The 144,179-nt window shown below is 38.3% G+C and overlaps 5 protein-coding genes across 10 annotated transcripts in view; 2 read left to right on the forward strand and 3 right to left on the reverse strand.

Annotated features, from left to right (window-relative positions):
• LOC121299258 (photoreceptor-specific nuclear receptor-like) overlaps positions 1-5,347 on the reverse strand; it is a 6,316-nt gene extending 969 nt beyond the window's left edge. Inside the window, exons 1-7 of the mRNA XM_041226926.1 lie at positions 5,095-5,347; positions 4,056-4,206; positions 3,495-3,598; positions 2,865-3,116; positions 1,928-2,109; positions 697-937; positions 443-548 (exon numbers count right to left, since the gene is read on the reverse strand). Coding sequence (XP_041082860.1) covers positions 443-548; positions 697-937; positions 1,928-2,109; positions 2,865-3,116; positions 3,495-3,598; positions 4,056-4,206; positions 5,095-5,182 — 1,124 coding nt within the window. The 5' untranslated portion in view covers positions 5,183-5,347. The remainder of the gene's footprint in view (positions 1-442; positions 549-696; positions 938-1,927; positions 2,110-2,864; positions 3,117-3,494; positions 3,599-4,055; positions 4,207-5,094) is intronic.
• A 23,355-nt stretch (positions 5,348-28,702) lies between these two features.
• Positions 28,703-39,782, reverse strand: LOC121299181 (beta-hexosaminidase subunit alpha-like). Of its 2 annotated transcripts, XM_041226790.1 has the most exons (14): positions 39,325-39,779; positions 38,428-38,556; positions 37,887-37,952; positions 36,339-36,385; positions 35,761-35,871; positions 35,336-35,437; positions 35,014-35,146; positions 33,958-34,138; positions 33,064-33,150; positions 32,731-32,803; positions 31,270-31,450; positions 30,162-30,252; positions 29,964-30,071; positions 28,703-28,967 (listed from the first exon to the last, which is right to left on the reverse strand). In XM_041226790.1, the coding sequence occupies exons 1-14, from the start codon at positions 39,638-39,640 to the stop codon at positions 28,904-28,906; spliced, it is 1,689 nt and encodes a 562-aa protein (XP_041082724.1). In that variant the 5' UTR covers positions 39,641-39,779; the 3' UTR covers positions 28,703-28,903. The 2 variants fall into 2 exon arrangements, with proteins under 2 accessions (XP_041082724.1, XP_041082725.1); XM_041226791.1 differs by lacking the exons at positions 28,703-28,967; positions 29,964-30,071; positions 30,162-30,252 and adding an exon at positions 32,263-32,437 and having other exon boundaries at positions 31,413-31,864; positions 39,325-39,782.
• Positions 39,783-40,448: 666 nt separating this feature from the next.
• LOC121298965 (E3 ubiquitin-protein ligase arih1) lies at positions 40,449-64,679 on the forward strand. Of its 2 annotated transcripts, none has more exons than XM_041226358.1 (14): positions 40,449-40,892; positions 48,196-48,263; positions 49,009-49,153; positions 52,730-52,822; positions 52,907-52,962; positions 54,898-54,964; positions 55,287-55,393; positions 55,868-55,910; positions 56,963-57,034; positions 57,596-57,726; positions 59,048-59,141; positions 60,622-60,882; positions 61,156-61,268; positions 62,019-64,679. In XM_041226358.1, the coding sequence occupies exons 1-14, from the start codon at positions 40,611-40,613 to the stop codon at positions 62,101-62,103; spliced, it is 1,617 nt and encodes a 538-aa protein (XP_041082292.1). In that variant the 5' UTR covers positions 40,449-40,610; the 3' UTR covers positions 62,104-64,679. The 2 variants fall into 2 exon arrangements, with proteins under 2 accessions (XP_041082292.1, XP_041082293.1); XM_041226359.1 differs by having other exon boundaries at positions 59,048-59,105.
• A 3,767-nt stretch (positions 64,680-68,446) lies between these two features.
• LOC121299347 (Bardet-Biedl syndrome 4 protein-like) lies at positions 68,447-93,854 on the forward strand. Its single transcript, XM_041227056.1, has 16 exons — positions 68,447-68,527; positions 70,471-70,522; positions 76,818-76,897; positions 80,315-80,378; positions 80,903-81,014; positions 81,111-81,183; positions 81,675-81,728; positions 82,131-82,258; positions 84,229-84,283; positions 85,368-85,436; positions 86,212-86,364; positions 87,255-87,426; positions 88,165-88,234; positions 89,506-89,650; positions 90,053-90,263; positions 90,752-93,854. The coding sequence occupies exons 1-16, from the start codon at positions 68,504-68,506 to the stop codon at positions 90,898-90,900; spliced, it is 1,611 nt and encodes a 536-aa protein (XP_041082990.1). The 5' UTR covers positions 68,447-68,503; the 3' UTR covers positions 90,901-93,854.
• A 59-nt stretch (positions 93,855-93,913) lies between these two features.
• LOC121299361 (ADP-dependent glucokinase-like) lies at positions 93,914-104,199 on the reverse strand. 4 transcript variants are annotated; one of them, XM_041227078.1, is made up of 8 exons: positions 103,934-104,199; positions 103,083-103,356; positions 101,441-101,666; positions 99,350-99,412; positions 98,863-98,983; positions 97,634-97,830; positions 95,911-96,009; positions 93,914-95,426 (listed from the first exon to the last, which is right to left on the reverse strand). In XM_041227078.1, the coding sequence occupies exons 2-8, from the start codon at positions 103,313-103,315 to the stop codon at positions 94,872-94,874; spliced, it is 1,494 nt and encodes a 497-aa protein (XP_041083012.1). In that variant the 5' UTR covers positions 103,316-103,356; positions 103,934-104,199; the 3' UTR covers positions 93,914-94,871. The 4 variants fall into 4 exon arrangements, with proteins under 4 accessions (XP_041083012.1, XP_041083015.1, XP_041083013.1 ...); XM_041227081.1 differs by having other exon boundaries at positions 93,914-95,423; positions 103,934-104,198; XM_041227079.1 differs by having other exon boundaries at positions 103,873-103,941.
• Between the last annotated feature and the right edge of the window lie 39,980 nt (positions 104,200-144,179).

The following is a 144,179-nucleotide window of genomic DNA, read 5'->3' on the forward strand; positions in this document are numbered from 1 at the left end:
TGTGATGCTTCATTCCGCAAAGTGTGTAATGATGGGAGTTCTACGCACCCATCTTTTCTTGCAGGATACAATAAGGGAAACACGGGAAGTAACATGTGGGCGCTGTTGCTTAGTCATTCATTCAAGGGACATTAAAATATTGGTCTTTTTGAAGGGTTTATAAATATTCACTTGGGTTCAACAGTGCTTAGAAAAATTAAATACACTTCTAACCATCACTTAAATAGTTAAAAAGTAATTGAACGGCGAGCTTGATTTAATCAAACCAGGGCTTTTATGGAAAATATTCCTTAAAACATGTTTTGTGAATAGGGCTAGATTATGTGCCACGGGGGCACCACAAGCAAATCACATGGTCAGGATAGCTCCATCATCTGCTGACACAGTGTGTCTTCTAAGTTCCTCTACCCTGTTGCTTCGACACACTTAAGATACAACCTACCTGACAGGCTGGCTGGGGTAGTGAGTGCGACTGTGCTGGCCCATCATCACCTGCGACTGATCCTGCAGGTTTTCCACCTGCTCGGGGTCTTTCAAACCATGCGTCTCTGGGGGGGTGGGGGGGGAGAAGAGGACACTACGATAAAACGCAGTGAAAGAATGTAAAACCATAGACAACCTTCAACAAACTCAATAAGGTTTTAGTTCTTCGTACTTCTGTTTATATCTGGGTTGGTTGTGGGGGAGGTGACGTACCAGGTTTGAAGAGGACGATTGCCTTCAGGCAAGCAAACTCAGTGGCGTCGACAGTCAGGGCCCTGAAGCGAGTGAAGACCTCCTGCAGGATACGCAGGTCTGGGCCGGAGAAGCTGGTCTTGCCCTGCAGGGTGGGGGAGAGCTCAGGAACAGAGAGCAGCGGGCAGCTGTCCAGGGGCAGGGACCACTGGATGGCACACAAGAGGAACAGCTCGCTCCACGCCTCCTCCAGCAGAATCACCTGGGAGCAGGGAGGAGAGAACCAGGGCATTAACACCAGCTAGCTCCACCAGCTCTGTCTAAAACTGTTACTTGAGATTACTAATTAATCAACTAGATCCCCATTTTTGATGTCGAAGAAACCAATCCTCTAGCTGCACAGATGCTAAGAGAAGGTACTATTACTGCTGTGAGACCAGCCACATACGTTTTAGGGGTGTCAAAAAATACACAGAGGTGGTATTACTGTCCTTTGTCTTTTGTTAAGTTGGTCGGTCCTTAAGAAATACAGAAGACATTAGAGTACTTGCTTACTTTTTTGTACAGTTTCTAATGTGTTTTCAGACAACCTTGTGTGTATTTCTCTAATATTTGGTATTATTTTTGCATTGGTCTACATAACCACTTAAAATAGACACTCTAGGTAGGTAAGTGATTTTTCTTTCTTTTTCTGCTCAACAAATTAAATTTTTGCTAGTATAAAAATGATGTTTCCTGTTTAAAAACTGAACTGTGAGAAATTGTCTGAACAGTTTTTTTTTTTTTTTTTTGTTTTGTTTTTATTAAAAAATAAATAATAAGAAATACCCTAGATTGCATAGTGCAAATATTTAGGTAGGGATGAAAATGATTGGTTTAGCCTTAAATATGTACACTTGCTAACAACACAATTCCAAACCTCTGATACTACACTTGGTTAAAGAAATCTATGAGCTGAACATGCCATGCTTTCAGACAGTGTTCCCACCCGCTCTACAGCTTCTTTCCTGTCAACCACTGCATCCCTAAATGACTGGCATGCTTTCAAGAGAAGACACTGCTGAGGTGAAGTAAGTGTAACATATTTCCTGATAAGACATGGAGACAGAACTTTCTCATCCGAATGTAGTAGCAGCTATCATGTTTAAAAATTAAAATCCATACTTGCTAGAACATGTGTTTCTTGCAAAACATCACATCTGAGACCTATGCAATGAATAAAAAGGGAGCGACAAGGCTGGCTGTGTCTCACCTGGTCTCTGAAGGGGAGGTTGGAGAAGACCGGCAGGTGTTTCGCCCATTTGACTGCCATGAAGAGCAGCCTGGCGGACGTCTCGTACACGTTCCCAAGGCTGCTGGGGGGGTACAGGGACATCTGGTACTCTGACTGGGTCCTCTCTGGCTCATTGCTCGTCACATCAATGTTCTCGTCCACTAGAGGAGAAGCCACAGGAAAGAGATCAAATCCCTCTAGAGCTGCAAGCACTCAATCATGCACTCCAAGGCAGGGAGTCAAGCTCTTCAGCTCATACCTGGTTTAAGATGCATCTTTTGCTAAATGACAGTCAACATTCTCTGTTTCCCTTCATAAACCTAACTTGGGTAAAATACCTAATTCAAGCAAGGAATATTCAGCTGCACACGGGTAGGTAACCCTAGTCCATATTCCATTGTTGGCTAGCTGGAACACAATGAAGGATTCGAATGGCGAGAGGAGACTTGCGACGCAAAAGTATTGCAAGATATTTGTTTTATTCCAATATTAAAGTTTTAAAAAAACACTTAGTAGCCTTCCCCCAAATGTCTAAATAAAAGTTATATTTGTAGTTTAGTGTACAAGCCATGGCACACTTACTGTAGTAACGAATATCTGACAGTATATCATAAAACATGCAATTTTTTCCTGAATCAAAAGGCTTTTAAAAGGGATGGGTGACAGCAAATACTAGGTATAATAGATTCTAGAAAACAAACAGTCCTCCAAATTCTCTAGACTTTTCCTCCGTTATAATTTATAGGCAACAACACCACAAAGCTGGAATCATTAAACAGTTTCCTCTCTGTCACCTGTAACCACTGCTGGGTCCCACAACCTAGTATATGGACATATTTAATAAAGTGCAGACTTAAATGAATTAATTCAATCTACATACAAGATAACCGCTGGTACTAAGAATGTCGGCGCTCACCATCTTCGGGCTCAAGCTTGGCGCAGGTCTCGGCAGTCATGAGGCTGGCCATGAAACGATGGTTGTTCTGCGGGCTTACAGAGCGCTGCGAGGCGGTCGATATGGAAGACGTGATGAGCGGCCGCGTCATGACTGGACAGAACAAGGAGGTGGGCTCCCGTGTGGTGGCCAGGTGGTCCTTCTCCGTGTCCACGTCGATCGTGTCCAGACGCACCTGAGCCGTGCTGCGCGGCTGCCTCTCGTTCTGAACGGCTGCAGGGTGGAGAGGCGCGCAGCAGGTAAGTTTTATATACAACAAGGATTATGCAGAAGGGGGTCTCCTTAACATTGAGAAAGCAGGTGTAAATGAGTAACACCCGTTACAGAAAAGGTGTCGATTTTAAATAGAAGCAAATAGCTGGGGAAAAGGCCATGTTTTCTTGGTTGAAACTAGGATAGAAAACGTACACTGCAAAAAACTGTTCTTAAAATGAAAATACACACACACGTTGACAATGACAACTGAAATAGAGAATTTAAAAGACGTTATTATTGCAGGAATCTGTTTTGCATTGACTGCGTATACAACAATGTCATATACACGCTTTTTATTGTAGTTACACGTTCTTCTTTGCGCTTACTGTCACTCACCGTCTTTGTTCATACCGGCTTGCAAGCACTTTTTCAGGCGGCACGCTTGGCACTGGTTGCGGTGTGCTTTGTCCACCAGGCACATCCCCGTCCCTGCCTGGCACCTTAAGCAAGAAAACAAGAGAGCCATTAAAATGTAAAACGTATGCTGTAGGGATTCGTGGTATGAGTAGAGGATAACATTAGGGCTGCTGCAAACTTTACATGCTTGGAAAGTTAAAATCTTTACCTACCACAAAAAAAAAAAAAAAAAAAAAAAAAAAAAATTAAATACATACTATTTTGCTGTCAATTCTGATGTGTTTGTTGGTAATTGTATTTAGGTAACAACAGCCATTGTCCATTAACGGGAAATCTAAAATGTAATCCAAACATACTGTTAAAACAATGGTCTTCATACTAGTAGCAACAAATATTGTATGGCAACTGAAAAAAAACGACGTGGTTACAAATACAATAAACTTTTATACGTGTGTATGTTGGGCAGGATATTCGTTTACAGCTAGACTATCTGCATAGAAGACTGTGTATTGAACTGGTATATTGTTTTTTCCTGCTCACCTGTAAATCAGTTTCCTCCTAACGCTGCGCTTGAAAAATCCACTGCAGCCATTGCAAGCGTAGATCCCGTAGTGCTTGCCACTGCTTGTGTCTCCGCACACTTTACACAACAGGGCTGGGCTCAGGGATTTATCGGGAGCGGGGCTTTTATCTGGGAGAGAGAAAGGTGAGGTCTTACCGTCATATTCACGTGTATAGAAGAATAGATTGACAGAAATAGATCTTGCACATGGCTGATGATTATCTCTCAGTACTGCAACTGAGTTTTCACCTTTGCTTAGCTTTGTGGGATAATTGCAAACCGTTGGTAAATGTGGTTTGCATGTACTGTAAGATTTAGAATAGAAAATGTCAGTAATTTATCATTAACATGTTACTTATTTTATACAAAAAGTCAGTAGTTTAAAACAAGTAATGCTTATAATTGGTTCTATATGCAACATATACTTTACAAACTGAAAACAATATTGTATTAAGAATTACACTGCTGTACTGCCTCGATTTTATGCGATTTTAAACAGCATGTAAATGTAGAACCTTCTAGTTCCTTGCTGTTTGTAATTTTAGACACTTATTGAACGTTTTCCATGACATTTCAATTCTTGCATTAAAATATACTGTATAGTATTCTCTCTAACGTCAGCACTCGCATGACTGTTTTATTCTTATTATTACTGTGACCAATGTCTTTCCAATATACAATACCATAACGATTAAATAAGCTTAAAACTATTTCTCAATGGCCTACATTAAACAGAAACCTAAACCTTCCAAGCCAAAAGCATACCAATCCTCTAATACATTCAATGTTCCTCTAATATTCTTCTACATGTAGTATTTTACTGCACACCTACAGTAGAGCACATCAGAGTACTACACAACCCTAAGAGAAACGCAAGAATCATACCAGGTGTGTCTAATAAACTAATGAGACTCACTATAGTGACTGAGCACACCTTCAATTGCTTCCATCAGTTGTGACTAGTATGTAGCTGTCTCTAGTCTAGGAGTATCCCTGGGTCGAATCCTCAATGTTTACCTGCATGGCTGTCATCCATCCCGACAGAGACAGCAGATTCAGTTGGTGAGGCCGGCAGCGTTGAGATCTTTGAAAGGTGCTCTTCCATTATTGAATCAATAAAGAAATCCCTGTATTGTTCACAAGCAAGAGCTTCAGACACTCTAAGGGTTTGAGAACCCCCTTGAAAGTATAATTTAATTTTGAATTATTAAAAAAAAATCAGAATTGGTTCCCCCAAGAAAAAAATAAAACTTAAGGGAGGGATAACTTTTGATGTCTTTGTTTCCTCCCAGCAGGCAACTTTGTCTTCTGAATTTTGTTTCCAACTCCTTAAAATTGTGCCTTTTCACCTTTCTTGAAATTTTTCAACGGTTCTTTATGAAAACCCAGCAACAAGTTTGTTTAATAGATTTTCAAATCCTGAAAGAGACCTGGCAGTAGGGATGATGCTGGAGGTCAATGAGGCTTTTAATTCAAAGATTGGCTCAGTCAGCTCCATTCCCCCTCTCTCGCTCTTTCTCTCAAGTTACTCAAGAAAGAACAGGAGTCCTCCTTTGTGAAGGGTGCTGGCTACCTTTGTCCTTGGTTTCGTGAAGCTGGTCCACTTTGCTCCCACTTGGCTGGCCTTGCATGTGTCTGTGTGTGTGTGTGTCTCTCAGCCCAGAGCTCCTAAAGGCAGGCAGGATTAGTTTCTAGCGCTGTGTAAGCACATGCTTATTTGTCATCCCTTAATCTTTACTGCCTATGTAAAGGTGGATCAATCAGTCACACTATGAAGAATTAAAAAGGTGATCAATCCCCCACTGAGGAGAGGAGGGGGCAGCATCCACAAAACAAAACCTTGGGGACATTGTAACTGTAAACCTGTAGCTCTGAGCAGTTCCCTCCCTCCCCTGCCTCTTCTCTCTGTGTCTCTGAATACAACATTTCAGTCAGCAGTCCCTTGCTGAATGTCTGCATTTTGTAGGATGATTATACGGAACACAGATTATTGTGTTTGCCAGCCTTTAATTTGTATTGCCCCCTTTCTCTGTCATCTTTCTGAATTCCAGCTCAGTTTCCTCCTATAAATTTGATCTCCTTTGATTGCTCCCAGGTAATAAAGGCTTTCCCTGTTTACCAGGGTGCCCAGCTGCCTATTAACTTCAACTGACTTTCTTTTTTTTTAAGGTAGATTTCAGTGAGGAATGAGGAGGGGGTAAGCAGCAATATAATAGAATTTTAAACTGTAGTGTTTTTTGTGTTTGGCTGGGATTAATGAGACATTTGGTTCACTTTTCTGTACCGTACTTGGGAGAATAGATCTATGTATTATTGAGCAGCCAAGGAGTGAATAGAGGCTGTTGTGAGATAATTACAGGTCTTCATGAACAAAGGGCTTCATTTCAATAGCAGCCTATAAAAATCACAATCTAAACTCAAGGAGTCCAGAGCAGTTTTCTTTACATCGGGAGAGTGAGGGAGAAACATTCCATTAGGCTGGCTGTGTTGTTTGTCCATGTGGCAAAGTGGTTAACAGTGTGCAGGTGCAGGTGATCAATAATCAGACAAACAACTATGCAGTGAAGGTTTAATTGTATAATTCAACACCTGATGGCTAACAGCATTAAACAATAACAATGTTAATGTAGCAATACAGCGGCATGATTTCTTATTAATAGTTTGCAGGTTTGCCCCAAAATAATAACAGTCATATTTCAGTTCACCCACACATAACACAAACAGCAGTCCACAGTGCGTGCTCTAGTGCTCGTGGTGAATGCAGTTCTTCAGTGACAACAAAAGTGCAACAGCTCCGGATCGTGTTAGCCATCCAAATAATTACAAACAGTATTATTAACGACAAACAAAACACTCACGTTTCACAGCACAGGTTCTCCTTCTGGTCATTTAACGTAATCATTCACAAAGGAACAGATCACACCACTATGTCCCTTTTTATAACGTGGCCCATGACCCCTTGGTCAACGAGCACATCCGCTCTTCCAATCCTCTATTGCCACGCCGTTTCCCGTCCAGGTCACTGAGTTCGTATACCGTAGCTTTGCCCCCTTTCTAGATGGCAGGCATCCACCTAACCCTGGGAATAAACTGTCATGCCATTTAGTCAAGGGTATTCTGTTCCCTTTATGCAGCTGCCTCGCAGGTCAGGAGGGAGATCTAGCACCAAGAATCATTTGATCTCTGTCACACTCCATTAAGACTTGTACTGTATACTGGGGTTGACATTACTCTCTTTAGTGTGCAGGGTCACCTGATCCTGATGAGCCTACAGTTAATGAATTGTTCTAGAGGCACACATGACCGTTCCTCTGTGATTACAGCCTATAATTCCTTCTAGGAAGTTGTGAAGTGATACATATAGCGTTAATGGAATGGTGTATAGAATGTACTATCAAGCCATGTTGCTGTTTAGTCATTGGAATCATTTGAGAATGCATTAAAACCTCTGGGATCAATCAGCTACCAGGAACTAGATGAGTATCATTGGGCCTAATAGCCTCCATTCGTTTGTGTATGAAATCCAAAGCAATCTGCATAGCAATTGAATCTTTCATGTGAGAGACAGCTCAAATACATATTGTATATATTTTTAATATCTGTTAACCTCATTCTGTATAGTATTTTATATTGGCTGTCTTTTATTCTCACTGAAAAACAACAAAGTTGGGCTACTCAAGCTGCATTTCCACTGCCTTGAAATCCTGTTGTAGAATCCATTGTGGATGAGCAGTGTCCTGGTTCAATGATTGCCCTTCCCACCTTTTGGAATTGCGGTTCAATCAGGTCTCGGCAATGGAATTGGCCTGTGAAGCAGTCTTAATGCAGTCTGAACCAGCACACGAGAACTGGAGTAGAAGGTAGTTTAGACGGCATTGAGATAGGTTTATGTCTAAGCATCTGAGGTCATTACCACATTCACAAAAAGATATTTGCGAATTCGAAAGTTAACAGGTTGCTTTTTATTCAGAATTGATTTGAAAATGTTGTGAATCTCTTTTCTTTGAAATGTAATATTTCTGGAACATAAACAGCAAAACACTGTTGGTAAAACCAGCAGTGACCTGCATACTCGTTTCAGATACTGTAAGTATGCCATAATTACCAAAAAGCTGGACCAACCTGTCACAAAGAACTTCAACTCTCAAAATCACAGCCTTGCTGATATGAAGATTGTTCCAATGTACAATCCTAACCTGTTAGATAAAAGGGAAAACTTCTGGATTCACAGACTTACGATCTTATTTCCCTATAAGACAATGGATCGTTTTAGGATTGGAACTCCACCTCAGAAGTGTCCATGTCATAGTTTTCTTATAACATTCCTCTGTAAGTCACTGTGTTACTTTCATTTAAACAACAACATCAATCTACCTGGCTGTTTTTACCATGCTAGCTGAAGAAGGTGTAAGCTGAAACATTGTAGCTAACTATTAAAACGGTGAGTTTCAGTTTATCAATTACATATTTTTCTTTAAGTATTTTTTAGTGCTAGATGAGCATCCTGTTGGATCTTCATTCTCCTTGCATACAGACCTGTTTGCTGTTTTTGAATTCTCCATACTATATGTTAATAGTGCATGTTGGCACAGCTTCATAAGGTAGGACACCTTTTTTTGCACAAGGGGCCCAGGGGGCAGCAGGTCATTTGAATTTGATAATGTGCTGACCATAAGAGGAAGCATTTCATTTATAGGTTACATCTCACTCCCACCACCTTGTACAGCAAACACTCCTGCATGTCTACAATAGGTTAATCTCATGCAGCCTCACGACTGCAGCCAACTGTTGTGTTGTGAGCCTTCTCCTGTCTGTGTGAAGTTGTCGATCTTTGCTGGGGAAGTCACAGGCAGCTTCATAGTGGCAGCCACTCATGCGAGTTAAAGAGGCAAAATCAGCACTGTCACCTCCCTGCACTACAGCAGCACCTATTGGCACCCAGTGAGCTCAAATGAACACCTGCAGGACTGGCCCATGTCTTCCAGGGGCCGGTAGCTTGACAACATCCGCTGCAGGACGATTTGGTGTACGGCAATCGGCGGACACCACTGACCTTCAGTCCTCCAGAGCTGTTGTAGGGAGTCCATTATCTCCCAGTAATGGACCTGAAGTAAATTAACAACATTTTAATTAGGGAGAAAAATGGGGGTAAAATAGTTGAGCACTTCAAATTATTTCATGTAATGTAATAATATATTTTATTCTTAATTATATTTTCTTGTACCATCAACTGTTGAAAGCATTATTCACTTTAATTATAATTGGTCCAAATATAGTATGGGAGAATTTGTACTTTCATCAATGTCGTGCTTTTCTAATCAAAGAATAAACACAATACTGCATGAAAAGTTCATGCAATTGTTCTCTAGTATTTTCATATATATTAATTTAAAATGTAGCATGTGGGTGCTCAAGCTACGGTGCTTTTAAATTTAAAATGCTAATCTAATAAATCAGTGCAAATGCTATAATCCACTTAAACCATTTTTTTAAATGACATATTCCACCTTGTTAAGAAATCCCTAGAGGAGTTAAGAAAAACAATTAGCTGGAAGATTGAAAGAGCAGTCCAGACCCAATCCCTGTGCCTCTCTTCTGCCATATGGTGTCTGTTCTCCCCTTCTCTGTCTCCCTAATTAGTGACCTTTCATCGATTTATAAGTAATTAGTATACTGAAGTCAGTGATTTTTTTTTTCTTTGATTGTGGATTTAGCTGCTTATGGACTTACACTGGCTCAGGGTCACAGAAAAACCAGACAGCAACACATACCTTGCTTAGCCAGGGCCTCACCACAGTGGGACGTCTCACTTTATGGGTGATATCACGTGTTAAGGTTTGCCACTGGCTGTTGCTGGAAGAAAGACATTAGCTGTGGGTACTATACCTGTGTGATCTAATTCAATTATAATAAGGGGCATTTCACCTCTGAAGGCCTGGGCCACAGATAAAATCAGTTTAAGTGGTCTCAGTTTGGCCTGACACAAAACTTGCTGCCTTGCCCGTGGTGTCTAAAATGTCATGGGCTCCATTTGTAAGAAAGAACAAGCCAATCCAATTGTTTAACTCTTACAATACTACAGTTTACACCATAGAAAATATAATTAAATAATGCCTACTGAAGAATATTTAATATAAATGGGCACACTGTAAGTGTTGTTGGTGCCGGAGACGTTGTGTCATTTCATAGGGGTTAGGGGAGTTGAAACACAATGAAGCAGCGCTGTAGTTTCAAAAAGTGCTGAAACAGTCCCCTCACTGTTTTCATTAAAACTGCTGTAATAAAATAAGCAAATTATCTTGGCAGAAGATTAGTAAGGACGATTAGCGTGAATTTATCCCAGGGTTAGCAGATTGCTCTTTATATGGGATATGCTGTATTAGCCCAGCAACCAAGACTTGTTGGCAGTCCGTGTACGTTTCTATGAAGCAGCCTGTGAAGCATGAATCTCAATGGCTTGATTTCACTTAGTGCTCTTGCAATACAGGAATCCCAATTAAAAACAAGGATGGCTGCTTGACTTTGGCAGTGGAAGCAATGGGGCGGTTGATGGAAACAGCCTGGGTGCTGTTGTCATGGAGAGTGGAGCTGAACTCAGAGGTTGTGATGGATCCATTTCCAGCATGGTCCACTGCAGTTTTCTTTATTTTAGTTACAGCATTTAAACTTTAAAGTGCTTATTGTGCCTTTTTTTAAATAAAAAATAAAAAACAATGATCTAGTTTGATTCACTGAAAAATTCTCTTGTGTATCAGATTAATGTGACTGGGAACAAGTTTGTTCCCTGCTGGACATTATGTATTGCCCACTACATAAAGTCCATGAAATGGTCTGACACTTGGCGCTCTGTCCAGCCATAAACACCTCCTACATTTGCACTTAGGAAAAACAAATATTACTAGATTTTTATTGGTAGCACTGTATACACAGATTGAATCCTGTTTTCCTTTAAAAAAAAACAAAAAACTTTACTATTTAAGAGACAGGTCCAGGCTGTTAAAGAAGCCAACAACTGTATAGAACAATTTAATAAATGGCAGACTTTATTGAAACAGTCTTTTAAAACTTTGTGAATAGGGACCACAGCGTGATTTAGAAGTTTACATATTAACTGAAATGTTCTTACAGAACATATGTCCATTACAGTGTTGTATTATACAGACTGCATCTCCTTTGCGACATTATGAAATGCATTATTTAACCAGCAATATGCAAGAAGAGTGCATCTGTTACTTATTCGCATTATTGATTTATTTTGCAAAAAAGTTTTGTTATATTTTTATTACAAGCTGGAATATCCCACATTCAATTCTACACTAAAATATGACCCCTGGAAGATTGTCTACTGCAGAAATTTATCCTGCTGTGCTGTGCGTTCTCTGGAGGTCAGGACGAGAGGAGCTTGCAGAGCTGTGAAGGGACGCTCTCCTGACACCTACTGGAGAAGGTCTCTAGCCAGAGACATTTCCACTGTGTTGTAATGAAAAGGCATGGCTTCTTTAATGTTTGGAGTTCAATATGTACCAACGTGTTGATTTGTAAGAACAAAGGCTGTAAAAACAAAGACATGGCTCATTCTGTCTCTGCAGTAAATCAGAAAGCTGTGCACTAAGCATGTTTTTTATATGTAGTTTTGTGGAGAATTAAACAGCTGATGATAAGAAGATGTAAAGTAAAAGCCACTATGTCCAGTAATTAGTTGATGCAATGTTCCAAGCTGCTTTTGAGAATTACAAGGCAGTACGCTTCTCATGGAAAATAATTTTAAAAAAAAAAACATTTCATTAGTGCAGATGACATGCAGCTAATGATCTTCTCCCAAAAGCATTTCAAGCTTGATGTTCGAGCCTGGAGGCATCTTACAGAATAGCTTCTTACAGCAGCCCACTCAAATCTGTGCAACACAAAGCATCTGCTGTACATATCCTACCCCTCAAATACTCTGTCTGTGATTTCATGCACTTAAAAAAAAGGCTTTAGAAAGAAAAGAACTATGATGTAAGAGGATAATCTGGATAGTCTTGCAAAAACAATTCTATACTATAAAGCAGGATGACAATGCAGTCACCCATTGAAAACAGAACTTGTATGTGTATATGCAGTACCAGTCAAAAGTTTGAGTACACTTGCTGGAAACTAAGTTTTTTTCATAATTGACAATGTTTTACGTCATATACGTTTCTGTAAATACTTGAAAATGAAAACACATGTTACAATATTCAAAACAAAACAAGGAGTATCAAAGCAATGTTCAAGAAAATTGAAAATTGTCTCTAAATCTTGGATTCCTCAAAATAGCCATCCTTTGCCTTAATAACAGACTCACAAACATGAGGCATTCGGTTAACAAGTTTCAGCAGGAAATCACCCGACATGTCTTCCCAGCTCTTCTGCAGCAATTCCCAGAGATGTAGGGCACTTGTGGGTAGCTTTGCTTTGACTCTTCTGTCTAGTTCGTCCCATACAAGTTCTATGGGATTGAGGTCTGGAGACTGGGCAGGCCAGGTCATTAGATTGAGTTGTCCTTCACTTTCCTTCTTCTCCAGATAGTTCTTGCACAACTTTGAGGTGTGTTTCGGGTCATTATCTTGCTGAAGAATGAAGGAGTGCCCAACTAGCCGTAATCCTGATGGAATGGCATGCCTCTGAAGTATGCTATGACAGCCATGCTGGTTGAGCTTGTCATGGACTTGGTAAAGATCACAAACTCTGTCACCAGCAAAGCAACCCCAGATCATGACTCTGCCTCCTCCATGCTTGACAGTGGGAACCACACATGCAGAACACAAGTGCTCACCCTCTCTGCGTCTTACAAATACTCGACGGTTAGACCCAAATATTTTAAATTTTGACTCATCGGTCCATAAGACCGACTTCCACTCCTCAAATGTCCAGTTTCTGTGTTTTTTGGCCCAGGCAAGTCTCTTCCTTTTATTCTGCACTCTTAACAATGGTCTCTTTGCAGCAATTCTTCCAGTTAGGCCAGCTTCACGCAATCTCCTCTGAACAGTTGATATTGAAACATCTGTACTTCTACTAGCATTTAGCTGAGTTTGTATTTCAGGGCCAGTTAATCGCCGGTTTCGTGACTTGTGACTCAAATGAACTTGTTCTCCGATTCTGAGGTCACCCTTGGCCTGCCTGACCTTGTTCGGTCCTCATGGGTGCCAGTTTCTTCAAATCATTTTCTGCTCCCTTACATTCAGGAATGACAAACTTATGCCTGTGCTACCTATATTTATAGTAATCATGGACCCTCACCTGTTAACAATAATTGGTGACAAAAGGTTAATTAGGTAACATGCTAGTCAACTTAGAGAACATCTAACAAAGAAACTTTTATACTTAGGCAAGTGTTCTAACACTGTGTTATACACATTTCAGTCTTTTAAATGACTTGGGCTTCAGATTGAAATCCCCTTGCTTTGGGTGACCATTTCATTGAAATTGACAAGATTTACATTTTCATTTAAAAATTAAATTTTTGAATGCAATTCACTTATGATTATCAGCTTATATAAGTACACGTATCATATAATTAAATATTAAGTGTTTATAGAGAAGTTTATACAGTTAAAAGCATAGATAACACTGTGTAACAATTTTTTTTTTTTTTTTTTCCTAGGTAGTAAGTGTTATTTCCTAATTGCTTGTGCCTCAAAAGTATAGAAAATGGCTATTATTCCCCACAAACTTTTCTTTTGTCACCAGGACAGTGATATTTCAAAATATCACTATTTCCAATGGGAAAACGGGCAAATGTGTGTCTTTTCATTCACATAAAGTCATAAAAAAAGTCATAGAAACAACATATGAATCCAAATTAACATGTATTTATACTAAAGTAATACAAAAATGACTACAAAAGATTTAGAAGTGAGTAGTTTTTCGAGATTTACAATTATACTGTAAATTTACAGTATAATCATAAATCTCGAAAAACTACTCACTTCTAAATCTTTTGTAGTCATTTTTGTATTACTTTAGTATAAATACATGTTAATTTGGATTCATATGTTGTTTTTTTCTGAATTTATGTGAACGAAAAGACACAAAAGCGCCCGTTTTCCCATTGGAAATAGTGATATTTTGAAATATCACTGTCCTGGTCACAAAAGCAAAGTTTGTGGGGAATAATAGCCATTTTCTATACTTTTGAGGCATAAGCAATTAGGAAATAACACTTACTACCCAGGAACAAAAATTGTGTTACATAGTGTTATCATGAAAAACCTGGTTTCAAGCAGGTGTACTCAAACTTTTAACTGGTACTGTATGTATTTATACAAAAAAGATAAACACAACATGGATGACCTAAAATGTGTAGTTTTAGAAGAAACTAAATTACCTTGAAGCACAGGAGAATCTGAACTTGGCTGAAATTAAAATAAGTTGATTACAGTTATATAAGAGTAACGACAACATCTTCCTGTAACCTACCCTGATTGTGTTCAGCTGTTAACTGAAGGGGTTTAAATATAGCACATCTCAGAAATGAGACGCTCAGAGAATTGAAAAATAAATACAACTGTAGCTATTTTTAAATAAACTTTGCCGTGCTTAAAAGTTGCCTGACAGCCTGTAACTGCATGTAACCAAGTTACAATGATCTGCTTTTAAATATTTTAATTTGGCTTCCCATACCTCCAAGTGTAGAATACAGTATATATTTCAATAATAAAAAAATATATAATAATGGCTAGTTTTTATACTAGCTAAACTGTCTTTTGGTTTTCATTTTTTAGTGCATGTCCTGGAAACCTTTTGCACATATTGACTTGTCCTAGGACCTGGGAAATGGTCACCATACGATGGTCAAATGTGTCAACAGGGGACCTCCCGAGAATAATTGAAGGAGAACCACGAAAGCTGTCTTGGTAAGTGCTGAAAAACTTTCTTGAATGGAAAAGGACTGGAGAAAAAAAACAAATCATGGTGTCAAACTCATTTCACCTAAAATTATCAGTATATATTTTGAAAGTTGTTGCATAGACAAAGAACACATTACACCATAATTTACAACACAATAACCATAAACTCCAGTCTTTCTTCGGTAGTTCTGTTTTCCTTTGAGAGAGCCGTTACTTCACATTATTGGTTTTAGTCGCAGGGAGTCAGCTTTCGGGTCTGGGTGACAGTTGGACTGAAAGCAGGCTCCACTCTGCACGAGCCACATTTTCTGATGTGTTTAAATGATAAACCCAACAATAGTATTATTGAGTCTGAATGATAGTATTATCACCTTGCAACGATAGTATTACTACTTTACATTCAGAGGTTTTACAATAGTGTTTTCGTATGACGCACAGTAGGTCTATCCATATAGTACTTCTGATTACATGGACAGGATGTTGTTTTATAATACATGACAGGGATCTGGAGAGGTGAGTTAATCTTAAATGAGCTGCTGATTTGTGGAGTGCTGACAGTGTATCTCATACATCTGCCGCGTTCTCTACCTTGCCCCTGTTACATAATACATCTACTGTATAAACCCATTCCATCGGAAAGGGACTGCCGTGTTTGGGATTTGAAGTGTGAGAATGGCTCTCTATCTGTACAACACATGAAGACTTTGGGTCCCAGGGCTACTCCTTTGAGGACACAAACCAGTGATGCTCAACCAGTTTCACCTTCCATACCGAATGACCTCTAATGGCAATGCTATGGTTCGGGACTCACTTACACCCAGGAATAATTAAGGGATAATGTCACTGCTGTACCATGTCCAAATACATCAACTGATCTGTTTCTCATTGTGCAGTTGAATTATTATGAATAATAATAATAATAATAATAATAATAATAATAATAATAATAATAATAATAATTCAACTGCACAATGAGATCTTTTTTTGTACACAATTTGAAAACCCCTCAGGTGGCTGATCTTTGGATTTTGAATACATTTTCCTGATGTAACCACATGAAAAACCAGCAAATATTGTGTAGCGACTGTTAGAGCAACTATTTGAGTGTCAAATCCAAATGTATGTGATTTGTTCTTACTCTACTCATGGGGAATTTCGTATTTTTTGTATTCCCCTATAACTACATTTTTCAAGGAAAGCTTAACTAAGCAATTTTACAGGTGGCAGTGAAAAGAGTTTTGAAGCTACCTAACTGGACACAGTATTCTAAGAGGGGTAACTAAAGCGTTATATATTGTAATGTTAGCATAACTTCCCTAGACTTAAATTTATAACAACTGTATGCATGTGCCTGTTAATAATGGTCTCATTAACATAAAGCATTACCTTGATTGCTAACAGCATGCTTTAATGATACACAATGGTTCACATGTGTGAACACTCTCCTTGCTGACAGATCTACCCTTCAGAGAACACCCAGAGGACATTGTCACAATTTCATGACACAGTTCCTCCATATATCAACCTAATCAACTTTACATATAAGCTCCTTGAATGTGAACAGTTGACTAAATGGGACGGCTTAACTTTTTAAGAATTAAATAATTCTGGTGACTCTTGACTGACTGCCATATTGGATTTCTTAGATGACTTTGAAAACTACATTTAATTTCCCAAAAAGTAAATGACCAGAAGAAAGGGAGTATAACAATTCAGCCAGCTAGGTAACAAATCACCACAGTGATCAATGTTGCTGCTTGCTTTCATAAACTCTACTGGAGGCTAAATGGGCCGCACCAACAGAGAGAACCAATAGGAAGTCTGAACACAGACGACGATGAGCTCCTAAGCTGTCTAGCTGCACACTCAGATAGTGAGATGAGCTTCAGAACTGCTCCGGGGCTTTCTGAAACATCTTGTCTGTTGCATAAACAAAAGTCAGTTTGTGGGATTTTAAATTGATAGTGGGGTAAGCCTAAATAAGATGAAAACGGATTACACACGTTGCTGTTGAAACTGCATTAGGTCAGTTTGGGCAATTTAGTTATTGTGCAGTGTGGGCAAACACAGATTAAATAAATGAAATAAACTTCAGTGCAAGTATTTTGATCAATGTTCAGTTTGCAGAGACTTCTTTTCACAATATGGATGAATTTTGCTAGTTTAATATGCTTGTCTTGTTTTTGAGTTTTTACACTGTTGAGCACTGGATTGAGCTTTATTCCTTCATATGATGGGAAAGCCTATTTTAGAAATATGTTCAATTGTTCTTTAAATAAACTAAGTCAAATACGATAGCATTCAAGTCTAAGTCCAGATTTGGTCAGAGGCAAGTCAAAAGTCTGAGGTGCTGTTCAATAATACAAAAAAACATATTATAGGACAGATGAAATTCCCTGCCATTCACTTTCATTGGGATTTCAAATCCTGCTGTTCTGTGATAAAATAACACAGTGCAGTATAGAGTTTGGGTCCATAACGTCGGCAGCCTATCGACTGGACAAAAGACTAATTTGGTTGAAGTGAGCAGAAGAAAAACAAAGCTTACCCTTTTTTTATTATTAAAACCAGGAATAGCAGCTCTTACCCTATACAGTAATGGCTATAGCTACAGGGTGCATGCATACAGTGTACCTGGAGACAACAGTCTACCTCAACTCAGATTATATCTCCTACACTCAGTAGTTTTTGCTTAACTTATGTGTTGTACATTACTGGAGGGTAACTTTAGTTGAAATAACCTGAAAACTGTGCATGAGTTATTTATTGCTTATTAATTGCAAAGTCTGAGCCAGTATCCCGAACTGGTCTATAATGCTATTGTGCAAGACTGGTTCCCACTAGCTTACAGTACTTGACTGTCAGGGCTGTCTCAGATAACATGCAGGCAACATGAATGCCTGCACCATCATGTGCCAAAGGACTGTTAACCCAGCACAATTTAATTTGGATCCAACTCTTCATACAAAACTGCACCTATTTTAAGCAGTGACTGCCTTGGAATCCAATTATGCTTTATAAGGAAGGTGGGTGATTCAAGCTAACTAATTACATACCCTCCCCCCTCCTTATATGTAGTGTGTGTGGTTATTACGAATTAAAAATTACGAGATATAATCTATCTTCACCACTGTTGCTGGGGATTAGAAAGATTAGCAAAGAAAATGTAGAGTCAACGATCTGACTTCCTGTGTCATCTAACCTTTAACTAATCCAGCTGTGCCACTGAGATCTCCTAGAAGAGCAGTGTATGTACAGTACATGTATGTTGCTGCATGTATGTTTCAATTAGGCAAGCTCCCGTGTTCGATTTCGACGACACAAATGTTTAACCTCTTGAGACATTTACAACTGATTCATGCAGTAATTTGAACCATATTCAATAATCAATTTCTGAGGAAAGGCATAAACAACTTGTGACTTTGTCCATTAGTGTATCTCTTCCCTCACGGGTTATTTTTGCGATACCCACGTAGAGCCATTGTGTATCCTCTCTTTTTAAAGAATGTTCCAAGGGCTTTCCAACAAAAATATAATTGTTTGACATAAGATGTCGCGTAAACCCACACTGGTCCACTTGAACAGGAATGACCCAGAAACCATAACAAACAAGTGGATTATGTTGTGCCTCTCTATCTTGCATACTGTATCTTGTAATCAGGCCTAGGATATTGTGTAATCCAGCCCCCCCCCCCCACCCCATCCGGCAACAGAGACTCAACGGTCCCAGTGCTGCTGCCACTGCTGACTTGGCAGATTTTCAGGGCTGGAAGGTTTAACGTTGATCTAGCATACAGCTCTCCAGTCAGTTCAGAGACAGACGAGAGGTGGATTAGCAAGTCAATGCCATCTGGTGCCAAGGGCCATAATTATCAAAATGAGAAAATCAGTTCTCTAAGTATTAATCACAGGCTTCTAAGCTCATTTAATGAAGTAAATTAAAAAGGAGAGAGAATTAAATTACAGGTGATCTTACCCCAAGAGAGAGCGGCAAGGGGTGGTAGGGCATCATAAATGGGGTAATTAACAATCATGGTGATCTGTTTGGTCTCTTAACAGTGAGGGGAACCTAAATTGTTTAATTCCCGCTATTAGATTTTGAGGTGTGCAGGTTGCAGAACAGTAGCCTCTGCAAGTACCTGCGGAAAGTTAGAGGTTTTACAAAGTTAAAGAATGCAGTTCATTCATTGATGAGTCAGTTCTGATGTGGACCTTGACTACAACAACCAGGATGTTTACTTGGTTGTTCCTTAAGAAAATGCTCAGGGTTTTCAGTTTGTTTTCATTCTTTAGCACAAACTATTGAGTGTAAGATAACCTGGCGGTGTATGGAAAGGTGTCTATGGAGGCACTCTGTCCGTACGTCACACTAACGCGTATGTCACACTGATTGCAGCTAAGTCATTGGAGAAGAGCTTATTCAGTTGCTATAAAACTGGAATGGAAATGCTTTGAAATCTGGGAATATATGAAAGCAGCTGTCCATCTGTCTGTGTCAAAATTACACATTTACATTAGATTAAAGGTGTGGTGATCTATTTTAACATGTCACTGATTGCTGTAATTTTAAATTTACAGTCATATCAGTGGATGAATATCACTGACATGTTTGTATATTGTCTGGGCGGGGGGGTTCCCTCATTTTCCCATAGATAGCAGGAAGCAGGTAAACTTTTTAATAACCACAGAACAGTTAGGCAATTCTTTTTTTTTCCAGCAAAACATAAAGTTTGCAGAAGAAGAGAGCCGTCAGATACAGATCGCTGTGCCATCACCTGATTCCTAGTCTGACTGGATTTCAGCCAGTGGCCAACAGCAAATAGGGTCAGCAAGTACAGCGGGACCAGCCACATGGCAAGCATCGCAGGTTACTAGGGGAATGTTGCTAATTCCTGAAAGTCACGGAAGCTGTTTACAGACTACAGCAACGAAAACAAACTTACTTTTACTGACATTAAAACCAGAGGAGCAGCATTCCTTAATGGTGTGATAAACAAAGCAAACTAATCGTTTTGTAACCTCTCATAAGAGAACAACAGCATTCTCCCATGTACTTTCATGTTTTGTACTTATTATTTTCACTGTTCACTACCAGTATTTCCTACCACAACAGGTAATCCAGCATCACTTTGTCAATAATGTGCTGTATTTCTGAGATACTGTAAAATGTAATAAGAAAAATGAAAAACATATTATCCCGTGTTTCATGGTGTGCAGAGTCCAGTCTTGTTCAATCTTGTTTCCTAGGCTTTCTTTTGGCATTTAGATTAGGTGTGCTACATTAGGAGTGCATCTCTTCTGAAGGATTGATTCCCAATTGAAGGACCTGTCTGGAGGCCAGGTCTTTGTTATACTTTATATCAAACAGAGTCAGTTGACATGTTGCACGCCGTTTGGAATAAGTCAGAATGAGAAAGCATCAGGTAAATTGGCTGTGGTGTAGTTTTTTTTTATATATATACGAACAGTTAATTAGTTCACTGTAAAACAGCTTGAGAAGCTTCATAGATCAGTTTGAAATGGACATGATTTAGGTTACCTGACTAGTCAGTGTCCCAGGCTGCAGCTATAACTGGGGAAAAGAGGGACCGCTGTGCAATGGCCAATTTTATGTAAATACAAAGTTGGGGAGTGGGCTTTAAAATCAAAGTCTTAAAATGAAATGTTTACTATTTATTAACCTGAGCAATATTATCAGTTCCCCTCCCTTTCATAGCGATAACAGTATTTCGATGCTGTTTTTTTGGCATGCACTTCCTGTGCTGTAGGACACAATGTCTGATTGCTAAGTCATTGGAGGAACATTAGTGATTATACGTTGTCATGGCTGAGAAAGCACTGTTAAGGAGTGCAGGCTTATGCCCCAGTCACACTCACCCACATGCTTAGACTTGAAAGACTTTTTGGGTTAACCATCACACTACAATAAATGGCAAAGAGTTTGGAGGTTTCAACCATCAGGGGTCATGACAAAAATACTTCCTACTGTCATCTGGCGAAGGCCACCTTTACAGGCAGCCTCCAGGCTATTTTTCAAAGCTGTTAATGTAAATGTATTGTTTACTCCTTGAAGATGTTTCATTGCTGCACTTCCAGAGTGTCCCAGTATTCCACTCAAAATGTCATGTAAAGGAAAGCAGAAATGTTGGAAACACAATGCTTAGCAGAAGAGCCAAAGTGTGAGGCTTGGGGTTTTCAAAACAGAAGTCCCTTCTGTAACTACATTGTCTTTCCAATGAGTTGCATGTCTGTATCCATGCTAGCTTCATGTGACCTGTTGAAGTGGAATGCTGGGATACATCGGAGGTTTAGTAATTAGTAAGATTCCTGGATTTTTTAAAATTATCTCTGATTACATTAAGGCCAATGATACGGTATGGCTTTGGTTCTTAGAACACCCTCTGTAGTGGGTATAGTATTGTGCAGTCCAAAATATTAGGATCATGCTGCATGTAGCCACATTATGATGCTCCAGAATTTGTTCATATTACGTTTTTCATAAATACTGTTATGTGCAGCGCTTTGGAATTAGACTGTGAATGGCTTGTTTATGAAGCTGCTACCTGAGACCAGACCTCAGGCTTTGATTTCCATTTGTTCTCCGGTGTTCTATGATTACAGGAGCTTATTGCAGCTTCAGGGAGGAAAGTCACACAGTTCGGCATCTACATCACAGTGAAAGGACAAAGCACACCACTGTCGTCATCACAACCTCATGATGCGATCATTTCATTTAAGTGCCTTATATTTTAAAGGACATCAGGATGGATTTACTGTTCACCAAGCTTTTGCTTATATGTGAACTTTTCACCTATTTTTTTTCTAAAAGTAAAACTTTTTTTTAGCTAATTTTATAAGTATTTGTAATTTAGCTGACAAAATTAATTAAATTGAATTGATATAGTGTCCCACATATGAAATGTTACAAAGCTGTGTACTATCCCTATATATGTGACGATACTATACTATTAAAACTATATATGAAAACAAACTTGGATCAAAAGTGTATGTATTTGCATGAGAACAGAAACTTTTCAGAATCTTAAAATACAAAGGCACTGGGGTTTTTCTGATGATCAGGAACAATTCCTTCAGTTTTTACACATTACATAATTTTCATAATATACTATAAGAAAATACCTAATTATAACAATAAAATCCCTGTGTTTAGGTGGGCATAAGTTTAGATAATACATGTGTTTTGATGCTACACCATCACACGTCGAACACCTGAACTTTCTGGTATCTTCTGGTTCTGTAATTGTACAATTCATAAAAATAAATTACATTTACACCAGCTTATACTGCTTTATGAATATACTTGCCCTTGTCTGTCCAAAATATTACCCCAAACATTAACATACAAAACAAAAAAAACTAAATAAAGCTGTACTCCCTCCATATCAAATATTGCTGTAGTGTATAGACATAAAAAAAGGTCAGTATAAATTAAAAAGCATACCGCCCTTAAAATATATTGAAATAATTGTTTGTTATAGGTTTTCATAAAGGTCACAATTACCTTGTGTTTTTGTTTTTAGTATATTGACCAGTCTGTACGGACAGCGTATCAGTGCTTCTGACTTGCAGACAATGTGCCTCCTGCAAACTCAATGCTGCTGTTGCTTGCAGTTCCAACTCATGGAAACAGTCTGCGTCACAGCAGCATGCTCTAATCTGTACGGCTGCAACCTGATCCAGGTTAAATAGGGCTCTGTCGACCCAGCAATTATCTTATCTCCTATTGTACCTTTCTGTAATTCTCCCCCCATGATTGATGAGGTCTCTGCTTGATTAGCCTTATACAAAAACCTGGAGGGATCGACTTTCTGTCTACAGCCAGACCGGGCTCGCAGAAACACAGGGAGCTTAGCCCAGCACACAGGGGCAATTGAGGGGGTCACCTTCCTAAGAGGCATTAAATCAACCATTAATAAAAATAATGCCTATCCTGAGACTTGCATGAGCTGCTGTATACAGTACGTTGCTTACAACTTCCCTAACTTCAAACATGCGCACATAAACTCCAAGGCTGTTTGCATAACAGTATTTTAGTGATTTAGATCAATTGATATGAAGTACTGCTTTTTAAATGGGCTTTTTTGTTTTCAGTACAAATCTGATTGATTCACTGTCACCTATGTTATCTTGAGACTGCTGATGTTTTTTGGGCAGTGTACCCTTTTTAAATAGCGTTTATAAACATTCTCTTCAGTGAAATAGTGTTTTGAAGAATACACTCTCTCATGTAGTTAAGGGTTTTATGAAGGGTAGATGTTAAGTAATTAATCAAAATGATTGTTAAAAAAAAACAGTTCTTAACAAAACAGTTCTTAAAACTGTCCCATAACTTCAAGCTTGACTTTGTTTATTATATGTTTTTATCCACTCAGAATTTTAAAAGCTTTTTTTCATTAGTAGATTTGCAATATTAACAAAATATTTCTTTCACAAAAAAATGTGTACTGGTGAAGAAAGGTGGTGTATTATATAAACATAACCCATATTTTATAAATAGTCATTTTAAATAGCATGTATGTGAAGATTTGTGGCACAGTGGGTTAATGCTTTAGCAGCATAGACGCACGCTCTTTACCGAAAGAAGGGGAAATGTAAAACTGTACTACATTATTTCAATTAAAGTTAGGTTGGGCTGATTTAAATCTGAAGCTCAGTATTCAAATTCTCTCAGCCCGGTCTGTCTTTCTGCACCTATGTCGCTTTAGCCATAAGTTTTAATTCAGCTCATGACAAGTGAAAGAAGATTTCAGCTCCCATACAATTAAGTGCATATGGCACTTTCAAAAAGAGAGGGCAAGTATGGGTTGGTTTGCAGGGTGAACTGCTCCTTCCCACTAAAACCCAGGCCAGTGCACACTCTACAATTGGTTACTTTGTAAAATGGTGTGGTATGCATCAGCGTATTAATAAGTTTCAACAGAACAATGTAAATAATAATAACAACAATAAATGAGTTTGATTGTACTGTTTGAGGTCAGAGCACTGCCCCTAGTTGTGTGTACAGTATCAGTAATATATTGATAGACAGCTAATGAGTTCCCTCCTGTCTGGGCATAGTTCCCCCCCCATCAAGACAGATGATTAATTATTGATGGTCGTATAACAAAGCGGTAGGGAGTTCAATGGCACTGCTCTGGCTTCTGGTTACAGCTGTGAAGACAGAGAGCAAACCGCTTTGACTGTCAACTCTCTTCATTTCTGACCTCACGTGCGGGTCGCTCTCAGAATCACATTAAACTTTCAGGGGGTCCAAAGGTCTTAGTCATGGGTGTTAACAAGCGCCATTGTCTCCAGTAGGCACTCTTCAAAGGGTGCTGTAACTCAGCTTGATAACTGATCCACTGCATTTCCCTGATGCAGTAACTGTCTACCAGCCACTGCTCTTAATCAGGTATGGGAGACAAGCATGCAGTTTCACTCAGGGCTCAAGAACAAACAGGATGAGGCTGTCTTACCCAGTAATTGGAGGTGATCAAGACTCAGGCCCTGTCCACACTACAGAACCGATCTCGAGAACCGTACTCAGAAATGTTTAATCCAGCTCAGAACGGCCACACTGAAGTACCGTTTTATGTTTAGTCTGGCTTAATGCACCCACACACTATTAATATAGTCCAGTTACAGCTCCCAGCAGCGCAATGGACTGTGGGACTTGATATCACATTATCCCACCATGCACCGTGTTTTATGTTTACAACCCATCAAATCAGAATGAACGACATGGCATTGCTTCTTAAAAATACAAGGTTCATTTTATCACAATGTGTGCGTTTCGTTTAACTCTGAAGTTCTCCTTGACTAATTTCATCGCTTCAGAAATCAATGTGCCTTGATTTCAGCATCTGATCACATTGTTCCATGATCCTCCATCCTCATTCAGCCTCAGAAGTTGTATACGGTACAGCAGTATTTAGAGTCGTTCTCAACTCCTTCAGGCACCTGTTCCGAGTACTGTATTTGCAATGCCCGTGCGACAAAACATATCAGAAAGCATTTTGGGATAGTGGAGGATACACAATAAATGTAGTTTGGTATTACAGCATCCACACTTCTGACAAACCGCACTAGCTGATGCAATCTAATTAGAACCACACTCGAGACTACCCCCTCAGTGGTCTCGAGTAGGGCATTAAACGCTGTGTAGTGTAGACGCTAACCGTATTTAGCACTTTTAAGCTGGTTTATAGGCAACTAATACGGTTTAAAGGCATAGTGTGGACAGGGCTAAGTGAGTCTCGGCTGGGTATAATATAATACAGGACCTTTCATTTCAATATTCAAGTCCAGTCTTGGTTTTCTTTGTGAATGAGTCTTTCCTATCATCTATGTTAGAGGTGCATACTAAACCCAGTTTCTTAAAGGTGTGACAACTTTTAAAATGCATTTTCCTACTCTTAATTAGCTAGCATTGTCACTGCCTGCTTACTATTGCACAAGTCTCTGTGTCTAGTTGTAAAACTCTGAAGGATGTTTGCTGTTAGCCTGGTTACGCATAAGGGTATGCTTATGTGTGGAAAGTTGGAAATCAAAACAAAAACTTTATTGAAGAAATAAAAATCTTCCAGTTACATCACTTACTCTGGATTATCATGGGATCAGTCAGACATATATAAAATACATAGCGATGTCGAAAATGAAAATCCTTTGTCTTTATACTATAATCAGAATAACAAATAGTACCATATTATTATGAATATAGGATTTATAATAACCCTCTGGGACCAGCCAATCAGTACAATAATATTATTCCATGGCACATGCCCTATAACAGTCAACAGGACTTTAGAATCTTGAAACTCTTTAGAACTTAGAATTCTTTAATTTGCAACCTAATTTTTATTTTTATTTTTTATATAGCACCTTTCATAGTGGACCACCATCAAAAAGACATGAGACTAGGGTGTGTGAACTGTGCATCAGCTGCAGAGTCACTTACAACATCGCCTCACCCAAAAGACAGAGCACAAGGAGATTAAGTGACTTGCTAAGGGTCAAACAGTAAGTTAGTGGCTGAGCTAGGCTTTGAACCAGGGACTTCCTGGTTATAAACCTGTTTCTTTAACTGTTGGACCATACAGCCTCCTAATCTGTAACCTAAATCTCCAGGGATCCTGCCCTACATTTAATTTTAAAATAAACAAACCCGTATCCTCTGCAGCTGTCATTACAGGTAGACCTCGACATTGTCCTTGTCTTTTAGTAAGTGGCCTCAGCTTCAGCTCAAGGTGGGGATGACAGAGCTGAAAGGTCACATTGTCATATGATTTGAATGAAATGAGAAGGCAGTGTTTAAGATAATGCACACATGTTCAAAGCAGCTCAAAGCTAGGGGAAGAACAAAATGATAATAACTCAGCGACAGAATGTTTGCAAACAACATAAAACCGTTTAAAAGAATTTAAAACGACATTTGAAGCTACTTACTCTTGATAAATCTGAGCGGAAGTACAACAGGACACATGGAAGTTGTGTACAGTACAGAATTAATGTCCAGGATGCCATGAGCATGCAACCATAGTTCATGTGAATCAGTCATGGGAGAGACAGTCCATTTACACAAACAAGTATGTGTTACATATTGCAGGTGTTTTCAGGCTGGTTTCAAGCCCAGTACGTTTTTTATATTAAGCTGTCGTCATTAGACTGCTTGCTGCAATTCTAAAGATTGGGAAAAGCCATGGTGGTTAAATTAGGCACGACCATCTATCTGATCACCCAAGACGAGCAAAACTGCAGAATTCAGCAGCAATAGATGTAGTAAAATCGCTACAGAGATTAGGCATTAATTGAGAAATTCATGTCAAATAATTGCCTGTTGAAGAACACATTTTATGCACAGATCTCATCTGTGGGTCCATTGTAGCTTCAAGATTAGTTCATAGTAAGAAGTTTTACAGCAGGATGGAGCTCTATTGCTAATATGCCATTGTTATTTGAAGTAATTCCAGATCTATTCATTTTTTGCTTTTAATACTCGAATAATTGCAAAAATAATAATTAAAAAAATACAGACAGAAATAAACTTTGAAAAAGCAACTTGCTGTAATTGTTTTCATTTGAGATTGAATAATTTCCTCCTTTTTACAGCACTTCAAATCTTTAAAGTCATAAATGTCGAGCACAGCTGTTTTGGCAGAGGACAGTTTTTTTTTTTCTTTTACATTCTGCTGAAAATCCATTTTTAGGGCTTGTCAAAAAACAATAAAGACTTTGGGTAATACCAGCCTGGAAACAAATGAAAAGCAAAACCGTCTGTGAGACAAGCGCAATGAAAACAAGGTCAATCAATACCGGCCTAACGAGTCACGGTTTTCTGGACTTCTTAATAAGCTTTACAGAATGAGTGTGTAATTGAATGGTAATCTTTTGGAAGATTACAGCCAGGGTTTGCAAAATGAAAACTTCAGATAGGTATTTAGCTGTGAGAATTAAGTCAATGCAGATCACATCCCAGCCATCTGTCTATAAGGTATTATCAAAATGTAGCTTAGCTTTGTGCATTTAGCCTGGCTGCTGTTATTAGAATTGCTTTTTCAGAACAACAAAAAAATGTAAAAAGTATAAACCTGACAGATATGAAGGTAGGGAAAATAGCAGTTCACTACAGGAAAAAAATATTTGTTTTAGTTTCAGAATAAAATTTAATGATGAAGTGGGTAGATGTGTTCTTCATGTGTTTAACCATTGATGTCTGACATCTGCAAACAGTATGGTGCACAGTTAGAATGTACTGGTAGCCATCTGTAGTCTTAGGTAGAATCTTCTCTAGAAGAACTCTGATTAATCAGTATGTCTCTTCTAGTCAATAAAGTTGAACGGGTCTGATCTAAATAGCAGATAGAAATGCCTACATTGTGTGCGAGTCTGTTATTTGTATGTGTGTCTTTAAACGGTTAATTAAATGACATGTTTTGTCCTAATTTGATATTTAAGCCAAGGTGGTATTTAGATTTGCAACTGGTTAGATAAGCTGCACAGACCCCAGTATCTGCTATGCTGTATGAGCTATTTCCAGGGCAGACAAATTGATCTAAATATTACCTAACGCAATCAAGTACTGGAAAGATTTTTACATTATATTTGACCCATCCTGTCTATGCGCAGATTTGGCTATAACTATAGGCATTACTTTCCATTAATCCATAATTGTGTTTTCATAAAAAAAAATAAAAAAATTAAAACGTGCATGTTTTCCTGAACTTTGTCATAGTTTCATAGTAGGTGCTTGCTCCAGAACACACTGGGGTCTATTTTAAAATATAACCATATATATAACCATGGGATTTGTTCAACTGTCTTCACTGAATACAATAACAATGCTGTCCAAAGGAGCTCCACGATGGAGCAGACTGTTAGGACTGCGTTCTCAAGAATCACTCAAATAAAAACCAATTACCTGGGGGGTTTGAGTAGTAAAAATTCATAAAAATGCACAGTATACAGACGATTGCCTTTCAGTATCATGAGAATAATAATATTAATATTAAAATAATTTTGAATTTCCAAGAGCTTTATAACCCCACAGGCAAATCCTAATGAAGCTTGCGGAAGAACAGGGTCGTAGAAATGAAGAGGCAGGAATCATATTAAGGTCAAAAAATATAAAGGTAGAGTTTAATACATGCTGGTGACTCCTTTGTCCAAACATAAAATATATTAAAAAGTATAAGGCACACACACACTGGTAAACATGCCCCCCCCCCCCCCCCCCCCCCCCCCCCCCCCCCCCCCCCCCCCCCCGCAATTTAATATTCCTCATCCTACCATAATTATTACACAAGTAAAACCAATTAAAAATCAAACTCATATCCCTTGTTCCTGTTAAATAAATGCTGGCACTGCACACTTGTTTTCTTCCAGTTGCCCCACTGTTCTGTACTGTACTGAACTGAGGGGGGGGTCAGTGCAGTTGGTATGCTGATTAGTGGCTTCCTTCAGATCCCCTCATACTCGTGATCACAGTAACCCACAAACAGGGGCTGAGCGCGGATTCCACGCCTGACAGACAAGAGAAAGTACAGTGTGAATACAGCGTTATAAAACCACATTCTCTGCAAGGATACAATTCAGTGTGACAAAGTGTTATAACAAACACTCTCTGCAAGGACACAATCCAGCGTGAATACAGCGTTATAACCAACACTTTGTACAAGACACAGTCCAGTGTGATACAGCGTTATAACAAACGCTCTCTACAAGGACACAATCCAGTGTGAATACAACATTATAACCAACACTCTCTACAAGGATACAATCCAGTGTGATACAGTGTTATAACCAACACTTTGTACAAGACTGTCACAAAGACGGCTGGAGTGGGTGACGTCAAATCAGAAACAGGAACCAGGAAATAAACAACAGAGAGGTGCACGTGAATTAATAAAAGTGCAATTCCCCGTGCTCACATATTATTTTACTTTCACGTGAAGTGCTGTGCAATCCTCGTGCCTAAACACCAATATACATTTTAAACACTTGTGCTTGTAACCCATATTTATATCCAGTGTATTTTATACATAAACACCAACATTAAACACACTACATACAACAGAAAACACTTCTAAACATAAAGGGGCGGGACACTCTGCCACAAAGTCACAATCCAGTGTGAATACAGCGTTATAACAAACACTCTGCAAGGGCACAATCCAGTGTGATACAGTGTTATAACCAACACTTTCTGTAAGGACGCAATCAAATTGTATTACAATTTGTGTAATATCTGGTATAGACTATTTGTAGCTATTAGTCACTAAAACAAATCTCGAAGCTTAAAAAACTATAAGTGTCTGAACAGGAGAATTGAAAGTCAGTGGGTGTCCCATGAAATGGTGATTTTAAAAAGGCAGAGAAAGAGGCCTGATTTTTTTTTTTTAATTATTATTAGGGTAGGGTAGAATTAATAATAACTGAAGGCTTTATTGTGTTGTTTCTTTTTAAATGCTGGGGTTGTCTTGGCTTTAAGAAGACCCGCAGTATAAACAACTACATTACCTGAGCAGCCTGCAGCGAAACTCTGCCAGCCTGTTGTACGCCGTGTCCACGTTAGAGGTCTGTGCTTCATCGCTCCACAGTCTCTCTCCAACAGCACCGGCTCTCGGCCTTGAAATGTAAAAAAAGAAATACTGAATACACTTTGCAGTGTTTAAGGTCCTTGTTGTGTTTAATGTGAGCTGAATGCATTTGTCTCACCACAGCCTGGGTGTCAGGTTGGTCGCATCAACGTATTCTCCCCACATGCACGCCTCTCCACCCATCACCAGCTTCTTCTGCTCAGCCGTACCTGTGGAGAAGGAAAATGGAAAACAGACAAGTGAAAAATCAAGCAACAGTATTTTTCTAGTAAAATACACATTGTATACTGTGGACAAAGGTTCTGTCAGGTGGGAATTTTAGAAGTCACGGCCATGAAATATTTACTGTGACAGTTGTTTCACCTATAACGGAACAACCATTTTCAGAAATGAACTTCTCTGTTGCCACAGGTTTGTTTTTCCTATCTGCCAAGACCCACTTTTACAATCCTTGTCCTATAGTTTTAACTGCAAAGGCAAAAATGGCATTGGAACAGTTTGGCCTTTGTTGTCTGATTTACCCACCTCTTGACGTACCTGAATAGATAATCGTGTTTTTGTACATATTGAACGTTTTTGTAGTAGAGAATAGTTTATAGCAATGTATTATTTATTGGTAAGGGTCAAATTTAAATTTATGTTTTACCAGGAGGGTGGGGGTAACAGAAAGAACAGTATTGAAATTATATCATTTCAACCTTTACAATTGCTAGAGTATGAGTGACTGAGTGACACAAACTAAAGATTTTAAAAGATATGCTGCTTCTCAGTGTGGACACTAGATGACACTGTTTCTCCATTTCATTCAGATATTGTTGTAATGTTTCTGTAATTCTAACCTGGTTTAGATACAGACACTGCCTGGGTCCTAATTCTACCCTGCACTGAGAATCCATTCTTGCTGAGACCTGAATGAGTCAAATCAAATAATCAAAGTACACATTTGTCCTAAATATTTTTTAAATATTCCAGAAAGAAGTGCGGTGGACTAGGTCTTCAAGATGGAGTTGTTTTTATTTATTATTAAACAACGGAAAAGAAAACCAGGTGATTGTTTTTCAAGGACGAGATTCTGTACAGTATATACTGTGTTGTCTTATCGCAGGGCTACATGTTTTGGAATTCCAGTGAAAGTGACTGGCAGATTCCCCTGGTCGTGTAATTGTGGATGAACGCTGTAATGCCCCAGGTGGCCCATGCAGAGCGGAATCTAGAACAGCACAAACCATTGAAGCCGAGCGGTTCTACTTTGTAGGCATTCTTCCAATCCTGCCCGTATCTAATGGCGTTTAGGTACCAGGGAGCCGACAGCAGGACCTTGAAGCCCCCTGCTGTGACGCTGCTCATCTCCTGGCTGTACTGTTTTTTACTCCCCTTCCACACATGGACTACCGTGTCTGCAGGGACCTGGGGGAAGGAAACATACAGCTAGCCCTGAAACAATACCCTCTGCAGGCAAACGATTTCAAGATCTAGCTCACGAACCTCAAGAACCTGAAGAATTAGCATGCCAAGTTTCTTCATTTTAATCAGCCGTTATAAAGATATAGTTTTAAAACTATTTTAAAGTAAAACATACAGTACACACAGATAGACAGACGCACCTATGTTGCCAGTTATGCGGAATACCTTCAATTAACAAATGCACATCAGGTAAATCTACAAAAGACTGAGGTCAAGTAGACAAACCAGTTAGCCCTTGTTTACATTTACACCAGGAAACTTCCACCAGCAGGGTGAGTTAGGAGTCGAGTTCTGCCAGACTGCAATCTTGCCTGGAGCTGACCGAGACCCAACTGAAGTGTATTGGATCTCGATCTGCTGCTGATGGAAATAAAGAATTACAAAGGGGGTCCCAGTGGCTGATGGAAATGAAAGGGGTGTACTAACGTACACAGATGAAGGAGATGTAGCTCTGCAAAGTCGCTAGTTTTAAAAATGCTAAGTTTTATTCCTTTTAGAAAAGAAATAAGCCACTCTTCTGCTTTATAATAAAAAAATTATGTATAGATAGATAGATAGATAGATAGATAGATAGATAGGTAGATAGATAGATAGATAGTATTATCTGTTGCTTGGAGAATAATGATGTGTGTTGTGGTGAAGAGTTAGAAACCACTGTACTGCAAAATCACTATGTGTAACACAGCAGGACAACACAAAACAGTGCTCCACCACAATATCACAAGGTATCAAAACCACTGCACACAGGGACTAACCCTTAAATCCCAGGGGATCTACAGTATAATAGTGGGTCCAGTCTTGTCCATAGCCAATGAGATTGAGATACCAGGGAGAGGCTAGGACTGCACGCTGCCCAGCCTTTGTCACCCTGTGCAGCTCACAGTGGTAGCAGCTGCCCTTCCACACCTCCACCACTGTGAAAGCACTGAGCTGAAACAGAACAGCAGCGGTCAGGAAGGCACTTCGCACACTGCAAACCAGTTTGTGGGATTTTTTTGCAGCAGTCCAAAATGAAAAGGATCAGCGTCACCGCTATCGAACTGTTGTGTTCCTCTCTCTTCCAGTAGACAACTGATTTGTCTACAATATAGAGGTCTAGAAGCATAGTTTTAAGCCTGTCAATGGCAGCCTTCTGAGTTGCTTTTCATTCAAATGGATCTAAGTGGTTGTTCACTGGCTTCTGTTAGGGGGTTTCAGTGTAAAGGCTATTGTGCCATACTGACCTTCACTGCATTGTCAAACACCTCCTGCCACACAATTGAGTTCTTGTTTAGCGCAGTTACGATCTTCACCAGGCTGAAACACAAACAGAAACAGTCAGATCCACCTTGAGGGAACACCATACAGGTATATTTATATCTGACTTACTTACTTACAGTAATGCTATTACAGTACTAGATGAAGGTAAAGATTCAAATTGTTGGTATGTTTCTGAAATTAAATTCCCTAGTGCAGATTTCTGATTTTTGTTGTCGTCTTCACATTTGATGAGGGTTTGTGTCTACCTGCATATAGGAAGGCGAAAAACAATGATACACATATTCCTTAAAACCTACTTCTCAATGTAAAAAGATTCTAGTTTTCTGTAGTTGGTCCCAAATCCCATTTTTTTCATAAATTGCTGGATATCTGGGTTGGATTTCCTGGAGAACAAAAAAAGAAAAAATAGTATTTTAAAAGGATCACTTATTTAAATGTTTGACTTTATTTGTTAATTGTTATATTATATGCAGCACTTCGGAATATCTGTGCTATAGATACCATGAGATCCAGGAAATGCTGGCTGCCTGTTCTTCTGTTTCCGTACCTTTTCCCTTGGCACCTCTACACTCCTACTGTATTCAACTGTTTTGTACAGATATGTGACCATTTGTTGAAATCTGAATTAAAGTCTGCTCTCCAGTATGGTTCATAGAATCATACCACTGTCCTTTGATCACAGCCTTGTCTTTTCCATCATGATTAAAACTGATTGGCAACAGAGAAGTGCATCTATTAATATCACACAGGCATTTCTAATTCTGTCCAGACACTGGATATTCAGTACAATATACAAAAGATTTAAAATAAAATGTCTATTTTACAACCAATATGTATTTTTTTTAATAGAGATCACCACTGTATAACATTCTACACCAGCTGATGTAAACAGAACAACATTACAGCTGGTCTAGGGCATAAACCAAACACAACTGTTGCTTAATTAGGACACAACGCTCATAGACCGGAATTTGCAGAGCATACTTCTACAAAAATAGCCTTACAACTGGAAAGAGAAGCATTGCTGCTAGACGCAACAGGCCAATGAAACAGTTCCAGACAGACAGTGAGTAAACAGGTCCTGTTACGGACCGGGTTAGACGTCATCAAAACATTGACATAGCATGTGGAGGTCCTGTGGTTGCATCACTGCTTGGAATACTTTGCGACTAAAGCAGAGCGTACTGTACCAGCAGGTGAAGCTGACTTCATCCCCTCCCAGATGCAGGTAGGAGTCTGGAAACACCGAGCTGATTTCATCGAACAGCTTGCTCATGAATTGGTAGCTGGTGTTTAGCATTGGGTTGACAGGCCCGAATGTCCCAGAGGGAACTGACCCTTTGTAGCACGTGGTCAGCAAACCTGGCTGTCCTGGGAACACAGAAGCACAACGAGACGTTCGCAAGCTGGGTACTCGGAGAAACAAGAAGATAAACGCGTTTCTGTCACAGTTAGAAAGCTACTGAGATGTTTTGTTTGTCTCTCATCCTTTAGTCAACTGGAGTGGGGGGTGCGATGTAATTAAACTGGGCATCTGGAAATGACTTTCATTCAACCCCTACCTGTAGGAGAGAACAGCGGTATGGCTTTATTTTAAAAAGCCAACATGCGTAAAGCAGGCCGAGCCAAAAAGAGAAAAAGAACTACTAACTTGAGAGAAAGTCACAATTAATGGGAATTAAAACATGATTTAACATACATTGAAAAAAATCCTGGAATGAACGGCCTAGACTAAGACATGGAGGCCTGGATTAAATATAACACGTTTTAACGTCATTCAAGCTCAAGTGAACCAAATTCAAAAGAAGAGCTGTGTAAATTACGTCCCCCATGGTGAGAATGTGGTCTCATTCCCCACCCCCATGTGGGGGGTGACCTAGATAAATAAGGCTAGTCTCATTTTAAGACGTTTTTCAAGGTATTTTATTTCACAATAAAACTATTAACTGACATAAGCCATTGACACAACAAACCTATTTCACCTCCTCAACAAAAGAATGGACAAGAATGGAGTCAGAATTCCTCTTTCACCAGCACCCCCTGTGAATGATCCCTGTAGGGCAGGCTGCAGGCATGTTTGTAGAAGTGTGGGTGAAACTTATCATGTGCTAAACCTGCTCTAGGGATAAACAGAGATTTCCCCCCCCCCCCCATAGTGCCTACAATGCAGCACATTTCAAACACAAATAAATAAATAAATAAATAAATAAATAAAACATTAATAGGTATAGAATCAGCCCACGTACCTTTTCCCCAGGACTCTGTGTGCCCCGGGGTATCAAATTCGGGAATAACTCTGATCCCCCACAGCCGGGCATGTTCTATGACCCGCTTGATGTCGGTCATGGTGTAGATGTGAGTCTGGGGGTGGAAGGCACCCTGAAAACAAGACAAAAGGTAACATATTCATGCCTAGGAAGATCAGTGCTCCTGACTAACAATAGAGAATGAGCACACCATAAATTACTTCCACCTGCCACGCCTGGTGTGGGTCAGTAAGAAAACCTCAAGGGGAGCACACTCCCTCAGGGCGAACTCTGAAGCTGCAGCATGAACACCACAACATACCTTGCTGCTGAGGTTGGGGAAGGTGGGGCTCTGGTAGGGAAAGGAGGGGTCATCCACGATGTGCCAATGAAACACATTAAACTTATTGTAGGCCATAGCATCCTGAGAAAGGAGGAAAGGGAATGGTTCAAAATTCAAACACATAAAAATGTTTTTTTGAATTCCTGACATTTAAGCCATCATATACAGTACAGTATGTATCTAACTTTAATAAATAAATAAATACACCTGGTGGTGTATCCATAAAGACAAGGCAAGTATTTTGCCATAAAAGTATGACAAACAGCTTTACTTTTTGTCAAACTTTAGTTAATCTCAGGACTTTGAGCTCCAATTCCGTAAATTGCTTTTTGTCACAGAGAAAGATATCTGACAAGCTGCACAAAATTAACAGTTTTTGGGTGACCTGAGCTTAACTACATTACCAGAGTCTCCAGGATGGAGCGCACAGGTAGGTAGTGTCTGGATGTGTCCAGTAGGAGTCCTCGGTGTGCAAACCGGGGGAAATCTACCACGTCTGTCTTGTTAATGTAATACTGGGGAGAAAATGACACAGATTCATTCCCTATTACTGTCAGTGCTCAATGAGAACATGCTACACAGTGCAAGCACACGTCAATACAGTACTGCTACGGCACCCCAGGATTCTAACATGCACATGAGTTTAAAGGCTACTATGTAGTGTGCTTTGCTTGTTACGAAACTAGGAGCTTTTTTTAAAGAACCAATCCTAAGAGAGATCTATATAGTCCATACTCAATAAAGTACAACAATAATAAAATAAAACCAAACAGTTAAATATATTCAAAGAAAAAAAACATAATTACACATTTTCATGATGCTAACAGCACACAAACCCAGAGAGGCTTGACAACAATGACACACATTTTTGTTGACCATTGTTGTTGTTAATGGTAGAGCATGTTTAGGGCCACAGTATTTAGGAAAAAATGTTTCTGAAAAACAGTATTTTACATATTGTAAAAGTGCAGACAGTACTTACAGTTACTTCTTGGTCCTGGTAAACAAGCTGGCTGAATGTCTCCAGGCCTTAAAACAAAAGTTAATTACATTTATTTACTATTTACATGCCATGTAGTGTACTGTGCAATACAAAAGAAGATACTGCTGATTTACAGGCCATCTGTACTGTGCAATACAGAAGATACTGCTGATTTACATGCCATCTGTACTGTGCAATACAGAAGATACTGCTGATTTACATGCCATCTGTACTGTGCAATACAGAAGATACTATTGATTTACATGCCATCTGTACTGTGCAATACAGAAGATACTGCTGATTTACATGCCATCTGTACTGTGCAGTACAGAAAATACTGCTGATTTACATGCCATCTGTGCTGTGCAATTGTGGTGGAAGTTTATACTTTAAACTCCTGTAAGACAGAGACTCAGTAGAACAAACAAGATTGAGTAAATAAGTTTAATAGTTAAAGTTTGCAAACCTGAGAACACTCTCAACACACGCAGGTGTTAGGAAACCGAGCAATGTACTGAGCTCCGCAGAGCCAGTAAGCATAATACATACCTTGTAACCTACAGTTATTGCGAGCCAATCACATAAGCTTAACTCAATATTAGCGGATAGCAACAACTTGGAAGATTAAGATGAGACCAATCATAACAACTTATTTAAATTGCAAGCCCCCTAAAATAAAAGTAAGTCGGTGACATTTCTGTGAAATGCCACGGAAACAGCTTGCGGTTGCTAAAGAAATTGAAGTGCCTCTTTCTAGCTCAATGTCAGTACCCTTTCATTCCTTATAAGAGCCACCTATCTTTCAGATAGAAAGAGGAAGTATGTTCACAAACAACTACCGATAATAACACATTATTATTATATTATACCTAAATCTTATGAACCTGAGCATGGAAACCCTAAACAGTCATAGCAGTAGCAACATTAAAGTGGCCTATTAAATTATACAATAACAACACATCATATAACTAATATCATAACTACTTATAATTAACTTATTATCGCTTTAGCCAGCATGCCTTGTTCCTCCTGGCACCATGACAATCTCTGTCTTGTCACGTAGACTTTCTTGCATCACTTTAAAGCATAGCTATATATGGACATCTCCAGTCCACCTTAGACCCTCTTCACTTAGCAATAACAAGATGTGTAATGAAGGCTGAAAGAGGAAGAGAAGCGTCCAGACTATATAAGTGTATTTCTTAATTTTAAACATTATAGAAAATAAGCTTCAAACTTCTTATTACATTGGTATAATCCCTTAAGTCACACAGGCTAAACAAACACATGAACAAACAGCTCAGAGGTTTATACATAAATTGCATGGGCTGTAATTTTCCCACCACAGCAATACAGAAGATACTGCTGATTTACATGCCATCTGTACTGTGCAATACAGAAGATACTGCTGATTTTTTGTAGAGTTCCCCCTTTATTAAAGGGGAAGCAGGGTGGCTAATTAGGTTTCACCTTCAGATCTGATGCGTCAGGGGAAAGGCTGAAGTGTACCCTGACAGACAGGTTTAGAAATGGACTAAGGGCTTTTACCTCTGAGCGCTCCCCATACCGACACTGCAGATAGGCTTCCCAATCCATCAGCAATACTGAGCTTATCTGAAACACAGAAACAGCAGGTCAGTGCAAACTACAGAGTACATTCAAACAAGCACTCACACTGTTACAGCAGCAGGTACTGTTTTTGGAGGAGATATTACTGTCAGCTTAGATTCGAGTGTAGATTCCAAGGCCTGGCTATTGGTTTAGCTTATGAAAAGAAATTGCCATTGCTCAGAGAAATAACGGGGTCTCTCAATTGATCTAAATGGGGGCTAATCTAAATAATGCTGTTGTTTCAAGCAATAAAAGGAGGGGTTTTGTGAAACCACCAAATCTATAAAAGTGTTTTAAGTGTATTTTTTTTCTTTGAAAGTAGGTAAAAGGCCAGTTTTTATTTAAAGAGTGTGTATATTTAGATGTGACACTTGCAGGGTAGTGAGAGACTGCTGTGGTGGTCGTGCAGTAGGAGTGAGTGCACACTTTATTCCTTAAATGATGAACAGTTTCCCGTTTTGGGTGGGTAAATACTTACAGTCCTCTTTAGAATTGAGATCTGGAAATCCATCACAACCACCTTTCTGCACATTCACCACCAGAGCTCTGAGGGGTGCACTACCACAGGAGGACCCACCTGGAGACACGCAACCCGACTTCTCGTTCCCTGCAAAAGAACATTGCAACAGGCTAGTCACGTGGAACTCTAAAAGTAGGTGCGGGGCAATGCAAGCAAACAAACAAAGGTCTGCTTTATGAAAAGCACTGCTGACGCTAATGTAAAAAACTATTGTTACACGACTGTGTGACACCAAAGCATTAACATTTGAAAAGGGATATCGGTATTTAGAGAAACGACTTTGACAGCAGTTTTTACATCCTCATCATCTTACTTTTGTTACAGTTAGATATATATTGCTATACCAAGCCAAATTAATTTTTGTGAGCACTGTGACAAAGGTCTTTACTATGCAGCATACAGCAGTGTAATACTGGGAAAGCGCCTTTTTGACGCAGCAATATGTTTAAAACTATCTGATTACAAGGATTCCAGAATAGTTTACACCAAAGTTAAGACCAGAGGGACGGGTTAAAATTAAAATAGTCCTTGTCAAACACAAACATTCAGTTCTCTAGCTTAAGGTCATACATTGATTTTATGATGTGAAAGCAATTACATAGTAGTTTCGGTTCCCTAGCAAAACGCAAAGAACAAAGTTTGGATTAATTTTTGTTTTTTGTTTTTTCTAAGTCTTTTATAGAACAGAACAGGAAACTGAAACTAAATGTATAAACCCTTGAATTCTGCATTGATTAAGGTGCATGTACTGTCTGTATCCCAAAAATATTGTCTAGATTTTTAATAAACATAAACGTATTGGTAAGTCAGAATGCAATTAATTTACTTTAACAAATTGTTTTTAACCCGCGGTACCTGTTAGGGGTTTTCCACCGCTGTATCCGGAGAAGGCGATCCTGAAGTAACGTTTGAAAGCCGTATCGAGGATCGTGCATCCCGGTTGGACTGCAGAACCCTTGTCATATAGAAAGTTGAATTCTCGAGGACTGAGCGAATATCTCTCTGCAGAAGAGGTTAGATTTTGTGGCAGTGGCCACACTCCCTGAGCCGGGGGAACAACGATCGCCAGCAAAAACAGAGCGGCACAGGACAGCTGAAGAACGTCACCGAGGAAAGACTGGCTTACTTCGGGGGCATTCCAAGAAGGATCCCTGTTTTTGAACATCGCCATACAGCAGGACGGGGACTCGGTAGCGGGGATGACTTGTGCTGAAAGTGGGTCTTGTTAGACTGAATGCACATCGTTTGGTTTGCAGGAGAAAGTAACAATTTCAGCTTCCTGGTCATATGACCCTAAACACACAAACAAGTTAAATGCTCAACCCCCAAATTAAAATAGGGATCACGTGACTGCACATATGAACTTGCTGAACACATTGCAAGAGATTGACATGTAGTTCCCATACTGTGAAGGTTTGATCTTCATGCGAGTGCCTTGTACTTTCTGTGTGTATGGCGATCTCAGGCTGTTCGGCAAAGGGAGTAAATTGCTGAAATGTAACAACTTTGCCTTGCTGTAGTTGTCAGGAATTTTTAAACAAAATACGAACAAAGTAAATATTAGCAATAAAGGGAAAAAAACAAAACAGACTGCACCTCTTGGTATGCATTTTTTACACCAGAAATAGAATTGTTGATATCACAATCCTGTGTTTGATATCAACAATTATATTTTCGATATAAAAATAACATTGAGAATTGTTGATATCAACAATTCTATTTTTGATGTCTGCAATTCTATTTTTGACATCAGTAATAGAATTGCTGATACCAGAAAATGAGGATGCAGACATTTGTAATAACGTGAACAAGTTCTCCTTTGCCACACTCAATATTGCCACTTCTATTTTAAATTATTTTTTGCTGGCCGCCACATTCAACATGGCACAGTTGCTCAACCACTTCCTCCCTTTCAACAACTGAACGCCTCGGCAAAGACCGTTCGCTAATTTGTGTGACGTTTAGGCAGCGTAAGCGTGTGACGCGGCGTCCCTTTGTTGGTTCAGCAGCGGTGGCGCTTGTGTTGTTATTTTCTCTGCGGCTGAAAATTTTCAAGGCTGTGTGGAAATCTTTTTTTTTTTTTTTTTTTTGTAAATATATTTTTCATTTGAATCTTTTACCTGAATCCGACTAGTATAGTAATGGACTCAGACGAAGGATACAATTATGAATTCGACGACGAAGAGGAGTGTAGCGAAGACAGCGCTGAAGAGGAGCTCGAAGACGACACTCTGGAGCTCGGAGAGGTGGAGTTGGTCGATCCTGCCGAGGCCGGCGGCGAGCGGGATGTATGCGGGGAGACCGGGAGCAGTGGCCTGGGGCCCGGCCAAGACGAGGAGGATTACCGCTTTGAGGTGCTCACCGCGGATCAGATCCTCCAACACATGGTGGAGTGTATCAGGGAGGTCAACGAGGTCATCCAGGTGAGATGTCTGAAGATAACTGGGCTGCAGGAAAGCCCGGGGATGTGCAGGGGGGATGTAGGCCAGAGACAATTGTGGCGATAAGCGCGTTTGGGCTTTGGTTAAGGAAGACAGTGGAAATAAACGAATTTGAGACAATTGGATGGAATAAGTAACTATAAATATTACACGTTCCTTTGAAAATAATATTCTAGGAATATTCCACTGTCTGTCGGTTGAATGACAGCCAGAGGGCGGTGTTCGGTTCGTGTTTTTGCTGGGATGTCACTGGGGATCTTGTAGTTTTTCGGGAGCAAAGAGCCATGTTTACCCTGCTCATATCAAGTGAAGGAAAGCCTATTTGTACAAATGAAGACAGTGGTGACACTTACGGTATCTTAGACCTATTAGTGTTTTTTTAGGCCCAACAACATGGCGGAACTGGTGTCTCAGTGACTAACACATTGAACAATAGAAATAGTTTATTTTAACTGTTACCCTTTGTGTCAGTTTACTCCTCAGGAATTATTGAAACCAGTTGGAGGTATCCGACACGTATTGGTGTCTAGGCCCAAACTCTGTCCACACACACAATGTACATTACACTTTGATACACTCATGTTTTCTCAAAAAAGCAAAGTACAACTGTAAAATGATTGTATTGAATATGGTACACTTGTAAACTTTTAGGATTAAGAACGTTTTTTGATAATTACATTTTTTTATCGGATTTATATAACCTTTTAATTCTTTAATTGGGTAGACAGGTATTTGAAATACACATTTAGGGCAAATTTTACCGGTTCGCTGCTTCGCTTCCGGAATTTTCACCATTTTGTGTTAGTTTTTTTTATTTGTTCGTAATAGCCTTACATTCTAAACATTAATGTAGAGTCATGATATTTTCTTGAAATTACAGCGTATAAGTGATCAAAACATTGGGAGTTTTTTTAAACGATTGCAAAAGTATAATTGACAAGTTTTAGTTGTTAATATGTGGTTGTTGTACAGTGACCAAATTGAACGAAAAAGCCCACACAACACGGCTTTATTTAATGAGTATCACCACAATAGTGTAATAGTTGAAAATACAGCACAGTCATGAATATATCATGAATATAATCTCAAAAGCAGTGGAAGATGGGCCTTGCTAGCAACATTGTTATTTATTCATATAAATATATACTTGCCAATATGAGAATAATAACGAGATGATGTGTAGACAGGCAAGTCGAACACAATCAGGTGTGTTGATTACATTTTCAGTGTCTTAGGGGTTTGTGGAAGGGTTATTCTCAGACTTCTGCATAATTTATGGTAGTAATATAAGCAGGGCTCCAGAACAGTGCATTTTATTACTTCCTGTGACATTTTCCTCTCCATCCATGCAAAACTTGAATCAAATTTGCCTTTGAAAATAAACAAATGTGTTATACTGAACGAGTGACAATATTACTAAAACAGTTTGCTCAGAATGCTCTTATGTAAAAAATAATTAGGGAAGATATTATTAATCTACTTCCACATTGTACCAGCACACAAAACTCAGTCATTGCATAGGTTAAACAGAATATGGTAGGAAGCATACTGTATTAAAAACAAATGTTAAATTCAAAAGGCTTGAGGTAAGAAATAAGGAGAAGGTGAACTGTATGAGTTACCATCTGTTTCAGCATATTCAGTGTGTTCTGTTCATATACACAAAACAGGAGTGGACATGGAATGGAACCCCCACTGGGGATGTATATTCCTGGAGGCAGAGATCCAGTGAAAATGTGCTATGCATGTCACTAGATTTTACATAGATCAAGAGAACTGCTTATACAGTTATGATGAAACTAGGTAAAGACATTCTTTGGAACATATTATTGAGTTTCAGAATATGGGGATATATGGAAAACAAGTTTGTATATATCACATTATTTTATGTTATTCATTTATTTAGGGGATGCCTTTCTCCAAGGCGACTTAAAGGTGTGACAGGGCAATCCAAGGTTTAAATACAGTATAGTTTACAGTAAGTGCAAATATACTAGAATACAATAAGAGATAAGAAGTAACAACAATGTGTGTATACAATGACTTCATGGTAGTGCATAATGCTGAGCATCCAGTAACATGGTGCTTCGGTCAGGCAAGTCCAATGCATAGTAGGAGGAGTAGGTCAAGAGAACTATAAGTGCAGTCTTAACAGGTTGGTCTTGAGGATGCTGAGGAAGGAAGTGCAAAAAGTGTAAGCGATATAACTTTGATTAGAGAAACATCTCAGTGAATCTTAAAATACCATCTCAGACATTTGGAATCACTCGTGATGGCTACCCCTGTATAAATAACTAAACACTGCACCCCTGGCACAAGAACAGAGATTCCACAATGGGAAGGATTGTGCATTTTATACTGGTTACCACATATACATATCTGTGCCCTTCATCCCTTTCATGGCATGCTGGGAGACTGCTGCTCAATAAGCACTCCTTGTTCCCGGTGGGGGATGTAAAGGGTACAGGCTTCACAGTAATTGGATAAAGCTTAGAGACGGATTTACATTACTGTGCTGGTGAAGCGCTGTGAGTGTGTAGGCCAGTAAGAAATGCAAGCCAAAATTTCACCCAGAATTTGAAATTCAGGTGTTGGTAAGAAAATGAGGCCACAGTCCTGCGCCCCAGTAAAATACATGTAATTTTGAACATGGCTCTATTTGCTTTGTTTTTTTTCTCAATAACTTTACCCCCTGACCCTGGTGTGTTTGTGTCTGCAGTGAAATCTGGATAAACCGTTCAGCAAATGGACTGGACATGTGTGCCTGCATGTTAAAGGCACCAGTGACATTCACTTGAATTTGGGTAAAAAATAAAATTCTCTCTCTGGCCTGGTAGGAGCAGTTGATCACTTGCAGTGGACTTGTTACAATTTCACGCTAGAGGCAGATTGGCAATCGGGTTCACCTAACTCCCGAATATACGAGTTATGTTGCCAGAGGTAGCTTCGATAAAAAAAACATTGTCATAATTGCACATGCTACATTACTTTATTCCTGTATAAACATCCAGGTCAGTCCTGTTTGATTTCTGGTGTTTATACTGTATTATGGACAGAGACAAATGTATCCTCTGTGTAAGGAAATTAAGAGAAACAATTGCGCATTAACTAGTCAAGAAGTGGATAACATAATTCTGGTGACTCTTAACACATGTGTTGCTGTACGTAAAGAAAAAAGCATGACTAGACTGCCAGTATGACAACAGCTTCTAGGGGGTTCTGATTTCATCAATTTCTGCTTTGAGGGGGGTGACGCAAGTTCCTTGTGATCAGACAGGTTGTGGCTTAGCTTAGAAGGATTTCTTTAAAATCAGTGCAAATCTTATACGTAATTTGAATATGCAAGATAGATGTAGATTATGCAGGTTTAATTGAACTGTGTGCACAACATTACATATTAGCCACCTTTCTCCAGCCTGCTGGAGAGGCCAGGCTGGAACAGTGGAGTCCCCCTCACAGCTGCAGGCTGAGCCTGTATTGGGCTTTGTGCCTGCTGGAGTTTCAATACCCTACATCTTCAATTCCTGATAGCTTCTACCACACTGATATCAAATGCAATACAGGGTTGACACAGTGCAACACATTGTGCCATTCTGTCAAAACCTTGTACAGTAGCAGCACCTTTTCAATTAGTCAGATTTCCCCTAAATTCTAGCTTTAGTGAGATAAAACCCATTTTAAGATTATTTTACTTCTAGTAAACATAATGTCCTATATTGTTTCATGTTGTTTCTGTTTTTACTTTCTCATTTGAAACTAGTTTCTCTCATTGTACTAGAAGTTCAACTCGTATGTAAGTAATTGGACCCCATGAAAGCTACACAATTATATGCCATCTGTAGGAAATGATGTGGGGTCTTATTTCAATAAAATTAGATACATATTTACAATGTAACTGGAGACAAATTGTCATACTGCTGTGATTGCTGTCAATCGCCGACCACGTGGGCGAGACAGCAGTGACACCATTGATACCAGAACAAGGTACTGTAGTGACAAGTGTCATTGTGTCTTTATCCGTGAAGAGAAAGGTGGAACAAGAGTGCTGTGTGTTTCAAGAGAAATTTGGAATTTCGTCTTTCTTTGAGGGCATGAATGGAAAGCCAGTGTCGCTTACAAATGCACATGTCTGTTGTGAAATAAAGCAACATTAAAAATCACTATGAAGCAATATGATAAATATACAGGAACAGTACGTGAAGATAAATACTCTGAAATAGCACAGTCATTGAAAAAGCAGCAATTGATGTTTACTAATGCTTGTAGTATAAGTGATGCTGCTGTTAAGGCAAGCCATGTGTTTGCTCACAAAATAGCTGTTAATTCCAAACCATTTTCTGATGGAGAGTTTTTGAAGAAATGCTGCTAAAAGCTGCTGATATAGTGTGTCCTGAGAAGCAGCATTATTTGTCTGTCATGAATATCAATAAATCAAAATGTTATTCTCAACTTAACTCGATACTTAAGATATCCTCATCCTAGTCATTTGATCCAGATGTTGATGCTCTGGTTGAAGCAAAGGTTCCAGGTATGAGGAGCAGCAGTAGCAGTCACTATTGTTTGTCTTTATCTTTTTGGTGAGTGCTAAATAAAATTAAAAAAATGGATCAGTATCTATTTATAGACACACCCCCCCACCCTCAGCAGCAGTGAGGGAAAGCGAGCAGCGGCTCCAGCAGAGGAATCTTGCCTCCGGCCTCCGCGACAGTATATATAAAATCTCACGCAGATAAAATCATTTCTGAGGGACACGGACAGTTTTCTGTCTTTGAATACATGGAAAAAACTTTAGTACTTTTATATTTGTCCTAGCACTTTTTTTTAATTATTATTTATTTTTTAACTAGTGAATAAAAAAATGATATTCCATGGGCCATATGTTTGACACCCCTGTTCTAGGCTGTATTATTTTATGGGGTGGGACACGGTAGTAAAGTATTTATACTTCGTACAGTAGGTAAGATAAACTAGGTTGTTCGATTAGAATTATTTCCTTTTGAGGTTTTTGTGTCACTTAAATTAACCATAATTTCTTAGATTTACAAAACCTTTCAAAGCTGTTTACTGTAGCCTGTAGTCTTAATCAATTATGAAGAAAACAATCCACGTTAATGTAACAACATGATAAATGAATTGAAAGGACACAAATTTCCAGCATATTTAAAGAGGAATACAGGGACAGGCCTATCTGTACCCATACAGTATTTGTGGGTTCCTGGGTACCACAAAAACGCTACTGAAAAGACACAAAGGGCATCTTTGTTAGGGTTAGATCAAAGGATTGAATAGACATGGTTTTTGTCTCTATTTAATAGCACAAAACTCCTCACAGATGTATTATCCCTTGCAGGGATGCATATCCCCAATCGTGATGGAACTTGGTACTGCCTGTCTTTAGCACAGGTTACCCATGCAGTTGTATGTCAAACAATGTTTACATTCTGTGAATATAGGTGACAGTGTGGGCTCCATGATGCTGATAGCTGTAATTCTATATTTAGAACTGTGGCGGCATGATTGTTACACTTGTTTGTTGTATGGTACACATTTAGCTCCTCATGAATGCTTTTGCTTACATTGTTGATATTGTGTGAGAAAGAGGCTGATGTAAGCAACACACACAGCATTTACTAAAAATATTAATACTACTACTAATAATAATATGAACGTACGCTTGTCAAGTGACCCCAGAGGTTGGTTATAACTCCATGATACGAGTCGCTTGCACAACTTATTTTTTGTTTTTCTGGGCATTTAACAAGAAAATCCCAAACAGCGGAGGGGTTTCGAGACATTTCTTTCAATACAGCTTACACTATAAAACGCTTTGCTGTCGAGATGGAATGAAGAAATTAAAGGTTTGCTTCTAGATAACACGAGCTGGAGGGGGGAGAGATGGACAGTGCTCAATTTTCAAATTAAAATTATTAGTGTTATCATATATTTTGTATGTTTCAAACATATTCTACCATAGCACTTCTCTTACACTGTCTTGTACACTAGATATTCAGTACATATTTTACTGAAGCACTACAACCGTACCGACCCAGTGCTTGAGATACGGTACCCTGCCCCATCCACACCCTCAAGCTGGTGAATAATACAAGACTACAGCACGGTAATGCAAAACTTTAAATGTTATAGTTTGAAAGGCTTTAATACCATACCATACTATAAATGGGGAAGTGCTACATTTAACTGTATCAAAAACAGATATAAATGTCCAGGAAAGCCTGTGTTACGTAGTGCTATTTTTTAAAATTTTTAAACAAAAATGCATTCGTATAGCTTGCTCAGTCATTCAGACTTGTTGGCTTGAGAAAAACCTTTGCTTTGTTTAAAACTTAAATGTCCCTAGTGAAGTTGCATCTGTCTGATTACATTGTTGGTGCAAACATTTTTCCGTCATGACTAGCATGCCGCTTATGGAGTGCTTTATCAAAACCATCAGCTTTGCACATGTCTATTTTTACTGCTCTGCTGTCTTTAGTCTCATTTGCAAAATGTTGGATTTTTTTCTTGGATTTTTTTGAATGTCACTGGTGATTTCCCAGTACTGTTTTCCCATTGCTGGGGATGATACCGCGGTCAAGTTACAACAAATAATTTCAATGTTTTCTTTTAATTGAAAGTGTAACACATTTGCGTTTCAAAGTTCTTACCATTTCAGTAGGTTAACCTTTCACTTTTTAAAACTGGCATTTGGTTGCAGTATAGGCATATACATAGACATAGGCAGTATAGGCTGAGTGATTGCATAGTTCCAGCTAAAAGTGGGGTGTTCGTTTTGACTGGTCAGTTCCTAAGTTTGGTGTTTGTAACTCTTGAGGTTCTATTGTATGTGTGACTTTGAATCAACCTGCTATTTGGAACGAGGCTGATGACTCATGTTTCCTTCGGGTTGTTTCTTGTGTATTGTGGATTTTCGTACCCATGAATGGTCCTGAATTGGCATTATTGTATACAGAAAAAAGTAAGATGGCACACCAGCAGTGTCTATAAGACTTGTTTCCGCTTATTTCCCTTTGAGCATGTCTTGAGATGTTTTTGAATATATTTTGCATGCCTTTGTGGTATTCATATATTTTTTTTATCATCATCATTTTTATACTGTATAATTGACTGCATTATATTCTTAATAAAAAGACTTTGTTTTATATTTTACTGCATGTCTGATATGTCTTTTGAGTTATGGAACACCGACATAAACACTGCGCCTTTATAAGTAACTAAACATTAGACCAGCTTATTATCATTAACTGCTTTTTTATTTTTGTATTCTCAGAACCCAGCAACAATTACAAGAATACTACTTAGCCACTTCAACTGGGATAAGGAGAAGCTGATGGAGAGGCAAGTACTGTACCCACAGGAATATTGATTGAGGTGCACTTTTAGGTCATGAAAGCCCAGAGATTGTTAGCCTGTAGGGTGCTTGACTGTATTAGCATCTCGGCACCTGAAATTGGTCATCCAGCTACAGATTCAGAGGGGCTGGGTGGGAGAAATTGCATTTTAATATATAACTGACATCTGGATTAAATAAAATATTTTCCAATTTTTCCAATGTTTTTTCTTTATATATTCTACTTATAACTCCAAGGTTTCCATCTTTGTTTTGATTTGGTACAAGGTTTCATTGAATTAACTCTGTCAGTGCTATATTACTGGCTGTATTCAGGGTCATTCAGGGGAGGTATGTAATGATACATTAACTACATGTGATGGAGAGAAGAGTTCCAGTGTAGGTGTTGCATGAAACCATTAAGAGCTGTGCAACTCATGTGTCAGGAATTTGCAAAAATTGCCACTGTATGACATTATTTTCCTCCATGTGTTGTATGACGTAGACAAATAAAATGTTAAATCCTGTTTAAGGGTTTTACGCAAAATAAAAACAATTCGTTTATAAAATAACCCCAAAATGAATCTCCAATTTTAAGAGGATATTCAAACCTAACAAATCCACGTTCCTCCCAAAATGTATATAAAATAGCACTCCAAAAGAAGACCGGTCCTGATTTCTCATAATTGCACACAAACAGAATGCTGGTTTCAGTCTCATGTTTTAGATGTCTTCTGTCCATTTCTACTACAGATACTTTGATGGGAACTTGGAGAAGCTGTTTTCAGAATGTCATGTTGTAAACCCTAGTAAGAAATCCCGGACACGCCAGATGAACACAAGGTCCTCGGCACAGGACCTGCCGTGCCAAATCTGCTACCTGAACTACCCCAATGCGGTCAGTACCTGCCACCAGAACTCCGATTACCAGAGTCTTTAACCTCTTAATCTCAGGGGGGATGTTCACCATGTTGAGATGACAAGCAAAATAAACATTTATGTATTTATTTTGAAAGTGAACTGGGATATAACTCCCTGAGATTAAATATGTTTTAACAGTGAGGTCCACTGTATAAAGGTAAACTGTCTTTTGTATGTAATGATTTTCTTCTTCCTTCCCTGCTGCTTTATTTTTGTAATGTGATCCTAAGATGTTAAATAGAAAAATATTACTGCCAACATGGTTAATTCATATGTAATTTTAGTTTTTTCAAAAAAGCAAATAGTTTTCTGTTGCAAAGTAGTAAATACAGTTTTCGAATGAAACAAATTACAAGTGGCTGATAACTTTTATATGTAAAATAATGTATGGCATTGCCCTCTTCATTGGGCTGCAGAAAAGGTCAAAAGGTGTACTTTTTGCTTAAGTATATAAACAGCAAAGTGTGAGCATAATGTTTTTCTGGATTTGCTGGAGATTGCAAGATGCATTTCTGCTGCATGGCATGCATTGGTTTCAACCGTATGTGTTTTCTTTTTGTTTTTTTCTTAATTTTACACCTTGCCAAATCTAGTAAAAAAAAAAAAAAAAAAAGTATCTATCCTTAAGCAGCTTTCTAGCAACTTGTACACTGCACTGGGGGGTTTGAAATATCAGGCATGTGAACAGGTTCAATGTGTTCATCCCACATTTTTGGATTTAACGATCAAATCCAAATTTAAATCTAGAAAGGCAAGCAATTAAAACATCATAGCACAATATTAATTGCTGTGTTGTGTGACAGACCAGGGACTGAAAAGAAATGAGAAGATACCTAATTGCTGTCTGGGGGACCTTGATTCTTATTGAAACATCACAAACAGAGCAGCCAGTGGGTACTTGATGTTTGGTTGCTGAATTGCCACTGTGATGCAGAATGAATACTAAAATATCCCTTTTTTCCTCGCAAAAATATTTCTGTATTTGTGTCTTTTTAAACAGTGAACCAGTTTATTGTGGAATGCAACATTTTGCATAAATAAATAATAACTTAACATTGTTAATTCTGGGCAGCATTGTTCACTGGTGATGTATAATGGAGATGAGCATTGCTGATTAGATGCAATTGCACATCAATTATGAAGCGAAACATTATGACATTGTTAGACTGCCATGGGACATACAGGCAAACAGCCCTCAACTTAAGCCTGTGAAAACAAAAGAAATCGAACTCAAGAGCCCACCTGCACTATATACATTTTGAATGTGGAAATCCTGGGAACAATGTAGTGAGCACGCCATGCAAAACAGATGTAATGTCCAGTTTACATTAGTAAATATTTGCTAACATTTATAACTAGCAGTACATATAAAATACTGAGCAGTTACATTGCTCATGACTTGTCATTCTCGGTTGTTGAAAATACTGAGTTCAGAGAACAAATACTTTTTTTTTTTTTTTTTTAGACCCCAGTTATATAATGCCTTCCAGGGCACATTTCAGTAAAACTGTAACTAAATATTGTATTGGTGTCCAGACACTACAAAACAGTATTTTATACAATATTAGCCAATCGGATCATAGATAGCAATTCAGTAATTACGCAGTACAAACGAAATCATGTCAATATGCCGTTACCATGATGCAGTTCAAACAAAGTACATCTCTGTTTCGTTACTAAAGTTGCATGCATAGCTGCCATGGAACTGCCTCCCTCGACCTGAGTGGGTGACCTTTACCTGTCGCCCCTCAGCTCTTATCTGTCTTTCAAACCGCACAGATAAAAGGAACTGTAGACTTGAATGCTGAAATATGTTGCATCAATCAGATAGTCAAGCAGCATTACCTGGAATGACTACACTTGGTCAGTGCCAACACAAACCAGATGTAGAACAACAATCCCCCACCCCCCAAACATAACAAAATATCTCTGTCCTACCCCTCAATTCAGTTATTTTGTGGGTTGTTTTTTTTCACCCCCAGCAGAAAAATAACGCTGGATCTTGTATCAGTCAGCTTGGTTAAGTCTGTCCAGGTTTTTAAATTATACATGGTGTCTTTTAACTTGGAAAGTATATGGTCTGGTGTTTGAGGCGTTTGCTGAGATAATTTAATGTAAGCAGAGCTGGTGGTAGATGAAACAATAGGTCTCTCTGGATTAAAAGAGCAATGTGCTTTAGCAAACAAATTCAATCTGAAACTGTGGTTTAGAGACACTTCAATGCCAGCAGTATTCCAGTTTCTTCCACTTGAGGGTCAGTTTGCCAAGTCTTGAAAGCTCCACCGCTCTCAGCAGTTGTTAGCTGTCACTTTCTATATCACAAATCGGGAAATGTGAGATTCATCAGTGTAAAACTAACTGATCCTTATTACCTTAAATGTTTTATATGTAAACCTGACAGACATGGCAAAATAATATAAGTTAGGAAAGTGACAGATAACACTATGTAACACAGTTTTTGTTCCTGGGTAGTAAGTGTTATTTCCTAATTGTTTATGTCTCAAAAGTATAGAAAATGGCTATTATTCCCCACAAACTTTGCTTTTGTGACCAGGACAGTGATATTTTTCAAAATATCACTATTTCCAATGGGAAAATGGGCAAATGTGTGTCTTTTCGTTCACATAAAATCAGAAAAAAACAACATATGAATCCAAATTAACATGTATTTATACTAAAGTAATACAAAGATGACTACAAAAGATTTAGAAGTGAGTAGTTTTTCGAGATTTACAATTATACTGTATTTAAGTTTGTTGGGAATAATAGCCATTTTCTTTACTTTTGAGGCATAAGCAATTAGGAAATAACACTTACTACCCAGGAACAAAAATTCAGTGTAATTTGATGGTTGTTCTGACATTTTTGTACTGGTGTCTGTTCTTTACCATTATGGTGTACTTTATGTGTGTTTTGAATTTCATAAATCTTATTGTCTTGCACATTTATTTGCAATATAGGTCTCAGATTTAGAGTTTTGAAACGCATGTTACTACAAACATCTATTTTCATTTAAACACGTGACATCACAGTGGTACTGACATTAGGTTAAATACTGTTCCAGTTTGCTTGCCTTGCAGTCTAGGAAGTCATTTCCTAGATCGTTTCACCCAAGCAGTGTTCAGGGACAAAGCATATAACTGGATGTGCAGCATGTCAGTCATTGGGGAAAGCAACTGGTTGAATACTGACAGGAAAGAAGACCCTGAAGGGGTGAACTGTCTCAGGAAGTGCAAGGTAGTCTGAAAGCATTTCTTGCAAATAGAGTTCTTGAACCTAGTGTAGTACCATTTATCATGCTTTAAAATGAAAATCCGTGTTTCCTAATGCAGGTGCTTCTTTTAAAACTGCACATTGAGACCGACAGTCGTTAGTTAAGGGATGTGAATTGTGGGGGGAGGATGGTATGGAACTATTTGGATCTTTGTCTGAATGACTGAACATATCCACAGTCTTAATAAAGACTCACGTATTGGTGCTACTTGTCATTTTGTGTGTTTTATTTGTGGTGCACTCATTTAGTAACCGTTTTCCTCTTATTTTTCTGTTGTAGTATTTCACTGGCCTGGAGTGTGGACACAAATTCTGCATGCAGTGTTGGAGTGAATACCTAACTACCAAAATCATTGAGGAGGGAATGGGACAGGTACTTGTCTAGTTAGTCTTAAACTCTGAATGTACCAATTGAGTCTTTGCAGATGCTAATTTGATATCTTTCTTTTCTCTTAAGACTATTTCCTGCCCAGCTCACAGCTGTGATATCCTAGTAGATGACAATACAGTTATGTAAGTACCCAATGAAGCTGTAGAGCTTAAAAAAATAGTAGTCATGAGTGAGGATGTATTCTTTTCATGGCGAGTATGGATTTCTGTAGAGAAAAATGATGCATTTTGAATGTGGCAATGCTGTTTTGTTCTTCTTTTAATATATATTACATTTAATCGTGAAATACCTATTTTTAGACCATGATGTGCCATGAAAAAAATACAGCCCTAGCCGTGAACCATCAGCCACTAATTATTCTGTGATCTGTGTGGGCAATGCCACTCTGAAAAAATAAATGTAATAACGGGAAAATAAAATGAAAAATCTTCATGTCATTTGAAGCTGAAGCAGGTTTAACTTCTTAGGTTTTTACTTAGCAGAAACACATTTGTTCGTGTGTAAATTTGGTCTTGATGAAGTATTCACATTAGCTATCTCCTATACTTCCCTGGGATACCGCAGGTAGGTTTCTGCCACACTACAATGCCACTTTAAAGCAAACCTCTTGTAAAGCCCTTGTTTGAGGCCACTAACATTAATCTGTGTCCATTCTGCACTTGACACTGATACCATCAGTAATTGTCTTAACCTACATCCTGGTTATTTTCTCTACGTGTGTTTTGGTGCATTGCACACACTTGTTTGTCTTTAATGACAGTGTTTGCATGGGAGAGAACTCCTAATCTGTCACAGTCTAAAGAAGTAACATGGTTTTGCGCTTTGAATTTGAAGTCACAGACTCTCCTGCACAGTATTTAGTCTTATACATAATACTTACAAAAAGCAGACTCTTACAACTCTTGATAATGATCCACTATATTTTTGCTTCAGTATATAAACAGCAAAGTGTGAGCATGATGTTTTTCTTAATTTGCTGGAGAGTGCAAGATGCATTTCTACTGCATGACATGCATTTGCTTCAACCATATGTTTTTTGTTTTTTTTCTTCATTTTACACTGCCAAATCTAGTTTAAAAAAAAAAAAAAAAGTCGTCTATCCTTAATCTGCTTTCTAGGACAAAGCTCATGTTGCCCTTTCCATTAGGTCCTGACAATACAAGTTCCTTTCCTTCCTATATATGACATTATACAGTATATGTGCACAATGTGGTTGGCAGAACCTCTACTCTCAAAGTTCTCACAAGAAACCCGTACCTGAAGAGACACTTTGAACTGTGCTATTAACCCTTTGCGGCCCATTTATTCAGCGATTGTCAGGCGCGTCAGGTCCAATTTATTTTCACACGCGCTGTTTATTTTACACGCGCTGTTTACATTTTTTTTCCCCTCAGAGTAAAGGAGTTTTAAAAGGCACTGAATCGCAAAAGGACACTCAATACTGTATCTCCAGCCAAGCCCCACCCCTTGTTCGCTGTATTTTTCACATACCACTTTATAGACTGGCATACTGAAATTCTCTCCTGATCACTCGTTTTATCACCAAACTCCTCAATAATGCGATCCAAGTCATTCATTTATTACTATAACATTTCAAAAAGCTCTGCAAATTTCCATGATATTCTTTGAGCGCTGGATGAAGATGTCAGTGTTATCTCTATGGTGCATGGGGCTATCAGATATGCCCCTTTTTTTCCGCTCCTATCGGTCTCACTTGGCCATTGAAAGATTTTCTCTGCTTTTTCCAGAGAAAAAACGATTAGAGACCCCTGTTTTACGTCTTTTCAGACTGGAAAGGGAAAATTGTAATGTTGGACCTGGTCTGACACAGGACTGCAAAGAGTTAACTAATGCAAATGTTATTTTATTGATGATAAAAATAAAGAATTATTACTAAGAGCTTTAAAAATCAATAAATAAATAAAGTAATATGTACAAAAATAAGACTAGAAATCAATTTTGCAATTTAGCGACTGGGCACTTTATTTTTTCTCTTAAATAGAAAGAAAAAAAAAACTGCTTCACTTATATTCTTTTCTCCCTCATTTTCCTCATAGGAGACTGATAACAGATTCAAAAGTGAAGTTGAAGTACCAGCATTTAATTACTAATAGTTTTGTAGAGGTAAGATCCCCCCTATCATTCTGTTAAGACTTTTAATTTGTATGGAATAATTTAATGGCAGTATTTTAGGAAAGAAATGCAAAATGTGTGTTACATTACATATTGAATTGCAACCATATGCTTTCCCTGAACTATTTAGGTATTGCACATATGTAACAGAAGAAATAATCTTTGTCTATTTGAAGGTTGTTTAGAGCAAGAGACTGTTGACAGTAAGAACTTGTACTGAAGCTTGGTGTTGGAATCCTCCTGGTACAACATTACCTCACTGTAATCTATCACTTTCAGTCTAACAGGCTTTCTCTCCTACTCTCTCTTCCAGTGCAATAGACTGTTAAAATGGTGCCCTGCGCCTGATTGCCATCATGTTGTTAAAGTCCAGTACCCTGACGCTAAGCCGGTCCGCTGTAAATGTGGCCGCCAGTTCTGGTAAGTGATCAGTGCTCAAGATAGTGAGGGGGGGGTAAATGCATGTTTACCCCTAAAGCGAGTCAGCTGTGATTCTCTATACCCGCTAATGCATGAATAGAGCAGCCTATAGAGGGTTATTGACACATTCCCTGATTGTGGAACAAAGCCACAAACAAAGGCTAAGGCTGTGCTGTTCTGATTCTTCAAGTGGTAGAAAATAGAATTGTTTTTTCTAAACACAATGTTAATCGCAACTGGCAATATATATTCGTTGCTCACAGTCTTGTAAAAATGTGTCAAATTTGTTGGAACAGTTTATCAGATAATAGCCAATTGCAATCCAAAAGATTGGTAGGAGTCCAGTCTTTTTTTAGTTCAGTCACAATTCCCAAAGCAACATTATCTTATTCTGCATGTAGTACAGGCAGACTGGCGTGATCAGTGCATAAGGGTCGACATTTTCGAATTTCCATTTTGTTTTGTTTCTTGCAGTTTCAACTGTGGTGAAAATTGGCATGACCCTGTCAAATGCAAGGTATGAACAACTTTAAGTCATAGTTACACAAAATTATATTAATAGGTAAAAATCTTTTTTTCAGAATGGATTCTACTAAAAGTAATAAATTTACAATTATTCTTTTGCCTAGCAAACTAACTAACTATTTGAAGGAGCCGCTTGTGTCAGTGTGGTGAAACTGAGTAAGCAAAGCCTGTTGCCAAGCAACAGAGTGAATTACAATGTGTGTCTGCAGCATAGTTAAACGTGTTGCTACCTTTTATTGTGATGCATTGGTATGGATATTCCTTAGTCCTTGATGTAAACAGAATCTAGGTCATGATGACTTGCGTAATACACAAATTCCTCACCATTTTTTTTTAGGACAGTGTCTCTTTAGAAACTGGCATGCATGCTCCAAAGGGGCTTCCCTTTTATAATATCATAATATTCCAGGACCAATCCAATGCCTGCTCTATATTTTAGAAAGAACCCACTAGTCTAACACACCTGAGTGAACAGTCATAATGTTGCACATGGTTTTTAAGAACAAAATAATTTTGTATGTGTTTTACTTGTGGTTAAAAACACCATCCTTGCATCAACTGGATATCAATTTTTATGGCAATTATTCTGCCCAAATAGCCCTAAATAGACTGCTGTGCCCAGCTAAGTGTAAATTCCAATGTAGATTAAAAATAATCGAATTTCGACTTGACAGTAGATCTGTGGGACACACTGGAAATCTCCACCATATACCTAGGGTCACTACACGCCAGCCTGCCTCTTCAACTTATATATCAACTGTTACAACTGGTTCATTAATCTTGCACCACAATCTTGCTAACCTAGTATGCAACCCGTCCAGTTTTGATTAAAGATGTTTTGCTGCATTTCTTTATACGGAAGCGGCCGTGTGTCACAGTCTGAATGTTTTCAGTACTAACATTGAAATAGACTTTTATTGTTTTGGAGGCTTTGACAGTGTTTCAGTATGTGCTATTTATTTGTTAAATTGTTCCTAAATAGTTATTTTAAGGTTCCTTCAGCTTGATCCACTTTTAGTTGTAAATTCTTTCCTTTTTTCTCAGTGGTTAAGGAAGTGGATAAAAAAGTGTGATGATGACAGTGAAACTTCAAACTGGATTGCAGCTAATACCAAGGTATTGTAAACTCTTTGACGAGTCGTGTGCTGTCTGTGGTCTGGCTTTTGTAGTTTCTTAAGGAGAGGGGATGTGAGCTAGCTGGCTACATATATTTAAAAGTCAATAGTAAGTTCTGGGCGAAACTAATGCCAGTGAAAATCTGTATTGTTTGTTTCCATTGGCACCAGTCAGATATTCAACTGGGTTGAATTAACAAACCAACACCCTATCTAGTTTTATTTCATGGTTGATATATGAAAGGCTAGTGTTGATGCTGAGTGGTAACATGCGTTTAATGCAGTTAAACCAAAAAAGAAATGCATTCATTTTGCTAAAAACTTAAATATTTGCTTTTCCACAGCAAAACACCACTAAGTAATATCGTTCAATAAAGGGAGATACAGGGAACAGGATTCAGTATCAACATTTTCTACTTGATATATCAAGACAAGAGAATACTTTCTTTACTTATAAGTCTTGCTATATACGGCCTTCTAGAAATGGAGGGTGGAAACATTTTGGAATGCCGTGTGTGAACTTACTACAGTGGTTCGTCTGTAACACTGTGTTGGTCCACAGGAGTGTCCCAAATGCCATGTTACCATTGAGAAAGATGGAGGCTGTAATCACATGGTCTGTCGTAACCAGAATTGTAAAGCTGAATTCTGTTGGGTCTGTCTTGGACCCTGGGAGCCACATGGATCTGCTTGGTAAGTCTTGTCTTGTGGGAACAGCAGGAACAAAGCTGCAAAAAACGTCTTTCCTTGCAGAATCTGGTGCGTTGAACAATGTATTGTTTTTGTATGAGAAAACAACACAATTTCAAACTAACAGTTAGTAAACCACATATCCTTAATGCCCACTTTATCCTGGTCGCAAATAAGTCTGTATCTTCCTCAGTTACTGTATCCATTTAAATGGATTTTAGGTTTTCAAATATCGTACACAGCATTGCGCTGCCCTACTGAAATCCCTTTCAAACGGTTTTGGCAGTTTCCTGCAGGAGTTTTATACAAGATGAAAAACTGGGTACCCAGAGTGTGGGAAACTTGTACAGTAAGTAATGCACTTCAGTGTATATTTTGTTATTTGTACAACACACAATACAGTTTTGGATTTTTTCTTAAATAGTTAATAGGTTAGTCTTTTGTGGCATGTATAGCTTAAGCTATTCCCAAACATGTCATCAGTGACAAAAAATGGCAGTACTTGCTTGCCTACTTATTTTAATGTTTACTGGGGTTTTCTGAAACTAATACCAAGCCTAATCTTAAAAGGGAGGTCTTTTAATATGTGACCCTTTTTATTCTCAAGAGCGATGATAACAAATGAAAGCAATGCAGCAGCCATTGTTACTAAGCTCCCAATACAATCTGAAAAAACAAACTACGAGTCTTACTACCCGCTCCAGGAATACACTAATATAGAAGGCCTAATTGTGATGGATCATTTTGTAGCTCATAACTACAGCCCAGATGTGAGACGAATTAGCCCCCACTGGGGATAAACTGGTGGCAACCGTAAGTCACACTTAATGACAGTTTTACATATACAGAGATGAATGTTCATCCAACTGTGATTAAGCTTGGTTTGGACTTTAACTTGGTTGATTCATACTGACTCATTGTATAATGTGTGGAATTTGGGCACGAGAACTGTGAAGATGAGCTGCCCAGATTACAAAGTTATGTCTGTATATTAAGACGCTTTGCAAACGACATAACCTATAATAAATCGCAAAAATGAAGAGAATATTCTGTAAGTCCTATAACTTTAGAAATGTGCCTTTCTGTGCATGGGAGGACATCTGTACACAGGAATAGGTTCACTGGAATTGTGACATTTGTTACTGTGATTTCTACATAGATCTAGAGCATCCTGATCAGGATATGGTTGGACCTCTTTGTCTGTCTGTCTGTACTGGGATTGCTACACATAGTTCACGATACTGATAGCTCTAGTTTTGTATTCACAGCAGTGGGTGGGTCGTTAACACTGACATACTTGTTTGTTTTTTGGTTTTGTTTGTAGGTACAACTGCAACCGCTACAATGAAGATGATGCTAAAGCAGCGAGAGATGCCCAGGAGGTAAAGTCCGGAACCGGGGATGGAGGGCTAGCTAAGGCAGGGAATTTAGCTGTTCATTCCTATAATCTGTCTTCTCAGTGGCTATTTCCATGATAAATTCTGCTAATATTTATAAGTTAGTAAATGCAGCAGACAAACTATTTGACCTAGCTTGCGTAATGTATAATTGGCGGTTATTTAACCTAGTGTTCTATTTATTAAATGATGGGTCATTGTGGTCCTGTTACATTAGTGATAGGTAGGTTGGATGGATGGAAGTCCAACAGTAAAGAAATGTGGATATTGCGGAGTTGCTTGTGTGTATGTAGATCACATATTTTCTACACTTAATAGACATGGCCAGTACGGACTGATGATGTAACTAGAGTTGAGGTGCATCCAAAATAATAAAATCCAATCTGTTCAAAAAGCGCAACACTCGCTCGTAGTACAAAATATTTATTAGATTAAAAGATTGGCGTGGGAGATCAAGCGATCTTCTTCAGAATACCAAATTCTAATGAATAATTTGAAGACTTTTAAACTAATAAATATTTTGTACTACGAGCGAGTGTTGCACTTTTGAACAGACTAGAATACAACTTTACTAGTAGGCTACTACAAGTTTGTTAGGTTTAAATATGCAACAACGTAATCATCATTCTCTATTTCTCACACACAGAATTGCACCCGTCCTCCTTGTATTTTGAATAAATTAGCAATACAAGCATACAGTAGATGTTTGAAAGGGATATCCAATACAAGTGACTGTAGAAATTGATTGCCAGGAGAGCACACACTACCACGCACAGTATCTGCTTTGGCGTAAACAAATTATAACAATTATACTAGGTACCTTCAATGAGCGATAATGATAGGAAATGTCACTTATGTCAAAGAGGGGCACAGCCTTTCTCTTTGTCGCTTTTGTTGCTAGCTTGTCCTGTTGGCTGCTGGCAGCATTCGTCAAGAAATCTGCCTGTAGCCCCTCACACACTTCACTAATTGCTTTGTCGGGGACTAAAGTTTTCTGACATGTTAGAAATTACGACGGCGGGACGTCATAAGAGCGTCGGGAGATCGCAGAAGCTATTAACGGGGCATTTAGACCCTCTCACACTTATCTACCATTTTGTCCCCGACAACCTCAATTTGTCCCAGATTTTAAGAAATTTAACAAATCAGCAAAAATCGTGCAGTGTAAGCCCGGCATAATTAATCCTCTTCAGACCCCCATACAGTATACTATATAATGCAACTCTGATTGCTGTCCTTACGTTTGTAAGTGTATACATGTACGTTGATTTATTGAGAATAATCATATCTGGCACAGCAAATACCCATTTATTGTTGCTCTAGAGCTTTTGATTATATTTAATTGAGAAGTTTGTGTTTCACCAAGCTACTTTGATTTGAAAAACAAAAAAAGTTCTTTCATTTCTGTAGATGTTTATTGCCATACACTTTGCAGCAGTAGGGATGTTTTTAAGAGATTGCGGCACTGTTTAATTGAACAGTAAATATTTCAATATTCCAGCGCTCCCGGGCAGCTCTGCAAAGGTACCTGTTCTACTGCAATCGCTACATGAACCACATGCAGAGTCTGCGCTTTGAGCACAAGCTGTATGCTCAGGTCAAGCAGAAGATGGAGGAGATGCAACAGCACAACATGTCCTGGATCGAGGTGCAGTTCTTGAAGAAGGCTGTGGACGTGCTCTGTCAGTGCCGTGCCACGCTCATGTTCACTTACGTTTTTGCGTTCTACCTCAAAAAGAATAATCAGTCCATTATCTTTGAGGTGAGAGCCTACTGTAGTAGCATTTCATTTTCTGTGATGTACTAATATCTATATCTATACCCATTTTTATTATTCAGTTACTTATCCCAGTGTAGTCATTGTGTAATGTTAATTTGTGCTGAATAACAAATGTAAAACAGCCTTTTTGTTTAATCTATTATTAAATGTTGATTTAGAAACTTGAATTTGCCCTCAAGCACAGCTTTGAGCACCACTGATCTAGGTGAGCACAGTGACCGCACTCTCTTTTTCATATTGTTTTTTCCTCTTTAGAACAATCAGGCAGACCTGGAGAATGCCACAGAGGTGCTGTCTGGATATTTGGAGCGTGATATTTCGCAGGATTCACTGCAAGACATTAAGCAGAAAGTCCAAGATAAGTACAGGTCTGTATGCTCCTTCCAGGACTTGTGCATCACCAGTTTATAAAACTTAAGTTTAAAAGTTGCTGTCAAACTAATAGTGTAGAAAAGCAAAAATGAGACTAATGTAGATGATTTTCTTTGGTTACACATCCCAAAACGCAATTACTGCAGTACCACAAGCTTTGCATCTCTAAAACGAGTATCATTTTGTGAGGCAATAAGCGTTCTATAGATTATGTAGAACTTTTTTTTTTTTTTTAGGAAACACCTGTTTTTCAGAATCAATTTATAAGATAGCAGTCATCTGAAAATAAAATATTTAGTTAAACAATTAAAGTATATCCTTGGAATGGTATCTTTTAATTAGCTGAAATGGACGCTATACAGCTATGGCCAAAAGTTTAATATCACCTAGAATTTTACAATTGAGACATCATTTAAAAAGTAAACTAATGAACATAATTTTGTATCTTTTATTTAAAATCATGCAATCAAAGAAACATGATATCATAAGTCTACCGGAAGCCGTAATAGCAGTACAGTAGTTCATGTTTTATTTTGAAATGTCAGGTTTTGTGTTAAGTATATCGATAACTACAAAGCAGTGTAATTCAATATGTTTATGTAATACTGTTCAGCAGGTTTCATTCGACTTTATGAAGCAAAATTAGTTAATTCTATAGGATGATGCAAAACTTCTGGTCATATCTGTACCTTTTTTTAAAACTAGTTTATTGGAACTAAATGATGATTCTATTCTTCTCCCTCTAGATATTGTGAGAGTCGACGAAGAGTGTTGCTACAACATGTTCATGAAGGTTACGAGAAAGACCTCTGGGAGTATATTGAGGATTGAAGATAACCCCGCTTTCAATGAACTCTTGGAAAATAACTTTACCAACTAGAGTGCTGATGCAATTAAACTGGGTGGCACTGGCCTCTGCTGACATCGCTGGTCTACTACTCAATCTCATCATCATTTTTTTTTTTTTTTTTTTTTTCTTTTTTTGCTTAATGGAAAGTTTAAAGTAAATTATATTCTAATAAAAAGGTAGATACAACGCCGACAAAATACAAAGTGTACAACAGTATTGTAGCAGCACAGTGAAGTTTGACAAGACACTGAAAAAGAAAACCTGTCCTCCGAGCTTGTGACGTAGATTCCTTCTTGAAAGCGGACGTTTTTTTTGTTTGTTTGTTGTTTCTTTTTTTTTTTCCCCTGTGTGTAGGAGATTGATTTACATTTTGTTTTCAACACAGCTTTAAATGTACAACTAGCCATGTATATTGTTGTGGTGGGGCCCCCTTTGGGTTTCTGATGGATTGGCTAAATGTAAGGACTCTTGCAGGAGCAAAACCTGTGTTTAAAACGGTGTACAATGACATGAAAGTTGTAAATAACGCATATGCATGGAAGAATTTAAACAGCAAGCGTAGCACGTGTTTGCATACTTTTTAAATTACAAAAAAAAAAAAAAAAAATCAAGATGGTGTATATTTGCTGTGTAGTTTCTTAAGATTATTATTATTATTATTATTATTATTATTATTATTATTATTATTATTATTATTATTATTTTTTCTCTTTCCCCAGCTTTTAAAAAAAAAAAAAAAAAAAGATTTTACTTTTATGTGGAGGGTTGAAGGAAGGGGGCGACTGGATGCTAACCAGAGAATTCTAGCTATATCTGCTGCTTTTGTCACTCTCCATTGTTAATATTGCAGCTCTCTTCTACAGCAGCAGTAAAAGCCAAAGCCTGTAAATGACATAATGCCTAAATCATGATAGGGTCAGAATCCTTGGCAGTACATATTTAGAAGTGAAGACGTAACATATTGACCCTGCTCTTGATTGAAACATAGGTTTTTAAGAAGAAAAAATATATATTCACTTTCTCAGGTGAATTTTATTAGAAGTCTGCCTGGACAGGATTACTCTTCTTTCTTTTTCTTAGTTTTAATATTTACGGGGGGAGGGGGGGGGAGCAATCCAAAAAATAATTCCTTATTTCTCAGGATAAAAAGGGAGTTTTGTTTGACCAACTTGAAGGTGTGAAGGTTTTTTATCTGCAATGAAAGCACTTGTGGAGGTTGGGAGGGTATTAAGGAGTATAGAGGCTTAACTTAGCTTAACAGTTTGTAAAATTCCTAGGGTTGAGAAGATTTGAACAGTGAAAGATCATACAGAGCTTTAACAAAGATGTTATTTAGAGCGAGCAGTGGTAGGTATTTTCCCATTTTCCTTTGTTTTGTTGACTATATTTTGCTTTGCGCAAGGCTGGCTCAGGAGCGAATTAAGTTAATCTACAGTTAATCTACAGTTACTCGGTGGCTTTGACAAGTCACTAAGTATAGTGTGAGCTTTGAATGTTAAGAACATGCCATTTAAACGTGTGTGCTCCCCACCAAAAGTTTTTTTCTTTTAAAGCAAGTTACAAACAAGGTAGAATTTCTTATTTTCCTTACTGTTTTTTTTTTTTTTCTAGTTGTAAGATTAAAGTCCTTTTTTTCTGCAGTGCAGAATATTTTGCAGGTATGAAATACAGGAAATGTTGCCCATGAAGTGAAAAAAGAAAGAAGAGTCTGCGTTCACAGAAGTGTGAACTACTATTATAAAAAAAAAATAAATACATTTTTTTTCCCTCAGTTTTTGTGAAGTAAAACATTCTGGGAAATCAGAGTTGCAGACCTAATTGGTTTTACCTGTTCTAACTATTCTTTAATAAAAAAATAAAATAAAAAATCTGACTGTACTATAAAAAATAAATGTCATAAAAACAAAACTAAAAAAAAAAAAAAAAAAAAAAAAATTGCGAGTATTGTGTGAATCATTAGAATAGCCTAGCTTTAAACTTAATGCATTATTCATAACCTTATCCAGGGTTATGAATGAAGATGGTGCTCACCCTAAAAACAAAGCTAAACATATTAATGTTTACGATGCATCATGTGATGAGTCGCCTTTTCATTCCTGAATTTCAGCTGAAGGCATTGAGTTTCATAAATTGACCCTATACCAATATTATAATAGAGGACTTTTTGTGATTTTTATAATGATTCTATACAAATCAAGGTTTGTGTACTACTTGGCCACACAGCTGAACCCACAATTCCAAGAAGACTTTTTTTTTTTTTTCAGAATGACTTTCATTCATACTCTAAACTAATAACACTGGTGTGTTGCGTTTCCAAGTCCTTATTGGACAATACGGTCTTTCAACAGCCGTGTGAGCAGTTTAAATGTAAGGAGTTTGAATGACAAAAACTCAATGGGAAACCATTGGCTTCTTGGTTGACATGACAATGGCAATGTGCAGCTGCTATGGCATCAAAAGGAATTTCATAGCAAACCGAAGCTGCTGTTCAATATTCATTCCTAGTTGTGGGGAATTTTTTGTCCGTTCATATTTATTTGTGCTGGTTTAAAACAAATGAAAACTTACTGTTTTTTTTTTTGTTTGTTTTATTTTACTGAGGATGCACAGCTAAAAGTCAGTAGACAATCCCTGCTTGCTGTCTGCAGTAACTTGTTCCGTTTCTAGCTGCGCTACTTGCCTTGTGTCTGTCAAGTGTGTGGGGTTGTAAACCATGGCTAAAACTAATCTGGTGCCAGAAATAATCTGATACTTGGCAATTTCATGGCCTCATTATTGTAAATTGCTTACCTGAATGTACATCAGGAGTGCGGCTTAGATTAACTTGTCAAAAACACAGAAACAAAAATGTTAAGGCAGTGGTGTATGCTGTAGCAGATGGTTTGAGCAACTGCATGCAAAGCCTCTTCACCTGCCCATCTACTGTGTGACATCCTGACTAGCCTCCAAGAGAACTCTGCTGCACAGATCTGCTCTGCAAGAATGGTTGTAATACTCCTTGACAGAACTTCAGTCCCAGCGTGTCAAACCAAGTTGCTCTTACTAAATGTATTGGCGTGCCCCTTAAGAATTGCTAGATATCGATGCCTTTAGATCTCTCCTAAAGAAGCACTACTAGTCTATTTAATGCTCCAAGTAGTTCTTTAACATTGGAAAAGATGCAATGGTGTTAACTGTTCCATGCAGGCGTGGCTGGTTACACAGACCATGATTAGCTCTAATCTTGGATTTCCTCCTAAGGTTACTTACAGTAAGGTTGTCCAGGATTAGTGCTAATAGAGTCTGCAAAATCGACCTCTGTTAAGATTATCGATATAGAGCCTGTGGTGTCCAAATGATTGGAGCAGTGGTGAGCCTTAAAACTCAATTGCACTTCAGCTGCTTAGTATGTGAACCTTGATGGGAGTAACGTGCTTCCTACTTCCCACTACAATTTATAAAGAAATAACATTGTGTTTCGTTTGAGGTATCTTTCTTTTGCCATGTAGGATGGCTATTGACAGTGGGGACCTCGCAAGCCCATTGTTGGTTTCATGAGCATACAAATATTAATGTAAATTTAAAACGAGAGAATATCCTGGGTTGTTTTATGTATATTTTTTTTTTTTCTGAAATAATATTTAAACAGCATTTTGTGACGAGACAAAACCGGCATTGCATTTGGTTTAAGCATCGAATCAACCACTTTTCTATCAATAAAAAAAAAAAAATTCATTTAGGGATTTGTTTTTCTGCCCTTTGAAAATTGAATGTTGTTTTTAATGCCTTATTTACCTACAGTGTAAAAAAAAATCTGGAGAAAATTAGTTATTTGTCTGTTTTAAATACATTAAAGTGAAAAATGTCTTAAGTGGTTCCTTCGCTTTGTGTCGCACACTTGCCTCATAAGCCTCCTCAAATCACTTCGATAAACCTTCCCATAATATTTGCATCGCAGAATCTAAAGAGACGTTCCCCCAAATTAACTCCTCCATTCAAATTGGCTTTAGAAAGGAAACCTCTGCAACAGATCTAATGCTGACACAGCATTGAATTGATAAATAATGTGTGATCATGTTGTGTTCGTGAATGGCAGTCACATGGTTTCAATTTGGAATACTCGTGCATTATTTAGGTAGTCCGGATGCAGTGGTCAGAATTGGGGTTCTAAATACACACCCACCTAAAGTGGTCACTTCCATTCTACTAGTAAAGCAGCACAAATTACAATATTGCAATACATGTGATTCAGGGAGGTCCCTTGAATCTGCAGCCACCTTTCCTAACCATAAACAAATATCCAGTTCCTTTGGTGACTGGCTAATTCAGGTTACTCTCTATCTTGGGTGTCAATAGTATTGGATGTCACAAGCTTGGCATATATCTAAGTTATTGACTGAATTATAAGCTGGGGGGGGGGGTCTATGGAGGCTTGTTGACCGTTTGTATGTCACCCTTACTTTTTACATACTGGAGATGTGTGAATCATGAAAAAGGACATTCTATATTAAGAGTATCAGAATCTGAGGATATTTAAATGTGATCTGTCTGTTGGGCAACATGTAACACTTTTTACATCTAGAGAAGTGTCTAAACTTGGTCTGGACTTTCTTTATCACAAGTAGTTGAGGCATTTATCTTTGTCAGACTTGAATGTTACTGACAGGTCACTGATTTGGTTTTTACAGCAATGTTGTCAATTATTTACACTGAATGTAGTTTACCAGCATCGAGTGGTGTTCCGTTTTAATCTTTTTATTTGTTATTATTTTTTATGTAACATATTTACAAAATATGTAAAAGAGGGAAATATTGAACATTAGAAATATAAAGTAATCAACTCCTGGGATCAATTCCAAACCAAAACAAATCTAACAACCATAATTAAATACAAATGAATATGTGTACATATTAATTGTCTCAACATGAAAACAATTTGAGGTAAAACTATACAATAAAGGGAACAATAAAATGCTGCCGTAAGAGAACATACTTTAGGGAAAAATAGCAACTCCTATGGTAGCACACACTTTTGTGCAAAGTTTCTATCTCTGCCTCTAACTGGCTACGGTTTGGATATTTGTCTGGGATTCCTGATCCCTGAAAAAAACATTGTGACATTTCCAAATATGTGTAAAAATATCAATATTGGATGACCAGAAATCACAATTGCTTCAGAAATCAGAACCATGTCTTGAAGTGACATACCTAGAAAGAATTACAGAGAAAACATGCGTGCAAGGGTGGTGAAATAAACCATTCCTGCAGCTGGGCCCCTGCTGAGTTTACCTTTACATTGCCTCAAAGGTTCTGTGACAATAAATGTTAAACACAAAGCATTTAATATGCAATGGAATTCCATTGCTCAGATTTGAACCCTGTCCATCATTGGTCACATGAACGCAGGGTTAAGGAACGAGACTCCTGGACTATCCATGTCCTTGAGATGTAACATTGTTAATTCTTTAAAAATGAAAGACGAAAAATGAGAAATTGCTTGCGTATGTGTTACAGTTCAAACAAATCCACTGGACCACCTACCTACAATCAGAAAATGTATTTAACATAAGAAATCAATTTCAATTTTAATTTCAATCTTTATTCCTGAAAATATTGAAATGCAGCAAATACAAACAGTGGACTAATAAACCCATAACTCCAACATTTAATAATACAACTTAATATCAGTGTAAAATTAATGAAAAACCACATTGGCATGCTTGCAGCAGTAGGAGGTTATGGGTCTGAAATGTCATGACATTCTACTGCTGACCATGTGCTCATGACTCTGCCCAGCGGCGGAAAGAGGTAATGCATGCAAAGGGTAATATACAAGGTCGATAGCAGATGTCTTGTGTTGTTGTCCAAAGTGTTTTCCTTGGCATGCAATACCTCGTTATTCCACTGGAGGGAATCTTACTTTTTTTTGTTTTAAGTTTCTTTCGTGAAAATACAACACTAAAACGCAGCAGCATATACACAATTTAGCCTTTAGGGTTAGCCTCTTTCCTCAGACAGCAAAACCACCACCTTCCACTCTTATCCCTTACCGTCCTGTACTACCTCCACGTCCCTCCCTTTTCAATACATGTGAAATATCCAGAGTTCTTAGAACCAAACATGAAGATGAAGCTTCTATAAGTACACGTATCATATAATGAAATATTAAGTGTTTATAGAGAAGTTTATACAGTTAAAAGCATAGATAATCATGAAAAACCTGTTTTCAAGTAGGTGTACTCAAACTTTTGACTAGTAATGGTATATATAGTGCAAGAAAAACAACCCAGAACAAAACAATTCCGCCACAGCGCGGCAGCTTTTAATTCCTGTTGGGTAAGGTTGTACTGTGTTTGTAACCTTGGTAACGGACAACTTCCTGTGGTGGGGTTCAAGCTGAAGATGGCGGAGGAGAATTCCCAAACGGTAAGGAAAAAATAAAAACACACCTTTAAAAAAATAGATTTTAGTGACTGGTAACGTGAATGTGTGCGGGGATACGTGTTTCTGCATAAAGCGGATAGGTAAGGGAGACAAACCCCAGCTTCCCACCCCTTTTTAGACAAATTACTAGTCAGGAGTACAGTGTTGAGCGATGAAGCAGGTGGGGTTTGGGGCATGTCTTATAAAACTGTTTCATACACAGTCGGTTATAGACCACCTGCTTAGCGTTTAGGAGAGTAATATTTACCAAAAGACAGTCGCTATGCATTCAGCCTTTACATTTATTCATATTGCGGAATCTGTCGGCATATACAGGAAGATTTACAGTAACATCAGGATTGTGAAGTCAGCTGCGTTTTGTACTTTTTATGTACAGTTGTAGTCTTTGTTAATGTGTTGTGCATGAAAATATGTGGTATACTATTTGAATGTATTACCAATGTAAAAAGTTTAACAGTGTGTGAACATCAAAAGCTCAGTTTTTCCCCAAACAACATTTAACATAAAGATGAGGTATAATTTGTGACCCAAAAAGTATTACAAAAAAATACCGGTAATAGCTTGACTGTGTAGGCAGCACTAAGATGAATCATGCCTAATCATAATGTTCAATGAAACGATCTATCAATTGTATCTATCATGTGCCAAAAAACACTCACTTCCCTGTATAAGATTGTTTATTTCAGCTGGGTTAAAAGTGACTGAATTTTAGTAGCTGGGTCTGTGAAAATATATTTGTTTTTATTAGCATGCTTAATGTTGAATAGAAACGCTCACTAATCACCTCACAATCTGTTCCATAATCTGATTGTGAAGCTTAGCAGAATCCTGCTGTGCAACCAGTAAAAGCGCAAGCCTGAACCAGAGTAGCTGTGCTTTTCTGAGCAACCAGCACTGAGAATATAGCAGAACTACTCTAACCTGCAGAAGACACATTTTCTATCAATAAAATGCAGACCTTTGTGTAATTATGACTTTTAGCACTGATGAAAGCATTAGCAGAAAAGCTTCACTTTGTTTTTAGGGTCCTCATTCAATAAAATGGGAAAACCCTTATACATTGATCCTGACCGTTTGTCAGTCTGTTATATTGTGCCTTTAACACTGTTAGTAACTCGCACTAGTCCTGCTCCCAGTCCTGGGTTTCATACCACATTCTTAGGTACATTATTTAAATGGTCAGCTGCCATCAATTTAAGCAATCAGGCCCCTGCTAAATGTGCACTAAACAGATCACAGGACGTGTCTGCTTTAATTAGTAAATGGGGTGTTAAAAGTTTAAAGTAGTCACATAGGTATGATCATGTTTATTCATTTTTATAACTAGGATAAACTACAGTATTACAGTATTATGCTCTATGCATACCACAGGCAGGCTACTTTGATAAAATGCACACCAAATATACCACTGTTTGCAAACCATTTAAAGTTATTTCTTAAGAATGATGTTCAATTGATGATACTTGAAAAAAAAAAAAAATACCATTAAAGTAAAAAACTAACTTTAGTATGCCCACACATTTGCAATTTACAGCATGATTAATTGCATATTGGAATTAGTCCTGTGTTCCTATTAAATAGGGTTAAAGGCTATAAGTTATAACATTTTTATTAAATCAGTGGACACTTTGTCATGGTGTCCAATTTGCTCATTTAAGTGTGAGTGTGAGGCTTGAGGAATTTTTCCTCACATTTTCATTGTGCTATTTATGTCAAAGCAAAGAACGAGTTCAGCCTTTTAACCTGCTGTTGAAAGTGAGATCATTTCCTGCAGGTATCTATTTTTGTTCATTTGTTTTATTTATATTTAGATGGAAAATGCTGCTCAAGGCTTGTGTTTCCCAGTAGGTGTCACTAAGGAGTGGAAACTATTTTACTTCAGCCAGGAAATACAGCTCTGAAAGATTTTATTTTATTATTTTCAGGAACTTCAGCTTCCTGTGGCCACTGAAGTTAAGAAGCCTATCTCCAAAAAAGGTATGTTTTTATGTTTGCAATTATCAGCTGTTTATATTCCCAAAAATGGCTGCATATCAATTTTTCAATTTCAATTAATTTAATATAGCACCTTTCATACCACAGTATCTCAAAGTGCTTTTACATGCCAGTTAAAACAGAAGAAAGTATGCAGTATCAAGAAGTAGTAAAAATTACTGAAGAAGAAGAAGAAGAAGAAGAAGAAGAAAATCAAGATATGTGTAGAAAACAGGACATTAATAAATGAAGAAGGCTAAACTGTAAAAAAGTCTTTAATCTTGATTTTAAAATATTAACACAAATAAAACAAAGGAAACTAAAGGGTTCAACAAATAAACAAACTAAAGACTAAACATACAGTACCCAAGCAACAGCTATCCTGGTGTTTTAGCTGAGAGCATGCCCTGCTTCTCACAACCTTCATCCCCCTGCTACCTCCTCCAAACAAAGGATTCTTCTTTATACTGCTGAGGGAGAAAGGGGTCGCATATTAGCAATGATTGATTCCTTTTAGCATAAAAATGATTTTGTAATTTTTTTTTTGAGAATAAAAGCTCTAGTTAATATTACTAGAACTAAACACCAATTCAAGAAAAGTTTTTTTTTTTTGTGTGTGTGAACAAAAAACAAAGCACTGGTTTAAAAAACATGGACTGTGACTAGACATGTGTTAGCCCCACTCTGGAAGAACTAACCTACAAAGGGGATGTGATGGAAGAGATTATGTCTAGAGAACTATTTATCCAATTGTCATGAAACCAGGTATTAATATTATTTAGCATTCTTAAGAATATATGGGGCTGTCTGTCTGTCTGTCTATACAACCATCCATCTGTATGTCACATTTACATTGTTGCATATATCTGGAGAACTGTGTATACAATTGTCATGGCATTATTTAGTATAATGTATTGCGCTTGATGTTATGGGCAGGTACCGTATGGAGATGCCTGTCTGTCCGTTCGTCCATTCATCTGTATGTCACACTTTTATATTAGTAGAAAAAGATAGCTGGAGAGTCCTGATCAAATTGTGAATACACATTTCAATTCCTATCCTATTCTGTACATTCTGTAAACGGGCATCAACGTTTTCATGATGCTGACAGTTCTAATGCAGTTTTTACAGTCGTGGCTGGAGATGTATGCTACTGACATGCTTGTACAATTAGTTTCTTTTTAGAAGTGATCTGGTCACTCTGACCATGTGTCTGGCATGTTTAGGTGTTTCATCATAGACTATAAAAATAGCCAATAATCGTACATTTCATTTTGAAATACTAACATAAACTTTGTAACAGTCAATAATGACAAATCCGGGAGACAGTGAAGACAACGTTTAAGAAAGACAGAAGAATCTGGGGGTTTGGCTTACAGTAATTTACAAACAATGAAGTCATCAAAAACACACGCAAAGTATATGTACTATATTTTGGTATTAAATTGAACAAGATTGTGGGACACATCCAGTATTCAAAAACCTGAATCTTTAGCACACTTCTAAAGTAATATAGTACCATGTATTAATTTCTCATTTCAAAAACTCAAAAGCATTATGTTGAAAAAAAGTAAATAAATAAATAAAACATGCAGACATAGCACTGATGGCTAGATGCCGTGAAAATGTAATTTGTCATTGAAATTGTCGTTAGAATAAATTGGCTTAATTTCCCAATAGCTACAGTAGTTCCCGGAGGAACTGATGAAGGAGACCATGTACACTGGTGAAAAAGACAGGACCGTGTTATCACAGCCAGCTACAAAGAGCCATATTTGCATTTCATGTTCTGGAATGGAGTTATAATTGGTTTGGAATGGAGTTATAATGCAAGGTTAAAGTGAATACAGCATGTGAAACAATTACAAAAAATAGTAATAGAAAAAAATGTAATTTTATAAAAACTAAGGCATGACGGATTGACGCAGTTACAAAACTATAGATCCCAAAGCACTTTCATATCATATATATATATATATCTATATTAGCACTTGCCATTCCTTGTTCCAATCTTGAGTTAAATGTATATTTCACTAAGCATCATTGTAGTGTGTTGTGTTTCGACTAATTTTAGACTCGATTTGATTAAAAAGGTTTTCTCCTGCCTTCATAAGCTTGTGTTCAAAAAGCTTACTGAAAGTAACCTCTAATTAGGGAGAAAGTTGTATGTAATGGGAGTTCAGACATTCAGCATTTATAGCCAATTACAAAATAACTGAAAATGTTGTTATTGTCCATCTTGGTTTATACTAAGAAAGGGGGGTGAGGGGTAACATTAATAAATCTTGACTAAAACATATGCCTACAATCTGACTGTTAAGCTGCAATCCCAACCCTTTCCAGCAGGTGTCCCCACTAGACAGTGGAACTGAATTTGAGGAGTCCCAGGAGTGAAGCAGGCTGCAGTTATAGACTATCCAAAAGCAGTAAATCCTTATTCTAGTTCACATTTCATAATTAGTGTGATTTCTTTATTCAGAATCACATTGGGAAAGGGACAAAGAAGCTCTGCCATCCCTCCCTGCTGTTATGAATCTTTGCAGACTCTGCAGGAGCTGCGGCAGAAAGACTCAGTTATTATTCTGGCAAAATAATATGTATTGGCAGGGGTGCTTCTTACCATCCCGATAATCCCTGCATGCTGCAGAAATCCAAAATATAAATTTAGACAGCACACAATTGATACACATCTAGACGGCACACAATTGAAGGTGATTGTGGCATTACTATTGTAAGCTTGTTCATCTGTTTGTGCTTGTAGAATTCACAGATACACCACATTGAATTGCCCGTGTTTGAAGCATGTTTCTGTTAAAGCCGCATTTTGGGCATGATCATTTGTCCCTCATGACATTGATTAAATAACTATTTATTCAAAAATATTAAATTGAGAGATTTGACAAATAACATGACAACAGAGATTGAGAGCACACAAGTCTAGGAATAATAACTCAAAACACCTGACAAGTAACTTAAACTTGAGTACGCTCATACTGTATAGCTAAGATACTGAAACTAATTAGTCATCCAACTAGTTCTCTTTCAGAACAGTTACTTACTACTGAGCGAGTTAAAGCATTCCAGGTTTTTATATGCGTGGCATCAGAAATATCAAAGTGATCTTACCTTCCAATATGCATTCTTGTTGTTGTTTAGGGGTGCTTTGTGTCTTCTATTCCAGACATGACATTCGGGTTATTTTTAATACTCACCCCTCTCATAAGCATGGCTAACATCCAAGTAAAAATAACCAGAATGATTAATCCCTGTATGTTATACATGCCATTATTAAACATTGATAAATATTCACATTAAACAGAAGCTGACATTCTGTGAGGGGAAGTGGGGCAAAGCTACAGAATAAATCATTCATGCCTGCTACTCAGATGTGAACTTGGACTAGATTTTGAATGTCACGCTTTGTTCAAAACACAGTCATGCATATATGGGAAAAAAACGCAATGCAAGAGAAATACCATAACCCTATATGTGGTTTCAGCTATGATGTCACCATTTAGGCACAACATAGTTTACAGATCTGAAACAGATTTGGCAAAGTGCACTTAGGAAAAACAGGTTTCAATATGGTGGCAGTTTAGTCTTAATTGAAAGCAGATTGGGAAATCAGCATAGACAATCACAGTAATTGTGTGATGCAGAAATATTCTTTGTGCTGTTCGTAAAACAGTTTCAAGCTTTGTCTTTGTTTCATTGCCTGGCCCATCCTGTCTGCCTGTGTTAGTTTCTTTAAGCTCCCCCTGCTTTTCATGCTAAGCCTCTCCTCTCTCCTCTCCACTGCCTGTGTCCCTCCACTTCCTCACTCCTCTCTCTTACACTCCAGCAGCTTGTAGGACACCAGGGCCAGCCAGTTGCCTGGTAACCAGACAGCTGTCTCTTTCACAACAATAACACTGGCATTATACTGCCCGGGGAATAAATCATCTAAAACCATTCACATTCAGATGTATGATCCATATTTCCGTAGGTGAAAAATCTGACTATTATTATTATGCACAAATACGTGTGTGTGTGTGTGTGTGTGTGTGTGTGTGTGTGTCTATATATATATATATATATATATATATATATATATATATATATATATATATATATATATATATATAAAAACTTAAACATGTCCCTTAGAATGGGGTATTTAACTTAAATAATGGGACATTTTCACCACTGCTTAATAAAGGAAAGTGGAAAATCCAGGCCATTGTCATTGTATCTGTGAGCATTTTCAGATTTACATTTTTTGTAGAATCTTAATTGGTACTGGCTGACCATGACTAGTATAATACTGCAATTCAGTTGTAGGTACCACTGTCCTTTGATAATATATGTTCTTTGCGGTTACCCATTTAGACAGCATTTGTATTGTTGGAGTTGCAGAAAGAAACCACCGTAGCTACCGACTATTAAAAGTTTCTGTCTTTGAGTACTGCGTTGTGTCCACTGGAAAACAGATTTAAAACCACTATTTAACTCCTGGTTGAAACCAAGACTTGGTACTGCTGGGTATTTGAAGACCAGTGTTAAGAACAGCTGCCATAAGGGTTTGTGTTTTTGGGAAGGCATTTATTTAGGTGGGGAAGGAACCTCTAGTCGAGTCCATATGGGGTGAACTTGAACTTGTAAAACAGCATAATGTTTCAGTACTTTATTGAATTCAAACAACAAAAACTAACACAACTTCTAACAAGAAGTACAAAATAACACTGCTTTTCTTATCCTTTCCTCTCCCTTTCCTTAACAACGGCTGGGGGCAGAGGAATAATAAATGTACCATTTTTATAAGTTTAGAGCTGCTTTTGGAAATGCAGTCTGTTAGTGCAAATCACAAGCCTGACTGTAGAAAGTAAACAGAGCAGAGTTCTTCAGCAACCTCCAGCAGACTTCAAAGGTGTCTTTGAAGCCTGCCAATGTAATTGGACTGGATCAGCTTCACCGCATTTAAAAGAAAATGATGAAGTGCACAATGCGTTCTTCTCTATGACATTGATGTGGGGGTGCTGAGTCATCTCCATATAAAGAGGTGGCGGCATATTTATGCAGCTGCCTTAATGACACATGGATCAAGGTCAAGTTCTGGACACCTTTGTTTGTGACTTTTATGCACTGGCCCAGTACTTGTTGAGATGTACTTTAAATTAAACATTAACAAAGTCTGTTTTCACCTCCTGAGGTTTATTGAATAAAAACATATTCTATTGATTTTCTCCATTTATGACACTAATTAATCAAAGTGCCAGTTATAGGAGGACGCTTCCTGGAATATACCACTGCATTAGCAAAACGATACTCTCCAGCTGTGCACAAAGGGTTATTGAATTGTTCAATAGAACAGGGCAACAACTGGGGTTGCTGTATCATTTGAATCTCCCCTCTGTCAGCAAGTCCGAATGTTCAATACCATTACACTGCGAAATAATGCATGTCATAAAACACCTTACACATTCTACTAGTGCTTATAGATGTAGTGTTAACAGGTTACCTCACAGTAAGACGTCCTTCTGTTTGTGCTAGGGGTATAGATTCACTGTTTAGCAGTCTTTAACCAAAAGAACACAGCAGTCGCATATTCCATGCTAGATTTTGCCACACGGAGAAAATATACTGGTGTTAAAAAAGGGGAAATTGTCAGATAGTGTTATATATTTTTATATATATTTTTAACTGAATTATGACTACTGCTCTTTATAATTTTGTTCCACAGATGTTTTCAGCACTGTTCAAATATTTAACTGAAAATATTATTTTTCTGGAAATGTTTCTTGTTGCTATGGTTATGCTCAATGCTAATGTCTGTATAAAGTAAATCATTTGTGAACCTTTATTATTATCATAACTGCTCATTAAAGCTTTTGGTAATTTTGCTTAACAGTCATCCTCCTGGATTATATTGAGACCAGAAGTGAAAAGAAATAATTTTGTATTCAACTCCAGCTTTCTGAACTGAATCTTTAATGTATCCCACGTGAGCCTTGTGTAGGTGGGTGGGAGCGAGTACTGGATGAAACAGCTTCTAATATTTAACTGGTAAAAACAAAATGACTTGCAGCAAATAATTTTGACAGCTGATGAAATAACTGGAGCCCTTTCTGTGAAGCTGCACCGTACTGATATCAACTGTGCAGCTTTTCTCCACTTCACAAGTGTTTGCTGGGGTAGAAGTGCTAGCCAGGTGGAGGGAGTGGGTTTCCCCAAGAGCAGCGTGGCATGGCACGACGAGAAAAGGTGCTCTGTCGAATCATTTCTGAATGCCGTGTCTGCTCTTCTAATGTTTTCCACTCAGCACTGGAGCTGGCCATTTTTGAAAGAAGGAACTGGCTGATCCATCTCCACTACATCCGAAAAGACTATGAAACCTGCAAGGTAAGAGATTGCTTTACTGGTGTGTGCTTGTGTTAGTGCTGTGTCGTTAAGAATTGAAGGCTGGTGCTGAGTGTGTTTATCTGCCTCTGCATTTGGATTGGGATTTACAGTTTGTGTGTATACAGTATGTATGTACACACACTGATTATACATGTGATGGAGGGATGTGCAGTATATCTTAAATAATAGATGGGCTGCAGTGAATGAAAATAAAATTCCCTAACAAGGATCTGTGACATGACAAGACACCAGAAAAGTGAATTATTATCTTATAAAGGGTTTTACATATTTGTATGTAATTTTAGAGTTTTGCATAATCCTTGAGAAACTCTTGTTCATTTCTGGTGAAATTCTGGTGAAATATTCAATATATCATAATCTCGGGGTATGTGGAGGCAGTGTGTCCTTTCCGCTGTCTTTCTGTGTGTTGTTTTTTGTGCTTGTTCAGTTGTGGTTAAATGTGCTTCTTTAAAACACGTTATTGATAATCAGTCAGTCTGTATGTCAATCTTACATTTTTACATGTGAATACAGTGGAAATATGATCATGGTAATGATTTTTTTTCATGTTACTGATGGCTCTGATTTATTAATTTTCAGGTGTTGCATGGGTATTATAATATTATTATTAATAATTAATGATAATATTATTATTATTCTTATTATTATTATTTATTAACTGATTTTTTTGTCTGTTGTGAAGAACTGGAAAGTTACAGATAGCACAAGACAAATGTGCTCCTGGTACCAAACATGCCTACATTTCCCTTAATAATATCAATTTAGCAGATGTAGTCAAATACAAATCAAATATTAAAACAGCGGTAAAAAAAATAAATAAATACAATCCCCCTTGAGTAAAAGCAAATGCAGTGATGACAAAAAAACAGGGTTATATCATGACCTGCATTAACATTCATAATGTATTTAATGTGTTTAACTGGGAGTTCTTTTCCCCAGGGAGGATTCTGATGATCATTTCAACTGAATTATTTTTTTTAAGAAGTAAAACTCATCTGATCTCAATTTATCTTTAGGATTCTCAGTCAAAATGTGAATTTTGTACATAAAGTTTTTTATCAAATGGATTAATATAGTGTGAAACTATAAGGACCCTCTGTGTGTTCACTAGTCTTATTTAATTGTACTATGCTTTTGCGTTTTTTGGCCAAGTTCTCTGCTAAATTCTGTGCCCTGTCAGTAACAGATTACTGCACCTTACACTGTTTACTCGTCTTGACTGAAAATTATACTATGACTCATTCTGCTTCTATTTATCCACAACTAATATGTTTCCACAGCCCATAATGTAGTATACCCTTTACAGACATTGCCATATGGCCTGCATATTGTACAGCACGCTGTATAGGTGGTCTGAAGGGGGTTGAGGGTGCTATTTTGTGCTGGAGTGAGCATGTATTCTTTCAAAACAACGTAACTTTTGTATGGACGTTATTATTCACATGTTATGTTTTGCTACAAATATAGCAACATTAAAATGTAAATTATTTTATGATGAATGAAATTCCTGTTTTGATTATTGTATAGCAATGCATTAACATTTTTTTTTTTAGTTTGCATGACTAAATGACATACAGTATAAACCACCATCAGAATTATTTTATCCCAATTTAAAAAAAAAAAAAAATAATAATAAAAAATTGTATTATGGTGATTACTTTCCCAATTTATCCCTACCGCTGCTGAAATGCCTCAGTTGCCACCTACAGGAAATGGCACCTGCTGGGTGGCCTGCCCCTTGCTCAGCTTAGAAAGAGCCGGAGATCTATACTAGGAGGCAGGCAGGTAGGCAGCGCCCTTTCATCTGGACACCCCCTGGGAATGTTTGATTACAATCTGAACGCTTCCCTCATGAGACTTGGAAGTCCTGCTGCACAACATTTATTGATAGGTCACACAATCTCATTTTTGACCTTTTCCTACTGAGATGTATTATTTATGAATTCAGACTTGCTAAATGTCTGCAAAGAATATAGCTTTGACTGTAGTTGTCTTTTTTTATTTAATCTGCAATAAAAGGTAGGAAACCTTGTTGGTAGGTTTCTACGCCTATCTGAGAAATCTTTAGCCACTAAAAACCCCAAATAGCTGCTTATGGACACCATTTTTTGTAAAATGCTTGTGGAAAATTAATATAGGACTAGACAAATCTTTGTTTCTGGTATCAAACATTGTTTCTACATTTATCCTTAATATGATCAGTTTAGCAGCTGTAGTTAAATCAAGGTGTAATTTACAAACAAAAATCATTACAAAGTAATTTATTTATTTGATTATTAAAAAAAATGGCATTAATACCTTAACTGAAATATTTTCAGTAAAATCTTTTGAACAACAGTTGACAAATACCCCCTTCATGCAAGAGTTTCTTTAAAGAAGAAGGGGTTTGGAAATTATTTCCAACTCTTGGTAGGAGATCAGATAAATCGACCAGATTATTCTTAAATGATGTTTGGTGTGAACTTTATTGTATTAAAATGGTGTCTGTAAATAGGGAACAATATTTTGAAATGTGATATAATTTAAAAAGTGAGTAAGTAGATTTAAGAAAATGCACAGACTCCATTTCTTCAGTAAATGTTAATTTTATATGCAGGGATCAAGTTTCCATAACAGAACAAGGAGATTCAAAGTTTTTACAGTTTGTAGGACATTAAGTACCCAGTTTTGCAGGGTGTTTTCATTCCCCTGTTCCTGACACTTAACCAATAGTACAGGGACAGTGTTCTGTGGTTACACCTCTTTCTTTGTACTGTGTGTGTGTGTGTAATGTGTTTGTGTTGTGTGCAAAAGATGTAACTAGTGTCATGTGCTGAGGTAGCCTTGAGCATTGCTGTAAAATAAGAGTAAATAAAATTACTGTTTTCCAACTTGTTGTTCTTAGGATGTTAGCTAGCTGTTGCCATGTTATCTTGGGCGTTTCGATTTCCTCAGTCAGCATCCGTCATTTGTAAGAGAAGTTACCGTTAGCTCGACGCCCAGACATGTGGATTTGGCTGTTTTTCTCAAGAATATGCGACTTGCAGTCAATTATTGCCTGTTTGCAATAAATACCAGGCAAGTAAGCTCTAGGCCCAGAGTCTGTGGGTCTAGCCCTTATCAATTGTCGTGCAATTTGGAACTATCAGTACGCTATCCCCAATGTTAGCCGGTATTTATTAATTAGGTATTTAACATGCTTTTTCATTTAATGCTATGTTTGCATTTAAAAATAGGGTTCTTGGGAGTGGTTGGGAGCTTATGTGTATAGTGGAGAGTAGTGTGGCATTGGTTTGGTTATTAGAGGACTCAGAATTGTTCTCCCCTAATTTTGTCATGACCAGAGAGAGAATGCTGTAACTCATTAGTTTTCATTGGTTAAGTTTTTAATATTTTAATTTTGTTTCTTAATTTTAGGCTGTTATCAAAGAACAGCTACAGGAGTCCCAGGGAATGTGTGAATATGCTGTTTATGTCCAAGGTGAGTCTAATATTACAGTTTGTGCCATTTTCATTTACAATTGAAAATTACCCAACCTTATGGCAAGAAGCTTCACAAGGGCTTTGTCCATGGAGTTTGGATCAACTAAAGCTGGGGCTAGAACCCAAATCCCAACACACCTTTTGATAATCAGTCACGTGCTTTAAGGACTACTACAAGCATCCGACATTGGTAAATATTTTAAAATAAGTACTGCCGTTATTCTAGGAATTCATGTTTATGGCTGTCCTCATGACTGAAATAAACACAGCAATAAAGCATTTTTCAACACTTGATATCTCAAACAGTAGTATTTTCTGATGAGTTCATGTACTTGCATGTATGGAAACAAGCAGTGCCATCTTACTATTTTTTTTATTTTTCCTGAATAGCAGAATGTTCTAAACCAATACAAGTTTGCATAAGAAATAGTGACCAATACGTCTTGATGCTGGGCACAATGTTGCAAACTTAAATTTATAAATTAATTTTGGTGTAAGCTCTTTTTTTATGTTGTCTTGTAGCTTTAATATTCCGTCTTGAAGGGAAGATTCAAGAATCCCTGGAGCTTTTTCAGACCTGTGCGATTCTCAATCCCCACAGTCCAGACAATCTAAAACAAGTGGCCAGGTCACTGTAAGTGTAAATGTAAATTGATGAGCCATACTGTGTCAAAAAGAGTTTGTTCTTTTCATTTCTCTTGTATAACTTGTTGTCGTGCCTGTCTGCAAGGTTTCTGCTTGGTAAACACAAAGCTGCCATTGAAGTTTACAACGAGGCCATTAAGCTCAATGAGAATGACTGGGTAAGATGCTTATGTTCTTCTATTCCTGGGTAATGTTTATTGTTAAATACCAGACCCTTTTTTCTTTTAAGCACCAATATAATGTTCACTTTTTTTTTTTTTTGTTTCTAGCAATTCAGGTATGCAGTTCATTAAAAACTTGCCATGATGTTTGAGCTAGAATAAGGATATAAGTGCGTGATTTTAGGTGAGATCCGAGGTTAGGTTTGAATCTGCTTCGGTCCAGCCTAACTGTGAAACTGGGTTCAAGCAAAGATTCCATAGATAGTCAGGTGGCTTATGTATGTCCCTCAGAAACCAGTTGTTATACAGTAATTCCCCTTCACCTCCAGATGAAGTCAAAGGGCTGGATTCAGAGTACTGTACTGGAAGATCACATATACGTTCTACTGGAATTGATCACTTTGAAACCTAATGGCATAATAACTTGCTGCTGTCAGTGCAGAGGTATCTTGCCAGTTTATAATATATTTTATTTTGTTTGAATGCAGGAGGTTTTCTATAATCTTGGTGTGTGCTATATGTACCTGAAGGATTTTAAACATGTAAGTACTATGATGAAGTTGAATGTCCTACTGTTTTATTTATTTATTTATTTATTAAGTAAATATTTTTTATTATTACATGGTGTGTGTGTGTATTAATATATATATATATATATATATATATATATATAATGTACTTTTCTAAAAGGGTAATCTGGAAGTTAAAGCTCTAGCAATACACAGTAAATATTGATTCTAAAAATCAGCATATAAAAGGAAGCCATATAAAAAATGAAAAAAAAAAAAGAAAAAAGAATAAGTACAACACTTTGAAAAACTCTTGCTAGGGTTTATGGACCAGACTTCTAGCATATTTAAATTATAATAACAAACACATTTAGTTTAATTCAGTAGCTTTTCATCCTTTAAGTAAAGTGATTTTTTTTTTTTTTTTTTCAAAAGGCAAAAGAGAAGATGAATTGTTCGCTGCAGCTGAATAAACATGACATAACGTTCGTGATGCTTGGGAAGATCTGTCTACTGGAAGGGGACACAGCAAGTGCAATTGAAGTGTACAAAAAGGCTGTGGAGTAAGTGTGCTTCTGCTTAAATTCAGGAAAAAATAAGAAGATATACCAGTAATGTTCAGTGTGTGGAATTAACAAAAACATAGTAAAAATTTGATATTTTATAATGCGATACTTTGTACTGTGATAACTTGTAACAATTGTAAGTCGCCCTGGTTAAGAGCATCTGCTAAGAAATAACAATAATAATAATAATAATAATAATAAAAATAAAAATAAAAATAAAATAAAAATAAAAATAAAAAAAAAAAAAGAGTAGACAAATCATATGTTTAGATATAAAATACTTTATTCATAAATAAGCACACAAGACCGTGTGCTGCAGGGCATTCGGAGCGTCCTCCAATCTCACAAGCCTAAAGCCAGAAGCAGAGCAGCTGTGGGTGGGCTACCGATCCCGGAAGACAGAGATCAGCCCTGCTTCTTATCCACTCTGAATGTGCTTGGTGTCTGGCCAGTAGGGTTCGATGTTGTGCGATGAGGAGAATAAGTCCCTGCCGGTTTCCCAACCCCCACCCCGGGAGTGTCAGAGCTAATGTGACAGCCCCCTCGGGGTCCCCAGCAAAGTTCAGCCTCTTTGCACAGCCTGGACGTGAACCGTCACCCGGGGACCCCTACCATTTCAGGATTTCAATCAGTGGGCAAATGGGATTGAAAGATAGTAAAGTCAGAGGAAAACAAAACAGACATGTGTTTAAGGAAATATGGAGAAACAAGAGACTATACATTTAGTAGAATGTAATAGTCAGGACAGAGAGAAAAAACAGTAAAGTTAGAGAGCTCATTTTAATATAGCTACATTATCCCTTTCATCCTCTAGTTGCAGCAATCCCTAGCAGCACATCGGGCACCATCTCCATTAGTATAGTCAAGCAATCTCTAGCAGCACATTGGGCACCAACTCCATTAGTATAGTCAAGCAATCTCTAGCAGCACATTGGGCACCATCTCCATTAGTATAGTCAAGCAATCTCTAGTAGCATATTGGGCACCATCACCATTAGTATAGTCAAGCAATCTCTAGCAGCATATTGGGCACCATCACCATTAGTATAGTCAAGCAATCCCTAGCAGCACATCGGGCACCATCTGCATTAGTATAGTCAAAGACTCACTCTACTGACAGCAGACCTTTTTATTTTAGCACAGATCTACAAAAGTAGGTTCCCACCTCCATTAGGACTCTTTGAAACAGGCGGAACCACTTTAGATGGAAAATACGCATTTAGATTTTTGCATGGGGGAGGGGGATGTTAAATAGGTACCATTTCATTTGCATAACATTCTTCATAGTGTCGGAATTGGGGTCTTTGCAACGGTTCTCATCCTTCCTGACCATTTTTGATTTTTGCTAAGAACATGAAAAACAGTTGGAAAGTTCAAACCCCGCCACGAAAGCCCTCCCCGACGGTCGGAAAAGGGTTGATAGTCAGGGCCAATATGGCTACTTAAACTAACTAGCCACAAATTATACTCCCAGAAGTGTACTGAAATTAGCTAGCCGCTTAAAAAATAAAAAAATACTAAGAGTGAGAGGATATATATTTAAATGGTTTAATTAGTCTTATCAAACTGTCCTGGTTTTGAGCTATGAAACTCTGGTCACCCTAGTGATAATGCATGTTGGTTCTGTCCTTTCTAATATTAACAATCTACTAAAAAAAAAAAGAAAAAAGATACAGGGTTTTATTTAATGATTTTCAATAGTAGGCCAAAATGGTGGTTTCGTAACAATACAGGTTATTTAATAAGGGCCAAATATCTTATGTTTTAAAGTATTTAATGGAGCCCAAAGAGAACAACTGCACCTTAATCCTTTATACAATAATGAATGCTTAATTGTTTCAGTCTTTCGATTATCTGTGTACTGCTGTACCATTTCAAATAAAAAGTGTTCTAAAATCTTGAAGATGACTGCTAAACTTTGAATGGACAGACAGTTATTTATGGTGCATTTTATTTGAACCATTTAGGTTTTCTCCTGAGAACACTGACCTTCTGACGACCCTTGGGTTACTCTACCTGCAGGTAAGAGGAGGAGTGAAATGGTTTCATGGCTTCATTAGGTGTATCACCTCCTGTAAATTAATGGGTCTCTATAAATGCCTGTCGCTGGAATTCCTCATTAAGCGTCCCCGTAAGTTTTAAGTTTGTCAGCCCGCCACAACACCTACTGCTGCTAATATCTCATACACCATTTCAGCTGTGGAAACTCTGCGGACAAATTCAGACAACATCTTTTCACTTTGACCTGTGATAAAACAGCTCTCGTGTGTTTTTATTGCTTTCTGGGTGACCCAGTGCTTCAAGAAGTTGGCATCATACTCTGTACACATATGTATTCTTTGATTCCTAACTTTAATCATGGGTGTTGTGCAAGAAAATGGTACAATTGTTGTTTTTTTTTTGTTTTTTTTGTAAATCTACCACAGTGTTAAAGCCTTCGTATCTCAGAAACCATTTCTGGCAGTGAATTCGTGTCTGCAGTGTTATATAAACCCTTCATGTTAAATGTTTTGCTGGCTATGAAACTGACCTCTGACCTAAGATAGCTGCTATATTGAAGTTGTGACTTTTCAATTTACAGTAGCATAGAGACAGTACACTTTAAGGTATTATCTTACTGTTTGGTACATAGCTGTATTCTGTGATTTTTTAACTTAAGTTTCATTACAGGGTTGTCCAGTAAAAAGGACCATTTCACTGCTGCGTTGCTTTGAACTCTACCAATATCAATTATACAGACCACAAAAACTTCCATTTCAAGTATATAGGCATTTGAGAGTTTGCGGACCATGTTTTGCATACTGCAGTATGTGCATCACTACGCCAGGTCAAATATCTGTTTCAATTACGCATGCGAAGCTGTGTCTGCATTTGATATAACTAAACACATCATAGCCGAGTCAAATTTGCTGTTTGTGGAACATGGTTTAATATTGGCCAACCTCCCTAACGCTGTAATTGTTTCAAGGACAGACCGCAGCTTGGTTACAATATCTTGGACTCCTTGGATCGGATAACATTAGGAAATGTACTGTATTATACTTACATAAAAAGGGTAGACATACAAATGTGTATCTGGGTATCTTTTCTATAATTTTTCTTCCAGCTTGGAGCTTATCAGAAGGCATTTGAACACCTTGGGAATGCTCTCACCTATGATCCCAACAACTACAAGGTGAGAATTTGCTCAGTAGATTTCTCAGTGTCTTGGAACGCAATTTTTAACCTCCAGTTCTTTTGCTCCAACACAACAGGAGCCAACATCGATGTATCTGGGACACAACTACAGTTGTATCTTTATTATTATCCAATATTTTTTGTAGAACAGTTGGAAAATGGGTTGGTTCGCTTTCATGAAGCAATTTGTAACAGTGGGCCAAATGATAACATGTTGAGATCCAGGGATTGTCATGGCCCTGGAAGATGTCTGAAGTCTCTATCTTGCTTCTTATAGTGTCTGCAAAATTGTCACGGTGGACGAGTGCATTATTGTCTTGAAAGCAGCCATAGCCATCGCCATCAGGTTACAATTGCATAGTTGAAGTAAACTATGGCATTCGTTTAGCCATCCAGATTAATGAAGGGACCCAGGGTATACCAGGAAAACACATCCCACACCAGGGTAGACCAGGAGAACACGCCCCACACCAGGGTAGACCAGGAGAACACGCCCCACACCAGGGTAGACCAGGAGAACACGCCCCACACCAGGGTAGACCAGGAGAACACGCCCCACACCAGGGTAGACCAGGAGAACACGCCCCACACCAGGGTAGACCAGGAGAACACGCCCCACACCAGGGTAGACCAGGAGAACACGCCCCACACCAGGGCGATGCTGATCCATTCAGGGAGACAGGTCCTTATAATGTGGCGAGGTAATGTTAGGTTTCCGGGACCAACTGGTGAAATGTTTGTAATTAATATAGCCATTCTTCCTCCCTGTCCAGGCTATATTGGCTGCAGGCAGCATGATGCAGACCCATGGAGATTTCGATGTGGCCATGAACAAGTACCGTGTTGCTGCCTCCGCCATCCCGGAGAGCCCCCCATTATGGAACAACATAGGAATGTGTTTCTTTGGGAAGAAGAAATATGTAGCAGTAAGTACCAGTAAGGGATCACGCATTCAGCACTAAGTAGCTGTACAGAAATCTAACCCTCAGCAAACCCTGGTATTGCTGTGATACAGCCATCTGAAACGAGTATGTATCAGTTAGTTAGAATCAGATTGATTGTATCAGATTCAAATGACGTCACATTAATTATTCCAGATTTCTCAAATGGCACAAACATTGAGATCACATGAGAGCAGAGTAGTGGATTGTGACTTTAGTTCCTCTACTACTGCATCCGTAATTAGATATTCCAGAGCTCTGTATGTCAGATGCCTTTGTGCACACAACACTCTAGTCCTGCAGGTACAAATGCGCCCACAGACACAGCTTTGAGGACCTATACTACAGTGCGATTCCTCCAGTTAATCTGTCATTGGATTTCAATGAATGGTAAATTCCATACATGCACTTGTACATAACGTCCAACTTAAACGCTACATTACAGTTACCAACAAGATAAAAGGGGATCATAAAAATTGTAATGTTCTTATACTGTGCCTCCAGGTTTTATTTTCTGATTCTCTGAAGGGTTATTAATCTAATCATCTTTTTTTTTTTTTTTAAACTGTGAGCAAGGATTACACTTGGAGCTGAGTTATCATGTAATTAGGCTCTCTAATTAGCACATTTGTCATGCTGACATAATCAGCTTTTCAAGGTATGAATAAATCTATTAAGGTGTTCAGTGTTCAGAGTGCTGGACTGCACTGTGGAAGGTATGGGTTTGAGCCCAGGCTTGAAAAAAGATGGTCAAGCATGTTTGTCCACAATGTGAACTCCCTAGAATAGCTAGTCAGGAAAATTACAAATCTCAGTTCAGTGCATTAGTAATTCGCAACTTTCTTGAATTCCAAACTATTCTGTGCATCTTCTAGGCAATCAGCTGTTTGAAGCGAGCGAATTACCTGTCTCCTTTCGACTGGAAGGTCTTGTATAACCTGGGGTTGGTCCATCTCACCATGCAGCAGTATGCTTCCTCCTTCCATTTCCTGAGCGCAGCCATCAACCTGAATCCCAAGATGGGAGAGCTCTTCATGCTGCTGGCTGGTACTTTTATAACAGCATCTTTTTTCTCCTCTGTTGGTATAGTCCTGTATAGAAGGCCGGCCCATTGGTAGTTTTGGGAAAAGTGTTAAAACAGCATTTGGCCACTCTAGAACCAGCCTGATTCCTGCTGTAAAATGCTGAATATGTGTTCCATCACATTTGTATTTCTTCATTTTGGAATTAAACTATATGAGCCAACGAGTTGGATTGCTATCATACACACATATCCTTTTGAAACACTTTTGTACAGTGACTTTTCGTTCATAAGAAAGTACATTTCAGATTCTTTCACCTCTTTCATTGTTTTCAGTTTGAATTTGGCTTAACTGACTTGCACAAGTAATAGTCAAAGTCATCATAAAATGTACCAATTGACCTTAAAGAAGAAAATAAAATAAAATGTAGCAATAAAGGGGTAAACATCTACTTAAAAAATAAATAAATAAATAAAAACTTGTCATTAATGTATTTGGATAACACTGGCTCTAGTGTATCAGACAGTAAGCTATAAATTGCTTTTTTTGCATGTTTCACAGCTTATATAATGGCAAGTAACCGACACATTCAATCCAGGATTTTGTGAGAGAAAATTATTGTAACAAAAAGAGACAATCATAATCGGATTTAAGATATGATATATTTAAAATGGTCACACTTACATGTATTCTTAGTTCATTTGCACACAAATCAACAAAGCAAAAATGATGATAAATAAATATTTAAATTGTATTTTTATAGTGGCCCTGACCAACCTGGAGGATCTTGAAAATGCCAAAAGATCATACAAGCAAGCAGCTGCTCTGGACCAGTAAGTTTGCATTGTTTTATAAGAAATGTGTTTGGGGGTTAAGCGTTTTTTTCTGGTAGAACCGAACCAAAGCGAAACAGAATTAGTTTCAAGTAGGGTGCACAATAAAGTTCTTATTTGAGATATCAAAATTATTGAATTCATAATTTGATCTGTATAAACCACTTCATAAGCACAACAGTGTCGTTGTAGTGAGCACCCAACTTTTAAAGTGGGTGAAGGCACTTGGACACGGCAAGGACAACTGCTTTTGCTTACATGTTCATCTTGAAACAATGCATAACTACTGGCTACATGCCCCTAGTTCTTGTGCTACAGAAACTGACAAGTCCTATAGAGGAGGCTACAGATTAAATACTATTCAAACTATGTAATACTTATCACTTATTAAAATCTGATTCTGAAGCTGATGCAAGTGTTTATCATGTGCTTTTTGGCAGTAAAAGAATAATATATTTTTTTAGAAAAGGTTTAATTATATTTTCATTGTGTTTGCTTTCAAAATCCCTGTATGTTTCCCTAGCCCTAATCCTGCACTATGTAGTTGTTATAGCTTGTTCAAATGTGAGTTAGCCAGGATTTTCATGTTTTGGAATGAGTTCTAGTAGGGCTTTGTGGCTTGTTTAAATATGTGCTTTTGATGTCCATCATAACTTTAATTCAATGCTGGGCTGCGCAATGCCCCTGTAATCTTGTTGAAATTCCAGAGTACACATTGCTGAATACAATATATCCAAAGAAACCCCATTCTGCCAGCCATGAAACTCAGAAATTATTTAACCGAGTGTTAAACAATGACTTTGTTTTAAATTCCTAACCAGATGACCACGTTCATAAACAAGTTAGTGTTTCACACACGTTTTCAAGTCTCTGTTTAGCATGACTTCTCCTTAACTTAAGAGCATTGTGATGACTGGTCCCTGGACAATGTGTATTTAGATTTAAATATACAAAATAATATTTTCTGTATTTTTCTGAATGTTGTTTAAATTCTCCCCTAAGGAAAGCTCTCTCCTCAAATGTTACATTAAAACATGCATCTGCATCACAGCACATACATTTGTAGTAAAAAATAAAACTGTCAGTTACACATTAATTAGTACACCAAACAGGAATTCTTTATCCATCCAAAGCACTTCCAAAACTGTTTGCTGTCGAAGGATGCGGAACTATAACCAACCTAGCAGATGTGTTTGTGAACTTCACGTTAGACTTGGTAATTAGAATTGTATGTACATACTGTAAATCATGTTTGTACTTTTTCCTTCAAGGTCCAATCCGCTGATCAGTATGAACTATGCCATCTTCCAGTATAACCAGGGCTTAAAGAAGGAAGCGCTGCAGCAGTTTCAGGATATGGAGAAGAGGGTGAACAAACTTATTGAGAGCAACAGCAATACTGAGTTTGATCCTGAGGTTAGTCCCTGCACAATGACCCTCATGACCACAGAGCTACCATTAGTTTAATGTTCCAGTGATTGTGTTTCTTTTCAAGTTTAGACAGTCATGGCAGAAAGGAACACCTACACTGTTAATCAATGTGTAGACTTGCTGTTCATGTGTGTAATAGGCAAAGTGCTCGTAATGCGGCAGAGGCCTACCATGAACAGTATATAAAGACCGGCCAAAGCCAAGACCAAGACTTTAATGCTCTGCATGTGTTCTTGTCCACAGTGACAACTGAAATGAAAATAACATGTTTTGTAATAATGTTATTTTCATATCATGCTTGTGTAGCAGTATTTTGTGAAGAGCATTTGAAAGGTGCTATATCAATGCATGTGCTGTTCTTTTAGAAAGTTTCCTCTTTCTTCTCAGTTGGTTGATATGGCTCTGAAGATGGGAGCAGCCCTCCAGGTCGGGGAGAATCTCGTTTGGACCAAGCCAACCAAGGACTCCAAATCTAAGCAGCAATCTGCCACCTCCATCAAATCCACCAGCTCTCAGCAGCCTTTGGGCACTAACAAGGCGTTAGGGCAGGCTATGTCATCCGCTGTTGGTTACAGCAAAAACATGCAGCTGTCTGGAGGTAAAGCAACACTCGCCAGACAATGTTTACTTCAATGGACTCCTATCTTATAAACTTTATATCTACCTCATAGTAATGCAGGATCATGTAAATATATAATCAAGACTGAGCTGTGTTTTTTGATCTTGAGACCAAAGGGGTCAGTCTTGAAGTGTTTCTTTTTATACCTCCAATAATGGGAAACAATATGTAATATTCATATTGTGAGTTAAAATCACCTACATATGAATTTATAACAAAACTGCTTTTTCTGTAGCACTGGGTGTGCAAGGAGGCTCAGCAATGAAGTGGTTAATATGAAAAGATCCAGTAAAATGCAGGTTACCTTGTTTGTAAAAAAAAAAATATATATTTTAATTAACTCTCAAACGTATAGAAACAACACGCCCACCCCATTTGCACAGCTGTCCCTCCGACATCCACTGACCCCAAGACATCAGATTCAAAGCAAGCTGTGTCTCAGGTGTTTGGTTTGTTATGTTCATCAGGTGGTGCAGTCCCGAGCCAGCAGAAGCCCCCCTCTCTGCCCCTGGAACCAGAACCCAGTGCCGAGGTTGCCCCGGAGGAACCCACCTCCCCCACTGAAACCAAGGACAAGAAGAAAGAGAAGAGGAAATCCAAGCCGCTGGCAGAGTAGAAAGCCACATATCCACATCAAGGAACGTCCTAGTCTGCTGCACAGGAGTGGCTAGCAACAAGCCTTTTTTTTTTTTTTTTTTTTTTTGAAAAAAAGGATCCTTGGTGTGATTTGTTTTGCACTGATGCAGTTAATTATTTAATGTGCACAATTCTGTACTGCGTCCAATACTCACCTGCAAATGTGGAAAGCAAGGCAGCCATGTCAAAGTTATATAAAAAAAAAAGGAAAGTTAAAAACATTAGACCCTTTTGCGCAGCCGAATGGAGGAATAAATCTGTACATTAATGCTGGCTGCCAGAGTGGATCTGTCAGGCAGAAAGATTTACACAATAATTGTTGCTAGGTATATAGTACAGTATTTTATCAATGGTTGTTTACAGGGTATGGGTTTTTACCAGTCAGCTTTCTTATTTATTTTAACTTGTTGGTACACAAAAATGATTCTAACCATTTAAATGTGTAGCGATTTTAAAACTATTTCTTTCATGGGACCAGTTTTTTTTTTTTTTTTAATGCAAAAAATTAATCTATTTTGTTTTATATAGTGTTCAATTGTTCTACGTTTTCTGTCTATAGAGGCAGTTATTTTTATTTGTATGCTTACAAATGTATACAGGTGCAAATGCCTGCCTTTAGTGTTTTAAATACTAAATGTCAAATAAATTAGATATATTCAGTCAATCGGTTCTATTACACTAACCTGCTGTATTTTAACACATTAAATAGTAACCTGGACATTCTAGGAGGAAACAATCATTTTAAAAAAATAATCTGCTTCACAAAGTTGTAGTCCCAGTGATTTTTAAATGTGTGCATTGAGGGGATTCTTAATGGACAGTGGTACATTGCAGGTATCTCTAGATATCTATAGGTATTTTTGTAATTTTAGATTTCATTCCAGTTTTTAGTTTTTACCTATTTCATGGTTTATCTGAAGAACATTAAATGCTTCAGGCGGTAAACTGCATATTTATTTCAAGAGACTACTTACATCTATATGCACCCTATTCATGGCATTGTGTTGTAGCAAGAAAAAGCTTGAAGTTATTTTCTTGTGATAACTTTGTCTTTATTATTTTGTCATGGCAGTGAAGCATTGGGAAGTGGGAGGATTCCTGGCAGATGCATCATCTTTTCGGATCTTGAGACTTAGAAAAAGCATACACTGTTAACAAAAGCTTTAAGTTTAAAAGAAGAACTTTATTGGACTCAAATCTTAAAATAAACAAAAAAACCCAGCAAACTTAAATGCTCCCATTATGCAAGTAGAGGTTTAAGATATTCAACTAGTATTAGCACCTTGAGACAGGACCAGCTACTCTTAACAGAATATCCTCCAGTTGTTTCAGGATTATAAAGAGAGGATTACATAGTCATACTTTAGGAGACCAGCTTTAAGACATTTTTATAAAACCCCTTAAAGAATTTAAAATGGAATATTGGATTTTTTGAAAAAAAGTGTTATGCTTTGTACCATTTTTATTGCTGTTATGCAAGACCAAATTGCATTTTAAATTGATTATGTATATACTTTTCCACAATGTTATATTGCACTCGTGTTGAATATTGCAATACAAACATTTTTCATGGTGTTTCTTAAATCCAGTAAGCCAGTCACAAACTGGAGACACTAAATTTACCTAAAAGCAGTAGATTGGCAAGTCAGGTAATTAACCCAGTAAGTGAATGTAGAAGCATTACGGTTTAAAAAGCAAAAGGCTGGGACCCAGTACCAGACTGAGATTGTCAGTTAACTCAAATAAACTAGTTCCCAAGTTTTCCCTGTACCACTCATCCAGGATATTTGCAAAGCCTGCATCAATCACATCTAAAATCCACTGTGCATTTTATTATCTATTTAATTCTACTGTAACCAAACCAACTAATAAATTCAGAGATGGTAAGGAAATCATTGTAACATATCAGAAGTTATTTGATATGTCTGGCTAATTCAACAAATAACTCAGATATTTAATCCAGACAAAGAGAATTCAGTACTTGCCAATATTCAGTCACAGAGGCATATTCAGCATTGCATAGACAACCTTTAAGGCCCTGTCCACACTACATAACCGAGAACCATACTCGAAACTGTTCCAATTAATCCAGCTCAAAGTGTCCACACTGAAGTATCGTTTCATGTTTAGCCAGGTTTAATGCATCAATACAGAATTAGAATAGTTCATTTACAGTTCCTACCAGTGGAAATTAACATGATATAGTTTCCCACCATGTACTATTTTATTTTAAATGCTCCATATTAATAGAGGTCCATATTGCTAAAAAGAAATAAAACAAGTATTTTGTAAAAAGTAAATGTGAACACACACAAGTTGGGCTTGAAGTTTTCAGGTTTTATTTTTACTCAGTTAAACAAATGGAGCCGATTCTGTTTCATAATTAAAAACTCAGAAAAAAAGCTGTTCATTACAAAACAATCTATGTTTTTACCGTCATATCTTGCCTGAGCCTAATTCTGGTCCCTTTAATTTATTTCAAACAGAGCTGATAAATTACGTGAACTGTTCATCCCCGATCCTACTTTTAACTCGCATTGCATTTTTGCAGTCCCTAAGTTAACGTTGTGCTTTTGTTATTTTCCCCACTAGTTTAACAGTGATGTCCTAACAGATTTTTTATTTCAAGCATAAAAATGAATATCTAGTGTGGAGTGTACTCTGACAGCAAGTCCTTCTGGTGCCTGTTCTGCAGATTTTACCAAACATATCACAAAGCATTATGGGATATTGGAGGATACACAAAAAATGCAGTTTGGTATTACAGCGTCCGCACTTCTGACAAACCGCACTACCTGATGCGATCTAATTTCAAACCACACTCGAGACTACCCCCCGAGGTGGTCTTGAGTCCGGTTCTCGAGTACGGTATTAAACGCTGCATAGTGTGGACGCCAACCATATTTAGCACTTTTAACCAGGTTTAAAAGGCAACTAATACGGTTTAAAGGCACTCGAAACCTAAGCTGTGAACTCTGTCACATGATGAGGGGCTTAACTTCAGGTAATCGTATTTCCTGCTAGGAGTACCACATAGACACTCTGAATACGTCATTGGAAAGCCCCAAGTCTGTATGTTTAAACAAGCCCGGTAGGTGTCTGAGTAATATGAGCATAACCACCGGGTTGAGTGTAAAGATTAAAATAAATATTTGCACGAGTACAATATAACGGGTCATTTTTGTAAAACTGTATTATCTGTCCGAAGAGTCAGGAACAGAATCCCAATTTATAATATTGTTCCAATGTGAAAATGTGCTTTGACTTACGACGCTTCAACTTACAACGCGACTTCCAGGAACCAATTGTGTCCTAAGTGCGAGGACTGCCTGTATCTTACTAACCAACAAAAACTGCAGCAGTTGCATAATTTGGAAGCACCTGATCGGAGGTTTTGCATGTTAAATCTGGGTCTGATAAATGACTGTTTTGACATTTCTATTTATTTTTTTCGGATTCATATTTTCTTTGCTAAAGTTAGTCTTTTTAATGCTGGGGTGTCAAACTCAATTTTGACAAAGGGCCGTTACGTAATTTAATATTTAGTGTGTGCATCAGTTACTTTTGTAAAGTTTTTTTTTTTTTTGATTGTATATTAGAAGAACGTGGATTGCCTCTGGCCAGTAACTGCATAGCAAGATCAAATTACAATTTGACTTTTGAAATAAATGAAAAAAAAAGAGAAAGGCAGGACATTTATTTCTTAAGCCCGTTTGCATTGATCCCAGATGCACTCTCTCCTTCCACTTGTTTGTTGGAATACATACCAAGTACAAAACTCTCTTATTGTTGCTTCTGACTATAGGTACTGTACACATTTAGCACAAAAAAGACAAAACCCCTCAAGATTATTTCAATTAAGTAGGGAAACCTTACGCTATCTGATTGTCAGATTGTCATGGTACTGAATAAGACAGTCTGCACTTAGTATTTCCATTCCAGCAGAGTCAGTTACTGCTCAGCCATTTCAGAGTACAACAGTCCCTCTGCTGAAATGGCATCCCCCAGCCCAACTGTCCGAAGTGGGTTTTTACAAACTAAAACAGGCGTGAAGTAAAAGGAGACATTTTCTCTGTGCCACACTACCACAGGCTCAGATGGATTTAAAGTCATAGTCTGTCCTGGCTCGTCCCGGGAGGTGTGGAACTCCAAGGGGGCTTTGAGGACCACTCTGTTCACGTCGATCTTCTGTGTGCCGCAGGCCTGGCACCCAGCCACCCTGGCGCCAGCAGACACGGCAGACACCTGGTTGGCCCAGAAGCCGTCAACTGTGGCCAAGATGTGGTAGGCAAGGGTGTGGAAGTGGATGCGGGTGAGATCAGCCTCAGACTCCAGGTCAGTGCGGCCGTGCTGCTTGAGGATCCATAAGAGTATATCACTGACCTGACCAACATCAGGGACACCGCTCCAGGAGGGCAGCTGGGAGTGGGGCCCCAAGCCCGCCTGCGAGATGAACAGCAACTCCTGCTCGTTCAGGCCAATGGAATTCACTATGGGCAGAACCTGCTAACAGCACATAAAGGGAAAGTCTAGAAGACTAAAATCAGAAACATCTACCTTCTCTTAAAAAACCACTGCCCCAGAACCAGTTCTTGCCAAGCCACTAAAATGGCAGCCCCTGTTTATTTAGCATCTGGCATGATATTTAATGGACAGTTTCCGCTGCTTTAGGACTCAAATAATCTGAAACAGAAATGGTCTTTTGAAAAGTAAAAAAAAAAAAAAAAATGTAATAGTCATTAAGTGACTACATCCATGAGCAATCAGGTTCAAAGGCATAGCTCTATTTTACTATGTGCCAATACAATAGGCAAAAGAGACCACAATATCTTTTCTTCAAAACACTCTCTACTGAGATCCTCTATCTGTTGTTCTGTGGAGTTACTACTCGCCACCAATCTAACAATAGTCAACAACTGAACAGCTCTTCAGTAGCCTCCCCTGCTCTCCTCCTCTTAGTCAGATTCCTCAGTTAAACCTATACATTTACCTCTCGCATGATGCTGTTCATGTAGTCCTTGTCTGTCATGCTGGCCAGCTCCAGGTGGATAGGGACCTCATTGGGGATGTCCGAGATGGTTACCACAGCCTACAAAACAACAGCTGACATCAGAATGCGATCACCAGACACCACTAGGAGCGGCTCCTTGAAGGACAGACGCATAGGATTTTCAACATGAAAACATGTTTTTTTTGGGGGGGGGGTTTTTGCGTTTGCCTTACTGAGTCATGTAACAAAAAGCAGATGGCACATTCGTACCATCATAATAGGATAACTCGTTTTGAACCTCAGTTAATATGCTTTGTTAACATAATGGCAACTGTATTTGTTATTTGCTTGCAGTCCGATGCTAGGACACCTTGGTAATGTACAGCATCCTTAAAAAAAGTGTTGCAGCACCACTGCTGGTAAATACTGCTTGGAGCTGAGACATTTTTTTGTCCACTTTATCCAACTCGGATCACTTTCTTACGAAACATAGCATTCCCAAATAGATAATCGTCCCCTTACAAAAAAAAAAAAATAAGCAAGATATCTAACAAATGTGACCCAAACGCACCGTGCTGGTGTGTTTTGTGATTGAACAGGTTATCAGTACAGATAAATGGTGATTTTTTCACATCTTGGTGCTCTGCTGCAATGTTATAAAACTATCCCTGGGCTTGGGCGGAATGTACATTTACTGTACAGGGAGGAACTATAGGAACATAAATTAATGATATTTTATTTAACATCATGTAATCAAAGAAACTATTAAATTATATTGCAAAAGTCTACTGGAAGCCATAATAGTACTATAATATTTCACGTTACATTTCAAAATGTCACATTTTTTCCAGTTCTTCATTAAGTATATGGAAAACTACAAAGCGGTATGTAATTCAATAACATAACATTATTCAGCAGGTTTCATTCGACTTTATGAAGCAAAATTAGTTAATTCTATAGGGTGATGCACAACTTTTGGCCAGAGCTGTAGTATTGATGCCATTTAAGAGTGTCAAATCCTTAAAATAATGGTGGCACAGGGAAAGTGGCCCTTTATGTTTTGAAGCATCTCAATGTTTTTGATTTAAACAAGGTTGGTCCTTAGAAATAACAGAGCTGTAGTGCCTCTATTTTCCAGTATAATTAGAACAGAACGAGCTGTGGATGTAAAACAATAGTCCATGCTAGTAAATTCTGGCATAGGAATTTTCTTTATTACCACTAATTCTGTGCCTGTTTTTTTGCACCCAGTACTGATTTCATGGGGGAAATACAGTAAAGTAGCACGACTTCAGAGTGTTCCTTTAACAGAACACGTATATGTGGTTTTGATATACGCAATCAGCAACCTCAGGACCTGGGTGTTCTTGGCACACAAACAATAAAAAAAAGCAATTGTCATTTTAGTAATCAGTACTTTAAAATAGCTGTACATTTTATATACCAGATTTTTTTTTTTTTTTTTATTTTATTTTAAGAGATTGCTGCTTTCCAATTCCTTCATGACCTCCTCTAGACAAATACTAATTTTAAAGTTTGTTTCAAGTGCCTTCCATTAAAAAAAAGAAATATGTGAAGCAAGTCACTGATGTAAGCAACCCCCATGGTCCATTTAAACTGAAATGACCCAATATCAATGTCATCCATAAACAGCACTGCTCCCACTCGCACACAGAGTGCCGAGGTGCTGCTGGAAGGAGGTGTCTATGGAAGCCCTTCCCACCTCTTTGAGACGCTCCTCCCAGAGCTCCCTGCCCTGGCCCTCCATCATGTGCAGCCCGGACAGCACCACCAGCTGGGGCTGGAACTCCTCCATGCTCCCCACGAAGGTCTCCAGTGTACTCATCTCCCCGTTGGACATGTCATGTGAAAAGATGAAGCGGTTTGCATTGGGTGCCTGTGACGAGCCCCACTTATCTCCTGGGACAAGGGAGGAGGAAAGAGAGTCAAGTCCTGCGTTTTGTCATTAAATGGGAGTATTTTGTATTCAGGACAGGAAATGTACATTAATTGAGTAAAACACAGCCCCAAAACATGCAAGAAAGATGAGACAAAGCATATAAAGAGACAGAAAATCTACAAAAGGGACCAAGTTACAGAAAGTGATGTTTTAAAAAGGCTCAAAATTGGGACTGACTTGTTATCACTTTAACATAAAGATCTCATGATGATCGTAGCTTGAAACAGTCTTACTAGACAATGGTCGTGTGACAGTGTTCTTGTATAAATTGTTAACTGTATTAAATCCGCTAGTACTCAATCACCCAGATTTTGGCTACTGACCAAGTAGCTCCCTCTTCCATTAATAATCACACACAAACTGCAGATAAAACTATTTACTAAGGGAGACATTCTGAAAGCTAGCAGGCAGGAAAGGTGGCAAACTACTTGACACACAGTGCACAAGATTAAGAAATGATAACAAAAACATAGAAGCCGTTTTACTGAATCATTTCCTGACAGGAAGCAGCAAGCAGTGTTTCAAATTGCAGTCAACATCATGTGCCTTCCTTATTCTTTTTTTCTTTCTTTTGGTAAAGACGCTCTTACTTTTTGTATATTCAAAGGTTGGTCTATAAACTTTCATATGCCATCAAAGGAGGAGACTGAAATGACAGTGACACTATTTTTCGAGTTCACTGAATACACCCCGTGCAAACCTAAAGGTTTATTTTATCTCAGCAATCTCCAGAAGCTGCAGTTTACGAAGGATTCACACCCAACCATATAGAAAACTGTCGTTATGTCTGAAAAAACCCAATTAATTTCCATATTGACATGATGTCAAAACCATCTCAGCACACAATGGCTGATCAACCTACTCACAGAAATTCTACAATCATTTCAGAATGATGTGGACAGCTTTCAGGTCATCAGTTAGAATCCCGAATAGTTTATGCAGAAAGGCCAACAGAGAATGTCCCCCAAGGCGCTGTGTCTGGGTTACATTACCTGCCTTGTACTCCAGGATGAGGTGGTACTCATCAGTCCCCTGCAGAGACTCAGCCGGGACAATGATCTGATCAGCCAGCAGCTCCTGGAGTTTGGGTCCGACCGGCCCGCACAGCAGCACCTGGAGAACAGATAGAGGCAGAGAGGTCAGAGCACAGCTCGTCACAAACCTGGGGGTGGCATCTCTATACAGGCTTAATCTGCGGGTAGAGAAATGGATAAACAAAAGCAGCATGTTTTGCTATAGCTGACACAGTTTGATCAAAACATTGGATCTAAACACTGCCGTCGTTTGAATCAAAAACAAATGCCAGCAGTGTTTAAATGATGTCAGTATTTAAATCTACCACCACTGAGATCAGGTGAATTTACCCCAGTGTTTAAGAATGTATGTTTCTCCCATAACAATCCAAGTTCTATTTAGCACAATAGCACTTACAGCACAATAGCACTTGCCCTAGTAAGGGAAGGCAGAGGGCAAGCTTACCGTCACGTGGGGATTGGTTGCCAGCTTCTGACCAATCAGAGCTGCGTTTCCACCCACAAAGTGCTGAAAAAGAGAGGGTGGACAGTGAATACAGAATGCAAACGGCAGTATTGTCTGAGCTCTACCCAGTCAAAATTTAACCTCACACAAGACTTTTTGTAATCAGTGTCTGAAGAGATCTTATGGGAAATTTCGGAACTGGAGTTTTAAACAAACCATATTCTCAGACTCAGTTTAATTGAATTCACTGTCAGACCCACATTTGGGATCTTTTTTCCTTATTCTGCGGTTAGCCATTTACTATACCAGTTAGGAGTTGCCATTTTCAAAACCCAGCAAAGCTACTGGCTTATTGTGAGGGGGTGAAAAGAATTCTGTACTGTTGAATCGTGATACTTCCTTGCACAACACATAAAGTGATAGCGATACATGAGCAATATTGTACTACTTGAGGTCCACCAAATTGTGATGCATGAATTTATTTGATTTATATATGATTTTTTTTATTTGATTCATGTGATATATATCAATCAAATAAAATGTTAAATCAAGTCTTTTTTTATTGAAAGTGTATGATTATGTAAGAGTTAAACTGTATTATTTACACAAAAGGTTTACGACTGCTTTCACAGATCCTGACCAAGGCTAAGGTACTCCAAAATTAGTGGTTATCGGTATACAGGAAATCAGCTCAGTCTTAATTTACAACCTTTTTATTTTATAATACATCAGGAATATCACATGTCCTGTGATCTGAACCTGGATACAATCTACTTGAATAAATCTTTCACATTTCAGTCTGCAAAACTGTACAAGCAGTATTAGCAGCAAGGAGGGGCTAACTTGCTTCAGGCAATAATGAACAGAATTAGGAGCGATTCACAAATGATGTAATTGCTGATAAGCAGGCACAATTACATGTTACCATCAAACAAAACATTGCTTAATGCAGTATTAATTAAAATTAATCAATTAATTTTGTCCCAATGTATGCAATTAAAACAGAAGGGAAAACAAGGATAATATAATGGTGTTACCACCTTGGGAGTTACTCCTTCTGTAAAACAAATTAAACCATTCTGTTTGTTTAAACTGTATTTGCCTAAAGCATTTCAGAATTCTTCTTTAGTTAACAAAATGAAAAATAGCAAGCACTTATCCAGTAATACAATACAATTGTATTATTTCATGTGTTACTATCTGGCCCATGCTAAACCTGCTCTGAACTTGTTAATTGTTCTTTTTTATATATTGCAGGACTGGGATTACTTTACCCTGGCAAACAGTTAATACACCATTCTGGCTAACCATGCTGACAAATGAAGACTCCCATTGTATAGCAGTTTGATCCATTCCTGATTTTACTAGGAGCTTAACAAGACACACCTCGGCTTGTTAGCTACACACTGGGGCTTATGAAGCGTGTATTAACACTTTGCAGTCCATTTATTCAGCGCTTGTCAGGTCCAATTTATTTTCATATGCGCTGTTTAAAATAAATTTTTCAGAGTAAAACAGGTTCAAAAGGCATTGAATTGCAAAAAAATACTCAGTACTGTATCTACAGCCAAGCCCCACCCCTTGTTCACCGTATTTTTCACATACCTCTTTATAGACGTACATACTGATAAATCCTCTCCTGATCACTCATTTTATCACCAAACTCCTCAATAATGCAATCCAAGTCATTATTTTATTACTATAACATCTCAGGAAGCTCTGCAAATGTCCGTGATATTCTTTGAGCGCTGGATGCAGAAGCAGCTACCTCCATTGTTATGTCTGTGTTATCTCTGTAATGCATTGGGCTATGAGTTACGGCCTTTTTTTTTTTTTTTTTTTTTTTGGTTTCATTCGACCATTGAAAGGTTTTCTCTGCTTTTTGGACTGGTAAGGGAAAATTGTAATGTCAGACCTGGTCCGACACAGGACTGCAAAGGGTTAAAACCTGGAATGGGTGAAACTGCTATGCAATAGGAGTCTTATTTCCATCCCATTTTTTTCCTGCCCAGATCACTATTTGGACCACTCTCAATCTGCACATCATTTTAGATCAATTGAACAGATCCTGCAGCGTAAGTCCCCCGTTACCTGAGCCCCGGGATACTCGGAAGCCGCCCTTGCTATCCGCTGAAACGACTCCTTGTCACTGTAGAATCGCTCAGTGGCCGCCCCCTTCTCCATGTAGTGGATGAAGGTTTCTTTGAGGTCCTCTTTGGAGTGCAGGACCTCGTGATCCAGCCCTGTGCCGGGATCAATAGCGAGCGCTTGCAGCAGCCCCACCCCGGTTACCACCACATCCACGCAGGTGTTCACTCTGAAAGACACACAGGGAAATGGTTTAAAGTGGCTGTAGATCTTACGTGCCGTGCACTTCGGGGATGGAAATAAGACCCACTGTTTGATCCATTCCTGATTTAACTAGAGTTTAATAAAACAACTGAGCCTGTTACCTATATACTGTGGCAAATCAGGCTAATTTTAAAACCTGGAAAGGGGAAAACTGTTATGCAATGAGTCTTATTTCCACCCCTGCATCTCCATTCACTGTACATGTGTGACAGAGAAAGAATGAATCTTGGTTATAAATCTCCCTCCTGTGAGGGTGCTATGTAAAGGGAACAGATTGCCCTGTTCTGGATGGTCAGAGAATTCATTCCAAAAGTAAGATGGAAGTCAGCCATCTAGTGTGGACTTGTGATCGTGTGTGTCTTGTGTGTGTTTAACTCTGTGTATATTACTACAGGAATGTAACCCATACTTTAAACAGTGCAATACACATTGCTGTGTATTGCTTGGGATTATTGTTTACGGTCACAAATGACCTGGTTTGCAAACCTCACTAAAATAAAACATTGTTTGAACATTGCAATCACTTGTTTGTCATTACTTGTGCACCACATCACATCTACATCTGCGCACTGCAGCCACTTTGCTACAACAGGTCAGTGTAGTTTTGAAAGAAAAATGCATTTTCTCCTTCATCAACAGGATATCTGGTGCTACACAAGGTTAAAGAACGCTCTCAGTTGGCTGGCCTTGAAGAAGTTGTGTTACATTTCACCCAAGCAGTGTCTTTGGGGTCGAAGGATGTTTCTTGCAGCTGGTTGGTTAGTGACAAGAAAGAAGGATGAAGACAACTGCATTCTTCAAGTGAAATAACCAAGGAAGTGCTACCTGAAAGCAAGGCCTGGCAATTTTAACCTAACGTAGCACCAGATATGTTTTAAAATACACGCTTGCTATAATATGTGCTTTTCAAAACTGCATGCAAGACCTATATAGCGAATGGAAGCGCACAACTGAAAAGATTTATGGATTTTTTTTTTGGTACAACTAAGATAAAACTAGAATTCTGTGTCCAATGCACAAATCACACGCAGCACTACTTGGCTGCACCTTGGAAGGCTGTGGTGCGGGCTGCTAGACTGGAGTACCACTCTAGAGGGAATCAAAATTTGTAAAATAAATAAATAAAAGATGGTTCTGTGGGTTGCCCAGTTTTAGCACAAAGCTCCTCAACTTAAGTTAATTCTGTTACCATCCATGCACTATAACAAATACAAATACAGCTACATTTAATTTATAATGGTGTAACTCCATCTGTGGATCTGGTCCATACAAGCTCTTGTGGTTTATTATGCCACCAGAACCCCTTGATGGAACTGCAGCTTTTTTATGTACAGTACAGTTGGGCGTGAAACACTCTTCTCTATATAATACTAATACTTACCCCACAGCCACCCTGGTCCACTGCGTGGCTGGGGCAGTGATGAGTGTGTCCCAGGCTGAGGAGATGGTCTGCTCAATGGTAGCAGTGCTGGAGCTTCCCTGAAGGCAGCTGGACAGGGACTGAAGGGTTTTGGTGAGGTAGCGCACAGCCACCTCTGGAAACGCAGGGTTCGAGTGGTAGAAGTAGCCAATGCTTACTGCCAGCAGCATAGCTGCAAAGGCTTGTCGCCACATAGTCAGATCAGACCTGGTCCTTCTGTAGCTAGGCTTTTTACCTGAAAGGGAATCACAAGAAACCGGGAATTAAACTCCAGCCGTAAGACGCAATAATTCAACACTATCAGAATAACAGAATTAAAACGAATTGGCCGTTTCTAGGCTTTCATAATAAAATATTAAAATGTACACTGGAAGCCTATTTAAAGTTAATAATAAATGTCTATTTGTTGCAATCCGTCATATCCATTATCAATAATAAAGTGCGTGAATAAATGCGCGAATAAACGACAAAACATGTCAATTTACAGAAACATTATATTGCATCTAGTAGTATTTTTCACTTAACATTTCAATTAATTCAATACAATGTACTGATAACCACTGCAATCGATACAAACACTTCCTTAAATCCAGTTTTCGCGCCGGCAAATTGGTATAGCTAGCTATTGATATGTAATTGCAATTGTTTACAAAACAATGTAAAAATATACACAATATGCATTACCGTACAATAAAAAACCGACACTAAAATATTATTAAATGCATGTATTTCACAAATGTATGGGCTTAACCTGGAATCGAAACTGTTCTGGCCGAGCCTGAACGCTGGATGCAGTGTTGTTGTGAACTTACGTTTTCAGACCGGCCGCGACGTCTCAATCTTGGGGGTCGGGTTTCTTATTTGCGTTGTGGCGTACACCATACAGACTAATTCCTGGCGCAACCAGTATTACAGAGTGTGCGCTGCCAACTCGAAGTGGCTTGCACTGGTTATTTCAGAAATCTGTGCATATTAACCGCTCGGCGGCAGATGATAAAGCGTGATTATGTTTTGAAAATATGAATAATACCTGGAAGATGCACAGAACGAAGCAGATGACTACGTGTTGGTAGCTGAGAGGTGTGTAGGGACTATGGTATTAAAATGGATCTCATTTTAGCAAATACAAATGTATTCTAAAACTATAGAGTACCTCTGTTTCAAATCGTATACTTTGTATTATGCCACCCATTTGACTTACATTTGGTTGTTCATTTGCGTTTGTGTTTACCGTACTCCGTTTCACGTGGTTTAGCCCGAAAAGGGGGGAAAAAAATCTGAACAGTGTTAGACATTTCGGTTTACAGTACCAACTATGCGTGCGTTTAAACTAAAAATGTGGTGGGGAATTTCACGGTCAGTAGGTACAGTTTTGTAGTTTGGGGTGCGCATAGTTGTTATGGGTATGCTATGGTTGTAAGGTGGTAATATTGTTGCACAGAGACTTTGTATCCTGTTAATAAGGGGTTCAGATGCTTGTCGCCAGTAGGTGTGGTCTCTCTTAATACAGCCAGTGATGTCATTCATGTAAATGAGTCAGCCGTGTGCAACCCGTTGTCACAAACGCGTGCAGAAAAAAGGACAGTTTTTCTATTGTGTTTCCCAACCACTGTATGTAAAACCGTTGCTTCCAGCTGCCCAGCATGTCCTTCTAAAATGGCTGTGCTCAGAGCATGTTTGAGCTCATAGCGTAAGCGTACAAGAAGACACGCAATGCACCTTTTGTCCAGGTAACTTGAATGAATAGCTGAAACTGCAACCTGAAGGAAGTCCTCAATCACACCCTTGCACACACATCGACACAGAACAACTGCTCGACACATTGTAGAAAATGATGGTACATAAGAAACATATGCAGGGGTCAGGGGCAACCCTACATTTAACCTTCCATCATCTTTGAAAAGACACATTTAACTAACATTTCATAATACACATTTAAGCTATTCAAGGTTATTTCCCGAATCTGCTGTTTGAAAATAATCAACTGTTATAATTTAATTGTGACACCAGAGGGTGCTGTTTCCCTTGATTTTGCCACTGGTATCACCATCAACATTTATCCAAGAATATCTTTGAGTGATTTTTTTCATATATATAATGAATCAGTGATTGGAAATCCTGGCCTGTGATTGGTTAAAACCTCATCATAGGAGGAAAAATAGATTGAACTATTGCCCTAACATCCTACCGGACAATAGTCTCCATCTGTCGTGTGATAGATCACATCACTGTCTGTCCCATCCCTTTTCAAAGGAACGCCTTTCTCCCCTGCACCTTCACAAGAGAAAATGGCTGAACACAGATTTTATGAGTTAACAGAAGACAAATTACAAAGCATACTACAAAAGAAAGATGCTCCAAACACTCAAAAGCTGATTAAAACGTCACTGGAAAACGTCACTGGAACTGAAAATCTTGCAAAATTGTCAAAATTTGTAAAATAGTGATTGTCTAGTTTAATCAATGACTTTAATAGGCCACACATGCATATCATTAAAAATAGTAAAAGGAACACATAATCCCAAATGGTAAAAATTCATGAGACTTTTCAGACATTGTTTAAGATGCCTAATTAAAGCACAAAGTGGTCTGACATTTTCACACAAGTGCCTGTTGTTTCTTTAACACTGAATATATGACCGGAAATTGAAATTCTCGCGCCCTGAGGTTTTCATGAAGGTAGATATATAAAGGATATAAATGACAAATCTTGAGGTGTTCTAATACATTTGCACGCTACTGTACATATAAAGGGATTACTCATTATTTAACACTGCGTGTACAGTAACCTGTAGTGACCACTCAGAGAATGACACTTCCTGCCTATACAGAGAGTGTAGTCGCAGAGCCCGTAGGGGTGCTTTTTCCAGCGTTCAGAGGTTTCAATCAGTGTGCTGTTCAGTGCCATGTGCGTCAGTTACTGCCTTCATTCCTGGCAGCACTGTGCTAACAGCTGATCGGAGCTGCATCCTTGCAAGGGCGTCTCATGGTGATAAGCTCTTAAAGCTGCACTGACGTTGCTCTTGTTGGCATTTTAAAGGCATACAAGGTTTATTCAGCAGGCTGTCTGTGCCAGACAAGACTGACCTGTTAAATAGCTAAAGAGTTGACGTTTCTACAACACACATGCCAATTAAAGCTATGATATGTTACTTAGGGGCAGACCGTGCCCCTTGTGGTCCACCGGTAAAAGTTGTGACAATGTGGAGAATGTTATGTTTATTCCCTCATGTATTACATTAACACTGTGTTAAAGCTCAAATTGTGCTGTGGTTTAAGAAAGCCCCCCAGACTATCACCAGCATTCCTTTTACAAAATGCCAAGATTGTAATCCCTGCATTACACCTGCTCTGCCCATCATTTACCAGCACAGGCTGCTGCCTCTTGCTCCACAGAGTAAAGGCTTAAGAGGTTGCTTGGACACTGAAAGCAGAAGCATGAAGATCCACCCATGCAGCTGTCATGTACTGTCATTGCATCTCCTGCTGGGGTTAATCTGTATGTCACACTTACATTTTTCATAAATCTGGAGACCCGCTAATCCAGTTATCATGAAACTTGGCATTTAAACAATTTACCCAACATTATTGAGAATATGTGATTCTGGAGTTTATATTAACATTATTTAGCATACATTATTGAGAATATATGATTTTTTGGATATATGATGGTGTCTGTTTGTACATTTACTGTTACATTTTTGCATATATCTGGATAATATATCATTCTGAATTTTGAGCCTTGCCGAGGGCTGAATGTTACTGACAGACTTGTTATTATCATTATGCTATCATATTGTTTGTCATTAAATTAATCTCAGAATAGAGACACTTCTTTGACAGCCATCTCTTCTTAATACAGAGTTACTTCACCAAGAGCCCAGATTAGCACATTTGAACGTGTTTCATTAGTATAAGTACAGCATGGGGTCCCAGAGTTTTCATTTGAAATCTTGTACTGCAACACATTGAGGTGTGACAGTCAATGTGAGTGGAAGGGAGATATACAAAGATTCTGAGGGGAAGCATCACAGAGGCTCCCATTCACAACACAGAACAACCTGCCACTGTATGACTGGTCCAATTGAGGTCAGACTCAAACAGAAGCAGCACGTAACTGGCTATTTCATTAAAATCCAGAAAGAAAAATCACTTGTCACACATAAGGTATTGTATAACTGTGGTATAAAAACCCTGTTATCTCCTAATGCAATCCTGAAAGGTGTAATGCATTGTTGTACCATGGTACTGTATCAGAGCTGTGTAATATATGTTCCAGATTCATTGAGTTGCCATTCCTGGTTATCATGTGATCTGCTAATAGCTCTGTTGGGGTTGATTGAGGGTAAAACAATGAGATCATGAAGGTACACTTATGGTATTTGTGTATTGTTTGTAAGGTTGTTTGTGTTGGTAGATCAGGTCACCATTAGATAAGATGCAGTCAATGCTGTGGTGTCTCAAGCATATTAACAGTAAAATATATTTCTACAAAATACTCAAGACACATCCAGATCTATTGAAAAACTAGCACAAATATTGGATTTTTATATGGTGTAATAAAGCATAGTGAAAGCATGGTCAATTATAGGTAAGCATTGTAAAGCACAGATATGGTATTAAAGTATATTAAAATAACATGGCAAACCATGGTCAATTATTGTAACTGCAAACTATAACCATGCGAAAAGTGCAGTGCAAAATTACTGTGGTAAACTTTTATAAGGGCTCATAAGGGCTATTTGATTATACATTTATGAATATCAAAAGAAAGCTTAACAGCTCAAGAACAATACGTGATCACGTGTATGCTTGACAAATGTAGCCTTCGCCTTCAAATGGGGCTTCTAAGAGAGCTGTCACTGCCAAAACAGAACATTCCACATTGTTCTAATGTTCTACCAGGAGATAATGCATGATAATACATTCATGACACAGCTCCACCAGTCATGATTGCAAGAAAAAGTTGTCAGCATTCTATCTGCTTGTGAATGATGTTGGCAGTAGTGTGCCTGCAGGGATTGCTTAAACTGTTTTGATGTGAAGCCAGAGCTTCTGTTGAGTGACATCACAATCACAAGCTTGGACTTCAATGCTATTTTTTCGTTGCTATGTTGCAAACAAGATTGCCCAGTGAGTTCCCTGCAGTGTGAACGGTTCTTGTCAGAGCTGTTCCAAGTTCTATCATTCTCCTCTGCTGGGGGTGCCTCTCCCTTCCAGGGATATTGTGAATACACACATACAAACATACTTACTGATGTCACACTTTAGCGCTGAGAACATGAGAAGCGCTTGTTCAATTGCAATAAAACCTGCTATGGACCTTATAAAATACATGGAGACTGTCTGTCCATCTCAACTGTAATAAAAACCAGTAAATTACAGTTCAGTTTTATTGAACAGTGCTGTTTTTACATGGTGTTGAACCAATAACAATATTCTGAAATGTTTTCTAGCAGAATTGATCATTTTTAGGCTTCAGTTTCAAATTTTAATTTGTCATAAAAAGCATCTGAAAGACTGTATTTGCAGAATTAGCAGTTACATTTAGTTGTATTTTTTGCAGTTAACAGAATTTGAGTAAGTTATCATACCAATATAGTTAAAAATTACAAATGCCATTCGCAAATGCACCAAAAAATTACAAAGTAGCCTGTCTTCAAATGAGGACAATTGTACTTAATGGGTTAATTGTGTTTAATCTTGAAATGTACATGTTTAGCAAATTAAACAAAGTCTAGCACCCTTGCAGAATGCTAACTAGCTGAATTTGAGGCTCAACATAGTTGCCTTGGTAACAGAACTGCAACATCTAATTAACTACTGTCTGACAGGTGTACTTACCAGCTTCACCTGTGAAGAGAGGTGTTCTGATTGGATGAGAATACCAATGGAGGGGGAGATTGGTATTCTAGAGAAAAGACAGAATGGAGCCAACACATCTACAGGTTTTAATGGTAGGATTGACTTATGTAGTTTGTTTTGCTTACAAATTTTCGACTGGTTCTTTTGTCACTGACTTTGCCTTATAAAGCTGAGCTCCCACTGTGTTAGAAACCCAGAGGTATTAAAAGTGAGTGAGATGCTATGTCACCCTCGTTTAATGAGATCTTGTGCACGTATAAACACAAGTATTCATGCGCTTTAATACTGTCAGCCATCATTTTGACAAACATATTTTTTCTATTGTTTGTTTAAGACGGTCTGGAAATTGTAAATGATTGCTACCTTTTGAAATAAACTGTTAAAAAAGCCAGAACACATGTTTTTAAAAAATGTATTTGTTATTTTTCACACAGGTAAGATGAAATCAGGAGGAATTAGGTTCACACATTTATCAGGTCAAACATCACAAGGCTTACATATTTAATATGCAGTAGACTTTCACTAATCTGAACTGCTTTGGCCTCTGTGATCAGTTGTCATTTTTCTTTAAATCTGCCTTGAGATTGTCTGGAGAATCCTAAATGTTGGCATTGAACAACTTTTCTCATTCCATTCAAATCATGTGACAATCTGACCTGATCACTCTGTCAGCTCCGCCTACTCAGTATAGACAGAGAGTAGATAGGAGCTGAAATCAAACTACCGGTATATCTGGTAGAACCGCTATTCATAAACATGTTCTCCTTCATTGTCTTATACTGAAAAATACATTAAAAAAAATGTAGACATGCATATTTCCTTAGTGTACTTGTCTGCTATTTTGAGTGGAGTTCTGCACGTCTGCAGTGCTGAAAGAGTTGTGCAGCGCTGAAAGGTAATATTTTTGGTGACGTTTCTCATACAGATTTTACTGCAGGTCTTTTGAACCCACAACTGAAACGCTTTCCGTTCTCTGCACAAGTTTTGTCAGTCCCTTGCCGGGATTCAAATTCACAGTGATGCGTTGAGGCAGAGCGATTTAGCTAAGCCACTGAGCCTACAGACAAAAAGATTTAAAAAATGCTCTTTGATCCACACATCTACACACTAGCTCTAAGCGCTAACAGAGTTTGAGCTTTGTGGAACACAATGTGTTTTGAATGAAAAAAAGCTTTACATTTCTGTACAAATGCACGAAAATAGACGTGGATGTGACACATTGTTGAGGCATGTTTTGATCAGCTTTTCTTTTATGCATAAGCATAAGCTTCAGAGACCTGTTTGGAGACTAGAGGAAAAATAACCTTCTGATCTCAGGAGGTTAGTGAAGGAGCTAAACAAACCAGGCTGCGTTACTGGAGATAATCTGAAAGGTTGAGAAAAATAAACTTAAAAAAACCTTCAGGAGGTATTGCAGACTAGATCACCTGGTCAAGGATTGGCCTTGTGGTGTGAAGGATGAGACTGCAGTCAGGGGAGCACATGTTTGCAGCCTGGCTCAGTTCCCATCTTCACAGGGGACCATTGCATTGGCTCAGGCACTCCTGGGGGTTAGGAATGCAAATGGGTTTATAGTTGAGGCAAATGTACGTCTGTGAATCGCAATGTCCCACTTACAGGTACAGAGAGGATCTGATTATCCAGTTGCAATTGCACTTGGTATCGACAGTCTTTCGCACAGTATCACAATATGGGGGTATGTGAAGATGCCTGTCCTGCTGTCCATACTTATTTTACACATGGACACAACTGAAATTGTTCCCCTGTGATCAAAGACATTTCACATAGAAATGGAGAGCCAGTAAAGCCTATGATAGCGTATGGCACATCCTGTATGTAAAAACAGAAATGTGAAATACGGAGTGGAGACAGATAGACAGCTTCCACATGCCACTATGATATTATCAATAACAGAAGTGAGAAAGTATATCCTTAACAATTCACCAGATAGATGTAAATGACACACTGTAAGTACGGACAGTAGCATATATGTAGAGACGCCTCCGCTATATCCCTGTCACTGGGGGATAATAAGATAAGACAATTTGTCCTAACGCCTTGGGAATTGCTCTTGAAACCTGTGTGTATTACAGTAATGTATCTCAGTGCATGGAAGATAACTGGATAGATAATATATTCTGTAGAGAAAACACTAATATTTATTGTTCCAGTTACGATCTGTCATCAGAGGATGCCACAATTTAATAGAATAGTTCAGCCTTAATCTTCAAGCTACAACCTTGAAGATTAATGAATATTAAAAACTGGCATTCTTGTTAAAATCAGGCATGCAGACAATACCATCATATACAGTACAGAATTCCACATACAAGTGGTACTGGTCTATCAATGTCAATTTAGCCCTTATGAGCGCTATGCTGATTAGTGAAGATAATGAATTGATTTAGCTTCACTGCTTTTATGGTATCCTTCTTGTCCCTAATAATGGATAATTGTATCCTGTACATTCTAGCTTGCATCTTATTTGGAATTGAAGTTGTGAAATGATGCACATAATACATTTAGCTTTAAAGCCTTTGGCCTAGAAGGAAATGGGAATTAAATGTTTTGCATATCAATTAACTATCCTGCTAAAATATTATAATAAAAAACACACATAGCTATTCCCCGGGCTTAACAGAGAAACATGAGACCTGACACATCTTAGCATTGCCCTGAAGAAAAAAAACTTGCTCCAAAACTGTCTGATCTTGTAAGAAAATCGAAGACCCCCCACTGACTTAAATGGGCTTATTTCATACCTATAATCTTTAAAACTCAAACTACATCATATTAAAGTTTTTATGAAGTGACATGAATACATTTACCACAAAACCTCTGTATAATCAGATAAAATGTGTAACTTTAAAAAAAACAGTAACTTAAAAAAAAAATCTATTTAGATGTATATATATATATATATATATATACACACACACACACACACACACACACACACACACACACACACACACACAAACACACACACACACACATACACTGAGTGTACAAAACATTAGGAACACCTGCTCTTTCTATGAACTAGACTGACGAGGTGAATCCAGGTGAAAGCTATGATCCATTATCAATGTAACCTGTTAAATCCACTTCAATCAGTGTAGATGAAGGGGAGACAAGTTAAAGAAGGATTTTTAAGCCTTGACACAATTGAGACATGGATTGTGTATGTGTGCCATTCAGAGGGTAAATGGGCAAGACAAAAATTTAAGTGCCTTTGAACGAGGTATAGTAGTAGGTGCCAGGCGCTCCAGTTTGAGTGTGTCAAGAACTGCAACGCTGCTGGGTTTTTCACGCTCAACAGTTTCCCATGTGTATCAAGGATGGTCCACCACCCAAAGGACATCCAGCCAACGGCAGGCCAGTGGTCGAAAAAGGCTCATTGATGAAAGAGGTCAAAGGAGGCTGACACGAATTGTGCAAAGCAACAGACAGGCTACAGTTAGTCAACTGACAGTCCAGTACAAAATTGGTGCCGAAAGACCCATAAAAGAATGCACAACTCGTCGTACTTTGACACGAATGGGGTATGGCAGCCGACAACCTAACAGAGTTCCACTTCTTTCAGCAAAACACAAGAAACTGCAGTTGCAGTGTGCTAAGGTATGAAAACACTAGACACATGGGGATTGGAAAAATATTGCCTGTCTGATGAATCCTGGTTCCTGCTGTTTCATGCTGATGGGAGGACTAAGGTATGGAGAAAACCACATGAGTACATGCATCTATCATGCCACGTGTCAACATTGCAGGCTGGTGGTGGTGGTGTGATGGAGTGGAGTGTGTTTTCATGGCACACATTGGGCGCCTTGATAAAAGTGGAGCAACGTTTGAATGCCACAGGATATCTGAACATCATTGCCAATCAGGTGCATCCCTTCATGGCAGCAGTGTATCCATCTGCTAATGGATTTTTTCAGCAGGATAATGCCCCATGCTACAAGGCTAGAATTGTCCAGGAAATGTTCCACGAACATGACAGTGAATTCAGCTTACTGCAGTGGCCTGCCTAGTCACCAGCTCTCAATCCAATTGAGCATCTGTGGGATGAGATGGAATGAGCTATTTGGAGTAGGGATCCACTACCAGCCAACTTGACACAACTGTGGGAAGCATTGGAGTCAACATGGGCCAGCATCCCTGTGGAACGCTTTCGAAACCTTGTAGAGTCTATGCCCCGACGAATTGAGGCTGTTCTGAGGGCAAAAGGGGGTGCAACTCAACATTAGGAAGGTTCCTAATATATATATATATATATATATATATATTATATATATATATTATACTCAGTGCCTGTAGAAAGTCTACACCTCCTTTTTTCACATTTTGTTGTGCCAGTGCCTCAGAGTTTCATGCATTTTTTCCACATATCTACACACCATACTCCACACTGTTAATATATAAAAAATACAAAACTGAAATATCATAATTGGATAAGTCTCCACCCCTTGAGTTAATACTTGGTGGAAGCACCTTTGCTAGCAATTACAGCTGTGAGTCTGTTGGAATAGGTCTCTACCAACTTTGCACACCTAGATTTTGCAATATTTGACCATTTTTCTTTACAAAATTGTTCAAGCTCTGTCAAGTTCCTTGGTGAGCTTTGATGGACAGCAGTCTTCAAGTCATGCCACAAATTTTTTATTTGATTTAGGTTGGGGCTCTGACTGGGCCACTCAAGGACATTTATCTTTTTGTTCCTTAGCCACTCCAGTGTAGCTTTGACTGTGTGCTTTGCATTGTTGTCATGCTGAAAGGTGAACTTCGGTCCCAGTTTCAGCTTTCTTGCAGAGGGTAGCAGGTTTTCCTCAAGGACTTCTCTGTACTTTGCTCCATTAATTTTCCCTTCTATCCTGACAAGTGCCCCAGTCCCTGCTGATGAGAAACATCCCAATAACATGATGCTGCCACCACCATGCTTCACAGTAGGGATGGTGTTCTTTGGGTGATGCACAGTGTTGGGTTTGCGCAAAACATAACGCTTTGTATTTAGGCCAGAAAGTTTCATTTTAGTTTCATCAGACCACAAGACTTTTTGCCACATGGCTACAGAATCTCCTGAGTGTTTTTGGCATATATCAAATGGGATTAAAGGTGGGCTTTCTTGAGTAATGGCTTCCTTCTTGCCACCCTACCATACAGGCCAGATTTGTGTAGTGCTTGGGATATTGTTGTCACATGCACACTTTGACCAGTCTTGGCCATAAAAGCCTGTAGCTCTTGCAAAGTTGCCATTGGTCTCTTGGTAGCCTCTCTGATCAGTCTCCTTCTTGCTTGGTCATCCAGTTTGGAGGGACGGCCTGATCTAGGCAGGGTCTTGGTGATGCCGTACACCTTCCACTTCTTAATAATCGTATTGACTGTGCTCCAAGGGATATTCAAGGCCTTTGATATTTTTTTTAACCCATCCCCTGATCTGTGCCTTTCACCAACTTTGTCCTGGAGTTCTTTTGAAAGCGCCTTGGTGCTCATGGGTGAGTCTTTGCTTTAAAATGCACTACCCAGCAGAGGGAACCTACAGGAACTGCTGAATTTATCCTGAAATCATGTGAATCACAACAATTTAACACAGGTGGATTGAATTTATCCAGAAATCATTTAACATAGGTGGAGGCCACTTCACTTTGTGTGTGATTTTGAAGGGGATTGGTTACACCTGAGCTAATTTAGGATTGCTATTACAAAGGGGGTGGACACTTATCCAACCAAGATATTTCAGTTTTTATTTTTAATTCATTTTCTACAAATTACTAGAATATTTTTTTCACTTGGAAGTTATGGGGTAGAATGTGTAGATAAATGAAAAAACTATTTTAATGCATTTTAATTCCAGGCTATAAGGCAACAAAAGCTGAAAATTTTGAAAGGGTGTAGACTTTCTATAGGCACTGTATATATTGTTTATCTGCAGCCTTTATGATGTCTGCAATCTTTCTAATTGGCTATTTTAGTTTTTAAAAACTAACGCACTTTCAGAATGATTGCAAAAATAATACAAGTAACTGTAAAAAAAAAACATCTGTAGTAATGTAGTTTGAAGCTATTTTCTCTTTAAAAGTAAAACAAAAATCTATATCTCACGCATGGGAGGCTTTAGGTCAACTTAGACCCCATGCTAATGTTTTTTTTTTTTTTGTAAGGTGGTTATTGATTCAACAGGTTCTGTTTAATTAGCGTCTAAAGGCCTATAGTTGGGTTGCTCAATTACCAGACGGCCGTTCCTATGAAACCCACGAGGCATTCAGGAAATAAATGAATATACAATATGCACAAACAGCACTGGAACCTGAGGAGGTGATGCTCTCAACGATGACAAAGAACCGTTGTATCAGCCATCATTATATCACTGTTGCTCAAGGACTAGGTGCAGAATCATTTTCAATTTCAAGGTGGCCTAAAAAGAATTCTGTTCCATCCGGATTATTGGATTTTTAGCCGTGTCATGAGAACATGTGTAGGGGGGAAAACGAGCTTGACAGCGATCTGTATAAGCTGTTGTACATCAGTCCTGATGCCTTGGACCTACTAGCCCACCACCTCTATGTTGAAACGGTCCCTCCATGTAGAGGAAATTAGATGTCATGCCTTATCATTATAGCACAGCGGACAATAGAGACAGATATTAGTATTAATCAGGAAAAAAAGAAACTTTTGCTCCATCAGCACCACATGTAACTTCCAATTCTCTGAACAGGTTTCTAATTAAGCAATAGTGCCCGTTAATGAAGGCTCTACTGCGTGATAGTTGACCACGACTGGAGTTATGTGCCCCGATCCGAAGGCAAGGGCCCTAACGAAGGTCAAGGTCAACTACCATGTGGTAGAGTCTTCATGAGTAAGGCACTATCGCTATTAGAACATTATTTTCTTTAAAATAACACTTCATCTTACAATAATTTGTTGGGTACCCTTCTGCTGAGAAATGTTTAAGGAAAATAGTCCCAAATGCATAAGAAAAAAAACAAAAACCTTTATTAAACAAATAACCTTTTACTTGCTTAGTCTATCTGCACAGTGTAAAGATATCTGAATGGAGCAGTATTACTGAATTGTCCACGTCTCTGTTGTTGCTGAATACGCTGAGCTGCAATCAAGCTGTTGATTGGCTGATGCAGCAGTGGCAGGTACAGGACTGGTTGCTTTTGTAGTTGCAAAATACCGAATGACTGGTTTTAGTGGATAATAAAATTAATTTGGACCAACTTTGTCTTTGTTTAGTATTTGCTGTCCAATAGATGTGAGCTTTCATTACGGCAAGTCAAAATGAAAAAGCTGATGCTTGCGTGGATATATTTTAAATTTGATTCACAGTTGATGCTGTGAGGTTCCAGTGGGCATCTACCGTCCGATAGAAGCCTGATAGAGCTGGAAGCTGATTGGCTGATGGTACTGACTATTTTTCCAATAAATTAACAAATTTGAGCCTCACAGTGTGTGGAAACTAGAGTCAAGTCAAGAGTAGGATTCTCATTAAGAAGCCATGTGGGCAGTGGAAACATAGCTGCAGAGACTGGTCCGACCAACTAGTACCAAACTCAGAACTGGTGAAAGATTGTAAGATTCACAATGGCAGCAGCCCCCTCTCCATCAGACAGAAATAGACAACATACTGCAGGCAGAAAATATGGGATCCTTGGGGGTTATCTTTAGAATCGCCTGAAAACAAAACAGAAAAAAGCGTGTGCATTCGCCTCATACAGCGATGTAATTCTACCCCTGAAAGCATGTGCTCAATACTTGTGTTTTCGTCTTCTTATCTCTCTTGTCAGAGATGTCACTGAATAGCCTGGCTGGGCATTTACAATGCAATTATGCTATTCAGAGCAATTACACTGCTGAATGTGATGATTTATGAGTTACAGCTGTGCATTGCTGATCACTGTAAAGTCTCTAACATTCAAGCCATGTAATATTTGTTATTTATTGTCAGATGTGCATTGTCTATACAGTTAAAGGCCCGGTGCAAGGTCATTGGTTTTGTTTTTAACGTACTGTGTTGGTGATTCCAACAGGGACACCTTTAAACTGTTAAGGCAGTGCTACCCAATGTTTTCAAATCAATTCCTGTCCTAATGTGTTTAGTACTTGCAACTTCATGTTCCCCCTTTCCTTAATTGTTATAAAAATCCTTTGGTTCTTTTGATTGCTTTTTTTGCTTTAATTATGGGATATGCAGATCTTGCAGACACAGCACAGACTTTCATCACAATAAGAAAGGAAGCAGTGATAATATTAATACAGTTAATACTGGTAAAGACAGATTTTGAGAATAGGTTATCACTCCTTTAATGGGTGTATATGAAGTGAATCTATAACTCTGTCTTTAGGTTATAGGGCAGGCAGGATGGCATTGCATTGACATGGCGAGTCTGCAAGTTGTTTTAATCATTCTGAAGGAAAACACAACCATTCTTCAACGATTACAATTTACCACAGTAGTTTTGCAGTTGTCCCATGCTTTCCCTTGGTTATATTATGCATTTACAATAGTCTACCCTAGTTTGCCGTGTTTATTAGTAATATGCTTTAGCATACCTCTCTGTGCTTCACAATGCTTGTCTATGCAAAGCATTGCTAAATCTTTGTAAGGATCATCCCTTCAGGGAAGTTAGGGAATAGGAAGCCTGTTTTCCAGACTAGCTTACAGAGTCATCACTTTTGAAGCATCAGTTATTTCTGCAGACAATGACATAGAAGGACTATTATCAGCGCAACAATATATCAACGTGTCACGGTACCCTCTGTTACAATCTTTAAACTGTTTGACCCAAAAATCAATCTATAAAAACAGTTGTTGGCTTGTCTCTGATGGCTCATATCTCAGAGTATGCATCACTGTATTGATTCAGGTAATAGCTGACCCTGCAACATAAATTAATGACCCCACAGGCACCCTAACCGTGCTAATCGACACGAAGACAATACTCTCTCAACATCAACTTTCCACATTCAAAAGACGCTCAAACACAGGGTGACTGGAGCCAAATCACACACAGAAATGTAATTCAAGGACAAGATTGATTCAAATTTCAAGAAGAAAAAAGTGTGCTCAGCTTGTTTGAAAATGAAAAAAAGAATCGCATGGCTCAAGATTTCAGTGTTCAACATGAAAAGAGCCCTCCATTCCTTGTATTCTTTTCACAAAAAGTAGTGTCATTTATGGTCATTTATCCATAAATGACCACATTGTACCATACTGTATATGTGAAACAATATTTTAATTTTCATTTCAAATATATTTTCACTTTACAAAATCTGTAAGAGACAATTATAGATATAGTACCAACAGGTAATGATAATGTACAATAACAATCAATATACATCCAATAACCCTTATTATCCCTTGCTAGGAATGCTTGTTATTTAGACTCTGTGGATACCGTATAAAGAACTGCAACACCCGGTATGTTGGCAAGGTAATTCTTTTCTTTATTAAATGAAGGGCCGAGATCATCCATTGTCCCTCGATAGGATGAGAAACAGAAACTTGGAAGATGCAGCTGCAAAAGAGGTGAATGACAGACACTTCATGACAGTCTGATAGAGGTTGGTCTCACTAGTTAATATATTGTAGTGCATTAATGAGAAGGAAGCAAATGCTAACACTGCCCTGTCACCTGTTGACTTCAGTGCAATCAGAGCGCTGAACCAGGCAATGCCTGCAACACTTTGCTCCAGGTAGATGTGGTGAATCAATCAGTAAGAAATATCACATTGAACAAATGTGGTATTTCTTTACCTCCCACACAAGAAGGAGAGTGTCGATGGAGGAGATATTAATGGACCTGGAGTGTAGACAGAATTCTGAAAGCTATATTGAGGCCACAGGGCGACTTTAAACTTGTGAGTTTTAAAAAGTCACCAGGATGTGATGACCGAAACGGAAAATGATGCAAAGTGAATCTAAACACCAAGAAGAATGCATGAAGTATGATAACCATGATATTTCAAATGCATACCGAGTTCCTCTTTCACATCAAATGATCTTCAATGGAAGCAATCATTGAAACATAGCATGCAGATCTATTGTGTGTCCATTGCTGGTGATGCTCTATAACAGTCATGTCGTCATTAAAATAAACTGGTATTAACCGACAAGAAGCAGTTATATTTTAGTGTGAAATTGAACTTGATTGTGAGGCACAGCAGCTTTGAAAGAAATCAATTGAATTGATTGATCTGTTCAGACTGTAGGCTCCCCGCTGACATTGCTGAACACCTGTGGAATGCAGTGATTTAAAAAAGAAACGATAAAGATGCAGCCACATTGACACATATCCTGCCTGTAAAACTGCAACGCCTTTCCTCTCAATCACAAAAAGACAAGAGAAGTGAAGGGCCTGTAATACAAGCTTGCAGTTGTGCTGAGTTTGTGTTATACCAGAGATAATGAATTCAGTAGGATCGGAGACAGCGTGTTGCTCATCCATACCTGTTCTCAGGAAATCAATGTGGAGCGCAGTACCCTGGGGCAATGTGCGCTTAACACCTCCCTGACACTGGCAACTAGAAGCGTGAAAGAACTTGGCAAGCTGCTTTGTGATATTCTTCTTGTTGATGCACTGTCTCCCTCAGAGAGCTACCAGTCCATAGCCTTATAGTTTAAGTAGGCTGGAGAAACCTGGCTTTGTAAGTTTCTACAGTACACAGCGCACCTGTAAAACATTACGAAAGCAATTAGCATCTGATTATTATTTTTTTCATAAGTTGGGCACATTGAGTAATACCTGTGATAGCCGTCCCTCGAGTGACTGATTGTCTTTATGCTTTATTATATGCTGCACTATTAAAGTTTGTTTAAAATATAACATGTGACCTGAAGCTGCAGCAACTTGTCATTAGGGTGCTGTCTTTGAATTATCTGCATGATCCAAACTGAAGTATAAAATAGAAGGAAAATGATTTTTAACAGAAGGGCGAATGATAATACTGCAAGTACTGCAGCTCCCCTTCCTTACTGCTAAACACAGAACTGAAGTGTCATGCCCCAGGGATTGAATCCCCTTTGGGCAGTGTTGTGGTACCCAGTCTAAGCAAAGTCAAAGAATGTAGGAAACTTGTTTTCAAGAAAGTGTAGTGAAACGTCAGAACAATGTGCAGTCTTGAATACAAGCTCCCTATCAAAGCGAGAGCTGCTGTCTTACCAGATTTTCTACTGTTTTTTTTTTTTTATTTAGACAGTACTGTGGTGTGGGAGGGCAGCAGCATTTTAATACATAAATTAATAAGGTTGAACATTAAATCAGAGGTGTGAGTAGAAGTTACTGATTATTCTGACATCAGTGAATGATGTCATAATAGAAAATGATGACTCTGTTTCAACATGGGGCAGGCTGCAATAATATGGTCTATGCATGTAATATACTATAACTATGATTGCATGTGCATGTGTGAGAATACTGTATTGTTTGTGAATGTGTGCAATGTCTGGCCTGGAAGAATGCAGAGTTTTATTGTAAAATCAATACAAATTTAGCAGAATAATGGAACCTTGCAAACGGGAATTACAACCAGTGCTAGGTGACATGCAATATAAAGCAAGTAATAAGTACAGAATCATGAAAAAATACAACAATGTAGTATATGCCTGCCAACTTGATTAAACCCAAACACATTATACAAGCATTTCTAGTCATGTCAGTTTTTTTTACAATGTAAACCCTGCTGTGCACAAGGTACATTCAAATATGCTTCAGTGCACAGAGCAAGGTAAAAGGCTTCCTCTCCTCGCTACCCCACAATCAGCTGGGAGGATCCTGCTCAGGAACATTTTTAGCTGGAATAGTCAGCAAGTATGACGAACATTGATCTGATCAGAAAGAATAATACTGGATCATACAGAACACTGATAACGGGATATTGAACAGATACAACTTAAATACTTAGAAAATGTAACTGATATAAAATATCCCTTTAATACTGAAAAATATGCATGTCCCAAAACTACTGGTTTGAAATCTATATATTAGCTTGATGCACCATGACTGTAAACATGCTCATGTGTAACCAAAGCACTTATTTCTCTGCAGCGTCATTGTCATGCTGTCCAGACCAGCAGTATAGGACACCCCTGTCTCAGTAAGACAGATGGACTAACGCTCACAATGCCCTCTTCAGCCAATGAGCTTTCCCCTCACAGATGGCTTTTCCATTGATTTATTTTTAACTGAATAAATGATGGGGGCCTCTTCTCATTTCCCCCACTCATTATGGTGATAGATGTAACTTCTACCACACGACGTGAACCAGAAAACAGGACTGCTTTCAAGAATCATTTCCCCTCCATGAATCACAACAAAACGTTAATCAAATAGATTGTAAAGCCAAAAAAAAACCCAAAAGACAGGATGACAGTTGGTTTGTTGTTTGAACAACAAACAAAACTAAACAACCGCCATAACACTGTCAATAAGGTGTAAGCAGTGGGCAGCCTGGACGGTACCATTTCAATGTGACCGATCTGCAGAGATTGAAGTATTCCTGAGGGATAAGTAACCTTTCTAAAAAAGCTAATATTCCATAAACAGTCTATAGACGACATAGAATCAGTTATATTCTGGTTTGTTTGTTTCTCGTTAACAGGACACAGTGTACAATTTGAGTAAATAAATGTCACAAAGGCCCTAATTCACAGCACAGCCTGGCACTGAGCGACCGATGTTACTGAGGTCTGCACATAACTGACTTTGTAATTAAAATCCAAGGCTTTAAAAAAGGAAGATCAAAAAGTATTCTGTAATATCTACAACTAGAAGACCTGCGGAGTGTACATTTGTTCCCCTTACTAGTATAAAAACCTAGACTCCAGCTCTGACTTTATCCACTTAGAAGACTGCTATCTCCTCGTGCACTGTGTGCTTTGGAGTTGTCTCCTAAATATCCAATGTGTGTCAGTGTTCCAAAGCTAAAACATTTTACTCCAAAGCTCCAGGACTTGCCACTGGTTTTGAACCAGAGCTGCCTATTCTGAACAAGCATTAGAGATCCTTTTGGAAGCTTCAGAATTTGTCCAGCTGGTAGCGCTGCTCTTCTAAATTAAAATCCCAATTAAGGAAACCGTAGTAACTGTGCATCGCATGTGTAGCACTGTGTGTCTGTAAAATCATGTAATGAATGTAAATGAATGTTAGTCAGCAATACATAGCAATCAGAATGACGTCTCCATAACTTAAACACTCATAAACTCTGACAATCCAAGGGTGGACATTTGACACTGATGCTAGATTCTAACGCGTGGAACACCGTAAATCAGCAGCAAAATTACATTGTTTAATTAACAAAAAAAAACCAGTTATTCCTTAGCAGCTATAGATGATGATCATTTTTCATTGGGTCTAGACTACTCACATGACCCACCCAAGGTCAATCAATCAATCAATCTTTATTTTATATAGCGCCTTTATAGTGGAACACCACAACAAAGAGCTTTACAAGATGCAGTAAATACAAGAAAATCCCTAATACTTCAAATACATAGAAATGCAAAATACATGATATACAGTAAAAAAAAAATACATTAAATACAGTGGAAACATAATACAAGCATACCGCATGAAATAGTACACTAAATCCACATACACAGGAGAGAAGGCTTGTGTCAAAAAGATTTGCACCGCTGCAACCAATTCAACAAGTGAAGTCTCAGTGACAGATTATAAAACGTGGGTAGGGTCTGTGCAGTGTTTTTGAAAGGGTTATGACCGTTACTCAAATGAAGGACATTGCTAATTAGTTTTATGTAACTGGCCTGTTCATTTCAACTGTATTGAGACTAATGTATAATTGCATTTCTGTTAGTCTGTCTCAAACACCTGATAATTTGCTCTCTTTGACCTCCCGGTTGTAATAAATGAACCACATGGGGGGGAGGGGCGGGGTGGTTGGTTAAGATGGCCTCTGGAGTTCTTATGTGCTTGAAGCCACAGTTAAAAGTCATTTTTTATTCAGTGATATATGTTCTGTGATAGATGTAATTATCCAGAACTAGGATGCAAGCTTCCCATATAAAACAAGCTGTGTCAGTGACATGCATATAGTTGCCAAGGATACGAGTAACACATTGCAAGTGTCTGTATCATAAATATTCGGTCACCATGACCTATACGCACAGCGCCATGTACAGGGTGTCTGGTGGTCAACTGGACACCTCAAACTGACCTTGTGGAAAAACTGTTCACCACAAATCAGGAGGAACCCTTAGAAAAGTTTCCCACAGTAGAAGCACTGCAAAGTGTAAGAAAGCACAGTACACACATGGTAAAGCACAGAGAGTTCTAGTAAAGTATATTTAAAAAATCTGTCAACCCCAGGTAAATGCATAGTAACCATGTAAAAGCATGGTAAAACAGCAGAAAGATCGTGCAAAAATACTGTGGTAAACTTTTATAAGGGACGCGGTATCTGAATCTTAATAGCTGCTTACAATGGCTACCATGCATTTTTACTGTATATTTTATTAGTTTATTAATTTTTTTGACTGACTCCTTAACCTCCTATTCAGGTCAGGAGATGCTCTTCAGTTGTAGTTACCTGTCATGGATACACAGAACTTAGGCAGGATCAGTTGAAGGGTCTTTATAGACCTAAGAAATCCAGTTATCTGGCTCAAGTTTCTTTTTTGTTTTTCTGGCAGTACACGGTAATGCTCTAGATGGCGCTGGCGCTTACTAATACAATTTGGCTGATCTAGCTTACATTACAGATGTCTACGGCAGGCAGCTAGGACTGACAAGCAGCTCCTGAACTCATAGTCAAAGCACAGTAAAACACTAAACAAAAAAACAAACGGCATCTGAGTCATAAGAACCACTCAAAGCTGCATTCTCTTTAAAGATGGATATACAAAATGAAATGTTGTTCTTACTCAGGTTTCCACTTTCTATTGCTTCCATTTCATTACATCACAGCTCAGCACTGTGTCCTCACCTACAAACCATTCAAACATGCGGCTAGAAAGCTGCTAACATTGATTACATTTTTTTTTATTGCACAAGCATGATGTTTTTTGCCAGTCGTAAACAGTAAAAAAATAGTCCTCTTAGAAAATGTTTTCGCTTTAAAATGGGGCCCTGTTTGTTCTGCAGTGCTTCAAAGATTCTTCTTGGAAAATGAACAATGCACTATGGGTAATAAATAACCCTGGCTGCGGCATCTCTGAGGCACTCGGACAGACCAGTGTTTGCTGCATGCTTTTAATGCTCTTCCTTTCTCATGAAGTAAATGCTGATATTTAACGCCACAACTCCTGAGACAGATTAGTCAGTGTGTAAAAGGATATTAGAGGGCTTACCAGGCTTAATTTTTTCTCCTGTCCGGCTTGTCAGTGTAAACTAACCTCGTAGTTCATTGTGGGTGGCACAGAGACTCAATAGAACTCTTTTCCCGTATGTACGCTGTAAAAATAATGGCCATTGTGTGTTCTGATCATGGGTGATAAGAAATGCCGGTAAACTAACAGCATGAGATACTGACCTTGGCAAGATCGTAATACCTCTCTGTTCATGTTTGTATTTATAACAAGACTAATACAAGCAAACGGCGTGTGCAGAATTGTTCCAAACTGTGTGGAGGTTTTGTGACGTGGATTAATGTCTGCTGGGAGCTGTGTTGAGCCTACCAAATGACTGACTCATTCTCATTTTTTCCAAGCGTTTCCAATCCTATGTTGTCCATTTTTCTTCAGTAGGGGTGTGCTGATACTCGTGTTTCCCAATGAATTTCCTTTAAGACATTAGCTGTTGGTATTAATTAAATAGAATAAACCATGTTAATTACTCAGCACAAAACAAGGTAGTCCCGTGGTTTCCCTTGTTTACACAGTTATTAAGTATCAATCGATAACAATTTGACAATGTTATTTAATGCAGAACCTGTTGTGATCAAACTAACTAAAACTAGATTATTTGTTTTATGATTCTTATTTGTTTTTTTAACTTTCCTTAGTTTCCTTAAAAATGCATCATCTCTGCAATTAATTGTGGGATTTTAGTCCTGGACAAGGTGTTATGTCTAGTTAAACTCAAAAAAGTGCACGGTTGCAGCACCTCAGGTGTTTCCCCGCGAGCGAGCTACGGAAATGAGTCCAGGGAGCCAGATGGGGGGATACCCCCCTTGTCTGCGGGGACAGCTGTATACCTCACTACCCCTCTCGCTGTGCACCTGTTACACATCACATCCAATACATCAAGACCCTCTCAGCGCTGACCAGACGCCACCTTCCCATGCTTAGAGCTGGAGGCTGCTTCAAACACAGAGATCTACCTGTAAATGTGGCAGGCAGTCTTCTCCTCCCAGATCACCATTATCAACAACAGAGGTGATCAGAAGAAAATTCAGTCAGGACACTTATTTATAGTGTTGTGTTCAGAATATAGCGTTACATACAAAGTAGTGCTTTTTTTAATTGCAGTTCATTTTTCATTGTGATAATGCCTGGGGATGCTCATTTCTGTTTAATTACCCAGCTCAACCTGCTTGTGAGAAGACTGTGAAACCTTGTGCCAGATCACGCAAATGCCCTGAAGGTCAACTCTTCATAGAAGCTGGTTTGACATTAAGCTGAAGTAGATGTTTTTCTGTCTTGGAAATCTCAGCACACTTAACATATGTTAAAGCCCTGCTCGAGAACTTTACATCAGTGGGCTGACACTTTATGATATCTTTATCATATCTTAACAGAGGGCCAAGGGGATCATTCTCAAAGCCATTGGAAAAGAATAAGAATTCTAAGACAATCAACTTCTTTCTCAAACAATAATATATACAGTGTTAGCCTGCATGGCATTATACTGAAATCGAGAATTATATATAGAATAGTGGATGGGTTTCATTGAATTACAAGGAAGACAGTTCCAGAAAGGGGTACTGCAATGACATTTCAGGTGGCTTATAATTTGTTAAGAAACTCTGAGATGGAGTTATTTTCTTGTACCTCAGAATTTTTGACTAGCTATTTGAAGTTCTGCATTTTGCAGTAAGAATAGTATTTTGTAATTCCAGTAAATCTTATCTAATGTGTGTTATTGTAGTATCATCACTTTGTACATGTTCCTATATGAAAGAGGCACACCTTAGGGAACAAACAATTGGAGAACAGCTTTTGTGCCCTTTTCAGTGTTGCAATTCTGGTCAAAAAGGAAATAGAGCTGACAATAAAAATACACGCATTGCTTCTGGGAGTTTATTTTCTTGCAAAAGGAAAAACAATTCAAAATGTTTCGTTTTTTTGTTTACATTTCTGAATTTCTGCTATATATATTTCCTTTACAATAACAGAAGCTTCACACTTTGGCCTTCCTCCCATGTATCCAATCCAATCCTGTGGCTGACGTGCTTCCAGTGTAGACCACGTTCCCTCCTGTGTCTTCTGGATATAGAAAGCGATTATACACAAGAGTAACATTGAAAAAGCTGCAATCCTCTTCACTAACAGCTTTGGAAAAAGTACCATTACAAAAAAAAAAAAAAAAAAAAAAAAAAAAAAAACACCTGTCCTTTTACTATGATGTCATTCATGTAGAAAAATGTAACAAATGGCATTGCATATTCGGAAAGATTTTACTGGAATTATTTAGTTAGCTCTATGTACTTCAATACAGTAGATTGAACTATCATTCTGAATGGAGCTTCACGGCTCCGACTCTTTGGAACTCTCTCCCAGCTTTGGTGCGTGATGCTCGCACCGTCGCTCGCTTTAAATCAGCTCTCAAGACCCACCTGTTCTCTTTTGCTTTCCATGCTCTTTAAGCTTGATATCTGTTATTAGCTGCTGTGTTGCTGCTACTGTTTAATGTATTATGCTACTATCATGTATTATGCACTTTCCACTGTATTTAATGTATTATTGTGGTTTTTTTGTTATTTTAAAGCGCTTTGATGTTGGTCCACTATGAAAGGCGCTATATAAAATAAAGATTTTGATTGAAGATTGAACTTTGAGTCTGTGATAATGGATCTCAAATTAGGTTGAAAAGGCTTCCTAACACAAGGCCACTTTACCACCATTATCACCCAATGATGGACCTGGAGTTGGCTATTCGATCAAACTAGTACACAAGTTTATAATAAAATGCATAGGCTGCATGAAGGAAGTGAAGTACAGCTAGCATTCAATAATGACTATAGGTCTTTGATCAGCAAGCAGGGAGAACATTGGCTTATTAGCCAGGCATACTGTAATGACTGTGATTTAAGTAGGATGGAGTGTAGAAGGGTAAGTTAGCCTGCTATCACAGACAGTTTTGGACTTTGAAAGACACTTCTTTATTATCGGTGGAGTGTTAAATTGCCTCAAAAGAGAACAGACAATACCTTGGAATTAAACTGCTAAGATATCTGAAGGTAGATCACTTGGACACCTGGAAATGAATAGCAAGCAGTCATGCTCGTGTGCTATAAGGAGTGGTAAAAACGAAAAAAAAAGAAATTAAGATTCTTAATGAAAAACTCTGCATGTAATACATCTTTTAGAAGTACAGTATAATATTCACCAGTGTTTGAGTAAAACAGATTTGACTTTAGAGTGCCTAATTATTTTACCTGTTTTTTCTCCCTAATTTTGAATGTCTAATTGCGTTCACTCACCCCAGCAACAACCCACAGTATCTCAGGAGAACAGAGGGTCAGTCAGTAGATGTCCTCTCATCCCACCGCCTTGGACTGTCACAAAATGTCATTTTTAAATATAAAACAATAGTTTCCATTTAATCACTGGTATCAAAATCCTGCAGCTATTGGGCCACAAAGGGCATTGAGCAAGTAATGCTGCTGCATGCAACTGAATTCCCAGTTACCAGCTTATATTACTGGTGTATTTTATTTTATAGCTTGAAAATATTGTTGAAACATAATTCTAAGCTTTGTGTGGTAATATACCAGTAAAAATGGTCTGCCCTATCCCTTCCACAAATGCACCTTAATGGCTTTGCTTCATATTTTATGCAGTTTATCATCCCAGATTTTTATTTTACGATACTAAGACTTGGCATTGATTTACCATGCTTGCCTAGGCTTTACTACTCTCGCTTTTACCATGGCGTGCCACTGAAAAATATTATAACGGATATCCTTTAAATTTCCCTACAACAATAAATAGAAGATAGAAGAAATCTCAATTGGCTCAAGTAAGAAGAAACACATGCTTAGCTATTGATCTGCAGTAATCCCCTGGTACAGTGTAACATGCTTTAAACAGCTACCACATAGTGCAGGGGGGGTCATTTCTTTATTTGTCCTGCTCACTGGCAGGTATAATTCTTTCAGCCTCTGTCCTGCTCCCCTGTAGCTTCCCACAGAGAGAGCAGGTGTGCCGTTCAGGAGGGCAGCCCTGGCCTTTGTTTGGTTGATTAAGTTGCAGTGCTCATAACCGTGATTGAATTACAAGGGAAGGGAGAGAAGGGCTAGTCTCCTCAGGCCAAAGATTCAGGAAAACGTCACAGCCCCTAACAGCCCTATTGTTTTTAAATGAGGATAGGTGGCCGTCTGTGGCTCAGTGCCTGGACTCAGTTTTGATGTGCGAGTTGTTTAATAAAGGCTGCACAGACACACGCCTCTGGGTGTGCAGAGTTTATTAAACAAAATCCCTTAATATATTTAAATAGGCTGCAGCCTGAGGATCAGAATGACATTATAATCTGCCTCCTACTCCAGGCCATTGCCTTATTCCCTAAGGGGTATTTCAATTTAGCCAATCCACAAAATGGATTTTATTATTACCATAATTGAATAAAAAGAATACAATAAACCTCATTAATATGTTGATTGTCGAAGTGCTGTATTCAAAAGTTACGAGTTTATTACAAGTTTGTGTTATGAGCTCGCTATTTCTGTTATTTTTACAAATATCATAACATGGGGCACTAATGAAAACATATGAAACGTTTGTCTGCTTGACTATACGCACTTCACACGTTTAACATAATGTGTCTATCTTTCGTATAGAAAAATGTTAGGTTAACAAAGTGATGTCAATAAATACTAAATAAGATTTGCTGGAATATTATGTATGTCTATGTATTTTAAAAATGCTATCTCACTGCAAACCTTTCCTTCCCCTTCCTTGTCCATAATTTGAAATTGTTAGCCATGAATTCTGAGATACCGAAGGCATTAGCTGAAACATTTGCCCACTCAAGTTTTGCCCTATATTTTAGGCGGATGGTTTTGAAGTAATGGATAAATTGTATTAATTTGGAAAAACGACAATCCAAGTTTTAATACATTTTACTGTTTGGATCTTGATTACCTAAACCACAGCATACCAAGCTGTAGTCCAGTGCAGGGTCCTTGAATGATGACTAAATGTGTTTTACAGTTTGCATGCTCCCCTTATCACATTGAAAGTGATGGCCTTGTGTGCACAGAATGCATTATCCAAGTTAATGTTGTAATTTCCAATTGGCAAGGATTGGGAACAAACCAACTTCATTCTTCTAGTCTAGACCCTGTACTATTTGCAGACTAGTCTCAGGAAATCAGGAGTTATGTTTACATGACTCAGGAAATATCTGCGACCTGCAATATAAGAAGAGCCTTTGTGTAAATACAGTTTAGATGACACAGACAGGCTTGGTAGCCTTTTTATTGATGATGTCCACTTATCTGAACTTGCCACCTGTTCCCAGTCACGCAGACGGAGACCTGTTCAAGAATCCTTGGTGAATAATGGAGTGTCAACATTTTGTGGAGGACGGATATTTTCGCCATGCAGCACTGCTACCTAGGAACACATTTCAGACACTCATTTATTATGGTCAGTGCAGTATTTATAACAGGCGTTAATATCTACAGTACCTGAAAGCAATAACACCGGCATGTTTCAACATGACAGAATGATGCCTGTCAGTTTACCGCAGAGCCCTCCAATAATAAATAGTGGACACCAGAAACCCCCCCCCCAAAAAAAAAACAACAACTGTGGGTTAAGCTGCACATATGGAGGCTGCCATTAATGACTATTAAGATCTGACCTTAACTTCCTCATGCCCTCCTGTGCATTACCAGAGGCACGGCACATTCCCAGAAGAGGCAACAAAGGAGACCTTAATAAATGTAGCTGCTGAAACTGACAAGCAATCTTCTGAAATGGGATACTGCTGCTTTAAGAGAGGGTCATGCAATGGGATACCTCTCCCTGTCGCAGCTTGATTTCAGGAAGTTAATCACGACTATTGTGAGCCTGAGCAGGACCGACCTGGAGAGAGAGAGAGGGGGCGGTAATTGTCCCTGGCTGGTAATTCAAGCTGGCTGCAGCTTGCGCTCATTAGGGTCAGTGTTAACAGATCGCAGAAAGGGAGAAGAGTGCCTGAGGGTGCTGGACGCTGGGTGGATGATGATGACTCCCGAGATAGCGAGGGTCGCTGCGCACACAATGGTCAACTAGGAACTGGTATCTGTCGCTTTCTCCAGCTCTGACAATAAGAGGCACGATTACCTAATTAAAATGCTTTCTTTATCAATGCCTTTGAAAAGCTCAGTTATCGAGATATAAAGTTACAGGTTCATAACAGACTTAAGCATGGCTTAATCATAAACGTTAGTGTGAGTGTTTCCTGTAACATGAATAGCAAATTTCACATTTTCTTTAGAAAAGTGTAGGAAAGCTTTGTTAAATCATGGTAAAGCATGGAAGAGCCTAGGGGGAAAATGTTTGTAAAAGTATGATAAATTTATATAGCAACAAGCTGCATTCTCTCCTTGCTGGGAATGCATATCCCTTGCGATTAGGCTATATACTAGCAGAGGTGCCTTACAGTACATGCGCATACCACACTTTACATATATCTAGAGAAATGGTTCTCCGATTGTGAAGAAACTTGCTAAGGACCTTCTTAGCACAAGCTTTTGAGTGTATCGTCATCTGGGGTATATGGAGGCTGTTTGTCTGCATTACCGTCTGTATGTCACAAATTAAATTTACGGTACTAGATAAGCACATATTCAACAGCGATGACACTTGCTGAAGACTATTAGAACAAGTTATGAGTCGATTATAATCTGTCAATATGTCGGTGTAGCTGTACAAACACTCAGTGTTAGAATATTTAGTAGCACTTTCTTAATTTTATAAATACTCTTAACTTATGATCTTCAACGGCAATGCAATGCTTCTGAAGTAAGGGGCAATGATATCGCAAGGGTAGCTACTTCTTCGCTTCAATGCACTGGCCATAAAGACACTGCACTGGGCATTAATAGCATCAGGAGAGCAACCCTAAAGTCCAACCCTAAAGTCCAGAAAGTCCAACCCTATCACAGAGGTTTATCCCCCGCTTGATGTCTCTTTTGGGGAGAGTGGGAGATCCAGAGCAGGTTTCAAATGAAACCTGGCTCATCCCTTAGTCTACAGTGCATGCCATGTGCTTCACTAGTCCCATATAGCTTTGTGAGAATTACAGCTACAATCAGGTGAAAGCAGAAGGATCTCAGCGACTTCACAAGGGACATGATAGTAAGTGACCAAGAAAACTGCTAATCAATCAAGACATGTACCTGGGATTTGAGTGGCAGAAAGAAAGTACAAGTCTGATTGCAAGCATGTCACAAGGGATCAAGCCTGCAGACATGTGCAGCATGTTGTGACAAGCAACAGATGTGCTACTGGATAAGACACGCTTTTTAACCCTCAAACAATGTGCCGGGAGCTACGAATTGTGGGCTATTAAGGTCATCACAATCAATTCTGTAATTTTAATGCTAGAAGAACATGGGTTAAGGCAGTGAATGGTTAGATGGAGGATGGATCACAGAAAAAAACCTCACAGTTGGGTACTATTGACTCTGCTCGAGATAGATGTTAGATGCCAAGGAATGAAATGCAGCGGGTCTTCGGGTCAACATTTTGGTGCACTCCCAGAGCTGTGAAGGGAAGTTGTCCCTCACCTTCAGCACTAAAAATCAAATTTTAAAGAAAAAAAAAGGGAGAAAGAAATTGGCCTGGCAACAGGCATTGAAATAAGTAGGCTGAGCGCCAGCTAGAGGCTCTTGAAAGAAGACTTGTGTTTGGGCTGCAGGGCTCTGCGAGGTCTTTCCTGACTGCCTGGCTCATTGCGAACAGGACCCAGTGAGCAGATTTCAATTGAAGCCAGTTGGTGCTCGATAGATTACTGGAGTTCTTCCCTTCCAGCAACTTGTTTCTCCTTTTCCTGTTCAGTAAGATGGAACATGCTCTACCGGAGCAGCACATATGCTGCCCAGATTCTGTTAATTAGAACAAGTCCACTGGCATATCATTTTACATTTACATTAGGCACCACTAATCATTTCCAGTTGAGAGAGAGAAAGTACTCGCCCTTACATTGGGATTTGTGTTTCTTTTTAATTAGTAATCGATACTGTACCGGTAGATGGATAGGTATTGGCTCATGTTATTTGGGTTTCCCCTCAGATCCCCTTGAAGGAAATGTGTCATCAATTTACAAATTGCTGTGATACAGAGATGTAGTGGGTACTTTATAAGGAACTATTGGAAAATAAAATGTATGTGCTTCATATGGTTTGAAACATATATAGCATGTCATGATATTTCATATTTAAGAATGTGTGTAATATATAAAGTCACAGTGTGATTTTTTTTTTTTGTCTGTTTGTAAGTTATACAGGACAATGGCCCCAGATACAGTCAAGCTTGGCACCTGAACACGGAGATAAGCTGAGACCCCCAAACCAAACTCATTTCACTTGTGACATGAGCTGTATTCGAACCCGGTCTGTTTTGATTTGCATTCCTTTTTATTCCCAACACTCACAGTACTGCATTTAAGTAATATGGAAATACCCTAGGTGTGTGCAACGGTAATATCTTCCCCCTGAAACAGCCAGTTTGTTAATTTTGCAATAGAAAATCACCTCTAACAGTTATTTTTGTACTAGAAATTGTCCCACCATGTTCTGGCTTGCTCGCAGACTGTCTCAAAGATAACATATGCTGGGGATTTTATTAAACGTAATACATTTAGAGGACATTCCAATAAGAATGTAGCTATTTGCTGCAAACATATATTGTAGAAATGTTTTGGCAAGCTGCAACATACTGCTAACTTAAATTCTAACCTTTAAGGTTGCAGCATTGTAGTGCAGACATATTGCTGAAACTAGTTCTACTTTTTAAGAATCTTTGGTGTGCTGTTGTTATAGCAACAATGTTCTGCCACCAATGTTTAAAGCCTATGCCTGAAAGCAGGATTGAGCATTCTCACTGTTTATATGTAAGCCAAGTTGGATGCACTTCAGAATTGAGGGGTGTTAACTGTTTGTGACATTATTTATGATGTAAATCACAGTCAATTACAGTGCTCATATCTAACACTGTTCTGAAGTAATGCAAACATGTTTCTCCTCCCCTGCCATGCTGTTTGTTTTATTGTAAAATGAGCTCTCTTACTGAAGTATAATCAATGGTTCATGCAAAATGAAAATGCAGTTTGTTTCCCAGCAAAAGAGATTAAACTGGTGCAATTTCCGAAAGTGTCGTGAAATTGAAATTGATTGCAGACAGGATACGCTTCCCTTTTTGTTTTTGAAATGTTAAACCCTGTGCCGAGTAAGCAGGGGTTGACAGAATTTTAGATGTAAGTTGCTTTTGTCACAGTTCAAGTATTCAAACAGGTTTTTCAAAACAAACAAACCAAAAAATCATGTTGTTAACTCTCTAGGAGCTTTATATATAATTACACAAGTAAAGGCAAGCTCACATGTCAGATATTTCTTTAGCGACTGCAAACAGATATGTTATACATTTATAATTAATCATAGAAATCTTCAATGAGACTACTTTAAATGGATTTCTAAAATGGTAGAGTTTACTCTAGTTTACTGCAATAAAACAGATTGCACAAGGATTCAGTCCTGTAATATAGATGGTCCTTAAACCAGTGAAATGCAGGCCTTTGTACTTTACAAGGAGACCAGACATGATTGTTTGGCCTGATTGTCCCATTTATTTCACTTTAAAAACAAATTGCATATCTGGTTACACTGATAAGGTCAAGATTGATGTTTTTTCATGGAATTAAATTAACAAAACTAAAATATATGAAAGAAAAATATGAATAATATATAATTGGAATTCATGTTTAAAATAATACCATTACATAACAATAAAGAATTAGTGAGCAAGTTTAATCCAATGATAAAAGGTTCTGCACATATTTTATCGTATAAATCTGATTATAAACCTGACTGTATGACTGTATGTAAGTTTAATAGATAAATCTCTACCTAACTTTTTTTTTAAGAGGCACTTACTTGCTTATTAACTGTATTTCACTTATGTTAACATTTAGATAAACTACAGTATTAGTAACCTATTTATAAAGTAATTAAAAAGCTATAATAATAGACAACCTGATTTCACAGTCAGATATTACTGTACTGGTAATATTGTCTTTTAAATGTGCCTTTAAATAAATGTAATCCTGTTTCAATAATATGATGGACTAGGGGGAACATTTTTTTATATTAGTTTATAAATATTGCTATACTGCCCTCCAGCAAGTGAGAGGGCGGGTGAATTCAGTCTATCTTCTGTTTTTCAGTGTATATTTTAAGAAATTTGTCCCAAAAAAAAGTGTTTAATCAGGGCTTTCATTAAAAAAATAAATAATAAATTATTAATAATAATAAGAATTTTGACTGGCTCATTCTGGTATTGTTAAAGAGCACTTTTCTGGAGCTCATGTGCTGATGAAGCACCCTGAAAACTGCTGAGATCAAAGCAGATGGGGACCATAGTGTGTCATGTACCTCTATAGCAACCAAATACAGCAAAAGTTCCCAGTGGTACAGTGAACTAGTGTTAAGTGAACACAAAAGAAGTAACAACAACATGATTACATGCAGTGCTTTGAGTAAGAGGATGGTTTTATCCAAGATGGATCACAGACTCACAGATGGGGGAGGTCTCACTAGAGCAATATTACTAATGAGCTGCGTGAATACTGTGAAGGTGTTGCTGTATCAAATTAACAAACATACACGAGTGTTAACTGGAAATTGCAAGGGAGAAGTGATATGAGGGTCCAACCAGTTTGTATTTTTTCACACATGCACTTCGGCAGCCAGGGGAGCTTCAAAATGGTTACCCGTATTAAACCATACCAAAGGACCCTGTGAAAATAAAGCAGAGGGGATTGAGGAACCAAATATATTTATATTGCATATTGGCATCATCGGTGTGGTGGTGTTGGTGGCTTTACACAGCCCATCCAATACCCTGCAGGTATTAGGACCTCACCTCACCCTACACAGAAGAGTATGGTTTGCAACCCATTTGCGCAGAGTGGTTCATCTTCTTTGGGGGGCAACCAGGAATACTACATCGGCCTAGAGTTAGGGAGAAAACTCAGCTGGTGAAAACACATCATCGGGCTTCAGTGACTCCTCCTAGTCAGGAACCCAACAAAGCTAGACAGACTGGCCAGATTGGGCCTTGGCTTCAGGGCCCAGTAGCTTGGTAGCACAGGTGAGCGACTTTCGGATTGGGCATTTCAAATCAAATTGATTTAAAACTCTTAAAAATAAATCATTTCTAGCCAAGCTGAGCAATGACACTTCAGTGTTCACTGTCACATTGATTATTCTCCACTCAGAACAACGTAAGGGCAAGTCTGCCTTTGAACAGCGTGAATGTGTTGCTATTCTCATCTTCACTGTGATCATTTACATGTTCAGCTCTTTTAAGTGCAGCCCTCAACCAGGTATTTTAAAGCATAAAAATGTCAATCATTACACCAGTTTCACAGAATTTTTTTCTGGATTAATATTAAAAAACAATATAATCTTAAAGTTGTTGTGAGAGTAAAAAACATATACTGCTTTAGGTATGTACAGAAAATATTGAAATTCCATCCTATGTTGAGTTAGACTTGCTTCTAGACTGATCAAGTGTATCTATCTCTTTTTATTATGATATATTTTATGTAAAAAACAGCAATCTAACAGGCATTTATTTCAGTGTTTTTCATAAAAAATAATAATTCAGATATGGATGCTACAGAAAACAAAAACATTGAAACAAGATCTTTTCAAATGAATTTTATCTCAATGCAGGGATACAGGTTAAAAAAGAGTGTATCCTTCTAGTATTTAACCCAATTTGTGAGTTTAAACCAGCATAAGAAACACATTTTTTTAATTTTAAGATTTTGTCCTACTGTAACACACAAACAGATGCCAGGGTGTTATCGCCTAGTTCCATTTGTAACAGGGAATTGTAACATAATGTATGTGTGTGTCTCTGCTGCATACGTGACAGCAATTTAATTAAGCGACAACTAAGGTTTTAAATTCATTCTCTTACATCTTCTAAACAATAGCAGCAGGTTCGTTTATTATTGAAGTGCAGTATTCTTAATTTAAGAAGCATGCAGCATTTGTTTGTTAAATGGAAACTGCCAAATGTCACAGATTTAAATCAATGTGTTGTGTTGTTTTTGGAAAAAACAATGTGCAGAGACATGTCAAAAATGACAGCAGCCGTGGCATCCAGATATTGACTGCGAAGCTCCTTCATGTATTTCAATCCCAATTCCTGCCCCTGGAGAACACTGGGTTTATGGATGATGCTGCACCAGCACACAGAGCACCATCAGTAATACAGCGGCAAGAGAGTCGAGGACTGACCATGAGCCTGATCTGAATCCAACTGAACATGTTTGCTGCTTAATGGATTTCAGCCTTCGGAAACGCTCCCCTGACCCAGCAGTGTCCCAGCTCTGAAAGAGACCCAGCTTGAATTATGGAACAACACTGCCACTCTCATTCAGGGGATGCCCAATCAAGTCTATCTTTTAAGGCTGAAGAACTGACACCAGTGATGTTTCCTTTGTTATTCTGTTTCAGACAGAATACACATGTAGATATCCTACCTTCTGCTTGGCTATTTACTTGTGTCCCTGTATACCCTGCATCTTGTAATGAGTTTTGGATACCTCTGATTCCCAATTTGTCTCACTCTAGCCTGATGAAGATGTTGAATGCAAATTAAAAAACAGAAGTAAACTGTAGGACCGTGATTGATGTTGAGAGCTTAATGATGCATCATCACCTTGTGGGGAGAGAAAAATTCATTCATCACCTGAGCAAATGACCTTTCAGTCTTGCAGACTGTAAGCAAAAATAAATAGTATTTCTCTATGAAATAATGAAATATAATGGTCCGGGCCTTCTGTTTGAAGTCCTCATTACAAGCTGATAACAAATAACTTGTTTTGGCAGTGTGTCAAATTTAAATGCAATTGATTTAAATGGAAGTGCAATTAATGCATCATTTCTCTCACTGACACATTAACATATTGGCACGGGATAAAGCTTTTTGCCTGTTTAGAGGTTACTGTGTTTAATTTCCAGAGCCTCTGGAGGTTTTTTGACAAATACATTTTAATCCAGGCAGTTTTGAGTCTTCAAAAAGTTCTATTTAAAACATGCTTTTGCCAATGTGTTGCTCATACAATATGAGAGTAAATGGCACTTGCTGCATTCTGGTACAATGCTGTCAGCCACCAGCAAAGCTTCTCTCACAGCTATTTACTACATTATTCCATATCATTCTTTATACTTTCTGTTAGTAATCCATTTGCAGTGTTCAAATCAGTACCAGTATGCAAGTCTCTAATATTTGTCCAAATCAAGTGTGTTGTCATTGCTGGTAATACTGTAGGCTGCTAATGGTTCTCATAGGGTTTTGTATTATAATGACATGCCAGTGGGATTTTTCTAACTTTTGTATAGGTTTTGCTAAATAGCTGGAAAGAAACCAGTAAAGAAGTCTTCCAATTTTTTTTTTTTATTGTTTACTTGTAATATGATAGATAGACTAATGCGCTCTCGGCATGTTTGTCATTCGGGGTGACCCCTATAGATTTAAGTTACCTAATTCAGAGGCATCTGTCAGCTTAATGTGTAAAGAGCATTGCATATTTATTTTGTGTTTGTACCAGTCTGTCTGCCAGAGCTGTTCTGAAGAGCCATCCCTGCTGTGACATTAGAAACAGGCTCTGAATATTGCCGGCCTGGGGGTTGGAGGGGCTCCAGACACTTGCGATGTCATTATTTTCTTTCCAGAATTTCTTTGAGATAACCCTGACGTGAATTACAAGCATATTTTTCATATTTTCTTTTTTGTGAAAAGCTGTCGAAAAATTGACAAAGTAAAAAGCAAAATACTGAAATGTTCTGGGTTTATTAAAAACAAAGTTTTGTGCTGGTGAAATAAATGTTTCGCTTGGTTTGAGTGCCCGTGTACAGGTCATTATGAAGTCAGTTGGTCACAAGACTTAATGTTATTAAACCAACTGCTACATATGGTCAATATTTAAGGTCAAGGATTTCAAGTGTGTGTTTGAGTTTAAGTTTGTGTGGTGTGTCAGCTCCAAAATAAACATTTTAACATTGTATAATCATTTTGAAAATGCACTATTCAATAGGATACCTGGTTTATAACCCATTTAGCAAGAAGGGATCATTGCACAACTACTGTGAGTTTATCTGCAAAATGAAAGTGCATTGAAAGAAGATGCCTTGCCTCCTTGGTATTTATTTATGCACTACAAAGACCCCAGGGACGTTTCTAAATAGTTTTTACTTGTTTACACTTAAACCATTTTTTATGTGTGTGCTTCTCAGCGCTTCAGTCAGAGGGACAAAAACTAGGAAAATGACATTTCAATACTCTTCATCACAAAATACTTTGGGAACATCTAAATACAAAACACAATTGAGTCACATAATTTTGCATATACATGCTGTTTTACTGAATAAACCTGCAAAAGATGCCAGTTAAGCATTTGCCTGTTCAGTTCAAGTATCATTGCTGAAGACATTTCTCATATTGGCACTCACTCACCGTGTGCATAAAAACCTATTGATCTTTTATTAAATGTCTGATAATGGCATATTTTGATTGGTGGCCACTTAAGAGACAATAAAAAAGATGTTACACTGAATAGTAGACTCTTCAAAAAGTATCTCATTGACATTCTATTAGGGAAGTCAGCTGTGTCGACTGTGATAAGCCTGTAATTAACTTTAAATTAAAACAACAACTCTCGATTGTTGTGTCTTTGAATATCCGTGTTCATGAATTAGGAAAGGGTTATTGATAATAAAGAATGAGCATAATAATGAATCTAACTATCTAAATAGGAAGTGGGTGCTATGTAAAATGACAATTGCAGTGCTTATCTTGGAAATGTCATTTGTGTTTGAGAAATGTATACAAGACAAGAGTAGAATTAGTGTCAATGAAGTGGCTTGATGTGAAAACAGCAGCTGAAGGAGACAGGACTCGAGTGTACTTAGTATAAAACCGCCCCCCTCGCTGGTATAAAACCCTTCACTCCATCTTGGATTGTGTTGCAGATTTTCACTGCATCACCTTTCTTGGGTTATTAGCAGTAATCATTGACGAATGGTTTGCTCTTTACACCCTGCTGTAGTACCTTGGAGGACAACGGCCAGCCCTGTAGCTGTCTGCTTAAGTTTACCAGGAATCTGGCCAGGAGGGGCTGCTGTAGAGCGGTGAAGTGACCTTGTAAGACTATAGAATAACATTTGATCTACAGCTTGAGAATTGGGACCATGTGATTTGATTTGTTTTTCAGAATTGATATCAAGAACATATCTAAACCTAATAGCAGTGTCTTTCCCATGTCCAGAGTCTCCTCGTATCTCTTGAAGCAAACAAAGAAAACATAGATTTGCCCCTTTGTTTCATCCCAATTCTGAGTTCTCTAATAGTTGAATGGATTTACCCTCAACTGTGCTGTGTCCCCTGTTCGTTTGCTAGGAACCGCCAATTCCAGCTTAGTGTAGGAGACAGGGAGGCCGCTCAGACAAGGATTTGTGACAGATAATGTAGCTTGTTCAGCTGAAACGAGCAGACAGGGGTAGAACTACCCTTTTGAAATACACCATTGGGAAACCATTATAATAAGTATTGCCCTTAAGCAATCCTTGCAGACGCGGTGTTCCCACCAATAGCAACCCAGTGGATTTGCAATACGTATTCAACAGTAGTCATGATTACCAATGTATACTGGTGGAGTAGTAGTAAATCATAATATAAGAATGCTATCATTGTGCTACCATTGCACTAAAACATCTCAAACCATTCATAAAAATTAGGCATCATTTTGTAAAAAAAAAAAAAAAAGAACACACTGAATCTAGATAGACAGCCCTGACTATACTCACAATGTAATAAAGTACACAGGCTTTTTTAGAACCTTTTTTAGAATTTTTAGAACATCTCTGACCGACGCACTTGATATGTGATTTACTTTGGCAAGGGCGGGTTAGGGTGTAATATTATAATGGCACAAATCGATATTGGACCATATTTGTAACAGGGTGGAAGCTGGGTGCATATTTAGCTATATTGCTATTATTATTTTTGTAATTATTATTTGTTAATTGGGTGAGGTCACTGGAATGGGTCAGAACACAAAGACATGCATATAACCGCAATTAACAATATATCAAAACCCATCTTCCGAACAAAACTGTGAAAATTACCAGTAAACCAACTGGAGGAGGCTGTGTGGTCCAGTGGTTAAAGAAAAGGGCACGTAATGAGGAGATCCCAGGTTCAAATCCCACCTCACTCACCACTGACTCATTGTGTGACCTTGAGCAAGTCATTTCTTCCTTGTGCTCTGTCTTTCAGGTGAGATGTTGTTGTAAGTGACTCTGCAGGTGTTGCATAGTTCATACACCCTAGTCTCTGTAAGGATAAAGGGGTCTGCTAAATAAACAAATAATAATGGCACTTCTCAGTATTGGATTATACACATAAACCACTCAGCTATCCATTATCACAAAAATGCTGAAAATGAATGATTTTTAAATACATGCATAATGGAATATAATGGATTCTAGCAAATGTAGTTGGTTGTTTTTTAATAGAAAAATGTTAGCCACAGCTTTTCATTTTGCCTCTCCAGCACTCCTTTCTGGGAATTGCAATCCATGGCAGATCTTGCTGAAGTGGGTTTTATGTCACTGCAATGAGAGATTGCTCTCTGGAGCGACATGCCACCCTGCACTGCGAAACAGAGCCGAGCAGCTGGAGAATGCACAGGTATCAACGTGCAGCCAGAGCTTCAGTAACTGTTAAAGTGATTGCAGCTAATGACAATACCATCCACATTCCACACCACATCCGCTCACTCTATACAGCCATAGCCAAACATTTTGCATCACCTAGAATTGTAAAATAGAGACACTATTTAACAAAAAAAAAATTAGAGGAACATAATTTAGATCTTTTATTTGGAAATGTCATATTTTTCATTCTCTGGCAGGTTCTCAATGAAAAACTACAAACTATGTAATACAATATGTTAATGTAACATTATTCAGCAGGTTTCATTCCACTTTATGAAGCAATATTAGTTCATGCTACATGGGGATGCAAAACTCTTGGCCTTAGAAGCAGGTCTCAGAAGTGTAGATTTGAAAAAAAACAAAAATATGTACAGCAAATATGGATTTTCATATTTTTTAAATTTAAATTTAGTAATCGCCAATTATTTTATTATTTTCTCTTAATTTGGCAAATCCAGTTATTTTTAGGCACAGCTTACCGCTACCACCCCCGCGCTGACTAGGGAGGGAGTGGTGAAGACGAACCCATACTGTGCTCCGTAATGTGTGCCGTCAGCCGACCACTTTTTTTCACACTGCAGACTAACTGCGCAGCCATGCAACAGTGTTGTAGGACAATGCAGTTCTGGGCATCTTACAGGCAAGCCCTACAGGACTACAGGACACCCTGGCTGGCCTAGGCCTCCCCTCCTCTGGGTGGCACTCGGCCAATTCTGCGCCGCCCCCTGGGAGCTTCCGTCTATGGTCGGCAATAGAATAGCCTGGACTTGTACCAGCTCCAGGCTATAGGGCGCACCCTGCACTTCACTCGAACCAGCTCCAGGCTATAGAGCGCATCCTGCACTCCATTTGGAGTGCCTTTACCAGATGCGCCACTTGGGAGCCCCTTGGATTTTCAGCATGATTGCAGCATGATATCTGGTACTACATTAGGTTTAAGAAACCTTTTATCAGGCCATTTCACTTGCAGAGTTAAATTGGACTCTCCCCTTTCTCTTACACGTTTAGCACAGTAAATGTGTACATTGATTTAGCAGTTGTACCATAGTTTACCATACCTATGGACTTTGCAATGCTTACCAATGCTTTACCATGCTTTCATTAGGCTTTATTAGACATTGCTATGTTATTACTATGGTAACAGGTATAAGGGCCAGGGCCTTCTTTCCTGTCAAAACCCAACCAGCTGATGACATTAATGACTGACATGCTTTGCTGCCAGTAAGATGCTTTGTCCCTGAAACAATGCTCAGGTGAAATGACCAAGGAAGTGACGCAGTAACACATTTCCTGGATGGCAAGTAAAGCAAACTTAGAACTTTCTTTTACCTAGTGTAGTACCACTGTTTTAAAATTAAAATACATTCTGTTCAAACAAGTGTTTCTTGCAAAATTGCACATTAGAGACTATCTAGTGAATGGAAGTGCATGGCAGGAAATATTTATGAAATTATTTTGTTAGCTACAACCACGTTAATGTCTTGAGAATATCACAGAGGAACTGAAAGTACTGTGTACAGTAGATTAGGCGGTTGAGTTGCACAGATAGGAATTGTATACAATATGTTTCCATTGCTTTTGTGATACACTGTGCTTGCATGAAAAGATAGCATGGATGTTCATTTTTAAGATATGCAAAAAATTAATGGCTGCAAATATATCACAATGAGATAAGATTGTCCCTAATATTACATTTAATAGAGGAACAATTGTTCCCTCAAACCTATAATGTTGTCCTGAATTCATAAATGAAAGTGGAATGAATGTGAAGTTGTATTAATGAATAGGGAATTCAGATGTCTATGTATGTATGGCATTCTATTTGGATTTAAAACAATAGTTTAAACTCTGTGAGTTTTCATTTTGTTTCTACACTCAAGGGTATTCGGCATGTTTAACAAAATCACCAGGAAGGAGAATATCTCTCTCTCTGTCTCTCTCTCTCTCTCTCTCTCTCTCTCTCTCTCTCTCTCTCTCTCTCTCTCTCTCTCTCTGTCTCTCTCTCTCTCGACAGTTGCGTACAAGACTGCACAAATGAGCAATGTTTCTCTAAGAACAGCCTTAGTGGTCGCTTAATGAGCTGTTCTGAAGATTCTGACAAATTTCCCTAAAATAATTAAATGCTGGATGCTGTGAATGCGGAATTTGTTGTGCTGTACAAAATATATTAGGACAGGACATTCTTTTAAATACACCACAGAATTGCTGCAGAAAACATATGATTTTCTATTCACTTTTAGATATTTTTGTGTTTCTATTTAAAGTAGTTTTTTCTTCTTCTTCCCTCTTTCAATTGTGAATGTAACAGTTGTTTCCTGAAACCCCAGTATAGGTGCTATTTATACATCCTTTTACTCTGAGGCCAGCAGTCTCTTCCAGCAGATGCACAGTGTATTACATTTTTTAAGCACCTCCCCCTCCCAATCTGTAATTCTGGCTACACCCCTGTTTCACACAGTTCTTGTTTCAATCACTTTTTTTGACAGTGTTAGCCATGTTCTTTCATTGTGCCCACTATACCAAGAGACACAACAAAGGTATGATCAAGGATCGAGGTCTATCTCTAATATAAGCTATGTGTAAAACAAACTTAATCTGAATGTGGCAAGTTTTTTTTTTTTTTTTCTTTTTAATATTTTGGCATTTTATGATAAACCAGTATTTGATACTAATAGCTCATAAATAATAATTCAAAAAAACATTTTGCATGGTGGGATTTATTCAAAATACTTTGCTTCTAGCAGACGCTGTCCAAACCTCTGCCAGAAAAAAAACAAACAAACAACATTTTGCTCGTCAATTGTTTTATTTTTTATGAACACGGAATGCCTGTGGGTGTTATCACCCTGAATATTCAACAGTCTGCATATTAAAAATCATAACATCTTACATATGAATCCAGCACAGCATGGCTATACCATATGGGCTTTCACACAGAAATGCACTGTGTCTGTGTTTTCAGCTGTCAGATATCTGTACTTTTTTTTTTTATTTCTTATGAAGCTGCAGGGTGCTTTGTCAGCTCATGTGAAATCGCAATCGTCTCCACTTGCTGGAGTAAAATAATGCAACACC

Source organism: Polyodon spathula, chromosome 24, assembly GCF_017654505.1.
Source record: "Polyodon spathula isolate WHYD16114869_AA chromosome 24, ASM1765450v1, whole genome shotgun sequence".
Lineage (NCBI taxonomy): Eukaryota > Metazoa > Chordata > Actinopteri > Acipenseriformes > Polyodontidae > Polyodon > Polyodon spathula.

Bases quoted from the DNA above. Each gene is read 5' to 3' on its own strand.
- LOC121299181 (XM_041226790.1), bottom strand. From the start codon at position 39,640: ATGGCGATGTTCAAAAACAGGGATCCTTCTTGGAATGCCCCCGAAGTA. The intron at 36,386-37,886 runs GTAAAAGCCCTT...TTTTGTTTTAAG, and splicing joins GGTATGGGGAGCGCTCAGAG to GCCTGGAGACATTCAGCCAG. The intron at 35,872-36,338 runs GTAAGTACTGTC...TTTTCTCCCCAG, and splicing joins ACCAGGACCAAGAAGTAACT to TATTACATTAACAAGACAGA.
- LOC121298965 (XM_041226358.1), top strand. From the start codon at position 40,611: ATGGACTCAGACGAAGGATACAATTATGAATTCGACGACGAAGAGGAG. The intron at 40,893-48,195 runs GTGAGATGTCTG...TTGTATTCTCAG, and splicing joins AGGTCAACGAGGTCATCCAG to AACCCAGCAACAATTACAAG. The intron at 48,264-49,008 runs GCAAGTACTGTA...TTTCTACTACAG, and splicing joins AAGGAGAAGCTGATGGAGAG to ATACTTTGATGGGAACTTGG.
- LOC121299347 (XM_041227056.1), top strand. From the start codon at position 68,504: ATGGCGGAGGAGAATTCCCAAACG. The intron at 88,235-89,505 runs GTAAGTTTGCAT...TTTTCCTTCAAG, and splicing joins CAAGCAGCTGCTCTGGACCA to GTCCAATCCGCTGATCAGTA. The intron at 90,264-90,751 runs GTAAAGCAACAC...TATGTTCATCAG, and splicing joins AAACATGCAGCTGTCTGGAG to GTGGTGCAGTCCCGAGCCAG.
- LOC121299361 (XM_041227078.1), bottom strand. From the start codon at position 103,315: ATGTGGCGACAAGCCTTTGCAGCTATGCTGCTGGCAGTAAGCATTGGC. The intron at 99,413-101,440 runs GTAACGGGGGAC...TCTCTTTTTCAG, and splicing joins CCGAGTATCCCGGGGCTCAG to CACTTTGTGGGTGGAAACGC. The intron at 97,831-98,862 runs GTAATGTAACCC...CCCTTGTCCCAG, and splicing joins CATCCTGGAGTACAAGGCAG to GAGATAAGTGGGGCTCGTCA.